The sequence below is a fragment of the Electrona antarctica genome, assembly GCF_951216825.1.
Source record: "Electrona antarctica genome assembly, chromosome: 12".
In the NCBI taxonomy this organism is placed as follows: Eukaryota; Metazoa; Chordata; class Actinopteri; order Myctophiformes; family Myctophidae; genus Electrona; species Electrona antarctica.
The window spans coordinates 13,175,519-13,319,697 of record NC_136793.1 but is presented as its reverse complement, the minus strand read 5'-3'; the positions used below and the strand labels follow the sequence as shown (position 1 = coordinate 13,319,697).

Sequence of the window (144,179 nt, the reverse complement as noted above, 5' to 3'; positions counted from 1 at the left end):
TGCCCTTAGTGCGTGCGTGTGTGCGCGCACGTGTGTGTGTACGCACTATGCACGTGTCAAAGGTCACTGTTTGAAGAGTGTGCCGGAGCGCAACACAACAACTAACAAGATCCACACACAGAACATCCTGCCTGTCTGGAGAGGGACCATATTTCAGGCTGCTTGTTGTGCATTAGTGCAAGGTTGCAAAACTCAAGGATGAGGTCATCGAGATCACAGTTCTTTAAGACCTCTGGGAGTATGCCATCCAGCGCAGCACTTTTACCCTCTCTTACTGTGGCTTTCGCCCTGGCAAGCAGTGCGCTTGCCAGGGCTTGTGAAGGGACCGTCGTCGACGTCCAAGATTCTGGAGGAATGCTGGTATATTTTCCTCAGCTCCATCCGCTGTTGTGCCCAGCAGCCTTTGGAAGTAGTTAAACCAGGTCATCACCCTTTCCTCTGGGCTGTGTCCTTCAACCTGTCACGACCCGATCCCTCCTTAGTCCTCTTCCGCCCAGTCATCTCGTTGATGACCCTCCAGGCCTCCCCATATTGTCTTTCTCCTCTTTCTCTCCATCGGTTCCTCCCCTTTGATGGTGTCATATGCACTGAAGAGAAACTGTTTGGCTTCGTTCAGTAGACCACGTCTCTCCATGGTTGGTTCACGCTCAAAGGCACGCTTCCTCCACCCTGCTGCGTGCCTCAACCCGGGATGTCTGGACCGCAGGGAGCTCTGTCCAGCACTGGCACACACAGACTGGTCGCCTCCTCATTCGCAACAACAAATCGCCTGTATTCACTGTTGGGCTCCGCTCCCTTGTCCAGCTGCCTGAAGCGCCTCCTAACCTCCTCTGAATACCTGGCTTGCAGGCCAGGGTCGGTTTGCGAAGGCCTTCTAGTCGTGCCTGATGTTGGGGCTTGGCTTGGGGACTATATGGTGTTCGCTGCCAGTATAGCTTCTGTTCCATGAGAAGCGCAGTGAGGTGTGCGCCATTGCAGTTGGTATCGTGTTATGGGAAGGGTATACGTTCTCTGGGCCGAGCCTTGCATTGAAGTCACCCAGGCTGGCGACCGGTTATTTTTAATCGGGCTCTAAACAAACATTAAAAGTCCATAGACTTGGCTGCATGGCGTAACTTCAGAAAGCCTCGCATTGGATGGGCTAGCGCCCCTCAAATTCACACTAGTGTGAAGTGAGGGGCGCCAACTGAATTTACTGTATATTGGCCACATGACGTCATCTTTTAGTGCCCTAAACCAAACATTAAGAACATATCTAAACATTGTACACTGTCTGTGAGGATGTACAAACAGTCCTGTGTCAAACCTTCCATGTTTCAACTCTGTATTGAAAATCCTGAAATCTTTGCCCATCTCTCTGCTAATACAGGAGATGTTGTTGTCAATGAGGAAACAGATAAGTCTCTTGAAGTGGCTTGAACCTTTGATTCTAGCTTAGAAGAAGCCTTTATGACAAAGTTATTAAATACCAGCCACTCCTCCAGACCATCACAGAGATATAGGTTATAGGTGCAATTGTGTTTATCTTTGGCAGCCTAGGACATGTACATACAGTAGGTTGGTTGTAAGAGGCTTCCAACAACTTGGGGTGCCAAAAAAGCAGCTAAACAGCTTGCAAATATGACGAAGACCATATTTACCGATACCTACGCTGTCTACCTCTGAAGGGTGTGTGGGTATTTGTCCAAGATTTTCTGACTGCATTTTGTACAGCACCTTGTAAATTACAGTAAATATTTGTGTCATTGTATTGTATCTCTTACAGTATGTGGACATAAATAAATGATTAAGTGTGTGTGTGTGTGTGTGTGTGTGTGTACGCACTATGCACAGTGTCAAAGGTCACTGTTTGAACAGTGTGCCAGAGCGCAACACAACAACTAACAAGATCCAACTAACACACACAGAACATCCTGGAGCGCATTGTTGTAGCAAATAATATAAATACTTCATGTTGCATCTGGAACCTATTGTACACAATATATAAATACTTCATGCACTCATGTCAAAGGTACTCTTGTGAACACGCCTCCCCAGTGTATACTGTATGTACAGTCAGTACAATAGGCTACTGTAGGCAACACAATTACAATTTAGGCATTTAGCAGACGCTCTTAATCCAGAGCAATTTACATTAAGCAAGAACCAAAGCATGGCAATACATCACATACATAAAAAGTAGTTATCATGAACATGCCTAAGCTAAGAACGTACCCGTGGTGGGATATCTATATAATGAAACTACTATACTATACTATACTATAAAGTGCTATGACTACATAAAATGCAATTCTAGTGCTGTCTACGTAACATGCTATAAGTCTGTATAAAATGCTATCTAAGTCTACATAAAGTGCTTATCTAAGGGGCTAGGGCAAGTGCTACGGGCCATGATGGAGTCTGAAAAGGTGGGTTTTCAGACTACGGCGGAAGATTGGGAGTGAGGCTGCAGTTCTGATTGTAATGGGAAGTGCATTCCATAGTTTTGGAGCCAGAAGGGAGAAGAGTTTGGGACGTGTGGAGCGTTGTCCCGGCGTTTTTAGTGAAGGTACTTCCAGCTTCCCTGAGGGCCAGAAGCGAGGTCGCGTGCACGCATCCACCTGGGTGACGGCAGGGCGAGCGCTGGTGCTTTGGCATAGGGGGTCAGATCAACATATGGAATGAATTCTGTACATATATCGAGCGTGTCTTGAGTGTACAGGGTTTGATGAGGTCAGAAAAACACAAGGAATGTCGGAACAGGTCAGCTCCATATATAGAGATCTATAAGGTGGCAGCGGGGGCAGTGTCTTCAGTGTACAGGGTTTGATGAGGTCTGGCCATATATGGAGCCTGTCTTGAGTGTACAGGGTTTGATGAGGTCAGATCAACATATGGAATGTCAGAACAGATCGGCTCCATATATGGATATCTAATGGAAATGCAGTAAATGTAGGCCTATATAGTAGTAAATGGTCGCAATTGAACTTATGTAATCGTTGGGTCTTACAACATTCAACCACTTATCCTACCCCCTTAGATAGCACTTTTTAGACTTAGATAGCATTTGAAACAGACTTATAGCATGTCATGTAGACAGCACAATAATTGCATTGTATGTAGTCATAGCACTTCATAGTACATATGTATAGCATAGTATAGTATATATGTATAGTTTATATGTATAGTGTATAGTTTATATGTATAGTGTCATTATACAGATATGTTCTAGTTACGTTCTTAGCTTACGCATGTTTCATGATAAATGCATTTTATATATGTGATGTATTCCCATGCTTTTGTTCTTGCCTAATGTAAGTCGTTCTGGATTAAGAGCGTCTGCTAAATGCCTAAATTGTAACCTCCTCCAACATTCAATGACCCCGGCCTGCGTCCAAGTGGCATGCTACAGCCCCACTGTCTCTTGCGAGACTGAGAGACAGTTAATAGGGAAGATGGCTGATGAGATGTTGGTGACACTAAGACGCTCCTGGCGCTGTGGGCATCCAGGCCTGGCTCCTCCTTCCTCTGACCAGAAGTGCAGAATCCTTCTGCGTGTTGCGTAGTTGTTAACAGCACACATCTCAGCCTCGGCACCGTATACAAGGCTGATTTTAAATCATCCTTGCAGGTTTTACTGCAGCCTGTAGCTTTTGAGAGGAAGAGGTTTGGGCAGCCAACCCTCACCACCCTAGCCCCAGATTGCAGTCTCTACGGCAGGGGTGCCCACACTTTTTGACTTGAGAGCTACTTTCAAAATGACCAGCTCGGCAAGATCTACCCACCAAATCAATTATTATACCATTGCTGAAAATAGTTTAAATATGTACCTGAGGGGGCTTCGGAATAGTATAGTTCGTGTTACATTCTGTACAGTATAAGACAAATGCACTTAGAATGGGAAATAGAGGGGGAGAAATGTTTTTTTTTTTTTTTTTTTTTATCGTTTTTTTCCTTCAATATATTTAAATGAAATACTCTTTAGGGGCATGTCATGTGATCTACCTGCACAGCCTTTGTGATCTACTGGTACATCGCGATCTACCTTTTGGGCACCCCTGCTCTACGGCCTCTCGACTCTCTCCAGATGTCACCACAAAATGTCCGTCAGTAAAAAAAAAGGTAGTCGTCAAACATTGTTCATCATTCTGTAGCTTTGAGTCAACAACATTAACCTATTCTGGACGGGAACCCCTTTTGGTGTTTTAAACATTATGTTATAATTTAGCTATTGAAAAATAGCAGATCTACAAGCTCATAGCGCGCCACCGAGTGGCGCGCTATGAACTTGTAGGTCTGCTATTTTTGAAAAATCGTTAAAATGTGCCTCAAATTTTTCAGAAAATTGTCATGATTTAGAAAACTTTTTTTTTTAAATTCGACGGCCTAAATGGTTTAACATTGGTGAGCCATCATCAGCTCGTCTCACCTGCATGCACAGTGCACACTCAACCCTGCTTTACTGTTCAATGGACAATTTTGAACCCATTGGTCACAACAATACCATGTGTATATCATAATCATATAATAGGATACACAATATAGCATATTGTCTGTCTGCCTAGTAGTAGTATCTCTCTCACACACACACACACACACACACACACACACACACACACACACACACACACACACACACACACACACACACACACACACACACACACACACACACACACACACACACACACACACACACACACACACTAACCAGCCTATATTGAGAGCCTGGGGGAAATGGAAGGTCTCTACACATTTTTCCATTCACAATATTATGCTGTCCTTGGAGCGCAAACATTATTCCACTGAAAGCATTACACTTTATATGGAAATGCCAGGAGTGATGATTATGTTATTCCAATCAAAATAACGCTTTAATATTTTATAAGTTGTGGGCGGAGGAGGGCTAAAAAAAACCAACCCAAAAAACAACAACAACAACTGCACAGTGGCACTCATCGCCAGTGTTGCAAAGTCTGCTTTGACCAGTTTTTGTTTTTTTGTTTTTCTGTAAAGTTGCTTGTAAATATTGGTTGCATGTTGCTTTTGTGTGCTTGTTTCTGTATTTGTTTATTTTGGAAGCCACTGGTTCTCAAACTTTGTCATGTCAACGACTCGTAACAAATCACCACAATTTGGCTTTTGGTGACTAGTTTTTTAATTTTGGCATGGTGTTAGGTATGGGTATAAGGTTTTCAAAAAGCTGTGCAAACACGTTGGGCGCGCCCCCTAGTGGGCTGTTTGCACAGACTCAAATATTAGATACTTATAGCTATGGTTGTAAACCAAAATAATTGATAAAATAGATTTTTCAATGGATTCTGTTACTATTGGGTGTGCCAGATGGCGTCCACGGTGGCTAAAATGAGCTAAAATGCCTATAAACTGGGATTTAATATGTAAAAAATCACAACAATTATTTTTCAATGGATTCTGTTACCATTGGGTGTGCTAAATAACATACTAATTTTTTATGGAAAACAAACAACTTGAAAGGCATCATTTTCAAGATGGCGTCCACGATGCCTGTTTCATTCCAGTTGCAAACCGACCACTATGGGGCGAGCCAAATTAGTTTCCGATGTTTTTTGAAAACCTTATGACCATACCTAACATCATGCCAAAATTCAAAGAGCAGTTACCAAGTGCATAATTGTTAAAATGTTTTACATTAATCACAGTTTATACAGTTTATAGGCATTTTAGCTCCCGGCAGCGTCACATCAAAAATCATAACAATTATGCACTTGGTAACTGCTTTTTGAATTTTGGCATGCTGTTAGGTATGGTCATAAGGTTTTCAAAAAACATTGCAAATTAATTTTGCTCGCCCCCTAGTGATCGGTTTGCAATGAAACCATAGGCCTTTTAAGCTCCCGGCAGCTCCATCGTGGACACCATTTTGAAAACAATGCCTTTCTAGTTTCTACATTTCATGTTTTTCGTCAGAATTTAGTATGTTGTTTAGCACACCCACTAGTAACATAATCCATTGAAAAATCTCTTCTATCAATTATTTGGGGTTTCAACCATATACTGACATATTTAATAGTGGTTTCATTGCAAACCGACCACTAGGGGGCGAGACAAATTAGTTTGCGAGGGTTTTTGAAAACCGTATGCCCATACGCCATGCCAAAATTCAAAAAGTAGTTACCAAGTAGATACTTGTTATGATTTTTTACATATTAAATCCCAGTTTATAGGCATTTTAGCTCATTTTAGCCACCGTGGACGCCATCTTTAAAACGATGCCTTTCTGGTTGTTCGTTTTTCCTAAGAGTTTAGTATGTTATTTAGCACACCCAATAGTAACAGAATCCAATCTCTTTTATCAATTATTTTGCCTATAAGTGTCTAATATTTGAGTCTGTGTAAACAGACGACTAGGGGGCGCTCCCAATATGTTTGCACAGCTTTTTGAAATCATTATACCCATACCTAACACCACGCCAAAATTCAAAAACTAGTCACCAAAAGCCGAATCTTTCCAAGTGCGACCCCAGCTATCTGAAAATATTTTGTGCAAGACTGCTGGCTCGGCCAAACTCAACTTCATTGTCAATCGCTAATTTGCCAGTGTGTAATGACCTGCTATTAAAGGGGATAACACAAAAATGTACGTGTGTGCGCGCGTGTGTGTGTGTCCGTATGTCCGTCCGTGTGTCTGTCCATCCGTGTACAGCTAATCTCCGGCACCGTTGGCCTGTTTGCATTATAATTTTTGGCTTCGGATAAGCAAGCAATGTTAATTGCTTGCTGTAGCCCTGCATGCCGTGCCTGTTTGCATATCATCGCTGTCGGGCAGAAACCTCTTATCTCCTTTTTTTTGTAAATAAACACCCTATTCTTGATCATGAGTAGAAGATCTACAAGCTCGAAACGTGACACGAAACGACACATTCCAAGCTTGTACATCTGCTACCTTTGCCTTTTTTTATTTGAATCGTGAAAAGTAACAGCTTGACATATGAGGTTTCCACCTGACAGACAATATAGAAACCATAAGAAACCTTGTACTGTATCTGCATTGCAAACTTTCTATTTATTTTTTTGCTTTTAGGTTAAGTGTTGTGATTTGTACAGTTGGGTGCCACCGATATTGTCCCTTATCATTTGACCCATTTAGGCCTGACCTCAAAACTTTTAAAATTCCTTCTAAATCCTCCAGTTTTCTGAAATAAATATTTTCACGATTTTTCAAAAATAGCAGACCTACAAGCTCGTAGCGCGCCACTCGGTGGCGCGCTATGAGCTTGTAGATCTGCTATTTTTCAATAGCTAAATTATAACAATGTTTAAAACACCAAAAGGGGTTCCCGCCCAAAATGGGTTAACTGTCCTTTTGCGCAGATCACGCAAACCTCAGCAAAAAGAAAAGGACAATATCGATGGCCTCCAACTGTATACATATTGACCTGAAAAGTATTAACACGAGCTTGTGAAATAATAAATGCATTGGAACAGTTTTTTTATTTCCAGTTTTGGACATACCAGGTTAGTCCGCCTATAACGCAGCTTCTTTCTGTTTGCGTTCAGAAGTCACGTGATTGTTGTGAACACATAAGCGGAACGCTGCCTTTCTCTCTCGCTCACAGAGAGATGACGAGGCATTCGTTCGGCTGTCGCCGGCCGTTGACTCGGCCTCACGTTCCACTGTTGATCTCTTGGCCTAATTACAAGCAATTCACGACCTTCGTTTGTTTGGCCTTCATCGACCCGATGCTTAGCTCTTCAGTATTTATTTTCTCCTCTTCCATTTTGGACGTGGTAATTGAGAGTGGATTTCTACGGTTTGCTGAAAATGTCACCATGTGTTTAAAGTAAAAATTACAGGAATAGCGTGTCGAATGCTCATTGAGTTTATTATTATTATTTTTTTGTCACATAGCTCAGACAGAATACTTTCAGGCAGAGAAAAATGTGACAGTGCTGTCATTTTGCAGAATTGTGGCTGTTGCGTGGAAACCGTGTTTGTCCATAAGTATTGCTTTTCAGGAAATGGATGTAATGTAGTTATTCTAGAGTCACACGCTCTTGTAAATACTTTTCATTGGTTCAACATTTATATAACTACATTCACTTTCAATATGTTTCAAAACTAGAGTGAAAATAGTAGTTGTGAGCTTAGATGTGCGATTTTTGCTACTTTTGTATTATTATACAAAATAATAATATAAAAGGCCTATGGAGATACAAGGTTTCTGCCGACAGGGTCCACCCACACACAGCCCTGGATATTTAATGGATTGAAATGAGCAGAATATTTGTGCAACAGTGAAGAGGTGGGCGGGGCCAGTGCAATTTCTTGTGCTAATGGTTCCTAATGGGAGTGCAACCGGACGTTCATCTCTCCCATAATGCACTGAACGATTGGTCCAGGAGCACAGCATATTCATCTTCATAAACGCCACAATGAGCTGACGACGACACACATTATAGCTCTCCTCGTTCCACAGAGAAGCGCAAACCTTTTCTGATAACGACCCCAGCAATTAATACCAATACAGTCATAAACGCGAAGGGCAACAACGCTGCCGACATGTTTGTTCAAAGGTGCGGCAAGTGTGATGTTTGCGTTTGTAAAAAATAAGTGTTAAATAGCTCTATATTCATTTGTCTTTATCCAGGTTTCTCCCAAATGTAGTTATGCCAGTTGCATACCTCCCCCCCCCCCCTACATTGCAGATAGAAATAGGATAATTCAAGCTTTCCGTACAGCTGAAATGTTGTTGAGTTTGACGTTATCTATTATACAATTGAAAAGGTGTACCCAAAAAGCTGTACGCAACCCAGGAAAAAAAGTCGCCAGCTACTACGTCACTGACACACTGCAACACACACTGCAACAACCCACTAAACACACTAACACGTCACAGACTTACCCTCCGCGTCGATCCACGGCTATCTCCTCATGTCGCGCAGCACGCCCACACTCAACACCACCCGCGTAAAAATTGTCATTGCACTGCCACTAAAGCCGCCTCCCGTCCAGACTCACAAACAATATCAATATCAATAATAAACACAAACACGCCACAAGCACCGACACCCCCGCCTAATTTGTTGCCACGTCTATGAAAACAAGCACAGAAAAAATGCCATTCAACACGCTACTTACACATACTACCACTCGCTTACAATATGCGGACCTGGCAACACTATATTCCCTCTCCCATTTGCTCAAAGCCCACCACGTGACCCACGCGTTTTTCTGTTACGTATCTTACATCCGGATGCACCACCGGACGTTACACACTACACACACACACACATTAGGAGAACAACAAGACGAACGCTTGCCAGCCACACACACACAGCCACACACACACAAACACACACACACACACACACACGCTTGCCAGCCACACACACACACACACACACACACACACACACGCTTGCCAGCCCCACACACACACACACACACACACAGTCACACACACACTGTACAGCCTGCCGGAAAACACAAGTAGAAGAAGAAGAACAACAACAACACACCGATTCTAACTTGGATGGAGAGCGCCGCGATTACATCGTTAAAATAATGCAAACACGCAAATTGCGCGAACGACTGCGTCGACACCTGGCGTGGAACAAACGGGACGAACCGAGGCGCATATATGGATAACAACAACAACACTACACGCGCGCGCACGCGCTGCAACACAAAACGGCTGCATACAACGCGTGTCACTGTGGACTTCTGTATCTGTGGACTTCTGTATCGCAACGCGGGGCAACGCAACTCTGGGATGAGCGGGCCGAAGGCCCGCGAAATTCTAGTTTAATACAATTAGATAGGACTGTTCTGTTAGGATGAATGGGCTGTCTATGGGAAGTTGCACCTAGGTAGCACCTTGCTGGCAAAATGGCAGCCGTGTGCATATCATCAATAAGGGCCTTTCTCAGCCCCACCTTTCTCCCATTGTTTATATGGTGTTTTAGTTTCCAAGATGGCCGCAGCACCAGGAGGGGGTGGCCTTACTGGGCTGCGTTCACAAGACACCTGTCTTGTGTCCGTCTTGTGTCTGACTTGTGTCTGACCAATTTTTCTTTGACCAAACATTTTGTTTGATGGGGTTGACCGGAAGCAACTTACAGTGGATTCAAACCCACAACCTCCGTGGTGGTGGTGGTGGTGGACAGCTACTTTACCAGTGGTGGAAAAAGTACTCACATTTTGTACTCAAGTCAAAGTATCAATACTGCAATATAGAAATACTCTGTTACAAGTAAAAGTCCGGAATTCAAAAATTTACTTGAGTAAAAGTACAAAAGCATTGGTATCAAAATGTAGGCTACTTAATGTACCAAAAGTAGAAAGTACTAGCATATTGCGGAATGTCTCATTTCAAGTTTTCAAATGTATACAAATATTTTGAAAATAGCTGAACTGTAAGCTCACAATGTGAGCTTGTCGATCAGATATTTCCAATACTCATATATGGCTGAAGTGGGTACGTTTTTTTAATAAATCAAAACTACAAAGTAACTAAAGCTGTCAAATAAATGTAGTGGAGTAAAAGTACAATATTTGGATCTGAGATGCAGTGGAGTAGAAGTAAAGTAAACATACCTCAAAACTGTACTTGAGTACAGTACTTAAGTAAATGTACTTAGTACTTAGTAACTGCACTTTACTACTGCGCCACCCGAGCGCCTCAAATAGCTCTATATTCTGATTGTAATCATTGCTATGGAGCAGGTGTGTCCATACTTTCATCCTGTAACCATGGACCATAAAGTCTCATGCAAATGCATCACATTACATGCAGGACAATTTTTATTTAACTACAGTGCAACGCCATGTAGACTCTTCTGTTGTCAGACTCATCAGTGCAGAGAACAAAACCAATCTAATCTCCTTTGTTCACATGCACCGCATTGCTGTATTTTATTTTGTACATATATTTTCCTATAAACGGTCTTTTGCTCAAATGGCAATGCAGCCAAATGTAACCAAGTGTGAAAAGGTCTCAATAAAAATATTAATACCAAATAGACTTTCTTTCAAAACCTTCAGAATCAAACTACCCCGCAAGGGACAAGTTATGAATCCTTATTACAAAGAAATGGCCATGAGACAAAACACATGAGAAACTTCATTGCAGTTTTTGGATGCACACACTGAAGCAATATAATGTGCTTTAAGTTTTCACGATTTTCCAGAAACATCAGATTAAGCTCATAGCATGGTACAAAGTGACGCGCTATGAGCTTGTATACCGAATAGCCAAATATGCATGGTTCAAAGTGGTTAAAATGATTGTGACGCTATATTAACTCATTTTGGGCGAGAACCCCTTTTGGTGTTAGCATTATATGCTTTAGCTATTGAAAAATAGCAGATCTACAAGCTCATAGCGCGCCACCGAGTGGTGCGCTACGAGCTTGTAGGTCTGCTATTTTTGAAAAATCAAAGAACCACTGACATAGATACATAGCTTTTTCAGAAAACTGTCAGGATGTAGAAGACATTTTTAGAATCTGATCTCAGGTCAAAATGGGTTAACTCATTTTGCTGGGGGACCCTCTGGTACTATCCCCCCAAGGACCCCACTTTGAGAACCAATACTGTGAAGTTGCAGGTTGTATGGAAACATTCTGGGTTTTACCCCCCTTTGTATTTAAAAAAAAAAGAGCCCGTATGCATTGTACTCTCCCCCCCCCCGCCCTGCATGAGTGCTGGAACAGAAGACATGGGGAGCTTAGATGCCTCAGATGTCCCCCAGGTATTAGGAATTAGGTCACGTTATACAGAGAAGTGGGGGGAATTTTATCTTCTTTTTTTTCCTTCTTCAGTACAATACAGTAATTCATGCATGTTCTCAGGGTCTCGGTCTCTCTCTCTAGACTTGGGGGGTGGGGGGGGGGTGGGGGGCTCTATCAGAAGAGGATTTCTTCACTTTGGCTTTAAGCAAAACCCAAGTCCTTGGGATTTATATTTCTGGCTTTGATATTAGTTAATGAGAACAGATTTAACGGGGGGTGGGGTGGGGGGGGGGGGGGGGGGGGAGAATAAGCTTCCCACCTCCTAAGCTAAGAGCCGTGATTTTTAACCACTATATACTTTGTTGACCAGCTGGGGCCCCCAGAGGTCTGTACTATCTGGTACCCCTTCTTTTTCCCCCTCCCTAGTCTACACCAAATATATTTGCTGGGAATATCCATTTTGTGAGATTGTATGTTCGATATTGCAAAGAAACCTGGAGTGCATTGTCCAACATGCATTGTTGGAATGTGCGGTTCGTTTGTGCTAGTGTGAATGTTCATACAAACTCTGGTGCTGACCAAACAAACAAACTCTGGTTCGCCCCCCCGAAAAATAAATGTGGGTCTCGGTTCGCTTCCAAATGCACCAGAGTTTGGTTCCCTACAATACTTGAGTGCATGTACTGTACTTAGTTAGCCTACTTTACACCACTGGTGGCCAATGATGGTGAATTGTAAAACATCAGACTATGATCCAAAGAAAGCAGCCAGACCAGATCAGTAACCTGCAAAGCCTCTATGCACATCACTAACATCAGCCATATTGGAAAGAAATTGGGCCGCTTCCTTATCTTCCTTCACAGCCGTTACCAATGATGGATAACACCATTTAATATAATATCATTTAATATTTACAAACGAAAACGGGTGTCTAATGTCTATATGCCTACTGTACCTGTGAATTGAAGTCAGGAGCAACGTACAGTCTAATTGTTACAGACAGACATGCCTATACCAGTGAACAAAATAGATGTTCAACAGTCAACAAGTCTTGCGGTGAACGTTTTCCACTGCCATGGTTTCCTTGATGTTTTCTTATCAACAGCGGTTTCAAAGCCTTTTTGTTTTCTAAACTTTACCTGGAGTTTATAGAATAGGCTACAAAGTGATTGATCATTTCCCTCTTTGCTGCTTGTTATTTCTGATATTAGATTCATGGGGCATGACGCAATGTTGAATAAATCCCACAGGATAAAGTAAACAGTATGCAGTTCAGCAGTTACCTGCACATCAAAGGCATAGCGATTCCCACATTGGAATGAAGCGCTTAAGTAAAACTAATGAATGTGTTGAAGCCAGTCTGCTGAGTGGCAACGGTCACTTAAAGGTATATTCAGTGATTTGACTTAATCTAAATATCACTTATTTTTTCTTTTTTTCTGGATAATCCTCCCTACTATAGAGTGTGCTGACCATATAAGGAGTTCCTCCCTGTCCCCAGTGAGCCCCTGGGGTCAAAAAACGTTTCAGTTTTGGTGGCGGGTGGCAAAGCCTTCATCCAATCAGGATGAGAGAGGCCTTCCTCCAATCATGATCGAGTGGGGGCGGGCCTTGGTGCACATGCTGTTGGCCTGTTGCACTTCCCCCCACTGTAGAGCGTGCATGTGCACATTTTGTTACCGGGGCGGACTGGGTGGTTTTCCAAATCACTCCAATCACTGAATGCTCCTTTAAAAGAAAAGAAGAGAGGAACAGCTACAGTAGTTGGAAAAACACAATTGTTCTTCATGTAGAACCAGAACTAGAGTAGGTCTATACTATTTAATACAAAAAAACAGGGGTCATGACCTTGATGTCCTAAGTAGTTACGGCAGTGGGAATTAGGTCGGACTGGCGGTTGTCCAGAATTTAAAAAAATCACACCCGTGTGAAGTGAGGGGCGCTCTTATCATCATGCATCATCTCATACTGGCCAATCAGAATCCTGTTGACTGTTGCCACAGATTTATACTGTTGCCGTCATATTTGGGGGACATTTGACCTAATTTCTCCTTTCATTGTCAATGGCAAATATTGAGACGTGTGGGGTCAAAAGCTGTATAGGTGGTCTAGCGCCCCTCAAAAATCACACCCGTGTGAAGCGAGGGGCGCTCTTATCAACATCACCTCATTCCAGCCAATCACAATTTGCGTCCTCACTTTTGTCTTCAATGTTTGTGTTTACACAATGCTGTCTGTCTGTCTGTCTGTCTGTCTGTCTGTCTGTCTGGTAAAGTAGCCTACTATGAGATGCTGCCAGATTGCAGATTATTGATGTTGATGTGCACACACAGGACACAGGGCAGCTCCAGGCAAACCCAGCCTATACTGCTACAGAGATTATAGGAGCAAATCCCTCGATCTCAACCTTTGCATTGGAAACTCTTTTTACATGCAACTTGTTTCCAGGAGTCTTTTCAGCGTGCAAAGGCAGAGAGTGTTTGGCTGTGAGGTATTGGGCCTCACAAACACATACTGTAAAAGTCTCATTACATCAATCATTCATAACACAACCTCAGGCCGAGAGGAAGGATTCACAAATCATTCACAAGTATCCACGACATCCCACTTGACTTCGGAGATGGATTCAGCATTCATGGGCATTCTCCATGCAAACACAAGGCCTTATTTTGCCTTGAATTATGCAGTCTGTGTGTGTGTGTGTGTGTGTGTGTGTGTGTGTGTGTGTGTGTGTGTGTGTGTGTGTGTGTGTGTGTGCGCGTGCGTGCGTGCATGCGTGCGTGCGTGCGTATCAACATTGTACTAAAGCTCTAAAACTACTCTATATTCAAAAGTATAAGTAAAAGTAATACAAAAACTTCTCGTCAACTTTTTTCTACACTATATGTATATGTATGTATGTATACTAGAATTTCGCGGGCCTTCGGCCCGCTCATCCCAGAGTTGCGTTGCCCCGCGTTGCGATACAGAAGTCCACAGATACAGAAGTGCACAGTGACACGCGTTGTATGCAGCTGTTTTGTGTTGCAGCGCGCGTGTAGTGTTGTTGTTGTTATCCATATATGCGCCTCGTTTCGTCCCGTTTGTTCCACGCCAGGTGTCGACGCAGTCGTTGGCGCAAATTTCTGATTATTTTAACTGTGTATGTAATCGCGGCTAGTAGCACACATTGTTTTTTAGGAGCACGATGAGAAGTGATCAAATAATGTGTTTGAGGGCCCTCCTATATACAGCTTTAGTCCCCACACGTCTCAATATTTGCCATTGACAAAGAACAGAGAAATTAGGTCGAAATGCCACTAAATATGACGTAAATGAAAATGTATTATATATATATTTGTTTTTAATTGAATGTAAATACTTTACTTTTAAAAAAACCTGGCAACCCGCACCCCGCGGTCATTTTCCGCTAACCGGAGCGGTGCTCCCTAGCCTGCTGGAGGGGTTCACATCATCCCATGCAGCCTCGAGAGGAAAAAGAAGGAAAATAAATGCAGCCTTGAGCCTACCTAGCAATGTGGTGTTGTGGAGCTTGATCACCTCCTCCTCCTCCTTTTCTCCCCAAATTGCCAATCCCAATAAATGCAGAAGTTGCCTAGTGTGAATACTTCCACAGCCTAATTACTAAAGGATAAACTATCAGTCTTCTCCGAAATCGGTCAATGTTTGTCAACTCAGCACGTGTTGACAACGCATAGTAAACAGAAGCCGTGTGTGTGTCACACCAAAAGTGGTGACCTATAGAATCCTGTACATAGAAGCATCACGCAATCGTCTCCCTCCCTGTGTGGGTCACGTGGTGGGCTTTGAGCCAATGGGAGAGGGAATGTAGTGTTGCCAGGTCCGCGTATTGTAAGCGAGTGGTAGTGTGTGTAAGTAGCGTGTTGAATGGCATTTTTTCTGTGCTTGTTTTCATAGACGTGGCAACAAATTAGGCGGGGGTGTCGGTGCTTGTGGCGTGTTTGTGTTTATTATTGATATTGATATTGTTTGCGAGTGTGGACGGGAGCCGGCTTTAGTGGCAGTGCGATGACAATTTTTACGCGGTTGGTGTTGAGTGTGGCCGTGCGGCGCGACATGAGGAGATAGGGAACGAACGACGCGGAGGGTAAGTGTGTGACGTGTTAGTGTGTTGTTGCAGTGTGTGTTGCAGCGTGTTGCAGCGTGTCAGTGACGTAGTAGCTGGTGACTTTCTTTTCTTTCTTTCTTTTGGGGACACCTTTTCAAATGTATAATAGATGTATATAAACACATGTAAAAACATACAAATGCTCGCTGAATTAACAAAAAAGGAAACCAGTAAACATTCAGTAAACATAGCCTATCGTAGTAAACATTTGAAAACCTTGTTCCTTCCCAGAGCCAAAAACAATGACGTGAGATATGGCCATGTGTGTTTTGGAGCCCTAAGGGCAGTGGTTTTCAACCAGCGGTCCCTGAGGGGGTTCCAGGTGGTCCCCATGCAGCTAAATAATGGAAAGTTGTAACCACATGGACCCTTATAGATCTTGAACTCTTGAGTGTAAAAAAAAATCACACCTGTGTGAACTGAGTGGTGTAAGGTCTTATATAGACTTATCAGCTGTGGTCTGACGTAATGTCTGACGTAATGAAATCACACCCGTGTGAACTGGGTGACCATAGCAACCATGCTCATTTTTTGGTACGAACAGACACGTAAACTAACAAAGCTGAAATCACACCCGGGTGAACTGGGTGACCATAGCAACCATGCTCATTTTTTGGTACGAACAGACACGTAAACTAACAAAGCTGAAATCACACCCGGGTGAACTGGGTGACCATAGCAACCATGCTCATTTTTTGAGTGGTGTAAACCACTCCTACAACTGGCTTTTGTGTGCAGAAAAAAATGAGCATGGTTGCTATGTTCAAAATAATTTCTGACGTAATTAAATCACACCCGGGTGAACTGGATGACCGTAGCAACCATGGTCATTTTCTCTGCACAAAAAAAGCCAGTTGTGAAATCACATCCAGGTGTGATTTCATTACGTCAGATCAGAGCTGATCAGGCTATATAATACCTTACCTTATATAATACCTCACATCGGACAAAAACTCCAGCTGAATCAACTTCATGGTCACAAATCATCACATCAGAAGACGAGTCTACCTAGCCAAAGATCTTTAACGTCAGACATTACGTCAGACCACAGCTGATCATGCTATATAAAACCTTACACCACTCCGTTCACACGGGTGTGATTTTTTTGGTACGGACAGACACGTAAACTACCAAAGCCAGTTGTAGGAGTGGTTTACACCACTCAAAAAACAAAAATGAAACGGGTCCATGTTATGCTCTCAAGAGTTCAATTATTGTAAATCATCATCTGCTTTTAATATTTAATATCATATTGTCTATGTCCCTCAAAGTTATTTATAATGGTTTGAGCCTCAATCACCACTCTGATATAACCAGGCCTTGTCATTTCTTTCTGGACTTTGAAAGAAGTTTTGGCTGCAGTACCACAATGTCCTGAGGTGGTGGGGGTGCTGATATGCAGATTATTTAATATTTGAGTCATTATAATACTGATGCTAGATAAAGCCAGGCTTGTTTCCATTCCATGCCAGCTTGGAAAATCAACAATGGTGGACATTGTAAACAAAGTGGAAATGCAAATTTGGAACTGAAGACTGAAGAAGAGGAGGAATTATACAAAGTAGGGTGACATTGATGACATCACGATGAGGCCAAAATCAGTTGAGCTGTTCCTGAGAGCAATTTCCATTAAAACACCCATATGATATGAAAGCCTGATTGTTCAACATTGGTTATTTGTGGGGATAGAAAACACATATGGGAGCCCCAAAAACACAAAATAAATTGAAAAAGTTGAATTTTATGTTATAGGTCCTTTAATTTACAAAAAGTCTACACAATTATAGAATGTAAAATCATCTATCAATCATATGGTACCACATCCATACAGCATGGAATTTTGGACATTAAATCTTATTCAACGATACAATATTATAACACTGTACGTCTTGGGTCTGTGAGGCTAAATCTCATCGAATGGTGGTCTGTGGCTCAAATGCTGAATAAATTATGGACCTCGATATGAAAAGGGTTGAAAGGGTATAGTAAAGTCAGAACAAAGGGATCATCGTCTTGGCCTGGGGCTATTGTTCACACTCTCATTACAGCAAAGCTTAAAATAAATGAAACATGAAAACATATAGGAGGCTTGGTGGAATGCTTGATTCTTACTGGTCACTGGACATTTTCTCCGTCGGCTCAGACTTTTTGGTGTAAGTAGAAACATAATGCTGATCTTCTAGTATAGAGTCAATTCTAAGGTATGGTATCACCAGTTGGTTTGGAAATCTAACTGTAAAATACAAATCTGAGATCCTTAGATTAGCCAAAATGGCAGGGAAGATCATGGGTATGTCTACACCTCCGATCACCCCCCAGGTCATCTTTGAGCAGGCCACCATTGGACAGGTTAAGAAAATTGTGTCTGACCCCTCCCATGTACTATACCCTGAGTATCGGCTAATGCCATCAGGTAGGAGGTACGAGGTCCATGCGTGCAAATATAATAGGTACAAGCATTCCTTTGTCCCTCTGTCAATCACACTCCTTAACAGAGTCCTTGCAGAGGGCAGACAGGGTAGGGGTCGAAGGTTATGAGGTGATGGTCCACCTCTTTTGCACTAGGTATGTTGGTGTGTGGTTTTTTAATGTTGTACGGGTCACTGTGTGCCTTTGTTGTGTATTGTTTTGTATTGTATTGTATCTGTATCTGTATGCTGCAGGGCGGGTCCTTGGAGTCCAAGACAAATTTCTCCCTCGGGAGACAAAATAAAGAAACCTTGACCTTGACTGAATTCAGTACTTTTTCCTGCATGCAATAATGTCAGCTGCTGAACTCCATAACAGCCCATGTACTGTGGAGCACTTGGCTCTTGCATGTAAAATGGATCCTGTTGATGGTTAGGGACAGCTGTATTCAGATTTAGCCTCGCATAGCCATCATCTGCCTTTGCAATGCATATTGCATAGGCAGATTATGCGGCCAGATTAAGTCTGGCCGCTCTCAATTGTGGGAGGACTTCACGTCCAAAGTGGTGACGACTGTGACGAGCCATCAAGATTGGTCTGGAACCAGGCTATAATCAACCAGGGCCCAGGATGGAACCAGGCTATAATCAACCAGGGCCCAGGATGGAACCAGGCTATAATCAACCAGGGCCCAGGATGGAACCAGGCTATAATCAACCAGGGCCCAGGATTGGTCTGGAACCAGGCTATAATCAACCAGGGCCCAGGATGCGGGACATGACAGAAAAACATCGAACACTGAGAGGGATGGGACTAATATCCACGCAGTGATATTAGTATCGCTGCCTACGCAAGACTAAGGCTATATTCAGACTTGCCAAGTCAAAGTCATACTATTCGTCACACACCTTACCACAGTGGAATTTGTTCTCCGCATTTGACCCATCTCTTGGAGCGGTGAGCCGCAGCCAAGGAGCGGTGAGCTGCAGCCGTGCCGCCCTCGGGAATCATTTGATTAGTTGATTTGACCCCCCAATACAACCCTTTATGGAGGGACTAAAAGTTATAATTACATATTAAAATATGTAATTACAGTATATTAAATATATTTGTTCCAGAATTAAGTATCACACAGAACGAAGTTAATAACTTAAGTCATGGCTAATAAGGATGCTTGCCAATACCGACATGCATCGGGGGTGTGTGTGTGTGTGTGTGTGTGTGTGCGTGCGTGCGTGCGTGCGTGCGTGCGTGCGTGCGTGCGTGCGTGCGTGTGCATATCTGTACGTGTGCGTGTGCGTGTGTGTGTGTGCACGTGTACACGTGTGCTAAGCTTGACAGATCTATCTAGCAGCGTGGGCCTTGAGCTACGACGCAGCCTCCAAGCGGCTGAACTCCCAGCATGCATCAGTATTATTATGCAGCTCGGGGTGCTTCCATCTCACTGATAAGGAGCCACAGCTCATAATCCATAACACGGATCAACAAGGCCAACGCTCTCTGCTACTCACCGCTCAGGAGGCTGCTTTTGGCAATTGCCGTCTTTTAACCGGTGAGTGACTTACTTTTGAAACAAATTCTCTCTATCATTATATAAAGATAGATGTATCGTAGCCTAGGTATATATCGTCTCTGTCGAGTGGAAACCTCTATACCGGAAATGTTCAAAACGTACTTTTCAGAATAAAAAAAATGTCAAAAAGTAGCAGATCTACAAGCTGAAAACGGGTCGCTTCGTGACAAGTTTCGCAAAAACGCAGAGTTGACAGCAACGATATATTTTATACTTCAATCCCTGACACACTTAACTTTGCTTTTTGACATGAGGTTTCTGCCCGAGAGCAACGATATATATGCAGATGTGTGCTGGATTGAAAAGCAGGATTCCAGGCGCGGGATGGCGTGCCGTTATCTATTCAGAGCCTTATAGTATATATATACACACACACACACGTTTGAGGAGTGTATTGGACAGCTTGAAACTTATCATAATCATATTCACACCGCGTGATATGGTAACACACTGTACAAATATGTCAATGGCATGTTTAAGGTGCATTAAAATTCAAACGTACGCACAATCCCAGATACTAAATGTAATTGGTCTCTGACATGCAGGAACGTCGCAAAAAACGATATAAAAATAGAGCGCGATAAGCGCAACCCAGAATATCAAAGTGCCTTTGGGGGAGAGCGGGGGGGCATGGGCAGCTGCGGCTGTACACACGCACGCACGTATGCGCACATGCACGCACACACACACACACACACACACGCACACATACACACACCACCACCACCACCACCACCGCCGCCTTGCCTACCATGGGCTCAGCACAAACGCTCAAAGGAAAGTCAATATTTCGGTTTTGAAATGAACAAGGTGTTCTTTAGGTGAGATGCATATATCTATCCAGCCTCCTGACAGAGAATCAATAACACTTATCAACAGCATAAGATGTTGCTTGTTCCCCACATTTTGTTTACCCAAGCTATAGAAAGTCCGCCCTCGCCTGAATTGCTGCCCTCCCCACCTCCCCCGCGAAACCCGAGCACAACCAAACAGAATCTGGATCTCTTCTCCATGCACTGGTTCCCAACATTTTAGTCTAGTTTATTTGTTGATGAAATTGTCAATATATTTAGTCTTTTAGACACCATAGCTTAGTTTTCATTTAGTTTTCACCTCTTTCCCTGCCGCCACTAGATGGCGCTAAATGGCTCATACGGCCACGGTTTTGATGAAGCGAGACCGACAAAATTGACGCACTTCCGGGAATACGGAAGCATTTCAGCGGTGCACCCTACATGGTCAGTGATCACAACAGCTGAAACGGTCCAGCGCGGTCGCCAATTATTTTATTGAGCTAAAAAAAAAAAAAAAACAGTATAAAAGTCCATGTCGTCCTTGGCATACTGTGACCATAAATGATGGTCGTCCAATGTAGTCCTTGGCAGGGAAGAAGGTAGTCTAAGAACATTTTCCGTCATAGTTTTAGACAACCAAATCAACACGCCTGGCGCAGTGCCCTGCCAGCCTCATCGTTCTCTTTCTCTCTGACCTGGTCTGTGACCCGTGTTGATTTTGACGGCACATTTTGATTTTAGTTTTAGTCATAGTCTCTTGAATAGTTTTCATTTAGTTTTAGTCACATTTTAGTCACCTGGAATGTTTTAGTGTTGTTTTTGTCGACTAAATATCATAAGATTTTAGTCGACTAAATCTAAAGCTGATTTAGTCGGCTAAAATGTATTCTTGATGCCGTCGTAATGGCTGATTTTACACTTGCTGAAAATAGCCGATCTACAAGCTGCACAACGTGTCGCAGCGCAACGTGTATTTAGTCTTAGTCATCATTTAGTTTTCATCAGTGAAAAAAGATAGATGACGAACATTTTTTTATCATAGTATTAGTCTACGAAATCTACACTGACCCGTGGGAGGTCCCCATAGAGGCCCACGTATCATGTGACACGTATAGTGCCATTTGTAGCATTCCTGTGTAGACTGACTCCATCCAGCCAGGGCCTTTTTCCTGCTGTGCAGTCTCTCTCTAGGTCTTCCTCAGACGAGCCCTCCGTCGTCGCTTCCAGTCATCCCGGTTCAGCCGGCGGTTCTCCATACATCTGGCCAGTTCGTTGGTACTTTGCGCTCCTGCGTCTTTCTTGAGTGCATCCACATATGTTGATGTGGGACGTCCTCTTGATCGATGCCCATGTTGGTTCCCACAGCACCAATTTGCTGACTGGCAGTTCTTGATGTCTTTGGCAGTATCCTGCTAGCAGGGATGTCAAACTCGAATACACAGTGGGCCAAAATAAAGAAATTGGTACAAGTCGAGGGCCGGACTGTGTTTCAACACACGGGCACCGCGGTCATTAGGATGTCCCAGGCAAACAGCAAAAAAGTAAATAGATTTAAAACTGAAAATGCATTATTAAGCTCAGTTTCCTGTTCTATGATCCTCACCAAGCACTGCTTTCATAGTATGTGATATGTGCCAATGCACTCGCAGTGCATTGTCGGACGTGTAGTATTATGGTGGTCCGTGCAATATACCAGAGGGCCAGTTCTAATACTAATTAAATATCATCCCGCGGGCCAAAGATAATTCATTCACGGGCCTGATTTGGCCCCCGGGCCTTGAGTTTGACATACTGTATATGTGCTATAGTCTCATTCTCCTGGCTGTTATTTTCTTGCTCACCCTTGTTATTCCCTCATATAGGCTGGTAACATGTACACTCTTGCTGATGTTAAGTACTGCACGCAACATTCTAGTGTAGCATCCGTCTAGAGATTTCTGCAGGGTTGGCTTCAGGGTCCAGCATTCACTGCCATATAGAAGAACAGACTCTGCCGCTGCATAGCAGTTAGCATCCATTTCTCAGCTCCATACAGCAGCACTGACTCCACTAGTGGCTACGAACGAGCAGCCGCCTCTTGAGGTCATCACCTACAGTTGGAGGCCATCGATATTGTCCTTTTCTTTTTGCTGAGGTTTGCGTGATCTGCGCAAAAGGACAGTTAACCCATTTTGGGCGGGAACCCCTTTTGGTGTTTTAAACATTATGTTATAATTTAGCTATTGAAAAATAACAGATCTACAAGCTCATAGCGCGCCACTACGAGCTTGTAGGTCTGCTATTTTTGAAAAATCGTGAAAATATTTATTTCAGAAAACTGGAGGATTTAGAAGGATTTTTTAAAATTTTGAGGTCAGGCCTAAATGGGTCAAATGATAAGGGACAATATCGGTGGCACCCAACTGTATGTCAGATTTCCACACTCTCCTCGTCCCGTGCATGCAGGGCATTCCGGGCCCCCCGGACATTCAGATCCTGAAGCAGTACTCCAGCAGTACTCCAGGCCCTGGACATTCAGATCCTGAAGCAGTACTCCAGCAGTACTCCAGGCCCTGTGATATTTGAAATCCTCAGCTTACAAGTCGAGTGCGAGTGTGGAGGAAGTGGCTAGAGCGCAACGGTCAAACACACAGCATCACACAATGGATGACACGCTTTGCTTGCCTTTGGCCAGACTCAACGCCCTCTAGGCTGAATATATCGATGGCTTCAGCCGTAGCCAATATCGCACAATGCTGCAGTAGAGGCCATTATATATATTGACATATTGCATTGTATTTGGGTAACTATAGGGCAATTTATACTTGGTTGTGCACTGGTGTCACGCTCCAAAAATAGCTGATCTACACGCTCACCCACAGGGGCGGACTGGGCATCTGGGACTTTTAGCCGATGGCTGAGTCGGATGCTAAGCAAGAAAAAAAAAAAAATTAAATTAAATTAGATGATATAAAATTAAATCAAATCAAATAAATTGCTGTGTGATTTTAATTGACCAGCCCAGGCACGGGCACGGGTGGGGCCGCATTTCAAACCTTCAAATCAAAAACAATGTCAGTCTAATGTCCCCCTGCAGTATCAAGACCAACCCCCCCCCCCCCCCCCCCCTCGCAGCCACCCCCGCCAGCCAATTATCTTGGTCCGCTCCGCTCCACACATCACCACCTGAGGCGGACACTGCCAAAGCTAGTGGATTCTCCCAGGTCTCTAGTAGAGCTGCAGTTAACATACTGCATGTACACAACAGATACAAACAAAACAAAGGAAAACGCATACGGTTCTGAAATAAAGAGAGAAAAAAAACTTACAAATATTGAGGGAAGCAAAATGTGAAACACTGACAGATATGTTTCTTTGCCTGCCTGTCTAACCTGTGACTGGCTATAGGCCTGTAGCATATCAGCACAGATCCAAGCTGTCACCACAGCTCTTCCAACAGGCCTTAAAGATCTTGACTCCCCATTTAAAACTTTTTAAATTACACCTGGTGTGAGATTCATAGGGGGGGGGCTTGCAACCTCTCCTTCTTATTATAGGCTATTAGCCTACTTTTTTTTGTTGTTGTAATTTTAAAAATTACATACATATTTTAGCCTTTCCATAAGCCTGCTGCGGCCAGTGCTACGGGCTAAATTGGTGTCTGAAGAGTTGAGTTTACAGACTATGGCGGAAGATTGGGAGTGACTCTGCAGATCTTGCAATGGGGAGTTCATTCCATAGCTTGGGAGCCAGAAGGGAAAAGAGTCTGGGACAAAGGTATACGAAAGATGGGAAACATATCAACATCGGCAAATTGGAACTGGATAGAGAGTGAGATGGTAGAATTCATGCTTATTTCCAATTCAATTCATGCTACGCATTAACGTGCATGTATGTGCGTGTGCGCGCGAGAGAGATAGAGAGAGATGCATAACATTCATTATTGGGCCTGTGAGCACCAGCTTTGGGTGCTAACTTATAAGCAGCTTCTTTCTTGATTGCTTTCTTGATTGGTTGCTTATTGATAATTCATAACATAAATGAACGTAATTTATATTGGATTATTCCATTATTGCAGAAGCCTGTGTACTATGTGCTGGTGTAGAGTTATCCGAGTTTGAGTGTCAAATTTGCATACAAAATGTTATGTTGTTGTGTATTCTTTATTTTATATTTTTTTCAAAAGATAAGAACAAGTTTAAACAAAATAAATCACCACTTTTCATCAATTCAAAACAATTATAATTTTTTTTATGCATAAAATGAAAAAAGTTACGAAAATAAAAATAGCCGATCTACAAGCTTGCAGATCTGCTGTTTTCACTAGTTTGGGTCCCGCAGGCAGACATCTAATTTCTTTTGGGTCTTGAGCTAAAAGGTTTGGGAACATGCCTTACAGTATGTGGTTGCAACACGTCGCTAGCTATTCTCTGTGCACGCGGCGCGATGCACAGCACAGCCAAGCCAGGTATATAAATCATGACGTGAGGCATCCATGCACACGGCACATGCGAGCCATTTTTAGCACCATGCACTGTCGCACGACGGGGGTCGAATTTACCGGCCAATTATGCCGTCCAAAAAGGCTCAGTAGCCTGTGTGTCCCGCGCTGGCGCTGTGGTGCATCGGATCACCGAGCATTTCAGCCGCATAGCACATCAGCAGTGGTGGAAAAAGCACTACATCATTGGTATCAAAATGTACTTTAAATACCAAGTGGAAAGTATGCAGAATGTCACATTTAACAAGTTTTCAAACATAAATATCTGTTGAAAATAGCAATCACAAGCTCAAAGAGCTTGTTAGCTTGTAGATCGGCTATTTTCAAATGGCCCAAATGTAGGGCTGGGTTGTTTTAATGCATGTTTTGTTTTGTAATCAAAATCTACAAAGAATATTCAAATAGTAAGTGTAAGTATAATATTTGCCTCTGTGATGTAGTGGAGTAGAAGTAAAAATACTGATAATATGAAATTCTCCAGCAAGGTTATATTAAATACGGCAAAATTGTACTCAAGTACAGTACTTGAGTAAATGTACTTAGTTACTTCACACCACTGCAAATCTGTCCGCGTGGATGGACCTGCAAGCCGCCAGACCGTGGCTCTTGTATGTCCAGGAAAAATGATAGCTGTTGGAGGCTCTGTGTGATGTGATGACAACAGCTTGACAAATTGTACCCAGGTCACCCTGGGGTGGGGTGGGATGGGATGGGGTGGCCCGGGGGAGGGGGTGCAGTCTGGAGCTATTTGCAGAAGGAGACAGAGAGATTGCGTGTCCTTCAAATTGATGTCATTATTCCAAATGTTTGCCTAATAGACGATTATTCAATAAATATTAAATTAATATAGTGAAACTATATCGTTGCGGAGTGAAACATTGTGAGTCTGCGGATGAGCCGATTTCACTATACATCTATTCTGTATGCCACCGTTGTACAACGAAGTAGATAACACAGGGTTAAAGGAGCATTCAGTGATTTGGGTGATTTGGAGAAAAAAAACGGTCCACCCGGTAACAAGATGTGCACATGCACACGCTCTACAGTGGGGGAAGTACAACAGACCAACAGCACGTGCACCAATGCCCGCCCCACTCGATCATGATTGGAGGAACAGGGAGGAACTCCTTATATGGTCAGCACACTTTATAGTAGGGGGGATTATCCAAAAAAGATATTTGAAATTTTGAATTAAGTGAAATCACTGAATATACCTTTAAGGCTAATCAATTTAGTCATCAATAATAAAAAGGCAATTATACATGTTGATCTGTTTCATTATGATTTTCGGTTATTTTCCCAGCCTTACTCATTTGTGTGTTTTTCCACAAAATGTACTTATATGTACACCGCACAGTGTCTCATCTTGTGCTGGAACCGTCCTGCTTTTAAACACATTCGCCAGACACAGACATGTTCCTTTTCAATGGCTTAAAAGGCAGGTGGCTTGCGCACATCCAGTTCCTGGCTGGTGCCGGACCAAGGCAAGTACAGTGAAAAGAAGAGAGTCCGCACACAGGATTGCTCCAATGGTGTTCGACCGCAGGCGGCCTTCATCAGGTGATAATGGTTAGTACAGTTGGAGGCCATCGATATTGTCCTTTTCTTTTTGCTGAGGTTTGCGTGATCTGCGCAAAACCCCTTTTGGTGTTTTAAACATTATGTTATAATTTAGCTATTGAAAAATAGCAGATCTACAAGCTCATAGCACGCCACCGAGTGGCGTGCTACGAGCTTGTAGGTCTGCTATTTTTGAAAAATCGTGAAAATATTTATTTCAGAAAACTAGAGGATTTAGAAGGATTTTTTTAAATTTTGAGGTCAGGCCTAAATGGGTCAAATGATAAGGGACAATATCGGTGGCACCCAACTGTATGTGACAACCTCCCTTTTATCTAGGTCGTCACGTCACGTGACTGATGTTGACTGGGTAGGTAATTTACAAACACCATTAAGTGACATGACACATGATGATACATATGACTATAAGTATGAATAACCACCACAATTTACAATAGTACTATTCAATGGCTGACATTTTCCCAGGAAACAATTACGCCACATCAGCACCCTTTGCCCATCATACACCCTAAGACATTGACGCTGCTATTAATTCTAGTATCGGGCTGAGGTATGTTTTGGCTAAATCCCCTTCAGATTAGTGTACAGAATGTAAACAGGATTATGAATTGTGACAACAATCTAAATAATGAGTGTAACAACAACCATGTCTGGGAACTTCAGTTACAGGGAATAAAAAAACATGCAATGCTTGTTCCTCTTGCATTCATTCATTTGCATTCAGATCCCCCTGAGGCTCTCGTGAACAATCTGTTCTCTTCTACATGCAGATCCTTTATGAATATCACACCTGGCAAATGTTGCTGCTTTATTCACTTCTCATTTCTGCAAAAAATAATAATAAATATAGCTGCAAGCAGCTATAAAATGGGGTCAAGCCCAAAAAAAAAACATGGTGTAGGTAGACTGGAGATGGCGTCAGTTTTTTTGGTTACGCTGAATGGCTGAAGGGGTTGTTTATCAACCCTGTAGTCTCGTAACCAGCTAGAGTCAGACTCCATTCGCATGTATGGAAATGCAATTTATGTGGCGTGGCCAAAAAAGATGGATGGATGGATGGATGGATGGATGGATGGACGATAGCACAGAACTGCCACAACTGCTAAAATGGTGGAATTTTCACAAACAAAATATAATAATAATAATATTATGTTATTGTTTCGAGTTTCCCATCTTCTATTTATTTATTTCACATCCAGCGGGGAACTACAGTCTCAGCTACACCCAGCTGAGTGCTGCCCACAGAGCAGCGCATGCAGCGGGGGGAGCAGTTAGGGGTTAAGTGTCTTGCTCAGGGACACTTTGACACATTGCTGAGAGCTGAAATCTACCTGGCTGGGACGTGACATTCTACGACTACGTGACATAATAAATCATATAACCACGGGTTACCATGCCCCACTTCTGTTGGCAACGCGGAAGTGCCTCTCGCCTACAAAAACTGCAGACTATGGACCCCAGGAAGATTAGCTGTCGCCCCGGCGTCAGCTAATGGGGATCCATTCAATAAACAATAAACATCCAAACAGAAAAGTCCTATCTGATTGCATTAAACAACGTTAAACTATAGTTTTTGGGCCGATAAAGTATAGTTTTAGACCGCGGCGGAGGCTCGCCGTCACAAGCGAACGTGAGCCACGTAAGGCACCTGCACGGCGAGTTGCCGTGCCAAACGTTGAGCCGACTCAGCTTCGTTCGAGTTGCGACCCATTAGGCACAGAATGGTAAATCATGTTTTGGGGAGAGCGTTTGCCTCAACTGCCGCTCAAAGTGGCTGCTGGCCAATCACAGCGTATCCTTACACAAGTGCACTGGCCAATAACAGCGCATCCTTGCACAAATACGCTTTCGAATTTCGCGGCTGGACGGTGTCCTAGGCGCGCTCACTAACCATTCAGCTTTGTTCCCGTTTGTGGAGAATCACAAATCACAGGACATCCAATATTGAAATTGCGTTGACACACGTCACACACACACACTTCAGTCTAGTACTGTAGAAACCCACAAAAGCCTGAAACTGCTCATATTGCGCGCACGCACGCACGCACACGCACACGCACGCACGCACACGCACACGCGCGCACACACACACACACACACACACACACACACACACACACACACACACACACACACACACACACACACACACACACACACACACACACACACACACACACACACACACACACACACACACACACAGTATTGTACAAACACATAAATGCACCAAGTTAAGCATTAAAAGAACTCACTCCAAGTCTCAAACAAAAAAGCCACAATAGTCAGCAGCACTGCAGTGGCAGCTCATTAAAAGTGTATAGGCTGACACTTTGCACTTTCATCACATTTTCAATCAGACGCGCAGCGAAAAGTGTAATCAGCATTACTGCGTAAACACCGGATATATCGGATCATTGGCAGCACTAAATGTGCGGCTTACTGGCTTCACAGATTATAACTGTGTTTCTCAAACTTTATCATGTCAAGGACCCCCAAATGAATAGGTATATGGCAGCGGATTCCCATCTGAAAATATTTTGTGCCAGACACCCCCATACAAGATTTGTGTATTTTCTTTTCTCCAAAATGTTCAATAATGTTCAAGATATTTTGGAAAATAGCCAATCTACATTGATTTAAAGTTATTAAACAATGTTGAGTTGATGCTATCTTAACTGATTTTGCTGGGGACCCCCTGGAACCCCCTCAAGGACCTCTGAGGGTCCTCATACCCCACTTTGAGAACTGCCATTATAAGTGGCACAATTGGTGAATATTATGCCTTACAATATGCAGTGGTAGACCAATAAGTACCCAATCCCAGTACTTGAGTTAAATATAGATAGCCATCTGTCAAATATTTGGGAATGTTGCTTTGACAAATTTTGTGCTGGACTTAAAGTATTAGGTCTCCCTGTCAGAGCCCTTTGTCCATTCATAAGCCCTAAGATATTGATGCTGTTATTTCTAGTAGATTGGGGTAGCCCTGCCACAATTATGTCATAAACGTCTAATCACAATTATTTGGGATAATCCCACCGGTCACATTTGTGACAACCTTTTTTTAGTTTGGTTAAGTGTAAAAGCCATCTAGAGAATGACACATGTAATATAATATATAATAGGTTTTGCCACCAAGTCAGTCATGAACCAATATACAGCCATCCTGTCACAACAACTCATACGCTTCAACAACAGCGACAAGAGACACACTGTATAGAGATCCATATCATTATCTTCAATTCCAAGTGAACATGTTTTCCTTGTTACAACCTTCAACGGCAGATACAACTCAACATACACACAGTAGATTCACTTCAGCCTTCAATTCCAAGGCCAGAAACGGTCACGGAACATCAGCCACCCAGTTATTGGGTCCCAAAATAGCAGTAATAGTACAATACAGTACAGTACAACAGATTGAATCACATTAGTGTACACACATCTTACAACAAGCAGCAGCAGCAGCAAAGAATGAAATACAATATAAAACAAGGTTACTACATTGAGCCGTCTTCTACTTAAATGGTAAATGGTGCATTTGTATAGCGCCTTTATCCAAGGCGCTTTACATTTACACGTTTGTGCATTACATTCACCCATTCACACACACACCGATGGCGGCTGAAACCATGCAAGGGTGAACCAGCACATCAGGAGCAATTAGGGGTTCAGAGTCTTGCTCAAGGACACTTCGACACTAACTCTGGGGGACCCCGGGTTCAAACTGGCAACCTTGCGGTTCCCATCCTGACACTCTACCCCTGACCCACCGCCGCCCCTACTTGACGTCATCAGTTGTGTAAGTGATGGCCAGGGTCAAACTTTGGAACCCATGGAGAGAAAGAGCCCTCCTGCTGCATCTCCAGTCATCTCCATCCTCTACACCAGGGGTTCTCAACCCGTGGGTCGCGACCCCTCGGGGGGTCGCCAAATTATTTTGGGGGGTCCCCAAATACATTTTTTAATTTTATTTTTATTTTTTGCAACTGAATGGCTGGAACATGGAAATGAAGAGTTTACATATAGTACACATAATTATATCTGGTATATTTATGGTGTATTGTCTCTATTATTACGTTTATTGTAGCAGTCAATTTATATTGGGGGTCAGGAGGGTCGGGACGGGGGTCCCGAGGCGTTGCCAAAGCATTTTCAGGGGTCCCCGGTAGTACACAGTACACAGCTTAGAATTATAGAGTCACTGAACATGTTTAATTTCCAGCCAGTCAATAGGGAACATGCAAACTCCACACAGAAAGGCCCTTTCGCCAAGCCCACCTCGGGTATGGGCACTGATAACGCGGAGGAGGGAACACGCCCCCAGCACCCACAGCGGGAATCAAACCCAGGACCTTCTAGCTGTGAGGCGACAGCACTACCGACTGTGCTACCGTGCCCCGCAGGTGGATGCCCTTCTAACCCTCAAGTGTCTTACTGGTATTGAATCAATGACAGACATACATTGAACAACAGATCAATTTAGGGCCGTCAAAAAGTACTCAACTTAATCTGTGATGTGTATTTTCAAATGCTTTTAAACCTAATGATATGGCTCAACTCAACAAACTGCATTGGGATTAAACGTGTTACTCGTCAACTTAAATGTGTAATCCTGACAGACCCTATATCAGGGTGCAGTGCAGTATTGTTGGCTGAAGACTAGTGTACGGAATGTAAACACGACTGTGAATTGTGACAACAATCTAAATAATGAGTGTAGTGTAACCACCATGCCTGCCTGCCTGCCTGCGTGCAAACTTGACTTCCAGGGAACGAAACAATGTTTTTCCTCTCCTGCGTTTATTCATTTGCATTCAGATCCCCCTGAGGCTCTCGTGAACAATCTGTTCTCTACATGCAGCACCTTTATGACTATCACACCTGGCAAAGGTTGCTGCCTTGTTGTTCACTTCTCATTTCTGCAAGTACAGTAGCACAGTAGCCTATGCAGGTGATATAGGTAGGCTATTGTAAAGCTATTATAAGACCAGAACTGCAGATACGATATGCCCATTTGGGCATATGCTGTAGGGCGTGTCAAATTGGGGTTCTAGCTGGGGTACTATGCTTTAAGTAGCACTAGCATGTGACATGTCAAACTAGGGGTTATTCATGATTCTGAATCAATTGCAAGCATTAGTTTTGCACGAAAAACACTCCTTGGGCTAAAAACGGCCATATAGCCGTCTTCACAAATGTGATGAGGACATGAGGTCATCACATTTGCCAAGTGGCTATGGCCGAAACAATAGTACCCCAACGTTCAACCCCTTGAGTTGACCATGATCCATCATTTAAATAATAATAGCGTACATTTTGAATATGTTATTTGGATGACCCTAAGGATCATAAAAAACCTTGAACGATTACTATTGCAATTTATTTTGGGCCACCCCCTTTTTTAGCTTGGATTGACTGGCCTCTTTGGGGTTCCCTGGCACACAACCTTTTCATACAGGTTGTGGGACTTCCCCATGGTTCGACCTCCCGTTAGTTCGAACATGCATTAAGGTTGGCGAACATGCATTAAGGTTGGCGAACATGCATTAAGGTTGGCGAACATGCATTAAGGTTGGCGAAAATGCATTAAGGTTGGTGAAAATGCATTAAGGTTGGGGAACATGCATTAAGGTTGGCGAACATGCATTAAGGTTGGCGAACATGCATTAAGGTTGGCAAACATGCATTAAGGGTTGGCGAACATGCATTAAGGTTGGTGAACATGCATTAAGGTTGGGGAACATGCATTAAGGTTGGCGAACATGCATTAAGGTTGGCGAACATGCATTAAGGTTGGCAAACATGCATTAAGGGTTGGCGAACATGCATTAAGGTTGGTGAACATGCATTAAGGTTGGCGAACATGCATCAAGGTTGGCGAACATGCATCAAGGTTGGCGAACATGCATCAAGGTTGGCGAACATGCATGAAGGTTGGCGAACATGCATCAAGGTTGGCGAACATGCATCAAGGTTGGCGAACATGCATCAAGGTTGGCGAACATGCATTAAGGTTGGCGAACATGCATTAATGTTGGGGAACATGCATTAAGGTTGGCGAACATGCATTAAGGTTGGTGAACATGCATTAAGGTTGGCGAACATGCATTAAGGTTGGCGAACATGCATTAAGGTTGGCGAACATGCATTAAGGTTGGCGAACATGCATTAAGGTTGGCGAACATGCATCAAGGTTGGCGAACATGCATTAAGGTTGGCGAACATGCATCAAGGTTGGCGAACATGCATTAAGGTTGGCGAACATGCATTAAGGTTGGCGAACATGCATCAAGGTTGGCGAACATGCATTAAGGTTGGCGAACATGCATCAAGGTTGGCGAACATGCATTAAGGTTGGCGAACATGCATTAAGGTTGGCGAACATGGCGACTGGGGTGACTGTGGCTCAAGAGGTAGAGCAGGTCGTCCAATGATCCATGGGTCGGCGGTTCGAATCCCGGCTCCTCCTGTCTACATGTCGAAGTGTCCTTGGGCAAGACACTGAACCCCAAATTGCTCCCGATGTGCTGGTTGGTACCTTGCATGGCTTCCGCCGCAATCAGTGTATGAATGTGTGTGTGAATGGGTGAATGTAATGCACAATCTATGTAAAGCGCCTTGGATAAAGGCACTATATAAATGCACCATTTACCATTTACCATTTAACATGCATTAAGGTTGGCGAACATGCATTAAGGTTGGCGAACATGCATTAAGGTTGGCGAACATGCATTAAGGTTGGCGAGCATGCATTAAGTTTGGCGAACATGCATTAAGGTTGGCGAACATGCATTAAGGTTGGCGAACATGCATTAAGTTTGGCGAACATGCATTAAGGTTGGCGAACATGCATTAAGTTTGGCGAACATGCATTAAGGTTGGCGAACATGCATTAAGGTTGGCGAACATGCATTAAGGTTGGCGAACATGCATTAAGGTTGGCGAACATGCATTAAGTTTGGCGAACATGCATTTAGGTTGGCGAACATGCACAGCTCCCGTGCTTGCGGTTATGTTTAGATAAGGTTTGAAGGTTTGAAGGCCTTGAGATGGGGGTCTGCGGCCAGTAGAAGCAACGCTGTGTAGGCTATACTGGATTCTCCCGCCCCTTCAGTCCAGATGAAAAAGATGATGAAGAGGAAAGATGAAAAAGCTGAATACCATTCACAACACCCAAGTGTGTTGGAGCGGTTTTAATATTAGGCTATACAATGCATGAGGGTATCACTGCTATAATGTATGTACACACAATGCACTGTACACAGCCACTGAACAGTAACACTGGAGGGATTCATCATCTTGGCAGCGTTCCAAATGTTAGTGCGTGTGATCCCACATCAAGCACGACGCACCTGCTAATTTGTTGTGTTGTTCCACATATGGCTCATTCATTGAAGGACGTTTACATGTGTTTGCTGCTGCTATTATGTCATCGTATGCCGCCGCATGCAGAGATTCAGAGAATGTTGTCTGTGTGAGTTAAAGTGGACTAGTGGAGCTATTCGACTATATAAACACATTTTCTGCTGAAAAGAGCTGACCCAAAGCAGTGTTCATTTTGACGGCAAATTTTGTTGTGGGCTTGTCTATTTGTGGGCTTGTCTATTTTCAGCATGCAACTAATTGAAAATGACTTATACTGGATCTCTCATCCATTAGTCGGACTGTTACATGTCGGACTGTTATAGTACGTCGGACCAACCGAACGTATGCGCCCCTTAGTAGACTAAACAGTTCCTGTTGATTTTGACGACAAAAACATATTTTGGGCGGACCTTGATGGTGTCGTAATGGCTGATTTTACACATGGTTGCATGCTGAAAATAGCCAATCTACAAGTGCTATTTTCAGATCACAACACCCGAGTGCAACCAAACATAAAACTACATGACTTTTAGTTCTACTGGATCTCTTCTCCACTAGTGCCTTCCTAACACTGTAGTCTAGTTTGTAGGCCCATTTGTTGACAAGATTGTCAGTATATTTAGTCTTGTCATCATAGCTTAGTTTACTTTTTATTGAGTAGAGGATTCGTCTGTGAAAAACGGTAGTCGACGAACATTTTTCATCATAGTTTTAGTCGACTAAATTAACACTGATCCAAAGTCATACAATTACTTATTGGGTGATTAGTTTACACTGAATCTCGAAAATGGAAATGTGTGATTTTACGTGGCTGTGTAATGGAAATACATGCAATATATGGAATACATTATATTGCTAGGTTATAGGTAAGTAGTATACAGTAGGTTATATATCGTCACCTTTGCCAAAATAATGGCCTAAGTCGTTTGAGGAAAATTATGTTTTTGCCTAAGTCAGCTTTTCATGACACTGGCCTCTTAAAATCACGTATATCCCCCAAACAGCTGTGTGCAGGTAGTAAGTAACTTACAATTGCCTAAGTCATAACACAAATTTGCCTAAAGCTATTTATTAATTTATTTTTTTGTTAAAAGACTCATAGCATTTATTATGTTTTTATAGATATGATTTATTATTTATTTATTTATTCTGTTTTCTGAAAAAAACAAGAACCTGTCTTTTCATAAGCTAATTATACAAATAGTAGCCCCAGCTTTACAAAGGAACATATGGGCCCTATATTTTGCGTGTTTTAAGTACCAGAGTCTTATGACTTAACTTAAGACATGGAGGGGTGACCAATGCAATTTGACCACTCAAAATAGCCAAACAGCATTGGCCACACACTTAAATTAAGCCATAAGAACTGGTAAGACAGGCAAAATAGGGCCCATAGTCCCTTTGCAAGAGCATGTATTTTCAGGATTGATCATCCCAAAATAGTCTAACAGCCACTATGTATCATCCTCAGCCTCTGAACTGCGTTCAGACGGCATTCATCCTGAACGAGTCCAACGCTATTTTTGGGGTGGGTCAATTCCTCAGTCTTAGGAATTTATGTCAAAGTCTATACAGAGATGAATTAACCACTTTTCAGACGGAGGCTACAGACATGGCTGACATTGACCGGCCACTCAACCCAGACAAGCACTCACAAAACATCTTCTCTTCTCTACTGTCAAAAAAGTAAAAGAGAGAAAGGCTTCTGAAGTGAGTAAAACCTGCCTCTGCTGGCCAGGTAAGGAATGTCATTCTCAAACACTGGCATGACTTTCGTTTCACCACACACACACACACACACACCCACACACACACACACACACCCTTGCAGCCTGATATTGTGAGTAGACTTGTAGATTGAATGTTTTCAAAGTGATTGGACTCACTGTGATGCTAAATTATCACATTTTGCGGTGGTGGTCCTGGACAGGAGTTTCTGGACGTAAACACAAACATTAACACATGTTGGGGACCCCCTGACCTCAACCCCAGCAGCACATAAGGATTATTTGATTTTTGTATTCTAAATAGTACTCAATATATTCCATAGAATTAAGAAAGGAAATAATCGCTCCGCCCTCTCTCTAGGTCGTCCTCAGACGAGCCTTCCATCTTCGCTTCCAGTCATCCCGGTTCTCCATACATCTGGCCGCAGTGTGGTCTCGCACAATCCATATCTTCACAATATTCATAATAATTAGGCTATGTCAATAATATTGTTCAACTACATTTCTGATGTTTATTCAACTGCTAGTGGGTGAGAACATGTCTGGTCTAAAGCAGTCACCTCAGTACCCTGCAGGGGTAAAATCACTCAGTCTGTAACTCCACCCTACTATTCAACTCTGTTTGATGCAAAAGGTGTATCTTGTCATTTGTAAATGCAATGATTCAGTAGTCTTAGCTGGCCGCGTCCTGCGGTCAGTGGTATGGGGTCCTGAGCTCCATGCTCAGGGCCCACGGCGAAGCTCTGCTGTTTTGTCTTTAACTTTGAATAAATGGTCAATTAATTTCTCTCCGCCTGCCTGTTTTCATCCGATACTCTGATGCCTGGTTTTTCCACTACTCTGCCTGGTAGTTTCTGAGAACATTATTTCATCTCTGGTTTCGTTAGTATAGCTTAGAATGGTGTCTATATGCCATTTCTAATATACAATACCAGTTTGTTGGTACTTTGCGCTCTTGAGTTCATCCACGTATGGTAGTGTGAGACGTCCTCGTGATCGATGATCACTGCACACAGCATTCTGGTGTAGCACCTGTCAAGGGACTTCTGCAGGGTTGGCTTCAGGGTCCAGCATTCCCTGCTGTATATAGGAGAACAGACTCCATCGTTGTGTAGAAGAAGCCAAGTTTGATTTGACGGGGGAGATTGGAGTTCCATACACTGGTCATGCCATTCACGGCCCTCCATGCAAGTGCCTTTCTCACTTTCAGGTCTTGCTCGGTTGAGTCCAGGTACTTGAGCCCAGGTACTTGAAGTCCTTGACTTCCTTCAGCACATTTTTCAACATTTGTCGACATTTATTCGACATTTTTCCAAAAAATATTTTCAACAAGCTTGTTGAAAAATGTTGAAAAATATTTGAAAAATATTTGAAAACATGTCGAAAAATATTTTTTGGAAAAATGTTGAAAAAATGTCTATGAGCTTGTAGATCTGCTATTTTTCAACAGCTAAAGTATAACAATGCTAGAAACACTAAAAGGGGTTCCCGCCCTGAATGAGATAAAATAGACAAAACAACCAACCATCTTTGTCCCGTGGCTGACCATCGACTCTGACCATTCAACATTTTTCTCAACATTTTTCTTGGCATTTAGCCTAAGGCCAACATTGGCACACTCCAACTCGACTCTGTTCAGGAGTTCCTGAGCTTGTTCCACATTGTCGGAGAGCAGGCTGATGTCATCCGCATAGTCCAGGTCTGTCAGGACTACTTTGGGATGTCGTCTCGATCTCCTTGGTGTTAGAGTGAAGCCAAGATCCTGCTCTCGTCCACTGATGGCTTTCCTGAGTGCATGGACTAGGATGGAGAGGAAGGGGGCTAGGGTGTCCGGATATCAAACTCCTCACTGTTGCCATCTGGGGTCACTGCCTTGCCCCCCCCAAACACACACACACAGTTGGAAAGTAGGCTACGTAAGTACATTTTGACAATACTTGTATACTCAATTAACTATTGAATACTTAACTTTTACTTGTAAAAGAATATTCCGCACACAATAAATAAATAATGAGACGCACACGCGCACACACACACACACACACACACACACACACACACACACACACACACACACACACACACACACACACACACACACACACACACACACACACACACACACACACACACACACACACACACACACACACACACACACACACAGCTCCTGTATGGCAAAGATAATCTGAGGTAAACAAACTCAGCCAGTCTGCATTCAAGTATGTACTTCAAGAGACCAAAAACCTTAACTGACAACAATGATAAAACCCCATTGTATTCTACGCTGTGTGTGTGTGTGTGTGTGTGTACATGCGCATTGTTGCATCTGAGATACGTTTATGAAGCCTATTTTATTATTACAGTCTCTTGCTCTCTCTCTCTCTCTCTCTCTCTCTGAGGACACTCGGAGCGGTGTGGATTGAACCACGGCTCCAGAAAACGAGACTTAATCCCAGATAGAGATCTTAATGACATTGTTCTCCACCATGATACAGAGTCTCTGATGAATCTGTGTTTATCAGCCACGCTAATGAACTTTGTTCTGAGCCACACTAACAACTTATTGGCTGCTGTCATTAAAAAAAAAACCCCACCAGAACAGCGTTACTCTGAATATAACATGGCCGTCGGGCAGAAACCTCTTATATCCATCTTATCGCCCTGCATGATCATAGTGTTGTATAGAGCGTCGCAGTCCCGCCTCCTACCTACCAGGGAGCAGGAAATGAATCCCAATGCATTTTTCCCATAGACATTTCAACAAGTATTTATTTAAAGACGGTTACACCGCGGACAAAGCCAACTCGAGTCGTGACAACTCATAACACAAACAATATTTTGGACCAAACAAATAATTACAAAGAAGAAAAACAACAAAAAAAGTGTTGTAACCTGCCGTTTTTTTCTTCTTTCTAATTATTTGTTCGGCCCAAAAAATTGTGTTTGTTGTCATGATTTGTCACGACTCGAGTTGGCTTTGTCCGCGGCGTAAACGTCTTTAAATAAATACTTTCTGAAATGTCTATGAGGAAAATGAACGGAGAATCATTTCCTGGTCCAGGGTAGGAGGCGGGACTGCGACGCTCTATAGGCGAGACCAGCTAAAGCGAGTCCAAATCAAAACCAAGTCCAAGGCCGAGTGTGGGAGGGGGTCAAGACCGAGAGACCAGATTTTATTTGTATTTTTTCCTCATTTGATAGGTACAGAAAACACTGCGAGAGCAGGCAGGCGCATCAGCTGTGCTCCGTTACTTAACAAGATAGCTGTTTATAAGTGCCAGACAGCATTCTAATGTTAATGTGAATGGGCTCCTCATAATACAATGAATTCATTGCATTGTAGTGACTCGAGTGGACTCAGTGGGGGAGGAGTCCCGAGTCCCTTGGTCCGAGATCGTGTCAAGACCGTGTCAAATTATGGGCGAGACCGTGACAAGACCGAGTAAATGTAAATGTGGACTCGACACCGAGACCAGACTCGAGTACGACAACACTCAATATACTACAGCGTCACACAAAAGCACCAATAGCGGCAGATCCACAAGCGACGCATTTCGAGCTTGCGTAGATCTGCTACTACTGCTACTTTTGAATTTGAATCATGAAAAGTGACAGTTTTCTCCTACTTTCCGTTCCCTGACCCCCCCCCCCCCCCCCCCCCCCGATGGAAGTAGAGACTCTCGTCTTTCTTTTGAGATATTTGGTGTTTACATTGTCATAGAACACATTTTTCTCTGGGTCTTGAAAGATTAGTAAAAACAGCAAAAAAAATAAATAAATAAATCCGCTGGCTGTTCTAGAGAAACTCTGGCAGTGAATGAGTTTGGGTTAATAAGCGGGGGGCGGGGGGGGCGACAAAGCTATTTTCTGACAGTGCTACAGATAATACAGTATAGATAGAAAGGATATACAGCGATAGAGAAGCCAGGGACAGATATAGTTCAAGCCGTGCATTGTTATTTCTAGTTGTGATTATTCTTTCCAATTCAGAAATTCGGCATGCGTTTACAATGAGAGTATTCATTTAAATTCTGCTGGTATTGTAGGGCGGTTATTATAGATTATAATCATGGCCACCCGTGGTTACCAGAGCATGTCCAACCAAAGGCCACGCATATGAATGATGCTGAGGCAGCTCTGGCCCATGGTTGGATGAATTCTTAAAGGGTGAGAGTTGAAAATGAGTGGCATTCACTCATTTTCAACATTGAACCATAATATGTCATAACAAATAATATATTTTGGGGCAAGGAGATTTGGTGTAGACGGAAACAAAAGCAGTCCGAGTACAGTTGTAGCTCAAGTCCGTTTCACAAAGACTACAGTAAGGCTCTAACTGTACACTAATGTACTAATGTCAGACTCGAGGCTCCAAAATGGACGCTCTTTACGGGTACACTCTGAGAGTGTACAAACTGGATTATAGGGACCCCGAGATGAAAAACGAAATAAAATGCCTAATGCATGTCATAGCTTTTAATATGCTTGAAATTAAAAGGTTTTAAAATCACTCCAGCATGTTGCTACTGTATTGCAAAACGCTGGTTTCCATCATGCTGCTCTCTTTTGATTGGATTATATTCATAGAATAAAGGACCTTGCCGACTGCTGCGTTTTGTTTTATTTTATTTTTATTATTTTTTTCATATAAAAATGGCGAAAAAAACGCAAGGAAATAAACTAGGGACGAGGCAGGGGACTAGGGACTAGGGATGAGGCAGCCAATCAGAAAGATAGGTGACTAGTGACTACGGCAGCCAATTAAATGCTAAGTTGCCACATCAGATCTTGTGCCACATCCAGATTGGCATCCGATTTTCAATGAAAATCTAAACACAGTCTAAACACAAACAGTCTAAACACAAACAAGTCACATCCAATTTTGATCAGGGCACTGCGTTCAGACTGAGACAGATCTCTTGAAATCAGATTTGATTGAAACCACCTCTGAATGTGGCTCAAGTCGGATTTTAAAATTCACACCCGTGTGAAGTGAGTGGTGCAACTCCGTGTGGGGGTCCCCGGAAGTTTCAGGCCCACAGGAATGTGGGCCTGGCGAGCCACCTCGCATCCGAAACGGTCCAGAAATGACAGAGTTACCGTGTGGGGGTCCCCAGGACGTCCTCGGGGGGTCCCCAGAACATCCAGACTCTCAGAAACGTGCCCAGGGAGCCGGCCCGGTTCCGGCGAGCCGCCCCTCATCCGAAATAGTTGAGAAATGACAGAGTTACCGTGTGGGGGACCCCAGGAGGTCCCTGTACTATACTGTACTGTACTGTACTGTAACACCCGAAATCATCATATATACAGTTAATATTTGTGTATGTTAGGCTGCGCAACAGTGACACTTGGTGGTGAAAACCAACCAAATGCTATATCGGAGTCCCAGATAGTATAAAAAAGATGAAAAAGAAAGAAAAAGGTACCAAAGGGGGGGGGGGGGGGGGGGGGGGGTTCCGTGACCTAATGCATCAAACCAGGGGGCCTTGAAATGTCAAAAGGTTGCAGAGAATCACTGATTTAAATTCTTGGTCGGACTTCCGTTTCCCATTGTGCACCTGGTTCCTGACATTTTGGAACTGTGAGTGTACAGTCCAAGCTCATCCATTTCCATTTGACCTCTGACCTCCGCTGTGCACACATCTCTTTTGGCTCCAAGACGAAGAGAGGGTGCTCGCCGCTGTCGGGCAGAAACCTCGTATCTAAATAATAGTTCAACTTTTGACGTTGCTTTCAGAAATTCATGCCCTGCTTTGTTGTATACAGTACAACAGTGTCACACACAAAAAGCAGTTCAAATCTTTAGTTACTAGTTACTTCATAGATTTGGATTATTAGACACAACATACATCAACCACTTCAGCCCTAAATACATTTCGGCCATTTCAAAATAGCCATTTGAATTCCAGACTTTCACTTGTAACAGAGTATTATTATATATATGATATAATATTATATAATATATTATATGTTATTATACTAAATTGCAGGATTGATAATTCTTAGTATACTTTTTCCACCACGGTCATTGGGTACACATGCATATGGTTCTTTCAGGGCCGCGGGAAGATGTTTACACTAGGAGGTGCTGAACGTTCAGTAGGGGGTGCGAGCGCTAGAGCGTGCCGCAAAATGCGCGTGCACGTGCCTCGTGCACACGCATTTTCGTGCAATTTCACGCAGAAAAGTGGCTTTTACTTTCCCTCTCCACACGCATGAGCAAACTGACACAGGCTGCATGCAAATAACCAGGATAAGGTGCTGATACTGTGATACAGCATATTTATTAAGCCTAGTAACAGAAATCTGTTTTGATTAAAATTATTATTATTTCCCCCCTCCTGTCCGAGGGGGGGCTGTGCCTGGGGGGAGGGGGTGCTCCAGCCCCCCCAGCACCCCTACTTCCCTCAGCCATGGGTTCTTTGTCACATTTCCTGAACAGACACCGTTTTGGACATACAAGATTTCCACCGGACAGCAGCTGAATGCAGAGTGAGGGGATCGGTGCTGACGTTAACCTCTCGGCTCTCAGTAATCGTGTATGAATCGATTTCTGTCTGCACTTCTGTGTTTCACCTTCACTTTGCCTGGAACTCCTGTGCTGTTCAGGGAATAAGCATCGTGATATTTAAATTAGGCTACCACCAAAGACGCCACTACTATAGGATAGTATAATAAAACGGTACAGTAAGTGCATTTATACAGCGCCCATATGATATCCAAAGAGCTTTACAAATGACATCCACACACAGGCGGTAGAGGAAAACCGTGCAAGGCACCAACCTGCTCATCGGGCGCAATTAGGGGTTCAGTGTCTTGCTCAAGGACACTTTGATGGTAACAGAGGGGGAGCCCGCCTGGAACCTTCCGATTCCCAATCGGCCGCTCTACCTCCCGAGTCCTGAGTACACAGTCCACAGTTCACACCACTGCCACACCAGAATCAATTATAAAGGCAATACTTATCTTTCTGTCAGTTTACTCAAATGCATTTTACAATTACACTTGTTACGCCGTTTTGTGTGTGTCAAAAGGCTATTCGAATGGTCCTATGGATGGTACATTATCCAATTCCACAATAAATCATGGACCTCTCAGGAGGGTCTGCCTTTTGATCTGATGTCTGGTCGTCAGCGCAGCCGCAGTGCGACAGCAGAATAACCAGTCACTTAGTTCCCATGTGGACAGAACGACACAGAGGGATAAAATAACATGCCTGCCCGTTATTAGTGGGGCAGCAGAGAAATGTATGATAAATTATGATGAATCATAAAATAAATAAATTGATACAACCAGTTAAAGGGACACTTCACCCCTTTGGCAACCAGAGCTTATTTTAATTATGTTTAGGACACAAGACACTTTCCTGGGTTTTTTTGTGTGTGTAATATGTTTTTTTATATACAATTTTAGTCATGTTCATGACCAAAAACCTGTCATGACAATGTGGTTTCACTTCCTTCCTGGACTACAGTCACACCTCCACGCAGCCTCCCCCCTCTCCACAAGGAGGGGGAGTGCACTACATTATGGGCATTGTAATAATTCAGCAATCCAGTCAAACTCTAGTCAAACACTCAGACTTGAAGACTTCATTATTTTTCTGGCCATATAGGGTGCACATTTCAAATTGTAGTACCGTTATCTACTACAAATACTATTAACATTGAGTTACTGCAGTTTCTTCCAGCGGTGAAATGTCCCTTTAAAGCCCAGTACACACCAATGCAAGAGATCTAGATTCAGACACCTCTGCAATCTAATTGTATCGTGAAGAATCGTGCAGCACTAGTTGGCTGTCTTTTTACACAGGTTTAATGTTTGTCTTTAGTTCAATTTCCCATCGACATTGAAGGGAAAATGTACGTCATAATGTGCCTCATTAATTGTCTCCACCAGGCCGAAGGCATGGGGAGAGAGTATGTTTTGCACTCCGTCCGTGTGTGTGTCCGTCCTTCCTTCCTTCCTTCCTTCCTTCCTTCCGTCCTTCCGTCCGTCCGTTATCAGCTAATCTCCGGTACCGTTGGCCCGATCCATGCCAAACTGTGCACACACACTCCATGGATGCCAACAATGAACCTCTGCCCCAAATATTCCTCAACGGCCTGTTATAGCGCCACCATGAGGCCGATTTAGGCAAAACACATTTCTGTAGATTACCCGTACACATTTTATCCATACATCACACAATTCGGTATACACTATCTACATAGTCATGTGATCAACACGGATTTGCACCATTTCCCATCTTCCATCCCGATTGGCTAATATTGGCTTCCAAAGCTCACATTTATGGTCCGTTTCGAACAAAATGCCACAAATCACAAAAACAGTGTGCAATTTCCGTGAAATTATACACGCACATTTCCACTAGGCCGAGGACGACATGCCACTCATTTTCCAAATCAGCCTCATGGTGGCGCTATAACAGGCCAATTCCTGTTTTTAGCTATAACTGCATCAATCTGTATACAACTTATGTATGCGCACTCCCTAGAGGCCATGGAAAAACATTTTCCCTGCATCCCTCCACATCTGCCGGTTATAGCGCCACCATGAGGCCGATTTCTGCTAAACACATTGCTTATGGTAGTCGCACAGATTTCATCCAAATATCACGCAAATCGGTACACACGATCTCTGTAGTCATGTGATCAAGACGAGTCTGTTGGATTTCTCAGATTGTACACTGATTGGCTAACATTGTCTTCCAAAGTTTTCAGGAGTTTTCAAAATGCTGCACATGTCCTGCTCATCCAGAATTCTATCCTCAGAGATGCTATGAGTGATCTGGCTCTGCATTTCCTCAACAAAATGAAGAAAATTGTTACAAAAAAACATGTTTATATTACTCCTAAATATTTTGCCAAACATCACACATCACAGTCCTATCCTCCTGGTGGAGACCTGTGCCCAGAAGGGCACTTTTTCTAGTTCATATTGTCTCTTTATTGTCTGGTAGTTTATTGTAGGTTGATGGAATATTATGAAAAATCACACAGCTCCGACTTGATCACATGACTATAGAGATAATGTGTACCGATGTGTGTGATGTTAAAAATTTAGGAGTAATAGTAAAAACGGTAGTAAAGTAAAATAGTAGTAGCGTAAAGGAAAACCGGCCTCCTGGTGGCGCTATAACAGGGCAATGTGAAAAGGGTGTTTTGCTCAAGGACACAAGGGATTGAACCCGGAACCTTCCGTTTTACATTCTCACAGCTCTACTGCCTGAGCCACTGCCGCCCCCAAGTTGACAATTAGAGCTAATGGAATTTGGTAACCCATTCCACATGAACAAGCAATTATAACAGTTTAGTCACTTTCTTGAAATGGTGGTGCAACTCAAATGTTGACAACAAGTACACAGCATATGGCAAATAGTCTTTCACACAGACTTAATGCTTCTGAAACAAAAAAACATAAAAGAAAAAGGAATCCACTAAAGTTCAAAACTCAATTTAAAACATCCAACGAGACGTTCTCGGAGAGCTTGTTAAATCTCGTTTTTATTGTGCAGTTTGTATGGGCTAAGGTATTCACTGCAAACAAGATTTTTTTTCCTTTTGTTTTTGCTCCACACCAATTATGGGAGTTCTGAAATAACTCACTCAGGTTCTGTGCTGACATTAACTGAACCCAAGACGTACAGCACCACACCATCTCCTAATTACACAGAGAGGAGTTCATACATATTTCTGTCTTGTGGGGTTAATTAAGCAAGGTTTTTTTTGTTCTTATGCGCGGGGGGAACTTTCGCATAAGAACTAAAGGTGAGAGGGATTTGTCATCATAGCATCATAGTCACAGTAATGAGGCTGCTGAGATCAGCTAGGAATAATGTTGCGGAACCCTGACTCACAAACAACCTCCAGGAGTTGTAATTACCGCTAGTGATGACACTGGGCCTCACACAGCGTGGGTATGCAGTGTTTCCGCATACATACAGTCTGAATTATCAATACTCTGCACGAGTGATTAGTTTTGCGCACGCTACGCTGAAACCCACATCTGTCCAAACTGTCCTAGACATAAAACAGTGTGGGGTAACGTTACTTTAAAACGTATACTTACAGGACGTTAAAAAAGTATTCCGTTACGGATTATCTTCTGGGAAAAGTAACTTGTTATATTCCTTTTCCGTTACAGATGATTAAAAACCCTTTTTGCGATTGTAGTGATACGCAGGTAGCGGGGATTGAACCCCACTCTCCCACTCGCGAGACCGACGCACAACCTGCCGTGCCAATATAGGGCTGAGCCCAATTGGCAGGGCTGTTGTTGTGCAGGGCCGGGTCTTGGCTTGGTGCTACACAAGGAATAATTGTATGCTAAATTAATTTACAGCTCATTACGATTAAGTTTGATTAACATAAAATAAAGAGTGCAAGAGAGTACTCTCTTCACCAACAAATCCAAAAGTAATGTGAATATTTCTACAACCGTACTAAAGGACAATTAACCTCTCTGTCTCAATCTTTGCCATGTTGCACAAGTGCAACACATTCATGTAATACAAAACCAAACCAGTAATACCCGCGTGACACTGTCACACCCAAAGTGGTGACCTATTCAGTAGAATGATGCAATCAACACAGACTGCTGGCAGTTGGCAAGGCATCCGTCACTGATTGTTGTGCAACATCCGTGCAATTCTCTGTTGACAGAGACGAGTACTCCGATTGCAAAACTGATGAAGACCTTCTAGGTCGAAACGTTAGTCGTTTTTTGTATACTAGCACATGAAATAAAATGCTCAAAATGTCCGTGCTGCTCCAGTGTCCTCTCCTCCTTCCGCAAAACTATCCCGTTAGGTTACGCCTTAACTTGAAAAAGTAATTCTATTACAGTAACGGCAGTACTTGTAACACCCAACACAGGTCCTGGGGCACTCGTATGTGTAACAAATCCATGCGTATAGCTGTAGAAGGCAAAATCTATATTAATAGTGACGAACCTCAAATAAAATCTGTGCCGAACATAAAACCACAGTGTTTTGCCAATTATTTTGGGGCCCACTGGATCTCCACTGGATTATGGTGTATTTACACGGCAGTTGCTCTTCCCGTCAGCGTTGGTTTTGACAACAAAACATTGTTTAGCTTTAGTCATAATTTAGTCATCTGAAAGAAATGCTTTAGTGGTATGCACGTGACATCATCATACCCGGAAGTTATGCGGGAACGTCTACCGAGTGGCAAAAAACGACTTCCTTAACAGCTCATACATCCAAACAGATTGCGTTAAACTGACTTTGCCAATCGATTTGCCACTCACTTTATGCATTCTAGTTGACTAAATATCCTAAGATTTTGGTTGACTAAATCTACAGTCGATTTAATTGACAAAGATGTATTTTGGTGGGCCGTGCAATGCCCGATCTATATTTGGCTTAATGAAATTGTCAGTATAGTCGTAGCTTTAGTCAACATAGCTTAGTTTTCATTTCGTCTGCGCCAGTGAGAAAAGGTTGTCAACGAAAAAATGTCGGTCCTAATAGCTTTAGTCGTCAAAATGAACAGTAGCTTCCAGTCCTGTTTACACAATGTACACAGCAATGCACTGCCGGTTGGACTCGGGAGAGAGGGGGGGGGGGGGGGGGGGGGGGGGGGGAATGAAAAGGATTCTATGAATTTAAACAGAGACCATTTCTCAACCACCTCTGGAACCATGTCCTCTCCTCCTGACACATGGACTCCCACGGTGGCACCGTGGTTCGGCTGCGAGGGGGGCTCCCTCAGACCATCCATCACCACCTGACCAAAATATGGTGATTTATACCTGTGGTTCTCAAACAGTGGTCCGGGGACCGTCCATCCATCCTTGAGGGGGTTCCAGGTGGTGCTAAACATCTGCATATTACTTAATTGAACTCTACACAATTAGATAATGTGGAAGAATTCTTTTAATTAACATTTGCCTGTTATCTCCTCGTATACAGCATGGAATTGTGGACAAAATCATATCCAATGACAACTATGAAAATACCACTGATTTATACGCTCTCCAGGAACAACCCTGATATATTTTTGTGTTAATAAATGCACTACTTCTTCTAGCGTTGATGTTTCGAAGTGAAATGTAAATGGTCTGTATAATAATTGGATCCATTAATTGGAACATGTAAAAAATAAAAAAAATGACAGTTAATACCCAATACACTACAAGCTCACAACTAGGGATTGGCAATTAATCGTCATCATTCATCAGTATATATCCGGCGATGTTGGCCTTAAAATGCAATATGAACCGATATCAAAATAACATATTGCATGGTTTTAGCAGATATTTGTGTTAAAAAGATGAGAAAAAAAAGCCTGAAAAACCTTTTGTGATCATGAAGGCTGCAGATTCTATCAGTGTTTTCTGGGGAAGCTTTCAAAAGGCTAAAAAAAAATTGGAACATACAAATAAATTGGAAAATAAAACATACTTCATTCAAGCTGTTTATGTTGGGATATGGGCATCCTATAGTTTGGGACTAAGAACCGTTGCTTTTTTCAAATAGTGTTTATCAGCCTTTTTCAGAATGGAGTGGACATATACATTTTTAAAATAAAAATAAAAATAATAAAAAATATTTTTTGTTTTAATACAGAATGAGATCATAAGGTACAAGGTTCAAGGTTGTATTTTGTCTGCATACAAATAACATAATGTATACACATTCACAGAAGGAAAGGAAAAACACCATCCTGAAACACACCAACATAAAAAAACGGAGATATCCGTTTGATCCGTTTATATGGGCAGAAATTAATTATATTGGATATTGATATCGGCCAGCAATTTCATATCGCCCATCCCTACTCACAACGCATCCCGATGTGATCTTGTAGAATAGATTGTAGAAAATAAGTAGTTGGATGCCAATTAAAACATTGAATACATGGCCTTTTAATTATCTGTGTGGTATTGCTACTTTTACTTTTAATAATAATAATCTTTATTGTCCCGAAGGATATTCGTCTTCACAGTCTGTTCAACACCCACATAAAAAACCACAGAGCACATAACACCAAGACAATACAAAAACATGAGGTCCCCAGACTCCCCACTGTGTACAGATCGGCGGGGCAGTTTGTGTCATTTGATATCGAAAGTGCTAGCTGTGTGATGGCCTTTATATATTGTTATATCAGAAAGTGTGGGTGTAGGAAGTCGGATGATCTTGGAAGCAATACGGGTAATACTGAAAAGTTTGTTCCTAATCCTTTTTACTAATCATCATACTTCTTCCACCCTTGGAGGTTGGTTAGTAAAAGAGACAGATGGTGCGAACACGTAACTGCAGGAATGAGATATAAAGATACGAATGGAGGGCCCTCTTACCTAACGCAAACACGTGTAAGCACAACGATTCGTCATGCAGCGGTGCCGTGATAATCATTCATCCAGTTGTGGAATTGTTTTCCTTCTCTGTGTATTTCTTTGTTTCTTTGTTTAGTCTAAGTTGTGTTGAAGGATCATGAGGCGCTGGGTGGCCTGGAACATCTGTTCTGTACCCGAGAGCCATGAGTAATCATATGAGAGAGAGAGAGAGAGAGAGAGAGAGAGAGAGAGAGAGAGAGAGAGAGAGATGAGCGACTTTTCATACAGTATAGGCCTACACTCATGTGTACTGTACACACAAACATCCACGTGCACACATCCACCTATCATGCCTCCCTATATGGTCACACCTCGTGACATCACGCCTCCATATATGGTTAGGCCTCGTGACATCAAACGTTGTGAAACGTCACGCCACCATATACAGCATCTCCATATATGAAGATCATGACACTGACCTCATCTAACCCTGGATAACCATACATGGAGAAGACTGGATCATGACCTAGATCTGCAATTATGGAGCCGGCCAGCAACTCTACATCTGACCTCAAGCCTCAAATCCTTTTCTGACATTCCATATGTTGATCCTTCCCCACCTGTCCTTCCTGTTCTGACATTCCATATGTTGATCTGACCTCATCAAACCCTGCACACTCAAGACATATATGGCCAGTACAGAATTCATTCCATATGTTGATCTGACCCCCCCATGCCAAAGCGCCAGCGCTCGCCCCGGTAGTCTGCTGTCACTCAGGCGGATGCGTGCACACTAGCCTGGCTAATAAGCCAGACTAATATCACACAACACTGTCGCGGTATATCAGTCTGGGCTGGCTCCACTTGGATTTCATTTCCCGGGGGGCGGGTTCAAACATTTTCTCTTTGACGCAATTGGTCAGAGCTACTGTCAGTCAAAAGTCTCAAGCATTGAACGTCACTGTACCAAAGCCCGCCCATATTGCATACCGTGTCCCGATTGGTCCGACCTGTTCTCGATTGTAGGAAAGAGGCGTGCTACTGAGCCTCGCCAGACCGAAATCCGCTGGTAGGCAACTTTTTTTTGCCAACGGCTGATTCGGTCTGGTTTATTAACCAGGCTACGTGCACACAACCTTTATTATGGCAATTATGGAGGGCCCTGACGGCATGACCAGTGTATGGAACTCCAATCTACCCTCCCTATCAAATCAAACTCAGCTCCTTCTATGCAACGGTATAGTCTGTTATTGTATATGGCAGTGAATGCTGGACCCTGAAGCCAACCCTGCAGAAGTCTCTAGACGGGTGCTACACCAGAATGTTGCATGCAGTACATATCAGCAAGAATGTACATGTTACCAACAAGACCCTGTATGAGGGAATACCAAGGGTAAGCCAGAAAGTAGCAGCCAGGAGAATGAGACTAGCAGGACACTACCAAAGACATCAAGATCTGCCAACCAGCAAATTTGTGCTGTGGGAACCAACACATGGGCATCGATCAAGAGGATGTCCCACATTAACATACAGTATGTGGATGTACTCAAGAAAGACGCAGGAGTCCAATGAACTGGCCAGATGTATGGAGAACCGGGATGACTGGAAGCGAAGATGGAGGGCTCGTCTGAGGACGACCTAGAGAGAGCAGGACAAAATTCTGAACATTATGAAAATAACGAAGTACTGATAGGTTGCATTCATGTCAGCAAATGTGTGTGTGTGTGTGTGTGTGTGTGTGTGTGTGTGTGTGTGTGTGTGTGTGTGTGTGTGTGTGTGTGTGTGTGTGTGTAGTTCAATGCATGCATGATACAGTACCGACATTTATATTTGTGCAACGCCTGTCTTGCATGTCTGTCAGTATACAAAAGAGTAGGTTTCTATGTGCGGCTGTGCGTGTGTGAGTGCGTGTGTGCACGCGTGTGCGTGTGTGTGTGCATGCGCCACACGCACCTGTACGTGTTGGTGCATGCCGTGTGTGCGTACGTGCGTATGCATGCATGTGTTTGTGTGTAAGTCATTCCCGACAGTTTCATAGTTGATGGGGTTGTTTTAGCACTGTCAGCATTATGCTGATGCATTTTCTTTTCTATTTTCGTCTTTTTTTTTGTATTCTGTCCAACCCCGTTCTCATAACCACGCATATCGGACTCGCAGGCACTTGAAATGCATCGTTCCGCAGCACTCTGATCATCAACATGTTCCACTTTACACCGACATCAATGTACCGAACACTCCCAAGGGAATGGCCGTCACAAAAAAGGGTGGAGGAAAAAAAAGGTGACAAAATAAACTTTCCCCTCAAAAGAAAAAGAAGAAATTGCCAAACTTATACTTGGGAGTAAAATGTATGTTTATAAATACATACAGTATGTTATAGCGTTCGCCGTTGGCCTCCTTATCAACCAACACAGACGCCGGTCGGGTGGAAAACTCATATGTCCAAAAACTATCACTCACTCCCCCCCCCCCCCCCCCCCATGAAATAGTGAAAATAGTAGATCTACAAGCTCACATTGCCAGCTCACGGCTGCACTATGTAACTTTCCTCTTCTAACTTTCTTCTTTTGTTTTTTCACCATTGAGCTAATTCATGCCAGATCCTGTGTCTAGGTGAGACATGGCCTTTGAAAAGATTGAAATGTCTCAATAGAAGAGCAGGGAGACAAAATACAACAACCCAAATTGTATAAATCATATTGGATTAACATACAGATTGTTGTAGGCCTATTAACTCTATAATTGCGGCTAGCTGTTAGCATAAACCCCAGTTCCCAGTGCCACCATACACGTTCACTTTAAAAGACGGAGTCCACCAAGGACAGCGATCCTGCATGGAGTCCGATTTATGGAGGTTTGAAAATCCTCCTTTCAACTGCTTTGCACTGTGATTAGTTTTCCAATCCCATAGTTGGAACGGTGGGGTGTTGCCATAGGAACCGGACCAATGTTAAAAGCTTCCGTAGGCCTCAACCATTATATAGACGGAGTATACGTATATATACGGACCTGGGATATGAAGGTGGCGGGGTACGTATACAGTATATATATACTGACAAGGGAAAGAATTAACATACTCTGAATAGGAGTCTTCAAGGGACAAGACGGCATGGACACACACCGGTAGCCAAAGTGCCAATACTTTATTATAGGATGCCGAGTAAGAAGAGAAAACATACTCTACTGTACAAGAATAAGTATAAGTTACTTCAAAATAAGTTATGCCGCTTTAAGTGACGAAACGACACATAGAGTAACAAGTAGAAACATGGAGATGTAAGGTTTGTGCCAGGCAGGAACTATATGCTGCTGGCCCTGGGTTAGATAACCTTGTGAAATGATGAATGCGCAAGTTATAATCTCTCCCTCTCCATTTGGGAGTGCTCACTGCTCAGAGGTGCGCGTGCGTATCCTTTGACCACAGGAGACTTAAAACAACACGCCGGCTGAGCACATCAATGGGACAATTCTCTTTGGCGAGTGCAAAGCGGGGCCGACAAAGTGAGCCAAAACTGTGGAGGAAGTCCGTCATCGTGAAACTTGAAATTGCTTTTTGTCTGGCCGCTTTTGACCGCTTGACCTTCATTTGTGCCTCGATCAGCTGCATGCCAGACAATGTAACCAAGTACATTTACTCGAGTACGGTACATAGGTCATATTCTGAGGCAATTTTTTAGGTAATTAGGCCTGCTGGTTACTTTGTAGATTCAGATTATCATTACAAAACATACACTAAAGCCCTACACTTCGGCTATCGGAAAATAACACCAGATCTACAAGCATGATAAACAATCGATAGATATATATATATAGCCTACACATACTGTATATAAAAGCCAAGTACACCAATCCTCATCTGCGTAAGTGACGAATACAGAATGAATGCAGAATAAGTGTTATATTGATAACATGGTGTGTGTGCCTGTTATCTCTACAGTATTGTACCACATCAATAGAATGTTATATTGATAACAACGTGTGCCTGTTATCTCTACAGTATTGTACCACATCAATAGCCCACAGCATGGAGTTGTGGACAAAATCTCATTCAAAGACAACAAAATATTCTAATCTTGGATCTGAGTCATCAAATCGTGGCTCAAATGGCTGAATAAATAATGGGCTAGGATATGAAAAGTATAGCTGCACCAGAGTGATGATCATCTCCACAGCCTCCCTGCACCAGAGTGATGATCATCTCCACAGCCTCCCTGCACCAGAGTGATGATCATCTCCACAGCCTCCCTCACACGGAACGGATGGAGGAAAGCAGGGAGAGGTCACCCGGACGCAGTGGTGGAAAAACGTACCCGCATTTTGTTCTCAAGTAACCATAGTAAAAGTAAAAGTATCAAATAAGTGAAAGTCCGGAATTCAAAATTGTACTTAAGTACAGTACTTTACACCACTGACATGACAGACCACATGCACCTCTGGGTGATCTCTGACAAACTCCTGGCTGGATGGCCTCCAGGGAACTAATGGAACTATAGGCAAAGGCCATTTGGTTTATGGCACATTTAAGGACGAGGCAATTCAATGTGCTTTACATGGAACATCAAGCAAAGGAAACACAATTATAAAATGACATTATAGGGATGCAAAATAACAAAATTTGTTAAAAAACACATACAGTTATAGTGCAGAAGAGAAAGAAAAAAACAATCAAACGTATCAAAGGTAGGTCCAATATGACTATGTCATTTTGGGCTTGTTTCTATTACATTTTCTGAAAAGTAACGGTTTTGGACATACAAGGTTTTCACCCGGCAGAGATGATAGCCACATGAAGGGCGGGAAATCGTCCGTTTCAAGTGTTCCAGTTGACTGACCAGTTGATGCTTTACATGGAACATTTAAGCAATATTACACGAGAGGGTGTGGGCCAACTTGAGCCTATTTAAAGATATTATTTGACACCGGGACTTACAATATGATTGGCAAAAATGTCATATATTATTTGGGAAGGTAAAATAAATGTGTAGTGTGCTACATACGTGTTAAAGGGTAAGACCACTTTTTTAGAGGTTTGGGTTGTTTTCTTACCTTATTATGGGCAAACTATTCCATCCCATGAGTTGGGAACGCCATAGAGTTGGAATAAAACTGAGTTTTCCTGATGTCATAAACTGTCAGAATCAGCTTTTGTTGCGTTGGTTCATGTGCTAAAAGAGGGACTTTGAGAGCTGTTTCCCCGTTACAATGGAAGTCAATGAGCGACTATTTTTATTTTTTAAATTGCTAATAAACAACACAACGGAGCGAAATAACTCATGGAATGGAATAGTTTGCCCATAATAAGGTAAGAAAACAACCCAAACCTCTAAAAAAGTGGTCTTACCCTTTGCACCTCTTTTTAAACCGCTTATGACATATTCAATATGTCTTTGGCAGCTTATCAGCACACATTCCTGTATTAGCGAACTTGTATAAGGTTCAAATGAATGTGCCAAATTGGAGTTTAAATTTAGCTGGCCTTAGTGTCTTGAGCAAGACTTCTGAAATATCACAATTTGACGTGTAAATTTGTCTTACACTAATTCAAATCATTCAAAGTGCATAGTAGCTTGCTGTATAGCAGAAATGAAAATTTTAATATATATTTTAAAGACTATTTAAAAACACATTTTCGGAAATAACGAACAGATGACAGCTCCTTTTCTCGGCATTATGTAGATTGTGGAATATAGTTGTGTGGCTATGCGAGACTTAACAGTCTCTTAGCTTCAAAGCCGTTGTTCCCTCTCCTCAGACACCAACAGTAGTGGACAGTGACTGACCAAAGTGTACAGTATTTACTTGAGTTATGTACTTAGTTATGTACTTAGTTTTTATTTAATGTAATTGTAGTCCCAAATAAGTCTACTAAAATGAATGTAGACAGTAAGTTTAGAACAGTTTTTTCTCTGTGTGTGCTAGTATGTGCATGTGTGTGTGTGCGCGCGCGTGCGTGCGCGTGTCTTTATGTGCACATTCATGCATCTCATATCTGTGTTTTGTTATCGGTGGACTGACCACATGAATACAAGAAAGAAAGAATGAAATAGAAATATAACCTCACCAAATCCAATTACAAGCGGACCATCCTCCCTCCAATTTCCAAGCCTCTTTACAGTAGCTGCAGGCCAGCTATTAAAGCACTCCCTACATCCCACTGAGCTGACAGACAGCTACAATGCACTGCCGCGCTAACAACCATGATCATACATCCAGCCGTGTTGATCGCTGCTGCATGTGGCTGAAGGCAGGGAGGTGCAACCCAGGGTGCAACAACAACTACTCTGAGCTTTACTGAAAAGGTCCCATCTATGACATTAAATGTCACGTTTACCCAATTTAGTAATTATTATGCCAATTAACTCCTCCCTTCCGCTGCCACAGTCACAGTCTGTTGCATCCTACACATGCTCACCTGCCAGTGAGGAGCCCCCAACGGGAGGATGTATAGATCCTCTGTCCTATACTCCTCCCGCCCAACACTCCCTGCCGTGACTGCAGGGAGTGATTTCAGGTGACTAAAACAGGGCTTCTCAAAGTGGGTGCCGTGACACAATTCCAGGGGTGCCCCCGGAATACCTTGATATTATTTTGAATTTATCACTGTCAATTCAGTTTGATCACTTAGTCTTAGACCCTCTATAGGCCTACTTAGAAAAACGGACGTGATTTAAACTGTCCTTGGTGCGTTCTTTTTCAGCATGCCCTGCAGTACACCAGGTGTCTTCCCCAATACGATCAGATCTACAAGCTCACAATCTGCAAGTTGTGAGCTTGTAGATCTGATATTTTTGGTGAATGTGAGTTTTGAGTGGTTAAACGGACATGTTTATGTACCATCAAGATGACAAAAGGTGACAAAAGGTGATATATAAAGTAACAATGCAATTGATGAAAAAGTTATTTACAGGGGTGATCGGAGACAAAAATGTTTGAGAACGACTGTACTACAACACAGAACGTGCACCCCCAGCCATACATCCAGTGATGAATATTCACTCCCTGCCCAGCTTCCCTGCCCAGCTTCCCTGCCCCGAACAACACGGGCCAACTGTGTTCGTGCAGTCAACAAAGCAGAATGCTCCACGGTGGATTGGAACCCCCAGACTCTGTAGTGGTGAGCAGGTACTTTAACATTGCGCCAGAGACGGTGTGCCACCCAAGGTCCTAAATTTCACTTTTTCTTATTGTTTGTCTTTTTGTTTGTGTTTTAGGACAGTGGTTCTCAACCAGTGGTCCGGCGGGAACCACCAGTGGCCCTTTTTTGGGGGGCCTTTTTTCTGCCTTTATTGATAGATGAACATTAGACTGACAAGGGAATGGGGAGAGATATGGGAAGAGTGACACGCTGTCAAGCTGGATTACCAGCCTAGGTGCCCAGACGCCTACACCATGTGGCCCAGGCCCAACCAGTGGTCTTTGAGGACTGGTTCCAAGTGGTCCCCAGCTAAATGATGAAGAGTTGGCAACCAAATGGACCCTTATTAGATATTTAGCTCTTGCTGGAAATAGACCCTTGACGGGTCTATTTGGTTTAATGTTACGGTACACAATTAGAGAATGTAGAATAATTGCTATATTGATCAATGTTTGCCTGTTCTCTCTCCTATAGTACCACATCAATACTGCATGGAATTGTGGACAAAATCGTATCCAACGACAAGTCTTGGGACTAATCTCAAATGGTGGTCCGTGCATGGCTCAAATGCCAAATAAAGAATGGACCTTGATGCGTGCCTTAAACCTTACCTCTAAACTTTCCACTACTGAAAACATCAGAAAAAAACAAAACATCCGACTCCTCAGGTGGCTGAGGTGGCTATCCCATGCATAAACAAGTCTGCGATAAATTATGCACTGTGCATGAATAATTAAACAAAAATGAATTTAAGGTGAGGGCAGAGTGAAGCTCTCTCAAAATAATAATAATAATAATAAGGAAGGGAACAAGAGAGATGAAATATTCACAGTCGGGGCGACTGTGGCTCAGGAGATAGAGCAGGTCGTCCAATGATCCATGGGTCGGCGGTTCGAATCCCGGCTCCTCCTGTCTATGTGTCGAAGTGTCCTTGGGCAAGACACTGAACCCCAAATTGCTCCCGATGTGCTGGTTGGTACCTTGCATGGCTTCCGCCGCAATCGGTGTATGAATGGGTGAATGTAATGCACAATCTATGTAAAGCGCCTTGGATAAAGGCGCTATATAAATGCACCATTTACAGTCTCTGCCAGGTCGGCGGTGACGGCGAGACAAACCTGAGTTAACCCATTAAGACGCATTTTTGCTAAAAAGCATCATTTTATCATTTGGCCATTCAAAAAAAATCACACAAGCTCAGAATCGTGCCGCGATATATGCTTGTAGATCTGATTAAAACAAAACAATGTGTCCTAATCTTTGTGCCATTTGTTACTCAAATCTTTGCTTGTGGGATAGCTGAGATTGGGGTCCACGGTCAAATACATATGATATGATATAGATATGATATAGATTTATTATTATTTTTTCTGTTAGGATTTAGAAGACAACACGTGTCAGTTCTTAACGGGTTAAACGTTGTCACTCCCACTGATGATTCAAAATGCTAAGTTATCTCTCCAGTGCTGGAAGATTGATGTATTACGTCAGTAAAAGTCCCATTACATGCACCCTGGAATGTTGTCATTTTAGAAGCCAAGGACATGTTGGCCTTCAGCGTTCATTTTGAGGGCACACAAAGGACAAATGGTAGGGCAGGAACGCCATCAAAATAATGCTTTTAATACATAACATATCAGCAGATAAATCACGCACGCATGCACGCACGCACGCACGCACGCACGCACGCACGCACGCACGCACGCTCTTCACTTATCAATATCTGTAGAAACTACTGAGTTTAAAGTTCATAGACGTTCAGCTCTGGACCAATCAGAGAATAATAATAATAATGGATTTTATTTATAACGCACTTTACATTCCATGGAATCTCAAAGTGCTACAGCAAGAAGAAAACACACCATTAAAAACATCTAATAAAACAGGAACATTTAAAACATAAGGAACATTTAAAACATAAGGGTAAGGCTATAAAAATGCTTTGGTAAAAAGGAAAGTTTTTAGTCCTCTCTTAAAAGTGTCAACCGACTGTGGGGCTTGCAGGTGGGCGGGGAGAGCGTTCCACAGTTCGGGGGCGACCGAGCAGAAGGCCCGGTCACCCATGGTGCGTAGGTTTGTTTTTAAGGGTTTGAGGAGGTTGGTGTTTGAGGAGCGGAGGGAGCGGGTAGAGGATTGAACTGTGACAAGTTCCTTGAGGTAGGGGGGGCATTGCCGTGGATGCACTGGTGGGTTAGAGAAGATGGGGATATTGTTGAGGGGTGTTGTTAACAACAACAGACACTGATGTCTAAAAAACAGTTGGCTACTGAGTGGGCGGGGCGTCAAGGAATGTCTTTCTTCAGGACAGACGGTCCCACTGAGGAGCCACGGTGACCTCCTTTAAATGTCTTTCTTTAGGACAGACGGTCACACTGAGGAGCCACGGTGACCTCCATTAAATGCTCTGAGTACCACAATCAGGCCCCAGCTTACCACAGACACACAGGCTTTAGGCCGGGGCTGCAGCCCGGGGCACCATAGCTTAGGGGGTGGGGGGGGGGGGGGGGTGAGCTCACAAAACACCTGCCACAAAAAATAAAATAAAACGACAATGGCATGGAAATTGTCTGGGCGCTGATGGAATAGAGCTAAATTGTAGGATGAATGCGTCGGCTCGGCAGCCCTAACTCTGCTGATGAAGTTATATCTTACAGCAGCACGCCATTTAGATTATCATTCATTACCGAAAACACTTGAGCCCTACTTTATATACTATGCCAAAAGTAAAAGTACAAATATTGGCATCAAAACACCTGTATGCTCAAAGAGTTCCAAAAGTAAAGGTACTGTAACATACTTGCCGCATGACGACGCGTTGTGAGCTTTGTAGATAGGCTATTTTCTTATAGCTGACATATAGAATATTGTTTCTTCATAGGAATAATATAAAGCTGCAAAGTAACTGCTGTAGTAGCTTAAATACAGTCATATGGCAAATAATAGCAGTGGAGTTAAAAGTGAAAAATATTGAAAAACGGATATAATAAAGTAAATAATATCACCACAAAACTGCACATAAGTGAGTACATCATGCACTGGGCTATTTTGCACCACTGAGTGCATGTCCCTGTGTCTCTCTGTACATCAGAAAAGTAAGGGGGGGGGGGGGGGGGGGCTTTATCTCGCCTCCACAAACACCTCATTTCCACCGGCATAATGTCACACCACATACTGTACAGCTCGTTGTTATCATCATAAAACAATAACATACAGCTCGTTATAATCTTGACCTTGGCTGCAACAACACCGTAGTCTCAATAAAACGTAATGCTCTTCCTCTAGTGTGCCAGTACCAGATAAAAGACCAACTAGACAAAAGGCTTGTGGCTACATATTAAAGCACAGAACAGAAAGACTATATATATATACAAATGTCCCATTACACAAAAGGAGAACATTCTCACAAGCTGGCAAATGAAATCAATTCACCTCAAGCTGCAGCTGAATTTCAAGTTAGGAAATTAATTAGGAAGATAAATCACATTATCTCGCAAACCTAAAATGAAACGAAAATATTGCCTTGAATTAAATTGGCCGGAATATTAATACTTTTCATTATTTTTCCAAGTATTTGTCTAACCTTATGCAAGGCACGCAATTGATTGCATCATTAAAACAAAAGAGCCTTTGTCAATTATGTTTTGTTATGCTTCAAATATGCTTCATCAAAAGAGAAACAATCTGTGACTCCCAGACAATTGAAAGTTTTTTTGAACATTAATTATTTAGGATGTCATGTGCGAAACGTAGCCAGAGTTGGCTGTTTGTCATCTGTAGCACCCAGAATATTTTGCTACTCTTACCTGTATGATCACGAATAAATCCTTAAAGAACCACTTCACCACTTTTCAACCCATCTTCATATACAGTTGGGTGCCACCGATATTGTCCCTTATCATTTGACCCATTTAGGCCTGACCTCAAAATTTAAAAAAATCCTTCTAAATCCTCCAGTTTTCTGAAATAAATATTTTCACGATTTTTCAAAAATAGCAGACCTACAAGCTCATAGCGTGCCACTCGGTGGCGCGCTATGAGCTTGTAGATCTGCTATTTTTCAATAGCTAAATTATAACATAGTTTAAAACACCAAAAGGGGTTCCCGCCCAAAATGGGTTAACTGTCCTTTTGCGCAGATCACGCAAACCTCAGCAAAAAGAAAAGGACAATATCGATGGCCTCCAACTGTACTAGGTCCTCACTAATGTTCATGATAAAATAGCACTATTCTTTTCTACTCTGTCCGTGTCTCATAGGAGGGCTGTTGTTGGCAGTTCAGAAACCCGTCCACCAGAATCCAAGCCAATAGAAACTGCAGGCTTTCTAGTCCTGAAAAGTTGCAATGTGAAAATGGAAGCCATCGTTCTCACGATAATACAAATCTAAACATTTTTGTAAAATAATATTGTGATTAAAACGATGATGTCACTGGACCAGTGACATCATCGTTTTAAACATTATTATTAAAACACGTCCACCACGGTGGACGTCTTTCGGAACTTCCCACAGCCCTCCTATGAGACACGGACCGAGTAGAAAATAATTGTACCATTTTATCATGATTATTAGTGAGGACCTATTATAAAGATAGGTTGAAAAGTGGTGAAGTGGTCCTTTAATGACACCTAAACCTTGCACTCAATCATTGTGTCATTACAGTATCCTGCAGTAGGCAGAAACATTAATACATAAAACAGTGTTGTTCAATAGAACACTGGTACTGTATAGTTACAGTCAGTGTCAACAGTATAATTAGTACAATAACCCACACCCTATGGGTGTTATTGAGGAAGTACCCAAGCTTTTCTTGGCATAGAGGGTCGGATCAAACTAGCGCTGGAAACGGACGCAGGCTCCCCATTGGTTCACCAACCTATAGGGAGCTCCCCCTCCCCTCCCCCTGCTCCCTCTCCTCCCCTCACCGGTAGAACATCGACGTCATCAAATTTGGAGCGACACCCCTCTGTTACCGGCACAAGGGGACAGCACAAGTCATGGGTTTTTCTACTAACAGCTAAACAACAAGACGATCAGGGTTATACAAGTATTCACATATTTTCACTGCACACATGACATGAGATTCAGTCACAGAGTTCATCACAAAGGGATGAAATTGGTGGACATTTCCACATCATTGTAGCACCTAGGATGCAAGGACAATGGTATAGAAGTGGTCAGCATTCTAACTTTCCAGAAAGAGAAAGACTGTATAGGTCCTATTAGCTTGGAATCCCCATTGATATGCACGGCACAGGAGTCATACACGCCTCAGCTTTAATCATCTGTCAGTCTGCTGATTGCTTTCAATCATCCACGCTCTCCTACTCTCTCCAATCACAGCTCTGCTGGGTGTTACGAAAGCTGCCTCGCTCTTCTACACTCCAATCACAGCTCACCCTCTCTCACATGCTGTGCCCATATTATACATATATATATATATATATATATATATATATATATATATATATATATATATATATATATATAGTGCAGCCTTAACTCCTGCTTAATTAAACATCTACTGATGCATGAACTTGGACACATCATCAGTGTTGTAAACCTGGGATCATTGGGTGTTTCTGGGTCTTACAACAGACACCTTCCTCCAGGCGACCTGACCAGGGCTGATCAGACCCCAGCCTGTGTCCAAGTGGCATGCTACAGCACCCTCTGTCTCCTGTGAGACAGTCAAAGGGGAAGATGGCTGCTGAGATGTTGGTGCACATCTCAGCTTCGGTACAACTCGAGCTACGAGCAGCCTCTCGAGTTGCACCGAGGCTGATTTTAAAACCTCCTTGCAGGTTTCACTGCAGTCTGCAGCTTGTGGGTTCCTCCTCACAGAAGACGTGGTTTGTGCTGCCAAGCCAACCCTCTCCACCCACGGTTGCCGTCTCTCCGGCCGTCCTCTCTCTCCAGATTTAGATCTTATATAATATAAATAACTATCTACAAGCTGGCATTGTGAGCTTGTAGATCTACTATTTTCACTATCTCACACACACACACACACACACACACACACACACACACACACACACACACACACACACACACACACACACACACACACACACACACACACACACACACACACACACACACACACACACACACACACACACACACACACCTCACCTCACCCTTTCAACAGGGCGGATCCTTGAAATTTGGCTTCTTCGTTCATTAGATCTCTGCTTCTCTCACTGCTTGTTACACTTCTGCTGCTATAATAATGTTAATATCCAGTCAGGGTGGAGTGTAGTCAATTCATTAGGAAGAGTCAGGCAGAGTAACAGCATACAACAACAGCATGGCCTCCTTCCTGGTCAGACTCGACAGCCCGTCGGCGCACAAGACCCTAGCCCTGGTCCAGTTCTCTCCAACGTATGCATTTGGCATGCAGCAAACTACTGCTTAGATGTTTAGTATCCTGACAGCCTTCACCCCTTCACCCTTTTTGACCTGTTGGGTGAGAAAAGTCATACTACTTTGACCTTTTAATGTCTGCTGACTCAAGTCAATCCGTCAATGTACTGATTAGGCTCGCTTTTGTATACCGGACGGGGTGTGTGTTTAGCGTTCCTGATTTTATGCAGCATATGCTGCTTGCCAAAATTGAGGAACATCCCAAGAACAGAGCCATTAATGGAAAGTTTAACAGTGTTCCATTTGCAGCACTCTGGGAACCTATCGGCAATAAAAAGGAATAACAGCACTCTATCTTGAGAGATTACATGTGTAGCGATGCATGGTTAAATCGACTTTGAAATGTATTCCTGAATCTGACTGAACCCGTTTATTTGATGATACGGTTTAAAAAGTGTGCGGTGATCTTTTAGACAGATTGTCAAATTATTTGCCATTCTAAAACTGTTCTCCTCTGCAATCACATGTTTAAATTTGCCATAGCTTTATTTTCTTAATTTTACCATTATTGTTGGTAATATTGTTGTTGTTGTTATTTAACAATAGTTTAATATTATAATTGTATTCCACATTTGTACGTGTTGTCTTATCATACTGTGTATCTTGTTACCAATTGCCCCTGATGTTTTGAATTTAGAATTAGAAATTCCAGAGACTTGTGAGTGAGACAGAAGCAGGCCAGTGCAGAGAATAGAATGACACTAATTAGTGGGGAGGAGATTAAAGCATGGATGACTACTCCCACACCACAAAGGACTCCTTTCTCTCTCACTTGAATCAAACAAGCTGTGTGAAGGGCACCAGGGGTGCACCGGTCAAACTAATCAATTTAATGAATTATAAATAATAATAATTTGTCATTTTATAAAATAATCATCATGAGTAATGATCCATTCATCTGTTTGTGCCTGTAGATATGGCATTTGCACTACTAGACCTGTGCACGTCGGGCACTGGCCTACTTGGGAACTATGCAAATTGGGAACAATGGAAATTGGAAATGCATACCATGCCCTTTGTATGCAATACCTGTTATATCTGTCATATATTGCACCCATTTTAACCGTCTGTCTGTGTCCCTTTTGTGGCCATATATGGAGATGTCTGCCTGTATCCCTTTTATTCCTATATATGGAGATCCCTGATGTTATCAGTATTATGCAGCCAAAATTATTACACGTCTTCCCCCTTCTCCGCTCCCTCTATTGGTTCCCGACTTCCCGGTTGCTGCCTGCACAGAGTACAAAACACATGGCCTACAAAGCAACCAAAGGTACGGCACCCCCATATCTTCAAGGTCTGATCCAACCCTACAGTACATAGCACTATAGTGTATACTCAATTACTCATATAGTTTTATTGTACAGATATTCTACCGTTAGTCGGATGTTAGGTCCTTAGCTCGCTTATGATCCTTGATGACTATTTGTATGCGTTTGATTTATTACCATATGTGTTCTTGCTTACTGTAAAGAGTGTCTGCTAAATGCCTAAATTGTAAATTAGGCAAAGCCTGACCAGAGCCTGTCCTGGCAGTTCTGGACAGCCGTGTATCCGATCCGGCCGGGCACTGCACCACACCTGTGGACATGGTTGTATGAAACACGTGTGTCAAATTTGAAGTCGGTGGGGAACCGTTCCCGAGTACGTACACACGTACAGAGAGTCGGTGCATTCATTGTATATTTGATATTAGGGATGGGAATTATCGATGAAGTCATTAATTGATACGTTTTGATAACCTTATCGATCGATTAACCGGTTAGTTGATAAGCGGCGTTTTTATTTATCTGAGAATCATAATTTCCCTCAATTTCTAACACAAACATCTACACAAAATAGAGTGCACTTGTCTTGTCTGTCACATCACATGCAAAAGCAGAGACGTTTCTGTGGCAAGGTGAGGACCTTTTCTTTTACGGCCCACATGTGTGTTGCTCGGGTTATTGGCTTGTGCTCACTGCTCAAATTCTTTTTTTCTTTTCCTCTCCCCCTCCCTGCTGATTTGTCAGCAGCAGGTGTATCCATCTTGTTCGGAAGCCCACCGCCGGCACCGAAGAGAATAAAATGTGTTCGTCGAAGAGAAATACTTCAGAATGATAATTACAGGTTGTCACCTTGTGCCCAACTCACTGAGGTGACGCAGTAATTGGTTGGCGAGGGTTCAAGCAAAGCCTAACAACCAACCGCTCAATGGAAGACAGGGACGTTTTTTTCTTCTTTTTTTTCTTTCAGGCTAAGAACTATTTTAGACGTTGAGGTAAATTGATGAGTTGAAGTTGAACTCTGACCGAGGTGATATAAAAAAAAGTCAAGCTGATAGTTCTTGCCAGCACTGGATAGTAAAGAAGTCCTTGAATATACAGTATTTAAGTAAACCTATTGAGTATCTGCAGGCCTACTTTACCACAAACACTGTTCAGGGGTCTGCCATGTCGGGTAGAAACCTCATTCGACTTTTCAGGATTCAAATTCAAAAATATCAAATGCTTTTGATGCCTTTGTGTGATGTTGTAGTATGATCAAGTAGGGCATTCATTTACGGAAAGAAACAAACAAACAATAAGTTAGAATATGGAGATAAGAGGTTTAGCCCTCCATAGGTGTGTAAGTGTAACCCCCAAGGGCTTAGCCAGACAACTATTCAACAATCTCCGAATGCTAGAGTCTTGAACTACACCTGTTGACAAAAATATATTTTAAAATAACTTTACATTTTATTTTTGTATTTCCATTTCTGCCAAGAATCAAGCTATATGCTTGCTGCTTATATTTCAATTTATACTGTATTGGAATAAATGTGTGCGACTGTAAAGACTAAATAGAAGCTTTATATTTTACTCGGAAGCATTTGAAAATTGCGAGAGGCAACAGTCTGGCAACGCGAGACTAATAATAATAATACATACGATTTATATAGCGCTTTTCTGGGTACCCAAAGTCGCTTTACAGACATTTTAATACAGACATTTTTATTAGACGAATTGTGTCAAACTAGTTAAAAAGGTTTAAAAGGTTAAAAACTAGAAATGAAAATCAAAAAAGGACAAACAAGAAGGGTGTGTGTGTGTGTGTGTGTGTGTGGGGGGGGGTTATGTAGGGAAAGCCAGTTTGAAAAGGTGGGTTTTGAGTGTGCTTTTGAACATTTCGAAGGTGGGGGCAGATCTGATGTGAGTTGGGAGTGAGTTCCAAAGAGAAGGGGCGGCCACTGCGAAGGCCCTGTCTCCCCAAGTGCGTTTGTTGGACTTGTGGGGTTCCAGTTGGTTGGCAGTGCTTGACCTGAGGGAGCGAGAGGGGACATGACGGTGGATGAGTTCAGAGAGGTAGAGGGGGGCCTGGTTGTTGAGGGTTTTGTAGGTGATGGTGAGTATTTTGAAATCAATTCTGACTACCGACCGTCACTGCAATCCGCACCATATCTGGCACAAATGCTGTTCAGGGATCTGCCATGTGTAACAGCCCTTGGCTGTTCTGGTTATGTTTGATTAGTGGTGATAAATATATAGAGGCTTGCTTAGCTGTACAGGGTATAGAGCGTCGCAGGCCCGCCCCCTACCATGGACCAGGAAATGATTCTCCGTTCATTTTCCTCAGACATTTCAGAAAGTATTTATTTAAAGACGAAGAAAATATTGTTTGTGTTGTCATGAGTTGTCACGACTCCAGTTGGCTTTGTCCGCGGCGTAACCGTCTTTAAATAAATACTTTATGAAATGTCTATGGGAAAAATGCATTGGGATTCATTTCCTGGTCCATGGTAGGGGGCGGGACTGCGACGCTCTATAGGAGGAGCGCCTATTATTGCCTGGTACTGTTTGTTGAGCCTGATCAGCCCCTATTGGTACTGTGGCAGCTCAGGCGTGGCTACCAGCTGGGCCTATAAAGCTCAGTCTCTGCCTGGACTCTGGAGAGGAAACACTGCTTAGCGTCTGCCTTTCCTCCAGCCGCCTACAGTTGGGTGCCACCGATATTGTCCCTTATCATTTGACCCATTTAGGCCTGACCTCAATTAAAAAAAAATCCTTCTAAATCCTCCACGATTTTTCAAAAATAGCAGACCTACAAAGCTCGTAGCGCGCCACTCGGTGGCACGCTATGAGCTTGTAGATCTGCTATTTTTCAATAGCTAAATTATAACATAATGTTTAAAACACCAAAAGGGGTTCCCGCCCAAAATGGGTTAACTGTCCTTTTGCGCAGATCACGCAAACCTCAGCAAAAAGAAAAGGACAATATCGATGGCCTCCAACTGTACGTCTGTTGTTTTTCATCATGTCCGCTTAGTTATGTTAGTTTATGTGTTGTTTTGCCTTCCAGGGGCATTCCACTCATTTTCAACATTTTACTATGTCATTAATATACCTTAGAGCTGTTGTGTGGAAATAATAAAAAGTCCCCCCGATTCTGTGTTTCCTAGAACTAGAGATCTGAAAAAAATCATTAACATGGTGAAACGCATCTTGATGACATCATCAAGATGTGTTTCACCACTTACAGTTCTAGGAAACACAGAATCGGGGGGACTTTTTTATTATTTCCACACAACAGCTCTAAGGTATATTAATGACATAGTAAAATGTTGAAAATGGGTGGTTTTCCCCTTTAAGTTCACTCCCTTCGGGAAGGAGTGTTAGTTCTGTGTGTTATGTTTTCAGTTGTAGTTTTGCCCCTGTCTGTTCGTTAGGGCTGGAGTGAGGTTCGTCTTGCCATCCTCACCTCCCTTTTGTTTGTTCCCTTCATTCGTCACCATTCTGTCATGTAAGTGTTTCATTCAGTAATTCAGGGCTCACAGAGCCATTCTGTTCAGTCATTCGTTATGCACTTGAGCCACTTTGTATTTATTGTAATTTATTTGCCTCTGAGTATTAAAACAGATAATCTTTTATGAGCGGTGTTGTTCTTTCATGTTACGGGCAGTAAACCCCTAGACTTCAGAACAGTCCATAACACACTCTTTTTGATTTGATATTTTAAATTAATTTTGTTTTGGGAAAATGTAAATGAGTTTGAATTGTGTTTGTATACACAGCATACAACACAAGTTGCGGCTCAGCAAAGAAATTAAACAAACAACAAACAGCGAGAGAGAGAGAGAGAGAGCGAGAGAGAGAGAGAGAGAGAGAGAGAGAGAGAGAGAGAAGCCATGAGGAATAGACCTACAGACCAATACAGCCACAGCCACAGCCAACAGCTTGAATCAAATTTAGTATACACATGCAGCGCTATACAAGCAGCAGCAAAGACAAAAAAGAAAAAAGAAAGAGAAAACGTTCCGTTTCTGGTTCTTACCTTGAGCCATATTCTTGACTTCATCAGTTGTTGATGGCCAGGGTCAAACTTTGGAGAGATAGATCTCCCCTCTGCCCCCCAGCGGTGTCTCCAGTCCTCTCCATCGGATCCTCCATCCATCCATCCATCTACTCACCAGTCCTTTCCTCCCCTGCTGATCAGAGCTCCCGGTGTCAAACACAGCGCCAGACTCATTCTCCCAACCCAGATGCCTCAGGATGTCAAACTCCTCACTGTTGCCGTCTGGGGCAAGGGACACCATAAGCAAGAAAGAAAGAAAGAAAGAAAGAAAGAAAGAAAGAATTTTAATAAAATATAACTTCTACAATTCTGTCTCCCTGCTCTTCTATTGAGATATCGTATCAAAGGACATGTCTCACTTACTTTAGACACAGGATCTGACATGAATCAAGAATTAAGATAATTTTTTTCCTCTGAACAAGGAGGCCATTAGATAAAGAAAAGAAGGTACTCACACACTGTGTGCTCCGATGCTCGTGCTAACTGTAGGCTACCTACAGCTAACTGTAGGCTACCTACAGTTAGCTGTAGGTAGCCTACAGTTAGCTGTAGGTAGCCAACTCACCTGGAGAATGAACTCAGTTGGAAAGATATATGCCTATATTTAACTGTCAGAGATGTGGCTCGATCTGCTCTTTTTCACTCCCCAAACAACACTGACAACATTACATTATAGCGTAGTTTACTTCACTGACTACTACTCTTACCTCCAAACATGAATCTTGGAACTTGTCTGTTTGCAGCAGTTGTGGGGGGAGGGGTGAGGGGGGGGAGTGCACTTTTTAAAGAGCCCGCCTCTCAAGCCTGCTTAGGGAGTGTGTGCATCCATGCACAGGTGACTGTGCAGTGTCTACTTTGTAGGGAGTATCTGACAATAACATAATAATAATAATAATAATAAATACGTGCTGCGTGCATGCGTGCATGCGTGCATGCGTGCATGCATTTGCATTTATACCACGAGTATAAATTACTTAAATTACTATTTTTCCATTGGGAAATTATATATCAATAGGGCACGACTTCAATCTACAGTAGGTGGCATATAGTGAACTTTATTATGTCATAATATTCATATTTTATTAGAATAGGTTTAGGGGGAGGTGTTAGAGTTATGCCTGATTTGTGTAGCACTGTCATACTGTAGTAGCGTGTTTCCCCGAAAATGTATGTGTGTGTGTGTGTGTGTGTGTGTGTATGTGTATGTGTGTGCACGTGCGTGCATACTTAATTCATCAAATATCGGGAATTCCTTTCCATGATCTCAAGCCTTCCATGGAATGAGTTATTGATAGAGAAAAAAATCACACCCGTGTGAACTGAGTGGTGTAAGGTCTTATATAGCCTGTCTGACGTAATGAAATCATGTCTGACGTAATGAAATCACACCCGGGTGAACAGGGTGAACATAGCAACCATGCTCATTTTTTCTGCACAAACAAAGCCAGTTGTAGGAGTGGTTTACACCACTCAAAAAATAGCTATTTTATTTTATGCTTAAAGTGACCACATGGGCTGGGGTCCATTAGGTCAGTTTATTAGTCAAATTAATTATCACTCCTTGAGGTAGCCTACAAAATGATATATGTACGACCCTGAACTTACTCACTCACTCAATCACTCAACCCAATTCCAAATCAATTAGCTCCTAAGCTATTACTTTTCTCTGCTGATGTGGAAGGTGTTGGAATTTATTTTGAAAGTAAATCATTTAATATTGAATTTATAGGTTAGAACACCCCCCCCCCCTCTCTCTTTCCTGTCGGTGTAGGACCATCCTCTGGGACCTATTGATTTCGAGGCAGACACAATTCATCATTGGTATTCCTGCCCCTGCTGTTGATGACACCTTCCCCCCACTCCTGAGGTGATTTGCATTTAAAATCTCATTTTTATGAAGGTCAGGCCCATTTATTTCAGAGAATAGACACTCATTTATGTATGTATCGCCCGCTTGTCGGGCAGAAACCACGTACCTCCATATTGCAACATTTTTATTCGTGTTTTATTTAAAAAATTTCGTCAAATAATGTCATAGTTGGTCACACGACAGTGTATGATATTTTAGACTTTGTTTTAAGTAAAAGTGACACTTACAAAGTGTGTCTTTGGGTTTTAGAAATATTGAACCAATGAAAAGTACTAACAAGAGCTTGTGAATAAATAACAACAATATTGGATCGGGTTTATTTATTTAATTTATTTACCATTTCCTGACAAGTCACGGTTTTGGACATACAAGGTTTCCGCCCGACAGCTGACGATTTATGCTTAATGGGATATGAATCACCCTCCTACCTGAGAAAATGAGCGGACGGGACAGTCGGTGACATTTTCAAAGATCCGCTTTAGCCCCGTAATGACATAATGTGCCTTTGATAAATAGCCCCGGCGTTTAATGGACTCAAAATAAGGTCAGCAACAACTTGGGCATCATTACCTTCCCCTCGCTCTTTTAATTGTCACATATGGCTTGGCTGTCTGATTAATGATGGAGTGTCACACTTTGTTTGGCCAGCACTGTAGCACGCTAACACACCCAGCCTGCGCATAGCGAGCCATTGACCTTATTGACGTGATTTAGGCCTATGTATGATAGCAGATCATGGCAGATCGAATGTATTGATGTTCATATGCAAGTGGTGGAAGGTAACTAAGTACATTTACTTTAAGTAATGTACTCAAGTACAATGTTGAGGTACTTTTACTTTGCTTTAATGTACAATTTACAATTTCTTAATCCAGAGTGACAAGGAAATGCATATAAATAGTGATCTATAGGTTCATAGGTAAACAGCCGGATGGGAACCGTGAGGTTCCTAGTTTGATCCGGGCTCCCCCAGAGTCAACCCAGAGTCAAAGTGTCCTTGAGCAAAACCCTGAACCCCAAATTGCTCCAGATGTGCAGGTTGTATGCCTCACTGCCTGCATGGTTTCCTCCGCCATCGGTGTATGTTTGTGTGAATGGACCATATGCAGACCGCGGCCATCTTACCATTATAAGTTAATGACAAGGTGCTAACAAGGTGCAACTTGGCAGCCCATTCATCCAAACAGAAAAGTCATATCTGATTGCATTACACAACGTCAAACTCACCAACATTGCAGCTGTACGAAAAGCTTGAATTATCCTCTTTCTATCCTCAAAGTGTTTGTTTCATAAAAAAAATGTTATGAGCTACTTTTTGTCCTTGCAGGTGATTCTTCTTTCTAAATGTTGCAGTTTGGAAGTGCTCGTTAGATATCGCTCAACTGCCCTGCGTACCACCTGTTTTGAATGTGCACGTAATGCAGGAGGCAGTAGGACATTGCTTTACGGAAAACGAGTGCTTCCAAACTCTGATGGCAAGATGGTCTGCAAATGGTCAATGGTCAATGTAATGCACAACTGAAATGAAATGAAATGAAATGATTACTATATTTACCCAGGGTATCTGGGCTAAGCTCAAGAACTTGTTTCCAGCCAGGCCCTGCTCATAGAACATTTCATCGTAGTGGTTCAATGCCTTGTTCAAGGGCACTTCAGCGGTGGTAATTTTAACGTGTCGGACCGCTGATTCGAACTGGCGACCTTCCGGTATCAAGACCGCTCCGCAATCCGTTCGGCCACCGCTGCCACAAACTTAAGCACTATACAGTAAATGCACCATGTAGGCTATTTACCATCCTATGTTTCTAAATGCAACATTATGAACTGTAAATTACATTCAAGATATAGCCTACTGTGTAGGATACCAGGTAAACAATTAACCTGGCATCTGTCTAAATATCATGCTATCTAACTTGCATTCTTAACATTTGTGATTGAAAAGAAAGAAAGTACAAATCCTAAGAAGGAACATAATATGAGAACGAGTGACCAAGATATGTCTGCGTAGCATACATCGGTCAGTCGCTTGCATGAATCCAGAGAGAAGGTAGCGAGAAGCGGTACGGAAGAAGTGCTAATGATAAAAGTGGGACCCACGGTTGTCCAGAACCACCACAAAAGGCCTCTGCCCAGGCTCTGGACAGGGCATGCTCCATATACAGAACTCCCTTTAGAATAAAGGGACACATAGACCCCTTTTCCACCGGTTGGTTCCCAATGGGAATCGGTTCAGTTCTTTTGGTTTTAGTCCATGATCGAGCCATATGCAGAGATCCAAAATTGGAACGTTAATTAGGAATTGAGTGGGCAAAACTACACCTACATTAAATAGTTTATAGAATCAATATAAGTAAATAAATATATGATAACCCTGCCACAGTAGTAGCTTTTTCTTTCTTTTTTTTGCACATTTTCCTATATAGGCTAATGCCTATATAATGCCTCATTTGCATATTACAATTTTGTAATACAATAAATCATTGTCTTGTGATAACAATCTAATATGGTTTTGCACTCTCAAATCATAATTAATGTTCCAATTTTGGAGCTCTGGCACATGGACTAAGAACCAAATGGAACTGAACCAATTCCCATTGGGAACCAACCGGTGGAAAAAGGGTCAGAGAGACAGATACAGAAATCTCCATATATGGGCATAAAAGGGACACAGACAGATGGGTGGAACGGGTATTGCATAGCCGGGTGGGACATGGATCTCCAACTTCCATCGTTACAGACTTGGTGCTCTACAGCCGGGCACCGGTCTAGTGTTCTTATACATTTACACTGCACTGTCATCTGGGAACCCACCACAAATCATGTACGTGGCGACCCCCCTGGGAGTAGGCTACCGTCCGACCCACAAGTTTGATAACCACTGCATTAGAGCACTGCCACCCCATTTGACTTGTATCGCGTTGATTCAGAGCCTTCGGCGGGTTTTATTGAATGTGTCTTGTTGTGACCCAGTTTCCAGTTCTCCGTCTTGGAGAGAGAGAGAGAGAGAGAGAGAGAGAGAGAGAGAGAGAGAGAAAACACAATCCTGAAAATCCAAAATGTCGAATGAAAAGTGGAATATATGTATTCTGTTTGTAATTCAGTCCCAGAGAGAGAGAGAGAGAGAGAGAGAGAGAGAGAGAGAGAGAATAAACCTGCAGAGAACCCTCCGGGCGTTTGTGTACAAACGTAAACGACAGACAGTGTTACTCTATGCTTTGTCTTTCAATTTCAACCTCCTATTTGCACTGACCTCTTCACCTTTAAGTTTTACACCGACAAAGAGTAATAAGCAAAGCAAAGTCATGAAGAAGTTTATTAAGTCCACCATTTAATTCAAATTCATTATTTTCCAAGACTCATCTTTCAGCGCAAGTTCTCACGAGTTCCAGATGCGATTAGGTGACTCCTCTCGCTTTTCATTAAAAGGCTTGTCTCATTTAATTGCATCGGCCGATGCGGGCAATATAAAAGTGCATTAATAGAAATAAATGGAAAGATTTGAAGAGCGGATATATTATAGGCATGAATGGGAAATGACAATGGCTCCGTCACTTTTGTGGGGGAAAGGGGCCGGGCTGCGGAAGCGGGAGAAGAACGGTCTATTCATTGGCGAGTCCATTCTGGTAACGCTAATGACTTTGTCTGGAAGGTTCGCCTGATGAAATTGAATTATACAGTTTAATCCTTTCAGATTCGTCATGTCTGTATGAATATGAAAGTAAAAGAGAAAAAAAAGAAAACGTTCTCCTTTGACCACAAATGGAGTTGGACCAGTGATCAATGGATTCTGAACTGTCAGTTAGTTTAATCTTTTATAAGAATTTCAGACTCCTGCCGACATGTCAGCATTTTATATAATGTCATCTCTGTCAGGTGGAAAATCTCATATGTCCAAAACTGTGACTTTTCAGGATTCAAATTTAAAAAAGAAAGCAGATTTGTGCCTTTTGATGCTTTTGTGGGACACTGTATATAGTGTAGTATGATCAATAGGCTATAGGGGTATTCATTTACAAAAGGTTGTAATATGGAGATAATAATAACGTCTGAATTGTTTGTTTTGATTAGCCGGTGAAATAACGTAGTTATTTCAACGGCTAGAAGCTGTTTCAACCAATCAGATTGCTTCTGTTGTATAATAAGTATTTTGGAACACCTCTATCGATCAATTTCATAAATAACTTGCCACATGACCCTTATATCAAATGCTCTCGTACGCGTCAATAAAGCATACAAATACAGTGGTATTCTGGTTCTTGTATTTGTCAACAATCTCCTTTAAGGCATAAAGACATAGATCAGTGCTATGCTTTATTTTAAACCCAAACTGATTATCAGTTGTGAGGATACACAGCTCCAGTCTAGTTAGTAGGATTCTTTCCACTACTTTAGACAAGACACTGGCAAGAGCAATAGGTCTATAATTGTCCATGCTATTTAGCTTCCCAGCCTTGTCTTTCAGGACAGGTGCCAACATTACAGACATAATGGATTCTAGGGAGGACCCCATGAACCACGAGACCTGTGAAGCACATAGCATGCAGTGGGCAGAGCCTATAGTTGGCATACTTTAGGTGTTCTGCTGTAATACATATATACGATGTACTGTATTACACCTAATGTTGTCAATGTCAATTAAGTGATAATGTTGTGCAATGGAGTATAAACTAGAAAAAGTGCCCTTCTGGGCACAGGTCTCCACCAGGAGGATAGGAGTGTGTGTGATGTTTGGCAAAATGTTTAGGAGTAATATAAACATGTTTTTTTGTTTGTTTGTTTTTTGCAACAATTTTCTTCATTTTGTTGAGGAAATGCAGAGCCAGATCACTCATAGAATCTCGGAAGATAGAATTGTGGATGAGCAGGACGTGCACGATGTGCAGCTATAAAGTATGACAAAATGTCTACTCAAGTACTGTAAACGTACCTCAAAATTGTGTTCAAGTGCAATACTAGAAGTAAATGTGCTTACTTTCCACCACTGTACACCAGGCTGCATGGTGCTAATAAAGACAGCCATGCTATTGTACTCAGCTTGACAATGACACTGCTAAAAGACAGCTAGCGTAATCCTCAGGCCAATGAAATTAAATGGGATTGCAGGGTATTACGGATGATGAGATGCATTATGGGCAGATTACAGTTAAAGTCTATACCCTCCGTAATCTGTGTCCTGAATGAGCTTCTCTGTCTGTCTGTCTGTCTGTCTGTCTGTCTGTCTGTCTGTCTGTCTGTCTGTCTGTCCGATTAGGGATGTTGTTTCCAGTATTGCAGTGGTTCTCAACCAGTGGTCCAAGGGACCAGCAGTGGTCCTTGAGGGGGTGGTCCCATGCAGCTAAATGATGTAGAGTTGGTAACCAGTGGTAGGACAGTACCACTACTGCAGTAGTGGTACTGTCCTACCACTACTGCAGTAGTGGTACTGTCCTACCACTACTGCAGTAGTGGTAGGACAGTACCACTACTGCAGTAGTAGGCTACTCAACTCCAGTATACTCAAGTCAATGTAGACTGCTGCTCAAATGTTACCCAACTACTTCCTTGCCCGGAATGCCCGCTGTCCTCCCGTACGTGGTCCGTACGTGGTCTATTTTCAAACGGCCACATGTATATAGGGCTGAAATGTTTTGTAATAATAATAAAAATCGACAAAGTAACGTTTTCAAATAATTGTAGGAGTAAAAGTAGGCTATAGTATTTGGATCCGAGATGTAGTGGAGTAGAAGTAAAAGTATTGGAAATTATACTCACTTAACTAAATGTGCATATAGTTACTTTCCACCACTGCAACTTTTGAAACTTATCTAGTACCTCCATAAGATGCTCAACTAAAGTATAGCACTCGAGCACATGCACTGTCGCACTGTCGCCCACCGCACATATTAGGTATTATGATTTAGTCCATCACCAGCAAGTGCACAACAAAAAAAAAAGCCAAAACAAAACGCTTGTCTAATCTAATGGATGGTGATGTGATTGTGATATGATTGCAGGCGGTACAGCCACGGCAGAGTCCGTGTGGTGGAAGACACCATTAGCGTTTGGCTGCTCTTCACCGGGGTGGCGGGTTCAAGGAGATGGGAGCCGGCCGCCAACAACAGGCACTGATGGGTAATCAAACACGACACACGTAGGAGGGCACCGCGCCGCCAGAGCGGAGCGCTGACCCCCCCCACCTGATGCCCACCAACGCATCACTCAGCCATTATCACCACGCTGCTGTGATGCCCTCTGGAAATGCACAGGCATCTGCATTTCACGCACGCACGCAAAACAAGTATTGAGAGGGCAGTGCAGTGTTGATTTTTGACAGCAGATTTTGAATAAATTCCATTTTGTTTTAGTCATATTTTAGTAATCTGAAATGTTTTACTTTTAGTAAAGTTAGCCAACATACACTCTCACACACAGTGTGAGCTTGTACATCGGCTATTTTTGGAGCGTGACACCCGCACACGCAGTGTGTCACGCTCCAAAACGTAAAATCCATGTATTTTAGTTCTACTGGGTCCTTTCTCCACTAGTCCCTCCCTGACAATTTTGTCCAGTTTTTATTTGTTTACAAATTGTCAGTATATTTAGTCTTAGTTTTAGTCATATCTTTAGTTTTTGTTTAGTTATCGTCAGTGAAAAAATGTAGGCGTAGCCAACAAAAGTTCATCATAGTTTTAGTTGCTAAAATGAACACTGGGGCAGTATAGTGGACAGTAATGAAGTACATCTACTTGAGTATCTGGATACTAAGGGATACGGATAGGGCCTACTCACCCATTTCAACCATATCTTCGTATAATTAGTCCTTATACTAACATACGTTCATTATTATGATATGGCGATTGGCAACCTTCTGTTAACTCACTTTGTGTCTCACTGGTGGGCTGCAGACTACTACATTCTGCATGTAATCTGTACTACTAAATGAATGGTTGGTTTCATTTTACACTCTCAAGAGTTAAATCATTGTTAAACATCTGCATAATTTACAAGAAGTCTACACAGAATGTAGAAGAATTGTTATTTTTTTTATCAACGTTTGCCTGTTATCTCTCCTACCGCATCAATACAACAACTGTGAGCTTAATTAAAGAAGTTCTAAACTTGAAAATGGAATGATTGATTCAACAAAGACTTCACTGATAATCGCAAAACTCAGGGCTAAAGCATTACTTTAGTAAAGTTTTTTTAATAGCAGACTTCTCAGACTTACTTTTGCGAGACCCTATCGTACAACAAAGTATAAAACCTGGCATACATTTATGAACAACCATACAAAAAGATGAAAAATGGAAATCTAAGGCTTCTGCTCGACGATATTCTGTTGAGCTTCCGTTGAAGAGACGAGCTATACAATACCGATGGAGCCTCGGATATGGAATATAAAAATAGACAAAATTGATCAAGAAAGAAAAAAAGCGAAACATCGCTGTCTCCTGTTAAGATTAATGCAGTGATACGAGGAGAGTGAAAATCACTCATTGAAATAACCTTGCTTAAAATAGTGGCGAGCTTCATCAATCTTCTTGTCATTCCCAAGGATAAATGGGAGAAGTAATTAGAGCTAATACGGATTTCATTTTCCCGTCCATTCTCCCAACGTATTATTATTCACTATCTGCCCATAGTGGAGGGGAAAAATGATGGCAGAGAAATAGGCCTCTGTCGTCTGAATGATGAAATGAGTTCTTCTCAAATTCACTTTTTTGAGCTTTTTGACCCCCAAAAGCCTTAAACCAGTGGTTCTCAAAGTTTTGTTTTTTTCCTTTTCTTTTTTTCCATTTTAAGGGCCCCCCAAAATGTATGTGTATTTAGTCACGGACCCCCGATCTAAAACATATTGTGTACACTACAGGACTACAGGAGTATGTACTGTATGTCCTAAAGATTGATAGGGGCTCCTCATGTTGGGCAAATCTATGTGTGATAGGAAATTATATATATAATATATAGGCCTATATTCTTCTTTTTTTTTTTTACATCAACTGCACTTGAACCCCTAGCACCCCTTTAATGAGGTGAATATTGGCCAGAAAATAGCTGATCCACAAGCTCACAACACCTCACTCTATTTTCGAGGAAGTTTGGTTCATATAGGGCGGCTGTGGCTAAGGAGGTAGAGCAGGTCGTCCAATGATCCCTGGGTCGGCGGTTCGAATCCCGGCTCCTCCTGTCCACATGTCGATGTGTCCTTGGGCAAGACACTGAACCCTACATTGCCTCCAATGAGTTGGTCGGTGTGAGCTTGCCACCATTGGTGTGTGGATGTGAGAAGTGAGGACGCTGGCGTTGACTGTTCGCCGCTTCACCTCCCAATGTATGAATGAATGAACCATTGTAAAGCGCTTTGAGCACTTGGAAAGGCGCTATAAAAATGCAATTCATTATTATAGGGGTAAAAAAAAGAGCAGACCAAGTACAGGTTTTGATGGTTTAACTGTCCGAAAATACACTTTATATTAGCATGAATCCAAAACAGTCTCTCTCTCTCTCTCTCTCTCTCTCTCTCTCTCTCTCTCTCTCTCTCTCTCTCTCTCTCTCTCTCTCTCTCTCTCTCTGCGTCTGTCTCTCTCTCTCTCTGCGTCTGTCTCTCTCACTCTCTCTCATCAAAGCTGCCTGAAGATGATATACACTCAACACACTGCTTATCGTCAGTCAGGCAGAAATTTGTGTTTTTTCATTTCCCCATTTAATTAAATAATTTAAAGCAACAATGCCATTTTATTGGAGAAGTTCACATAAAACTTCTGTAAGAATTCAATGGACTGAAAAAAGAAAGGAAAAACAGTCGCTGCTGATGCAATCAGCAGGTAATACAGATTCATTTTCCACTCAAAGTGGTTATTTATTTATTTTTATTTCAAACAATTTTTCCCCCTTTGTTACATTGAATTTGACAGCATTCACACAGACCGTTTTACCTGAATTGAAAAGGGCCACAGAGGTTCTCAAAGTATAGGGTCCAGGGACCGACCAGGGGCCCTTGAGAGGCGATTTGTGCTCCTTTTGTGTGACATTGTATGACATGACGAATAGAGAATTCATGTAAAAGAGATACAAGGTTTCTACCCGACAAAAACTATTTTGTGCCAGCGCGGTAAAAGTTTTCAAGTGATGCAATATGGATACAATGTGAAGAAAGTTCTCCCCTTTGACTTTTCTAGGGAGAAATATAAATCTAACAATACGTCCCTTTGTCATACTTTTACTTGTACGGGGGGGGGGGGGGCTCCTTACGCTTTTCTGACCAGTCATTGGTCCGACATGCGGAAAACGACCGGATTAAGGTTGTCGAACATGCGTTAAGGTTGGCGACCGGATTAAGGTCGGCGAACATGCGTTAAGGTTGGCATGCGCTGCTCCGTGCTTGCGGTTATGGTCCATTACATCTCGGATCCAAATAGTACTCTACTACATGTATTTTACTCTACTACATTTATTTGAAAACACAGCCATCTACCGGGATATGTTGGAGCTCTTTGTGCTTCCGTGTGTTGACAAGTTTTATGGAGATGCTGATTTCCCTTTCCAGCAGGAGCAGGACTTGGCACAATGGCACACAGTACAGTACCCACAAAAACTACTAGCACTTGTGTACTGAGAATTGTGTGTGTATGATACGATACGATACAATACAACTTTATTGTCAGCTTGCACTGAAATGTGTGTGTGTGTGTGTGTGTGTGTGTGTGTGTGTGTGTGTGTGTGTGTGTGTGTGTGTGTGTGTGTGTGTGTGTGTGTGTGTGTGTGTACAGTATATATAGTTGCATTCCTAAGCCAATCATTTGATGGCCAGCAGTGGTTCCCTATGGAGACTGTCTCCTCAAATTACTGGCTCAGGAATGCGACAGAAAACAAACAAAACAACATCCATTAATACAAGTCTCCATGGGGTGAGTAATCGATAGGAACAGAAAGTCATTTTGGGGGTGAACTATATCCCTTTAACTTTGCATCATGGCTTTGCCTCTGCTCTCTGTGTTCTTGGTTGAACTGGGTGTGTCAGAATGCTGATGAATTATACGTGCGCTGCCATACCCTCAGCTGGGTGTAAACTCTGTGCTATCTTATCTCCTCACCAGCTATTTGAACCTTGTAGGTTGAGTATGCATTCAAATAAATCATTCCTTATCAATATGTATTCCTGTGCGACTCGTGATAGCGGCTCAAAGGCTATTCGATCAAACAGCCAGACACCCACCGACCGTTGCCTTTATTATATAAATATAAGTAATACAGAGAGAAATTTAAATGGGATTAGAACTCGGAAGCATCCACACACACATAGATGTGTGTTGAATATTTAGATCAGTGAGCCATTGACACGCATGCTATACACCACCACAGGGAGTGCAGTGCCCGGTGTCAAGTCTGTCGGATCGCCGGTTGTCCAGAACCAGCAAAAAAGCCTCTTGCCACAGGGCCCAAACCCAGATCACCCCTATATCTCCATATATGGAGCTGGCCTGTTCTGACATCACAGGGCCCAAAACCAGATCACCTCTAGATCTCCATATATGGAGCTGTCCTGTTCTGACATCTCAATGAGCGCGACCTCGCCCTTTATTAGACAAAATTCACACCTGATCATCCCCCAACAGGCACAGTTCTAATAACAATAATAATAATAATAATAGCCATGGTATTTGTTTCTTTTAAAAAGTTTTATGATAACAATTCTGATAGCAATAAAAAAAAATAGTCTGCAGCTGCATTGCTCAAAATCACAAACAGCTAAAATATGGAGATAGGAGGTGAAGCGAAGATATGTAACTTCATCACTGGTGCATAATGCGCCGGCGTGTCCTCATAATGACCAAATCAGAAGAACACCAGAGAATGCTAAAGCTTGCATCATTTTCAATGCCACAGGCGTTGCAATGAATTTGCATTTAAATAAATTATGATTAAGAATCAAGCTGAGTAATTGCCTCGGTGCCACCGATGAGTCCAGTAGGAGAATATTTAGCAGCTGTCTGCTAAGTACAATAAAAAATAAACAAAAAAACATCACACCCGTGTCTCATTCCGGCCAAATAGAATTTGCGTCCTCACCTTTGTCTTCAATGTTTGTGTCACTCAAAGCTGGCCATTCATTGTCCATGGCATTAATGTTTGTGTTGGGACAATGATGTAAAACTGGCCATTCATTATTAATGGCATTTATATGTTTGTGTTAGGACAATGTTTGTGTTTACAAATGAAATTAAATGAAATGATTACTATATTTACCCAGGGTATCTGGGCTAAGCTCAAGAACTTGTTTCCAGCCAGGCCCTGCTCATAGAACATTTCATCGTAGTGGTTCAATGCCTTGTTCAAGGGCACTTCAGCGGTGGTAATTTGAACGTGTCGGACCACTGATTCGAACTGGCGACCTTCCGGTATCAAGACCGCTCAACAATCCGTTCGGCCACACCCTGAAAGCTGGACATAGGAGGGGCTATAGCGCCCCTCAAAAATCACACCTGTGTGAACTGAGTGGTGCAGGCTGCTCTACAACACTGTTGGCTGGCTGCAGTTATAGTGCTCAGTGTGAATGGCGCTTGTAGGCTGCGCAACAGTGCCACTTTAGGTCACCCAGCGGTATTGCAGCTGTTCGTACCCCAAACAGAGAGACAGACAGACAGACACAGACACAGACACAGACACACACACACACACACACACACACACACACACACACACACACACACACACACACACACACACACAAAGACATGTACCTCCTATAGATAAATCCATGGAGCAGTGCCCTATAGGCCAGGTGTAGCTAATCAGTGATGCGTAACACTGGCCAAAAGGCTGGTGTCTTAAGTGGTCAGATGGGTGGGCCATGGACATCTTTCCAAATGGGCCCATATCGAGAACCTGAGGGAGCACATTCTCAACTTGCATCATACCCACTGGGCACCGGCCTTGTTTACATGTGGCCTGGGATCAAACCCATGACCCTGTGGTCCAAAGGCGAGAGCTTCACTGAGTAATCTACCCGGACACTGCAGTCTAGTACATGATTTACCTTCATATACTGTTACATAAGCATACAGTACTACAGCGTGCTTTGGTTACATGAAGAGAGAGAGTAGAGAAACCCTATGAATCCTCATAGCCCATTTTAGGTGCTGGCTGGTCCAGGATTTTCCACTTTAATACTTCTCACTGGCAGATGAAAAGTTTGAAGTTGAGCACGTGATGAATGTCTTCCTGACACCGCAATGTGTATTTTTACTCATTCTGTTGCGCTAGCAGTGCCAGAGCGCTGATGGCGTCTGTGTGAGGCGGCCCCGGGTGCATCCATCACGCAGAGTTAACTCGCTCACACTGCATTCAGCCTCTCCCCCTCGGCACCCCGGCTGTTACGAGGGCTTAAATCAACCCCCGTCCCATGCAGACCATTGCGGTAGTATCTCCCCCTGCACACAAGCGCGCGCACACACAAACACACACGCTTGTATTGCTATACTGGTCAGAATTCAACATTTTAGCCAATCTACAAATCACATCGTTGCGCTGTGAGGTAGATTGGCTATTTCCGGTGTGCAACACCGGGACTTAATGGGCAATGTGTCTCTTTTTATAGTCTTTGGTACGATCCAACCTCACAATCTCAGGGCGGACACTATAGTCTCGCGTATCAATCTCTGAATGCTTTATAGAGTTCTGGAATACAGCTCCCCAAATATAGTAAGGAAGCTGCCATTTCCATTTCCGAAAATATATTTAAAAATTTCTTCACATTTTATTTTTTTATTTCATTTCATGCTAAGCAACAAGCTATGCTTAGATGATTTCTATTTATATTAGGATACATTTGCGTGACTGTGAAGACGAAACAGAACTACTACATTTTAAACTTAATCAGCACGCTGATATATGTATCTGAAAAACATTGCAGGTTAGAAATAAGCCACACGCCTGTCTCTCTGTGACATGTAAACAAACAAATAACTCAACGCACGTGACGGGCACGCGCATGTAGCAGAGCTACGTCCCATTCCCTGAAGGGATGCAAGATCATGCGACGTTCTGATTGGTTCAAAAACACACAGCTTTCCGTTTCAGAGTGAAACTTCAAAATAACATGCTTCAAAAAGCCATTGCACCCCTGTCTTTACACATCACACATCACCATAAAACAACCAGTTCTCCTGTGAGGACCAGGACCTCACAATTATGTATTTTTCTCAAATTCTGTTATACTTTTGGGGACATTTGTGACCAAATTTGACTGAGGGACTGCCATTGGATTATTTTTCGTTTTTTCACGTCATATGAAAGCAGAGAATCATAGCTTCAAATTGACATATTGGTTGTTCAGTTTGACCCAACAGTTTTGGAGATATGGCTTATAGAGTAATGTCTTGCAGAAAACAGCGAGTTGAGAAAACAGGCTTGAAAGGTTCACTTCTGTGGACTCTATCATTACACCTAGCTACATGTTTAAGCATTTATTTCATATTTACATGTCGATTTCAGCTCCGACACTTATTTCAGACATGCTCTAGTATGTGAAGAGTCTGCCTGTGCTATTAACTCATTTTGGAAAAAAAATAAATAAAAAAGTTTTTCTCCTCTGGTGAAAAGCTGGAATTTGCGCGATGGCAGTCTCTCAGTCAAATCTGGTCACATTTGTATAAAAGGACACAAGTAAACTTGCGCGGGCACACACACACACACACACACACAGATAATGGCGGTTATAAATGTAATGAATGGCTTCGCAAAACCTCTGACAACCTCGTGTCAGCGCGAGGCGGACTCCAAACGGTTCCCCGTGGGTGTAAAGCGTAAAACAAAGTAAAGAAAAGAGCGAGTGACAGAGAGACAGAGAGGAAGGGAAGGGGCAGGATGAAAAGCGTGTTGTGAGCCATAAAGCTTCAGGTCCTCACACCGGGAGGGAACTTGATCCTGAGTCCATCCGAAAGTGTCTGCCTCAGCACTTTGTTCCAAGATGGACGTTTCTGTGTGCGAGCCGGAGGGAGGGGGGGCTAAATCAAAAGAAGAAGCAGTGGTTGGAATGGAAAGTACCTACGTATACCTTCACTCAAGTACTGTACAAGTCGTTACTCGTGCAATCTTTTCAAAGCTCATGTCTCACCTAGACACAGGATCTGACACAAATTTGTACCTGATGGTCAATATTCAATTCATCCCCCGAACAAGCAGGGGATACATGGTAAAACAAAAATTGCAGCATGCACTTGCACAGGAATACAGATTCAAATCCGGGTGGAAGAGGAAAGTTAGCCTAGCTTGAGGTAAAGTCATGTTCTTATATGAATACTACATTGTTGGGAAACTAACGGACAAAATTTGAAGGCATATGCAGCAATCATGCCCTTGATGATAATTCAATAGCATCCATCAATCTGCAGGCTGGAAGACCTGCTGTAACTTAATCCGTTGAAAAGAGGAGAACAGATGTTTTCTTCTGCTGAGGATATGGAAGTGACCATTTATAGAACAATAATGTGATATTATGATCATCATTCATTATCATTATCACTGGGATGCAGGGGTTAACAGAGGTGGACTGCTTCTCCTGCAGCCTAACATCTCATCATGTCTTACCAGATGCCTTAATTGTCCCGCGTGGTTACAAATATCTCACGTGACTGACGTGAGCAGTGAGCCAACCAAGTAGCCTACTGAAATTGACTATTCTGCCAAAAACTGCCGGTAAAAAGGGCATAACGACTTTCAAACTAGGAAGGTATGGCCTGGTCAGTCTGCATAAAATCTGGTCATCCCAATCTAGTAAGAAGTTCAAAGTAAAAATATTTAGGACGACCGTCAAGCCGATTCTACTCTATGGCTCCGAGACATGGGCACTTTCAACAAAATTAGATAAACGGCTGGATGGCACTTACACCCGCCTTCTAATGAGAGCTCAAAATCTCTCTTGGAAGAGCCACCCATCAAATTATCTAATATACGGCAACCTTCCCCGTGTTTCTGCACTAGTCCGATCCAAAAGAACACAGTTTGCCGGCCATTGCTACAGAGCGATCATGATCAACCTGCATCAAAGGAGAACAGAGGCAGAAAACTGTCGTTCCCTAATGTCATCGCTAGGTACACATGCATCAGTAAGCAGGAACTGGGAACGGCAATGGACCGGGAAGTCTGGTGTGGCATTGTGAAATCCATGATCTCGATCGCGGTCGAAAAATGATGATGATGAAAAGGGCATGATTGCTGCATATGCCTTCAAATTTTGTCCGTTAGTTTCCCAACAATGTAGTATTCATATCAGAACATGACTTTACCTCAAGCTAGGCTAACTTTCCTCTTCCACCCGGATTTGAGTCTGTATTCCTGTGCAAGTGCATGCTGCAATTTTTGTTTTACCATGTATCCCCTGCTTGCTCGGGGGATGAATTGAATATTGACCATCAGGTACAAATGTGTGTCAGATCCTGTGTCTAGGTGAGACATGAGCTTTGAAAAGATTGCACGAGTAGGGAGACCAAATACAACCAGCCGCGCTGCGAGCTTGTAGATACAGTTGGGTGCCACCGATATTGTCCCTTATCATTTGACCCATTTAGGCCTGACCTCAAAATTAAAAAAAAATCCTCCAGTTTTCAGAAATAAATATTTTCACGATTTTTCAAAAATAGCAGACCTACAAGCTCGTAGCGCGCTATGAGCTTGTAGATCTGCTATTTTTCAATAGCTAAATTATAACAATGTTTAAAACACCAAAAGGGGTTCCCGCCCAAAATGGGTTAACTGTCCTTTTGCGCAGATCACGCAAACGTCAGCAAAAAGAAAAGGACAATATCGATGGCCTCCAACTGTATGTTTGGTATAAAAAAAAAAAATTCTGGCGGTCCCTGGCACAAAACATTTTCAGAACAAAAAACAAAGTTACATATAGTGCCACTTTAAGTAAAACATCCGAGTCATTTTCCCACCACTGTCCAGAAGTGCGTGTTCAGCATTTCGGCGAAGGAGGAAGATGCAGGAGGAAGTGCCTTCTATCACACAGTGATACAACCCCCAGATCACAATCAAAGGCAATTTTGTCAGTGTCACCCGGTGATTTATGACGGAATTAACAAGACGACAAGAGCAACACGAGAGTTATATACAGTGTGTGCATGTGTGTGTGTGTGTGTGTGTGTGTGTGTGTGTGTGCGTGCGTGCGTGCGTGCGTGCGTGCGTGCGTGCGTGCACGCACAGTATACGCATGTACGTACTGTATGTGCGAAAGAAAGAAAGAAAGAAAGAAAGAAAGAAAGAAAGAAAGAGAAACAGAAACAGAGAGAAAGAAACAGAGAAAGAAACAGAGAGAGGTAGAGAGAGAGGGAGCGAGAGAGAGATAGAGAGTTGCAGAGAGAGAGAGAGTTACAGAGAGACAGTTACAGAGATGGACGGGGCGAGAGAGACGGAGAGATATTTCCACAGTTAAACATGTGATTTAAGACGAGCCAGATCCCGTGCATCCCGGACAGGAACCTCGCCGGGCACGTCGTCACCTGCTTCCATTCTGTCATGACACTGTAATTTGATCTCCCAAGGTCTCCCAAGACCCAGGGACATTCTGCACTTCCTTTAATATGACAGATGTCCAATAATTTCACATTTAATCTCTTGCCCCGGGGATGCAAAATATGTGAGGCAGCAAATTGATGTGGCGCAGCGAGTCAGTCAGTGCGATGGTGGATCGCGGGTGTGATTCCCAAATTGGCTCCCCGCTCGTCCACACTTCGCCCGTCCTCATTAGAATGTCAGTGTGTCGCTGAGGCAGGGGGGCCATCTGATTATTTTTGGGGGGAAATTTAGGGGAGTCTTCATAGACACGGTGCACTTTTGCGTCCACATATGCACGCACGTATAGTGGTGGGAAAAGTACTCACATGTGTTACTTTTAAGTAAAAGTATCAATACTCCAATATAGAAATAGGCCTACTCCCTTACAAGTAAAAGTCCGTAATTCAAAATTGGCATCAAAATGCCAATAGTGGCGTACCAAATGACGTACCAAAAGTACTCATTATGCAGAAAGTCTGTTTCAAGTTTTCAAATGTATGAAAAATCTTTTGAAAATAGCAGATCTACAAGCTCACAATGTGATGTCCACATTTACATTGACATGTTGGAATGGCAATTTCATCAATGCCATGACAACCCCAGTTTGACTAAGAATAGAGGGTTTAAAAGGATCCTTGGCTAATAAGCCTTCTATAGACTATAATACATTATAATTGCCCTATATAACAAATAAACCTGTGTGAACTGAGTGGTGTAAGGTCTTATATAGACTGATCAGCTGTGGTCTGACGTAATGTCTGACGTAATGAAATCACACCCGTGTGAACTGGGTGACCATAGCAACCAAGCTAATTTTTTGGTACGAACAGACAGACAGACAAACTAACAAAGCCAGTTGTAGGAGTGGTTTACACCACTCAAAAATCACACCCGTGTGAACTAAGTGGTGTAAGGTCTTATATAGACTGATCAGCTATGGTCTGACGTAATGTCTGACGTAATGAAATCACACCCGTGTGAACTGGGTGACCATAGCAACCATGCTCATTTTTTGGTACGAACAGACAGACAGACAAACTAACAAAGCCAGTTGTAGGAGTGGTTTACACCACTCAAAAATAAATAACTGAAAACACCTTAAATATTTAATTGATTTTAGAAATGAATATCAATAGGGACAACTCCCGTTGTAAGTTGATGATTGTATTATTTTGTCCATGTGTGGTCCAGCCCTATGGAACGTATGGAGTAGCCTACATGTGCTAATGACAATATTGTATTGTTTTGATGCTCATATGAACCTAACCCTAGTAATTTGCACATGGATTCCATACATCCCATAGGGCTGGACCACACATGGACATATGACATCATCAACTTGCGACAGGATTGGTCCCTATTGAGTGAAAGATGAACTATTTCTAAAATAAATACAATATTTAAGGTGTTTTTATTTTTTTTATTTGAGTTATATAGGGAAATTATAATGGATTACGGTCCTTACGGCATAGAAGGCGTATTAGCCATTGAACATTTTAAGTTGTCAGGGGTCATGATAGAATACTCTCTCAAAAGTATTGCATATAATTGCATTTCCAGATTATCCCAGTGAGTCTTTGGTCTTTGTCTTTAATTACTTCCAAGCTGGTGCCCACATTTTGGGCATGTCATTGGGTTAAAAGTTGAAAGAAAAAAAAAAGTGGAATCTTTCAAATGTAAACACTTTGAAAATAGCAGACCAGCAACACATTGCGGCACACAGCTTGTGGAATTAGCATTCGTGCCATATGCTGCTCTTTGTGTCTGTGCTTTTAATTTGAGTACGTCAACAGTGAAACACAGTGACATGGCTTAACAACATAACACACAGTTCCATAAAGCAACCTGTTAGTTTTACGAACGAGCCTGATTGCACTATAGAGGAAGAACAAACTGTGGTATAAATCGTAGTTTAGCGAGGTGGCATTTTGAAGTGGCGTCCGGGATGGACTCGCTGAACTCCAGGACGGGACAGGCGCCGTAAAGATGCGTCGTTAACCAGACAAACAGCACTTCCATTACTCTGTCCAAGTGCTACTCAAAATATGTATTGTAATGTATTTTTGCCACAGAACCCTGTGTGAAAAAGATTGTGTGCCAGGGACCCCGAAAATAGCAGCTTTGACCTTCTTCAAGTGTAAAACAGGGTTAAAGTGGTTGAACTGTTTTGATGCTATAATAGACCAGGGGTTCCCCAACCTTTCTATTACCATGGACCGGCTGACAGTTCATAAATTGTTGGCGGAACGGCATGGTTCAGTTTAGGGGGGATGCGCAGCGGAAGACAGTTGACTGGCTGCTATATTATTATAAGCCTATCACTACATAATATTTGACCTAAATGGAGTTATATCAACAACGATATGATGATTAAAAAAATGACTGTGGACAGGTGAACTTTCAGTGACTCATTACTTTACCCTGCTTACATTCTGATAGTTGTACTTGAACGTTGACACAAAATAATAATCCTGTTTAGTGTTTCATAATCGCGAGCGGGAAAGAAATACAGCTTGTACTAGCGACGCTGCTGATCGACGCACGCTGAGAGGCTAGGATAAAGATACCAAGGATATGACAGTGGATGGTTTTGTTTATACGTCCAGAGAAACCCGTCCAGGACAGGCTTCAGACGCGCCTCCTCAGGAGACTTGGCTCAGATCTGAACCCACACTCGTATGAAGTGAGAGGCGCTCTTATCATACATCATCATAAATCACGTTCCGCGCTCAGCCAATCACATCATCACATTCCGTGCTACAAACACATTCCGTGCATACACACAAAGCTGTCCATAGGATGGGGCTATAGCGCCCCTCAAATATCCACTTTTCTCTGCTTTCTGGTGGTTTTAGGGCGAAAACAAGGCCCATAATAACGGATTACAAGACTCTACAAGACTCTATTGCGTCTTGTGGAAACATCCAAGACTCAATTCAAATCAGTGGAGCCATGTGATCATTGGCATATAGGTCTACGACTGCCTTCCAAAGTTTGGGGGCTAGGTAACCCGGCCTGGCGAAGACCTGCACTCTAGTCTAGAGAAGGTTGAATAAAAATAAAAAGCTGCTTACTGTCATTCCATGTTTGTGGAGTCAATATAAGCATCTTTATACAGTAGTTAAGCTGATATAAGCAGTGCATTCGGAGGCCACAGCATAGGCACAGTGGCTCCATGGACTCGGTCCTGATTTATTGGGGACAAGCAGGACCCACAACAGAGAGAACGTATTTTTAATGGATTCTCAGTGAAGGAGACAAACACCGGGAACCAACAGTCACTCCGTTTCATCTCTACTGTACATTTATTTTTCGCAGGTATTCTCCCTTTTCACTGCCTCATTTATTTTTGTTTGTTCTTTCTGAGAGGGGGGAGGGGGCAGTGGGGGTGGTTATAAATGTCACAATACAGTCCCATCAGATTTATAGCGTCATCCGCCACCGGCCATCTTGATGCCACTGTCAGTCCACACAGGGAGGGGAGGAGAGAGAGAGAGAGAGAGAGAGAGAGAGAGAGAGAGACTGCGTCACTACAGGAAGGAGTAAAAATCGATAGGACTTCATTAGAGGTGGATGTGAATATATGGGATGAATGAAAGCATCCTGTTTGCATTAAGAAGCTTACAGTTCCACTGTAATGTCTCCCAGACAGCTGGGAGCAGGGAATTGATAATGAAAACCGAAACATGCAATATAAAAAGTTCTCAAATAGTCATATTACAGAAATTTTAATTTAGCGTGAATTAGGTGTTACCAATGAGTATAATTTAGTGTTTAGTGTAGAACACAACAATAACTCTGAGAGTCTACAAATGGAACCAAATGGACACTTACGGCATCCATCTAGTTCCATTTGTTACACACCCGTAAGGGGCCATTTGGAACTTCCTCAAGGAGCTATGAGGGTCCCTGGACCCCACTTTGAGACCCACTGGTGTAGCAGAGTGTTTCTAGTGAGCCAAAATGCACAATATCAGCACCCTGACGCTGTTTACAAACATTGAGACTGTACGTGCAGGTTTCTTGTAATCAATTCCCAACCGATCCCCAAACCTGTTGTTTTGGGGAGCGCCGGTTTCAGTTCTTTCGACATCCTCTTGCGCGTTAGCTGGTGAGGCCCTAGTGAGACATATCTATTTCTTCGCACAACAGCACTGTGCGCCGAAAATAGACGGTGTACAAGCTGACAAAAATCAAAGGCGACCGGTTTGAGCTCGGAGGTGTGTTACTCTCGGCCGTTCTCTGCGCATGACACCCGTGCGTGCTGCACCTCCGCTGCAGCTGCCTCGTTCATATGGGTGCACTCCCTCAGTTCTATATGACAGTGACTGGAGGTGGGGTTTGGAGGACAACGGCTTTGAGAATCTCTATTATTGTTTACCCACAAGTTGCCATAACAGAAACCAAGGATTATATATTTCAGTGAGAGAGCACAGTAAACATCCTAAGCATTCTTCCTCCACACTAGGGGAGGAATACAACATCTGATGGGATGCATGCCCCGCTGGCCTAAAATACAACAAAGAGATGCATTTTATGGTAAACATTTGCTGACAAGAATCGATGACACGTCTGGCGCTATCAGACAATGCATCCATAAGATCGGACAATGCATCTGTAGCATCTTGGCTTCAAATCAAAGTTTTCCATTGCAGGGTTGGAGGGAGTACGGGTGTTTTGGGTGTCCATGTCGAAGCTTATATGCCAGGGTATTTCCACTGCCTCTCTGTCACTCAGACAAATGATAAGAAAAGATCTGCACGCGTACCGCTGGCGGACTTAAAATATACGCCATCGCTCATCCCCAGGGCAACAGAAACATCAGCAGTGCGGGCTCAAGGAGACAGATTCCTCCAGTTAAAAATGAGTTTCCACCGCGCCAAGAGCTAAGGAACAATATACCTTTCAAACGCACAGAGTGGGAATCAGTTACAGCAACACAGCAGCACACTTTGATGGAAAGACACATAAATTGTGTGGATGTATACTGGAGTTGGGGACAGGGGAAATAAATGTATATTGGAGTTAGGGACAGGAGAAAGTAATGTGCATTGGAGTTATGGACAAGAGAGAAAATGTGTATTGGAGTTGGGGACAAGAGAAAAAAAATGTGTTGGCGTTAGGGAAGAGAAAAATATGTTGGAGTCGAGGATGAGAGAAAAAAGAAAAAAGAAATAGCATATTTAACCGCTTAAGCTCTATATGCCGAATAGCAAAAACAGCCAATCTACAAGCTCGCAACTGAGCATGATGCGCAATAGGGATGTCATGTCAGGTTGAAAGTGATTGAGTAAATGGTGCCTTTATATAGCGCTATTATCCAAATCGCTGTACATAGATTGTGCATTCCATTCACTCATTCATACACCGATGACGGAGGAAACCAATCTGCACACATCCAAGGCACCAACCTGCACATTGGGAGCAATTAGTGTTTCAGAGTCTTGCTGAAGGCCACTTCGACACTAACCCTGCGGGAGCCCAGGATCGAACTGGGAACCTTGCAGTTCCCTTCCGGCTGCTCTACCAGCCACTACCCCAGAGCCACTGCCGCCCCGTGATAGACTCTGAACCCCTAATTTCTCTCGATGTGCAGGTGAGGTTGGTGCCCTGCATGGTTTCCTCTGCCATCGTTCGGTGAGTTTGTGTTTGTGCGTGCGTGCGTGCGTGCGTGGGCGTGCGTGCGTGCGTGCGTGCGTGCGTGCGTGCGTGCGTGCGAGCGTGCGTGCGTGCGTGCGTGCGAATGGGTGAATTGTAATACACAATCTATGTAAATGCACCATGTATTGGCCCAAAAACCTTCGATGAGTCCTTTAGGAGGGCCTTTCCTGGTCTTTCCCTGGTGGGTCTGATCGAGGGTATAGCTACTGGGACGTAAGTCGGGACTTGATCACCCCGGCTGGGTCACTTGAGTGAGGGGTATGATGTTCGCGAGATTTGTATTTGTATTTTCGTTCTTTTAATAGCGCAAGGTTTAACTGAAATTGCCATTGTGTGTTTGTTTACATGGCTGCCTGCCGCTGCCATGTTGGATACGGCACACAATCAAGCAGCACAGCAGGTGCTCTGGGGCATTGATTAGACAGTGGTCTGTTATTGAGCTCGCCGATCATAATTCAGAAATAACACGCCACTGAATGCATCGTCTTCGGCAGGTTGCGCCATTGGGAAAAAAGTAGTAAAAGCCATCTTCGGCAGTAAGTCAGTTAACTCTTAATCCGTCAACATTTATTGAAAAATTAGGATCTAATTCACGCCAGCATTTTTTCCATTTGAGCTCTTATTTTGAAAAGCCACATTTCCGGTCCACTAGCAGTAGACATAACCTAGGAAGCTGAACGGAGCTGGACAGGCCTTGTTTACAATGTGAATCCAAACCGGAGCTCTGGAGAGCTCCACATCGCCGGCTCTGTGCCGTCAAAGAAACGCTGTTTTGACCAAAAATTCCATCTGGGACAAGGAATAGGAGATACAGGCGATTGAAAGAAACAGATAGAATGGATTATTATAGCGACGACGATCTAAGATGACTCCACAAACATGGAATGACAACGCTACAGTAAGCAGGATCTAAGATCCAGTGCTGTGCTAACAACATAGCTATAGCTAACCGGCTAACGTAAGTAGCATTATGGCTCGATCGATCGAATGCACTATAAAAGCGCAATTGCCATTAATCAACGGCAATGGCGTTAAGCGTTAGTATCAACATTAGGCTTCAATTGGCATTAATCAACGGCAATGGCGCTAGGAGTTAAAGAGCTTGAGAACATACAAGGTTTTCCCCGGCAGCGACGGCATCCAGTAATGAACCGGTGTTTGTTTTTATTTGTTGGTTGTGTGTTGCACTGTAAGTGTATTTTGTGTGGTATAGTTGTGTCTGTCCTCCCACATGTAGATGACAGATGGCCTGCTATCCTAACCTCATCCTCCCACACAGGGCTTCAGTAAATAACACCTCTGTTTACATTGTCTTCTTCCCGATGCCTTATTCATGAATCAAAATGATGGCTATAGTTATAGTGCTGTGCGAGGTGGGCCGGCCGCGTGTGTGACGCTAACTAGTCCTACTAGCTACTCCGTTACGCCCACAAACGCGCAGCGTTTCTGACCCCTCGCTGAAGTAACTCTTCTATCTCAATGACTCTGGAATTGTGTACTAAATCGCTGCTGTTTATTTTCATTAATCTCCTGGCGTGGTTTGACATCAATTAAATTCAGCTGTCCCTAAGGGGACTTTGCAACGTTCAGCACAGCGTCTCGCTCGGCGGTGCCTCTCATGGCTCTAGTTCGCTTTGGGCGGCGCACCTCTGTAATCTTTTAGCGGAGCTTCACCCGTTTACGTCTTGGATTTGAGAGTGTTATTTCCGCAGGGATAGCGTCATGCAGGCGTGAAGTGGACCCCCGTGAAGTCAAACGTTTTCCGTTTGGTCCCCAGAAGTCACTATGGTACTATTTGGGAGTGAGAGCACTGTATGGCCCCTTTTCCACCGGGGTTGAACCAATTCCGTTCTTTTTTTCCCTGCCTAGTTTTTACACTGAAAATGTATTGCGTCAGAACCCTAAAAGGTGGTTCGGAAGTGGAACAATAGGCTACTTGATTTGTTCTTGCCCTGCACTGGCAGCCAAAGTGGGCGTGTCACTATTCTACAGGTTGGAAGCTGCAATCAGTGGTGGAAAAAGTACTCAAAATGTTTTACTTAAGTAAAAGTTTCAATAATGCAATGTAGATGTACTCTGTTACAAGTCCCGTTTTCAAAATGTGCTCAAGTAAAAGTACAAAAGTATCTGCAGCAAAATGCACTTAAGTACTAAAAGTAAAAGTACTCGTATTGCAAAATGTCCCATTTCACAAGTTTAAAATGTGTACAAAATCTTTTGAAAATAGCCGATCGACAAGCTCACAATGTGTTGCATCGCGACGCATTGTGAGCATTGTCATGACTGAATTTCCCCTGTTAAATGGACACTTTGACAAAATGCAAGCCGGTTCGCAGGCGGTTCTGTGAAAGCACCAAGCACCAATGATCTAAAACGGAACCAGTTCTACAACCAAAGTTATTTCCGTGGAAAAGGGGCCTATAAGCCAAACAGAAATTACATTTTTATTTATATTTTCCAACGTTCAATTCCAATTAAATCCTTATTTGCGTGCCCGGGCCGGCCTAGTGATCCGGGCACTAGGCTGGTAATCGCGGGTTCGAGTCTCGATCCCGGCGACCTTTACTGCGTGTCATCCCCTGTATCTCTCTCGCTGTTTCCTGGAAACTTACTGTATATCTAGATATACAGTAAGTTGACAGGAAACGGCGAGAGATGAAGCCCCAAAAATATCAAAAAAAGAAAAGAAATAAAGAAAATCCTTATTCACAATTTATTTGAGTGACTATTAATCGTCAAGATAACAAATCATGATGGTGCCCAGCTGTGTCCAACCAGAGTGAGTTGGAGGGGCGACGTCCTCAGAAGATGCAACTACGGTGACCTGCTCTACCTCCTGTGATTCAGGAGAGAGCACGACGTCCAATGAGCTGTGGGTCGGCGGTTTGAATCCTGGCTTCTCCTGTCCACATGTCAAAGTGTTCTTGGGCAAGACACTGAACCCCACATTGCCTCCAATGAGTCGGCCGGTGCTAGCTTGTCACCATTGGTGTGTGAAGTGAGGACGCTGTTGTGGACTGTTCCGTCACTTCACCTCCCAATGTATGAATGCGCCATGACAATGCAATCCATTGTGTGTATCACACAAAGAGTTGGCGGCCTCCCTGTAGCAACTCTGAGGACCCACCCCAGGGGTCCCGGACCCCCTGTTGAAGAACCGTGCAATACAGGTTTTTTTTGTATTTGTGTATATGTGTGTATAGCCTTTAATTACTTCAGGGTTTTTCCACAGTTGTTTCTCCTTCCAAGTGCACGGTATTATGCAGCCTTCACTCCTTTCATCTTTCCAGCAGGAATACACCAGCAGCACGCTGACAGATCACACCTTTCCCTCTCCCCCCCAACGTAAATAAGCCGCAGGCTGCTGTTACACACATGCTAATGCAAGGAGTTAGCTGGGTAAATAATGCATTGGCACATAAGGAGCAAGAAAAAATATGTGGTGTTTACAAGAGTAATCACCTCGTAGCTACAGCTACACTCTGCAACCCGAGCTGCTTATCACCACCGAATGTGTGTGTGTGTGTGTGTGTGTGTGTGTGTGTGTGTGTGTGTGTGTGTGTGTGTGTGTGTGTGTGTGTGTGTGTGTGTGTGTGTGTGTGTGTGTGTGTTGTGTGTGCGTGTGTGCGTGTGTGTGTGTGCGTGTGTGTGAGTGACATGTGAGGGCCCCGTTGTGGCCCTTAAATAGTTATTGATATTATTTGGAATAGGCTATATATATTTTTTTGTTAATGTCAAAATTTCAATGCAGGAGAAGGTAAAACATCCACACACTGGTTCAAAGCTCCAATAACGTATAGGTCTTCTCTTCATCAGGCAAATAAGATATGCAAATCTTGTATATCGCAGGTCCCTGGCTGGCACAAGACATTTTCTGACGTTCGTGTCCCAAATACATTTCAATTTGGGGGTCCCTGACATGTACAGTGTTAGAGAACCACTGCTCTCAAACAACCATAGACAATACAATTTGACTGAGATCCCCTATCAGTACCTCATTTTATCGGTCTTGCCATTTTCATGGACCCTAGCGGCTTGTTCCTCTTGCTAAAATCTGGCAACATGGTCCCTGAGCATGTTGTCCGGGGACATAAGCAACAAAGCCATTGTTTACCTCCCAGTGACTGCTGATTAGAAGGCGTGCGTGCGTGCGTGCGTGCGTGCGTTCGTGCGTGCGTGCGTGCGTGCGTGCGTGCGTGCGGGTCCCCAACGTGGGCGGGCCAAACGGAGATTGATATCGGTGTTAGCAGTGGCCATTTGAGAAGCTGATCTATGTCAGCCGCTCTCTGGGGGATGGAGCCATCTCTGCTGCACTCTCTGCTGCCCAGGGCCGCCCGGCAAGAACACTTAATTGAGAGGCGACGCTTCTTTGGTCGCTGTCGGGGGAGGATGGGGGGTGGAAACCTCGTATCTTCGCACCAAGCCTTGGCAGCACGTCACCCACACCCGTGAACAACTGCTTCCTGTTAAATTCTGCATCTCTACAAACTCCTCCTTCTCACCTATACAAAATGTCGAAACGCCCTGGCTCCACAGTACCTCTCAGGCCTCCTCCATAAACTACTCTGTCATGGAACCTGCAGTCCACAGACTTGGACCTCCTCAATGTCCCAAAAACAAAAAAGCAAACCATGGGGGACAGAGCCTGCAGTATGGCAGCCCCCATCCTGGTTAGGGTTATAACAAGAGCTTGCTTCTAAAATAACAACTACAGTGCATCCATAGAGAATCAGGTTCCTCCTCCTCCACCCAACGCATTTTCTGAAAGGTAATCATTTTGGACATACAAGGTTTCCACCCAACAGCGGCGATTTATAAAGTGCGTCGCGGCTCGCCACCCACACTCTTTCCAGTAAATCTGCTGAAAGGGAAAATGTCACAACCCCAAGGACACTACACCCAGACATTGTCCTCCCTGCCACCGCCAGGCGGGCGATAGTGGCGTCAGGGGTCGACCTACAATGCATCTCCACTCCCTGTCACCCTCCCCATGTAGGCTATACTACAGCCACTGCCGGGGCTAATGTGACAACCTCCACGTAAGAGATGGAGGAGAGAGAGAGAGAGAGAGAGAGAGAGAGAGAGAGAGAGAGAGAGAGAGAGAGAAATAAAGAGTGACAAATAGTGATATTATCATAAGATAATGAGAACGATAACAAGCTTTGATATGCATTCCTCTATATAATATGCAGATGCATAATAATTATGTAACTTTCAGCAGACACCTTAATAGGCATACTGCACTACATCAAGACTGACGTCTGCTGTTTTTCCCTTATTTGCCGATGGGATTCTCAGATTGCTAATAAACACATCCGACATCATGTGAATGATTTCTTCCAGCAGCCATACGGGGGCTCTCTATACTGTTCTGTTTTCGCTCTATACATGTTAAACATATTTGTGGAAAATAACTTGTCGGTCTGCAAAGGTTTTCCCAGAATATATACGGATGCTGGGGTTGAAGTGGTTAATTATTCATGGCTGGTTCACTTCCTGCATGCATTCTTCTGCTGCATAGTCTCGTGTTGTAGCCAGACAACTATTCCACAATCTCTGAATGCTATATAGAGTCTGGAACTACACTACAGAGTCTAGAGTCTGGAACTACACTACAGAGTCTGAAATCTTGTAATCCGTTTGTCATTTCCGTTCACAAAAAATATATTTAACAATATGCACAGCAATGTCTGTCTGTCTGTCTGTCTGTCTGTCTGTCTGTCTGTGTAGGACCTTTGACTATGACACAGTATAAGACACAGTCACACGCACTAAGTAACTACAACACACTGTCACACAGTAATAGCATAGTTCCACTGCTCAGTTCCCACGGGTGCAATTGTTTTATTTCCAGGCGGTGGATTCACTTCCAATTTATGTTTTAGGCTACTCATGATCAGAACGTCCGTGTCCCAGACTGTATGACGGAAGCATTTGTAAATTATGAGAGGCAACAGTCTCCACCGCTGACGACAACATAAGGCACTGCTCTGAAGGAAGTCAATGACTTCAAGTACCTGGCCTCATGGGTCAACTCAACGGAGCAAGATCTTAAAGTGAGGAAGTCACTTGCATGGAGGGCCTTGAACAGCATGGCCAGTGTATGGAACTCCAACCTCCCCCGTCAAACCAAACTCAGCTTCTTCTATGCAAGCCAACCCTGCAGAAGTCTCTAGATGGGTGCTACACCAGAATGTTACCAACAAGAATCTGTATGATGGGATTCCATGGCGGGTGAGCCAGAAAATAGCAGCCAGAAGAATGAGACTAGCAGGACACTGCGAAAGACACCAGGAGCTGCCATCCAGCAAGGTAGTGCTTGAACAGACACACGGGCACCAGTCACGAGGACTTCCCACATTAGCATATGTGGATGTATACTCAGGAATGACGCAGGAGCGCAAAGCACCAACGAGCTGGCCAGATGTATGGAGAACCGGGATGACTGGAAGCGACGATGGAAAGCTCGTCTGAGGATGACCTAGAGAGAAAAGGCGAGACTATCTGCTGCAGGCTCTGAGCTTAGCCTGTTGCTCACCTTAAAACTTGGGTTGCTTTTTTGAAACTCATCATAATTTAATTGGCTGGCATCTCCCTTAGAGATAGGGTGAGAAGTTCAGTCACGCGAGGGAGACTCGGAGTAGAGCCGCTGCTTCTTCGCCTGGAAACGAGCCAGCTTAGGTGGTTCGGGCATCTGGTTAGGATGCCTCTCGAGCGTCAACCTAGGGAGGTCCTCGATGCACGTCCCACTGGGAGGAGACCTTGGGGCAGACCAAGGCGCAGATGGAGGGATTACACACGACTCACTGGCCTTGGAACGCCTCGGGATCCCCCAGGAGGAAGTTACTAATGTTGCTCTGGAGAGGAATGTCTGGAGCTCTCTGCTGGAGCTGTTGCCCCCGCGACCCGACTACGGATAAGCGGTTGAAGATGGATGGATGGATGGATCATAATTTAATGTATCAGAGGAGGGCTGTGGACAGTTCAGAAACCTGCCTGCCAGTGACATCATAGGTAGGCAGTCATTCAAACAATATTTCACAAACTGTAGTATGTGTCCACTCCACACATGCATGATTATGATTATTTTTAAAAAAAAGCTTCTATTTCAGCATGCTAAATTCCAGGAAAAGAAAGGCTGTAGTTTCTATTTGCTTGGAATGGACGGAATGGTGTCATCTTATAATGAGCATTACTGAGGACCAAAGATGAGGTTCAAAACGGGTGAAGTGCTCCTTTAAGCCCTACAACAGTATCTGTAGCATGACGGTGTCGCGCAGCTAAAACCACCGATCTACAAGCTCACAATGCGGACACGCTGTGAGCTTGTAGACCGGCTGTCATAGCTGCGCGGCACCATCCTGCGACAAAGTTTAAACCAAGCTTTAAACAGCCTATACACAAATCTCACAGGGCAGTATCGATCGTGGCTTATGACTAAATCTATATGAGATACTTTGAGGAATTAAACAGAGAGAGAGAGAGAGAGAGAGAGAGAGAGAGAGAGTGTGTGTGTGGGGGGGGGGGGGATTAAATGACTCGGCGTATAGTACTTGCTGTTTGGATACAGCCTGACTGCATTCCCCCTATGATTAAAACTGTGATGGAAACTGTACAACCAAGTAGGCAACTCTTATTATCTTAACACAGTTTTATACTGTAAGCTCGAAAATGTTTGAGGACAACTGGCTTTAAATGGTACATACAGTACAGTACACTGTACTGATGTCTGCATGGATACAGCTGCTTCCAGTTTGCATGGGTGCATTCCTCAGTGTTTTAGAGACATTCGCGTGGCCACGGTTACTGTAGACCAGTACTGTAGACCACAATTTTCAGGTCGAGACCCAAAAGAGAGATCAGACGTTTGCCCTGCAGTGACCCAAACTAGTGAAAATAGCACACAGATCGGCCATTTTCATACCAATACTTCTGTACTTTTACTCCTGAGTATCTGACTGATGCTAATGAAGTGAAAGTTGCACACATCTTTGCAATTAATAAATTACAAATGGATGGGGTGGGGGGAGCTACAGTTGTATCATTGTATGTAAAATAACAGAAAAACAAATTATTTAAACTCCTTTCTTTATAAAATATAATGTTGCTAAAAAGCATCGCTGGGTCTTACAGGGCACAAAGCGTGCTAACGATTCCCACAAACTGATTACCCTTGACGCTACGACGATAGCATTGGACGACGAACCTTTTCCTATAGGCCGACAGCAAATGTTCTCTTATAGCGAGAAGCACACCGCACACCGTTGGGATTCGAACCACGGAGAAAAACGATTCCCGCACGGACTGTGTTAAGAGCCACAGGACAGGCTTGCGGCCGTTGCTGCTTTTAAGTGGCCTATAGCTGGCTGATGGAGATCAAACTCCCGCTGAAGTGCAAATGAGGAGAGAGATGCGATACGATACTGTGATAATGCTGGATATATTCATATCATGAATGATGAATATATCATCACTGGCAGGGTGAAACCTTGTATGTCCAAAATAGTTACTTTTCAGGAAATGGGGAAAAAAATAACCTATGCGTTCCAATTAGATCCAATAGTTATTATCTAGACACAAGCCTCTTGGTACTTTCCATTGATTCAATATTCATAAAACCCACACTTTTAGCCAGTAGCTATTTTCACTACTTTTGCGTGAAACTCTTCATTTACAGGGGGAGAAAAAACCTGAATAATTTGAAATATGGAGATACAATACCATTACCGTCTGACAGAAACAATAATACGAGAGTGAAAAATCATGCCGCGTCGAGGAGCCGAGGTTGAGTTGCGGCAGACTTTTGAAGAATTCTGACGCATTATTTTCTTTTCCCTTGGAAAAAAAAAACCGATGTGTTATTTTTTCTTCCTGTTTTTATTCTTCCCACTTGCAGACGCCACTCGCTAATTAAATTCAATCTGAAAGTGAACCTGGCGCGGGAGGTGTCACAAAAAAAAGAAGGAAAAAACAACACTCTTGAGCGGGGCCGTTAAAGCTGACGACGGCTGTGCCAGACAGCACAGTTAATGATGTGGGTGTAACAAACACAATGGAGGCCTTTAGAGACAGTGGAAGAAAGACGATAATGGCAGTTTGATCTCTAACAAACAATGTAGCAACGTGTATGAATGTTTATAGTGCATATAATGAGTGTTATACACATTGGTGATGTACAGTGGTGGACAGTATCTAAATACTTTGTTTTAATATCTGTACTTCACTCCACTACATTTCAAATATAAATATTGCACTTTTGACTTCACAACATTCCTAATAAGGGAAAAAGAGATATGTATTATGAATTAACCCCTGTTTCTATAGCCACATTTCAAATATCGTGTCAATATCAATTCAAATATTGTGACAGACGTGCCACTAATGACAGTAACGTACACCCTCTTGTGTAATACTGCTTAAATATAGTTAATCACCGATTATTTGGGCCACAAAAATCATGACATGAAATGTTATACTGTATGTCCCGACCTATGAAACAGAATTGAGTTGTACTCTGACCACTTTATTCCGTCTACACCAAATCTTTGCCAAAAAAAGCCAATCTACAAGCTCATTGCAATGCAATGTGTTCTGCGCTTGTAGATCGGCTCTTTTGGCGAATGCTCCCCCTAGAATAGGCATGCTGCTGGGATTCAAGTGGTTTCAGTTCTATCCACAAAGGGTCTCACTTTCTTGGTCCGATCACCATCATCCCTCAGCTGACATAGTACATACGTAGTACTCCTTGTTCTCTGGAGACACTAATTCTTCTGGTCTGCCACATGTCCCAGTGCAAGTAGAACTGACGGATTTACAAAGACAAATCAATGATAACTCTGTCAAAATGATGCATTGATAGGACAGAATATAGGCTCTATGCACAGAAGCCATATTGGAATGGAACTGGGCCTCTAACTTACTTTCACAGGTCAACAGACAATTGATTGGGCTGCAAATATACAGTACGCACAGTAAAAGCAATGTTGTGCATGCATGTGGACAAAATGCTGAAATTAGGCTTCATTGATATTTTCTTCCTTTGTTTGTTTTGCTCACAGCACAGATGATTGTGCTTACATTTGGCAACACTGCCAGTCGGTCCCAAAGTCATAATTATTTTCAAATAGTATTCCCCTTATTCTTTTAATTTTTTTCCCTTTTAAAACTCTTTTCTCCCCAATTTGACGATTCCTCCACCACGCACATTTATGTGTGTTGTCACTGTTGTTGTATCCTACAGTGAGGAGCCCCCCTGGCATGGACTCTACGTCCTCCCTATACAGTGTCCTGACATGCCTAAGCCTGTAGATCTGCCATTTTCACTATTTATCGTATTTTTATTTGACAATAACAACATAATAATAACATAATAAAACAGGAAACGTTTTGGATATACAAGGTTTCACCCAACAGCGATAAAAAAACCACCACATGTAACAGCATCTGGAAGCAAGGTAATAACGTAAAATGTAATAGACTCAGAAACACTGTGTTTGTTTGTGTGTGTGCGTGCGTGTGTGCGTGCGTGCGTGATGCGGGCCCCAACTGTCCTCTCAAGGTTAGTAGATCCAGTCAAACCTAACTTATGGGGACATTCTTTCTCGTCCCCTTGCAGAATGTGGATATTTTCATGGCTAAGACAATTAGTAAAAGGTTCAGGCTGGGGTCGAGGGTTAGGATTAGGCTGGTTGGTTTAGGGTTAAAGGCATTATTAATAGAAAACCATGGTTAAACAGATTATTTTAATGTTAACTTATATCCCTCTGGAACGTAACCCCTCCAAAGACCCCCTCAGGGGGACCCCAATTTGAGAACCACTCGTATACGTGACAACGGACGGCCGTGAGTTTTCCTTTGCAAAACCCAACCTTTTTTTTAAATTATTTGCCATGAGCCTGGATTTACAGTAAGAAGCTCCTATGATTAATTAACAGCAACGGCACATTCAGAACGACTTCATAGACGAGTGGCCGGGTCTGCACGAAGCACTTAACATATCTTTTGTTTCATAATTCAAGAGGCTTTTGTATCCCCGAGAGAGCTGCTGTTATGAAAGAACTGTGGAGCGCGTGCCAGCACTGCTGCTGCCGCTGCCGCCACCAGAGGACAGACAGAAAGAAGGCTGAACGCCCAGGGCATGGAGATAGTGTGGAATCATGTAGAAACCTCTTATCTTCATGGGGTTTTTTCATACCAACAATGCCCTTATTTGATCATCATACCACACAAAGGCATCACAAATAGCAGGTCTACACGCTCATAAAACACATTGACCTGATATTTATGTCTATTTAAAGTAATAATACTATAATAAAAATAAGATTTTTTTATTTTTATTTTGTACATATCAGGTTTCCACCCGAAAGCAACAATGTGCTCCCGTTGCCAGGTGGGAAGTAAAGTACATTTAAATGTACTGTACTTTATTTAAGTTCAAATTTTAGATACTTTTACTTTACTTGAGTGGTTCCATTGTTCAATACTTAAATGCTACTACCCAACTGAATCTCAGAGGCAATTATTTTACGTTTTACTCTGTTTATTATTTATTTATTTATTATTTGACAGCTTCAGTTAGGCTACAACTTTAGCAGATTTAGATTTGTCTACTCAAACACACATAGCCTATATGCACAAGCTCAAGGGTTGCATCGTGGCATGTTGTGGGCTTGTAGATCTGCTATTAAATTAAATAAATAAATAAAGTAGTACTTTTACTTTGATAGAGGAAGTATAGTAGTTTCTATTTAACTTGGAATCCCCATCGAAGATATCACTGGTAGGCTGGCCATAGCCCACCAATGAGACACAGGGAGTATAGGCAGACATTGCACCATCTTTTAATAAGCCTTAGTGAGCACCAATTAAGATAAGGTTGAAAATGGGTGAAGTGCTCTGTTAAGTCAAGATGCTTTAGTACCTCTATCCACCACTCCACTGTGTGAAAGCCCAGGGCTGTAGATAGCAGCCCATGCATGCTTCCAACTAGCAGTGTGAAATAATGTGCTATGGTTGCCCAGAAAGCAGTGAATTCTACTTAACCATTGTGTCAAATGTCCTCTGCGTCACTCTGGGCCCTCTGTTGAGTCCGTGAGGAGTTGTTGACCTTTTCATTTTTGCAAAACGCTGTGAGCGCTGGGCGTTTTATTTTTAACCGGAGACAGTGTTCTCCTCCCAAAGACGCTATGTGGGTCAAAAAACAATTTGTGTTCTTTGTGTCACATCTACCCACAGTTGTGTATGATATCATCTCGGATCCGGATGGAAACCTCATATGTCCAATATGTTCCTTTTTTATCCTACTTTCCCGTTAGTTCAAATAACCTTGGTGTGTCAGTCCGTCTGTTCCGCATCTTTCTCCTCAGTGGGTTGAGCTGTTGTTTGGGCAATTGATCTGCACACATGACCATTATCGTATAAAAGACAGTGAGAAAGCCCGTTTTTGCCTATACTCTTAACTAGCATATTTGCAAAGTCAGCAGACATTCTGAGTTCCTGGCCGCGCGTGCATGGCTACGGCCCTCTGTTGTCACGGTTACGGTCCCCTGCAGGCTATATGTTCTGTTGTCACGGTCCCAGTGGGTGGACCGTGCTACAGGCTGGCTACGGGGCTACACAGCACAGAGGAGAACGGCAGCAGTACAGACAACATAATTACAATGAGAAATTACTTTGATTTTAGAGCCACGTCCACATGTAAAGTAGCTACAGATGTCCATGTGGTGTGTCTGTGAACAGCTCATCTTGGGCACTATATTGGACCGATCGGCATGACATTCCTATCCTCAAAATACAAGTGACCATAGTGTAACAAAAAAGCATTATATAGCTCTTTTATCCAAAGCCCTTAACATCGATTATGCACTACCTTCACCCATTCAGGGCCGGTCCTCTCATCAGGCACGTCAGTCCAATGCCTGGGGCATCAGGAGGGGAGGGGGGCAGCAGAGCCCAGTCACACGTCACAAAATACTTTCGCTTTCAAGCGCTGCGCGCTCCAAAACAGCTGAGCTGACGCTGTTGCTGGGGCTGTTCTGCTCTGCTGCCTGCCCCCCCAACCAGAGGCGATTCTTCCTAAACGCAGACTACGCAGACTGCCGCCCCCGAATTCACAAAAGGCCCCCGCTCGCCCTGCGCAAAGTCGGCAAAGAGCGTGCTACGTTATTTGCGTACCGACGTTACGCAAGGAACGGTGAGCACAGGGCGGGCGGAGCCGTGAGGGCCTTTTTACGTTATTTGCGCAGTGAGTGTAACGCTGCTCAGAATGGTGAAATCTTCCGCCAACAGCGTACCTTAGTGATCAGAATCAAGCACAGGCCTTACGTAGTAGACATTTCCAGCACGCGGAAACGCCCCCCTTTCAAAGTGTTATTTTTCTTCGGTGTCGTTTCGGACGGACGGGAGAGTAGCATATAAAAGAGTAAAGACAACAACAACACAGAACTCATCTTCAATCATGAAGCGTCTGTATCCTTCAGGAAATGATACAAAGTTAAAGAAAAAGCGTAAGGATGAACTGCGGAAGGAGCAATCAGGTAAATAAACATGCCAACTTGCAGACTGACTTGCAGTGTCCTGTGCTGTGAATGTCGCGGTTTGTTGTTGTTGTGTTTACAGGCTGAGCCACGCTGGTGGCTAGGCTAGTACTGCTGCTGCTTGCTGCAGTTTGTAATCAATAATCATCTCTTTTATCATGACATGGTTGGGAGTGAGTGGTGACTCGCTGTAGTCTCACTCTGTGACTAGCTGTGCAGTCTGATTTGTGCTCTTATTAAACGCATCAAATTCGTAGTTTTGTTGTTGTTGCTCAGTATTGAAATATAAATAATTTAAATTGCAAAGGAATGATTAAGAATTTGAATAAGTGTGTGTGTGTGTGTGCAGGGTCCACTGAGCAGAGGACCACTGGGGTCCACTGAGCAGAGGACCACTGCAGGGTCCACTGAGCAGAGGACCACTGGGGTCCACTGAGCAGAGGACCACTGCAGGGTCCACTGAGCAGAGGACCACTGCAGGGTCCACTGAGCAGAGGACCACTGGGGTCCACTGAGCAGAGGACCACAGGGGTCCACTGAGCAGAGGACCACTGGGGTCCACTGAGCAGAGGACCACTGCAGGGTCCACTGAGCAGAGGACCACTGGGGTCCACTGAGCAGAGGACCACAGGGGTCCACTGAGCAGAGGACCACTGGGGTCCACTGAGCAGAGGACCACTGCAGGGTCCACTGAGCAGAGGACCACTGCAGGGTCCACTGAGCAGAGGACCACTGGGGTCCACTGAGCAGAGGACCACTGGGGTCCACTGAGCAGAGGACCACAGGGGTCCACTGAGCAGAGGACCACTGGGGTCCACTGAGCAGAGGACCACTGCAGGGTCCACTGAGCAGAGGACCACTGGGGTCCACTGAGCAGAGGACCACATGGGTCCACTGAGCAGAGGACCACTGGGGTCCACTGGGTCCAGCTGTTTATACCAGTTTCTCTGTCATACCATCCCTCCCCACTGGGGGTGCTGTTTATACCAATCAGTCTGTCATACCATCCCTCCCCACTGGGGGCGCTGTTTATACCATCCCTCTACACTGGGGGTGCTGTTTATACCATCCCTCCCCACTGGGGACGCTGTTTATACCAGTCTCTCTGTCATAGCATCCCTCTCCACTGGGGGCACTGTTTATACCAGTCAGTCTGTCATACCATCCCTCCCCACTGGGGGCGCTGTTTATACCAGTCAGTCTGTCATACCATCCCTCCCCACTGGGGGCGCTGTTTATACCATCCCTCTACACTGGGGGTGCTGTTTATACCATCCCTCCCCACTGGGGACGCTGTTTATACCAGTCTCTCTGTCATAGCATCCCTCTCCACTGGGGGCACTGTTTATACCAGTCAGTCTGTCATACCATCCCTCCCCACTGGGGGCGCTGTTTATACCAGTCAGTCTGTCATACCATCCCTCCCCACTGGGGGCGCTGTTTATACCATCCCTCTACACTGGGGGTGCTGTTTATACCATCCCTCCCCACTGGGGACGCTGTTTATACCAGTCAGTCTGTCATACCATCCCTCCCCACTGGGGGCGCTGTTTATACCATCCCTCTACACTGGGGGTGCTGTTTATACCATCCCTCCCCACTGGGGACGCTGTTTTTTACCAGTCTCTCTGTCATAGCATCCCTCTCCACTGGGGGCACTGTTTATACCAGTTAGTCTGTCATACAATCCCTCCCCACTGGGGGCACTGTTTATACCAGTCTGTCATACCATCCCTCCCCCCTTGGGGCGCGCGGCTTGCCGAGCGGCGTGGGCGCGCGGCTTGTCAAGCGGCGTGGGCGCGCGGCTTGCCGAGCGGCGTGGGCGCGCGGCTTGCCGAGCGGCGTGGGCGCGCGGCTTGCCGAGCGGCGTGGGCGCGCGGCTTGCCGAGCGGCGTGGGCGCGCGGCTTGCCGAGCGGCGTGGGCGCGCGGCTTGCCGAGCGGCGCGGCCGCGAGGCCGAATTTTTTTTTGCGGCGGGGGGGGGGGGGCATCAGGAAATATCCTGCCTGAGGCAGTATTTTCGACAGGGCCGGCCCTGCACCCATTCACACACCGATGGCGGCGTAGGAAGCCATGCTCGGCACCAACCTGCACATCGGGAGCAATTAGGGGTTCAGAGTTTTGTTCAAGGACACTTGAACCTCACGGTTTCCATCCGGCTGCTCAACCGGCCACTCAACCCCTGAGCCACTGCCGCCCCATTGAACACCAATTCTGATTCTACTGAGCTTTAGTCATGAATTACTGATGAATTGAGTACAATGGACCACTATGGAAACAAGCCCCCTGGGGCTTTTTGTGCTATCCTTTTACTTTTTAGCATACCTTTGACCGTTACGAATCATGTCAATAAAATAATTCAGTCAATCAAAAACACTTTGCACGCACGCCTTTGCACCGATCGGCGTGACGCTCTTTGTTTCCCCTGCACCACTGGACATAACAACCTCTGCAGTGCACATGCCCCCAGTGTGAACTTTAATATGTTATAGAATATTACCACGGCATACCAGGGGTTACATTTATGTCCGGTCGGTGGGGTCCCATGATGGTCCGTCATGATTCACCTGGCTGATGGCGTTTATGGAATCGCCATTAAGGCCAGGAAAGGCTACAAGCGGGGATAAATCTCATGCGGTCAGATATGGGCGTCCTGTGATTGCTTTGAGGTGTAGTAGACCAAATTACTTGTCAGAGTTATGTCTGATTTGGCGCGCTCCACCGAGCCGCTTCAGCATCTGCCCTGGGATCGTTAACTCTGAGCGCTGTCAGGCAGAAACCTTGTATCTCCACCCCCCCCCCCCCCCCACACACACACACACACACACACACACACACACACACACACACACACACACACACACACACACCCCACCCTCACCTTAATTTGTCATACAAGTCTGTTTCAGTGATTGAATACTTTATAACACGATTATAAACAGCACAGGTTAGCACTAGGGATGCACGATTAATCGGCAGCATAATCGGAATGCCATATCGGTATCGTAATGGTCTCAAAATAATACAAAATTGTTTGTAATCGGTTTTCACCAGCAAAAAACAATGTAAAAAAAAAAATTAATTTGTGTACTCATCTCATTCAGTAGTCTGTGAAAACAGACACTTGGAAAAGTATTATGCTATTTATTTATTGATTGATTGAATACTTTATTAACAGGCTTTGGGCCAAGAGGCCCCTAAAGGGCCTAGGCTTGTTTCCATTATGGTCCTCTGTATAATATCGGAATGGTCAGAATCGGTATCGGCATGACCCTGCAAATAATCGAAGATCGGATATCTGTCATAATTTCATAATCGTGCACCCATAGTTAGTACCGTCAGAGTTTATGCTAAAACTAGTTGCAATGGGCAACACACTGTGAGTTAGCAAATCTGCTATTCTGACTATATTTGCATTTTTTTAGAAGTGCAATTCAAAGCAGTTATAGGTGAGTCTTACTAATATTGAATTCAATAGAGTATAAGAGCGTGTGGACTAAATAATAATTACATTGGATCCATTGGAACACTGCAGGTATACTTTCTTCTCTCCGCTTATTGAGAAGAACTAACAGTTTTGGACATACAAGGGTTCCACATACCGACGGTGACGTAATCCTGGGATCATTAAATCCTCTATTGGTCACGGTGAAAAGACCTTTATTGCTCCTCTGGCCCCTAACCCTGCCTAACGTTAGAGACACTTCTCACCTAATGATTATATCCTCACTGTCGGGAGGAAACCATGTACTGTATCCACTTTTTTGGGGGGCAAAAATATTGCTTATTATTTTGTCGCAAACTCTTGTTAATTACTTTTCTTTGGTTCAATATGTTGCTGCTGTCGGCCAGAGATCTCTCATCTCCATATTTTAAACTTTGCCTGTGCTTTTTCGTTATTAAATACCCTAATTGATCAGCGTCACAAGAAATAATATATGAAAGATATTAATGTTCTAGAAAGAACTGAGGTATCATATCCAACCGATGAAAGACTTATAAATGCGGATGTTTTAAAGGGACACTACACACGTTTGCCAGTAGTGTCGCAGACCATCAGTTACGAAGCTGTCCTATCAGAATTACCGCTACAAAGCTGTCCATTCAGAATTGTGTCTAGAAAACCCCTTTCTTCAAACCAAAAATGCAGACATCATTCTGTAATAGTCAATTCAAGTCTCACAAAAGATCCAACAGATTTTAAAATGCATGGTTCTTTCCAGGATGTGGTCTGATGGCTCAGTTATGAGGGGGAGCGGGGAGCAGATAAAGGCTCTTCTCCCATGGGTGTACTTCCATCGGCCACTCCTCCCACTGTGAGCCCACTTTATATGTTCGCCGTTATCCCACTTCTATTTCAGAGAAGTTGACATTGATCGCTCATTAAGTTCCTTCCCCAGTCCCCACTGGGATATGAATTATGCATGTTAGGTTTGTGAATTTTAAACGTTTAGTCATGGAAATCCATGCTCTGCTGTACACCCAGCTGACCAGTGCGAACCCACCCTGTCACGCTGAACGCTGACCAGCACAGCCAACCAGCTGACCTGTACGACCACCCACCTGACCAGTGCAACCACAGCCTGACCAGTACAACCACGAGGCCCCTATAGAACAGTGTTTGTGCCATGATGGTTTGGTGTGGATCGGCGCAACGGTGCGCCTCGCAGGACCCAATGTTAGGTTTGTGACGTCCGCAGTCGACCCACCCTCTAGGCCAGAGGTTCCCAACCACCGGTACGCGGACCGGTGCCGGTACGCGGACCGCTGCCGGTCCGCGGGACATGTGCCACTGGTACGCGAGGAGCGAATCCCCAAGTTTTTCCGTCGTATAAAAAAAAATCCATTTGAAAACGAGAGGACAAACACCAAACCTGAGTACTATAGTGACAGTGGATTTGCCGAGCACGAGTCTGCGCGACCCTTAATCACCCATTAGAATGCAAATGCGTGCCTTTCAGGCAGTCTTTGTATCCTCCTCGTCACTTCTGATTGGGGGGGGGGGGGGGGGGGGGGGGGGGGGTGAGACGACACATCTTAACAAGGACTTTCCAAACAGCAGTGAAAAGTTTACTCTGTCCGTTCGAATGCAAATGTCAAGGATTCGTCAGCGGACGAGTCAGCGACTGATTTATAAACGGCTTCGAGTCCGTGTTACTTCAGTGTTGCGTAGCATAACAGTGACATCACTGTCCGATCCTTGGTAACTATCTTTACCGTTCATGTGTGGTCACAACAACAACAACAGCTGCAGCCTTATCACGGTCGCTCGCGCTAATGAAACAAAACACTACACGTGGTGACGGTACAGGATTATTATTTCATGTCAAAACATTCAAGTATCCTAAACAAACTGCCTCCCCCTGGCCAGCCGGGGCGCCTGATGGAGGGGAAAGGAACTGGTTGGAATAACGTGTTCCTTCCACGTGCTACGTCCAACCAGGGAAACTCACGTGTAAAGGAGCAACTTGGACACTCAGGCAGGAAGGAAGCATGAGTTCAAGTCCGTTGCTCTCCCCATGTCCCCCATATATGGGGACTAGGTTGGCGGAGGGTGTGTAGAGAGCCCAGGATCACATTAGATAATTGGCACAGGGGTGAAAAAATGGGTTACAAAATCGAGGGATAAAAATTTAGAAAAAACAAAAAACATTCAAGTATCAGAAGATGATGTTACCCAGGTAAAGTAATGTGTGCGTCACTCTGAATGTTTAACTAAAGTTTTCCACATTATGTCCATAGGTCCGTGAAAATATAAAGGTTGGGAACCCCTGCTCTAGGCGACCCCCTAGGCAATTGTAATATTGGAAGATCTTAGTTTGTTTTAGTTAGTTTGGAAAACCACAGTACCGTTAGTTCATCTACAGCCCTAGGCTTTCACACAGTGAGTGGTGGAAGAGGTACTAAAGAATCTTGACTTAAAAGACCACTTCACCCATTTACAACCTATCCTGCCACACTAATAGCCAGCGCAACACCCCGTCCTTTGTCCGCCTTCTCCTACCAAACCACACCGTTTGACCACATCTCACCATGCACAACACCAACAGCATGCCTGTCCAGACAACACGCACTACTTTGCATCCACGCAACTGTCATATTTACTGTACAAATATTACTTTTGTCAGACACACTGTTATTGCTGTACTGTACAGTATTGTACAGTATTGTACAGTACCGTATAGTACAGTATGGCACAGTTCAGTATGATACAGTACGGTCCAGTATGCTACAATACGGTACAGTACAGTACAGTACAGTACAGTACAGTACAGTACAGTACAGTACAGTACTAAGGTTGGGCGATATGCCAATGTTTTTCAATCGCCCATCGTCTGTCCAAAAATCGCCGATGGACGATATATTCGTGTCATAAAAGTAAAGTGAGAACAGCTCACTGCAGGTCGCAAAAAAGCCAGATCTACAAGCTCTCAGGGCACCGCGTCCTGCCTGTTTTTGCAGCGCCGTTCGATACGCGTTGAGAGCTTGTAGATCCGTCTGTTTTTGCAGCGCAGCTGCGCAGCCAGGGTAACAAAATAAGAAATAAGTTACAGGTGGAGATGACGTGAAGTTGGAACGGACAAGCAGCTGCAAGCCAAGTTAACATCACAACCACTGGCTGGTGACAGTGTTATTAGCCGCAGCAACATGTAGCCTGCCCTAGTAACTTCTCCCCAGATAAGTCTTGCCTCCCCGCACCGTCGGAGGCTCGGAGCGCCGGCCCCCATGCTGCTGCGGCTGATCCACAGGCTCTCAAGGCATCGCGTCCTGCCTGTTTTTGCAGCCCCGTTCGCTACGCGTTGAGAGCTTGTAGATCTGTCTATTTTTGCAGTGCTGGTGTCGGGGTTCGTTCACGTTGTCAATAAAAAACAACTTAGATTACAGGCGGAGATGACGTTCAATCAGTGGGTTGAATCAGTAGCTACACGCTAAGCTAAGCGCTAAGCTAACGATCCCCGAGCCTACACTAACAATAGCAGCCTGTTTTTTATTTTTTCCCCCCCGACTTCACGGGTGGCGCATTGGGATTGTGATGAGACACGAGACAGCAGTGTGCATTCTGTTGTGACTGTATATTATTAAACTGCATGGGTCTGGACTCCGGAGCGTAAACAACATGTAGGCTACAGTACAGTAGCCTCCCTCGGCTCGGTCCCAGCCTTTACTCTGGCTGCCAGAGTGATGCTGCGGAGTGCGGGGAGCCGGGGACTCTGGGACCATACCATTATAACGGGAGGAGGAGATTTCCACCCGGCCGCGGTTACTACTTTGCTGGCGCAAATTGATTCACATGTTGCTCACACTTTACAGGTTAATGTTAACCTGCAAGGTTAATAATAACCTTGCAGGTTATTATTAACCTTGCAGCAGCCAGTGTGAAAGGGCCATTACTGTTGGCCACTGAGCAACTCTATCCGATGATCACATACAGGTTGTGTGCCTTGCTCAAAGGCCTCAATGGCTCAACAGTATTTGTTATTTGAGTAGTGTTCCATTCGCCCTCCCTGATCAGATTATCGCCAGTTCTGGCTTGAGGAATTTGAACCTGCAACCTTCCAGTTCCAGGTGCCTCTCTTTTAGGCTTCTTCCTCCCCTGGCTTTTCACCAGTATGCCACTATCGGCCAGTCGTAATGGAACATCAGATGGTCAGGGGCAGTACTGTAATGGAACATCAGATGGTCAGGGGCAGTACTGTATTTACACTAGGCCAGTCGTAATGGAACATCAGATGGTCAGGGGCAGTACTGTATTTACTGTAATGGAACATCAGATGGTCAGGGGCAGTACTGTATTTACTGTAATGGAACATCAGATGGTCAGGGGCAGTACTGTATTTACACTTGTTTGCTGTTCAGTGACAGATTGGCCATCTGGCAACTGGGCTTAATGCCCAGAGAAAAAGAGAGAAGGAAAAAAGAATAATGATAAAAAAAAGCAACATTCTCGACAAAATACCACCGCTGATGCCTCTGCAGGTGTAGCCTACGTTAAGGAAACAAAAGTAATGGTATTTTAACACAGAGGACAAACATTTCTTGGTGTCTGGACTCGACACAACAGGATATGAAGGTCTGCATGACTTGCATGGAATGCATTGCAAGGGAAGAGGAGTGTGGGGAAATCTGACATGGGAGAAGACCTACAGTGGAATCAGTCAGTACTGCTGTATGGGGCAGAGACGCATATTATGGATCCCACCGCAGCTCTAGGCAAACCCTGCTGTGACTGCAGGCCAGTAGTCGCTGATTGACAGTTCTCGTTTTTGCAGCTATATGCCTAACCCTAACCTAACCCTAACCTAACCATAACCTCAGTAAAACTATGCCTATAAACCCAACCCATTTTAGTTGTAAAAACCTTACTCTTTTAGTCCTTTAGTCTTAGTCTTAGTGTTAATTTTAACAGTACATTCTGATTTCGTCTGTTCCTTTGAACACACCATTTAGGCCTACTTAGTCTTAAATCAACTAAAAATCACCCGCAACTGATGGAGAGCAAACTGACAGTGTGGGAGCGAACACAGGGCACAGGAGGAGACAGAAGCGCACCACCTATATAGACAGCAGAACTAACAAATCTGCAGAGCTCAAGACCCTGATGCTGGACACGAGGGTGTGGGCAGGATTTTTGCCATGGCCATACAAAATGAGAGGACAAAAATACATCCAGAAACACAAAGAGCTAGCCCTGAATGACCAGGACACATTTGTGTCCGTGTAAGGACCCCTGCAGGTGTCGGCTTGTCCGCACTCTGACATCGCGTCGCGGCTAGCGTCAATGGCAGCGAGCTAGCGTTAGCAAGGGCACTGACGCCATGGACATTACAGAGCCAGACAGGAGGCAAAGAAGAGGTAGAGGCCAAATAATCTGACCTGGATATTATGCTTAAGACACTATGAACTCGAGGCAGAAAGTGACCAAAACTATTCCTTCCTCGGAAAGTGGATTAGCGGCTCCGCCAGAGGTCAATGAAGCAAGAGGGGACAGTGAAGCAGACAGGAGCAGGTGCAGCAATCGTGGCGTCCGATGCTCGACAATAAACATTTCACAGGTGCCCAAATTGTTTTATTCCAGTGTCACCCACATCAATCAAGTTGAGGAAATCAGTCAAGGAGGCATTTTGCCACAAAAGATGGATCGCAACTTAAATGGGTCAGCTAGATCAGAGTCATTCTTTATTCTGCGCATGGCCTTTTCTAAGAGAAGACAGAGGCAAATCGACTGAGATAAATTGACGGATGTAGCGATTGGAGGGACATACATCAGAGGCTAAATGAGCTTGAGAAGAAACACGGTGGTAATGTGATGCACTGTGGCAACGCATTGAAGAAACACGGTGGTAATGTGATGCACTGTGGCAACGCATTGAAGAAACACGGTGGTAATGTGATGCACTGTGGCAACGCATTGCTCTCTCCATGCTTTGGTAGAGCTGCCGTAGTATTATCTCTGCCAGACTGGAAGGCCGGGAGGCAGAGATTATGTTTTCACCCCTTGTGTGTGTGTGTGTGTGTGTGTGTGTGTGTGTGTGTGTGTGTGTGTGTGTGTGTGTGTGTGTGTGTGTGTGTGTGTGTGTGTGTGTGTGTGTGTGTGTGTGTATATGCCTGTGAGAGAGAGAGATAGAGAGAGAGAGAGAGAGAGAGAGAGAGAGAGACGATCAGCAAACGTTTTATGCAGGACCATTATTGTATCCCACTCCATCACTCTCTCAAGGATAAGAGCTGCTATATCAGTAATCATTAACTAGACATAATGCTGGCCACCTGTTAGACCAAATTGTTGGTTGTGCGTTGCGAGACAGTACCGTGCATTATGTAATCAGTGTTGTAGAGCAAATGATCTGGAGTAATGTGGGTTTCATTTAAATGATTTCAGCTCAGATTACTTGCAGTTTGTAAAACGCCTATGGCTGATTCTGATGTTTTCAGGCTATTGTGTTGGATTAACACTGCTCTTAAATTGTGTATTTCTAAATGGTAAATGGTGCATTTATATAGCGCCTTTATCCAAGGCGCTTTACATAGATTGTGCATTACATTCACCCATTCACACACACATTAATACACTGATGGCGGCGGAAACCATGCAAGGTACCAACCAGCACACCAGGAGCAATTAGGGGTTCAGTGTCTTGCTCAAGGACACTTCGACACTAACTCTGGGGGAGCCCGGGTTCGAACTGGCGACCTTGCAGTTACCATCTGGAAACTCTACCCCTGAGCCACCGCCGCCCTATTTCTAGATCGGATTTATTACAAGGCTGGGCAATTTGACTTGAGTATAATAATAATACCATAGAGTGTGCAAAGTCAACCTGCTGTTGACTTTGCACAATCAGCTTGAACACCACCGGTCACCAGGCTGGCCTGCCACACTGGAACACTTTCCTTTGACACACATCTAACTTCATCTAACGTTATTTTTTCCCCATGTTGGATTACCTCCTTCATGCGGATTGTTCCCCCTATGAGAACTACCTTTCCTTTGTGGATCTAGCATGGATTGTTACCTGTGAAGGTGTTGCCTTATGTGGACTATATACCTTCTTGTATATGTGTAACCTGCTGTTACTTACTTTGTTTGCACCTTATGTCTAACCTGTACATACCGGCTGCTATGTGGGCCCATACCTTATGTATGTGGACCTATAGCTATACCGATGTGTGGCCACTCTTTGCACCAATTATGTTTACCCTCAGTTGTTTTGTTTTTTTGTACTTTTTTGTCTTCTTGCTTCCTCTCTATGCCTTAATTTCTTCCTGAAAACAACAAAATGATGGAGCTTGTAAAAAGACTAATTTCACCTACTGATTTAGACCCATGTACGCCTGTGATAGGACCGGCTGCGGCGGCAGGATTGGCGTAGATTTGTTAGCAAATCAGTTTTATTGCCGTTCCAGGATGTTTAAAACAGGTGGGTTGTGCACATCCAGTCCCTCGCTGGTGCTGGTCTGCTGGACAATAGGTATATTTACAATGTCAAGAAGAGAAGGTACCGCACACAGCTCTGCTCCACAGTGTTTAGTTTATTTTAAAACACTGGCATTTCACATTCACAACATGTCAGCCATTATTGCTTATCGACAGGAACCAAATGGAACTCTCGCAGGTCTGTAACTGTAAGGGTTGCATACAGAGTTCCTTTTACTCTCAGAGTTAAATGAACAATGAGGAAAGTACAGTGTAGATTGGGGTCCCGTCCCAGAGATAAAAATCCTATAATGGGGGTTAGGGTGGTTAGAGTAAGGCTAATAATGCATATCAAACTGAGGGTCTCTTTGAAATGAAACAAATAAAACAGTTTGATAATGGCAGAGCTATAGACTTAATTGGAATGTGTTTTGAAATGGAGTGATCCAGCACGACCATGCTAAACTTGTCGGTTCTTAACCACAATTAAACCCTATTGACCGGAGTCCCTCAGGGCTCTATACTCGTGTATTTTCTATTTTCGTGGGGAAAGCTTTTGCTGAAAACAGCTGACCGACAACGCGCCCCCCGTTGTGACTTTGCCTGGCCATATACGGATTGTGGGGTTGAAGTGGTTAACTTTGAAGTCCTCTAACCACTGTAATCAGCAGCACAGCGGGGGCAGGGCATGCAGCGGAGGCTGGATAAGGCGTGTGTCGGAGCACAGTGTGGAAGGTGAGTTAAGGTGAACAGTCTGCTGATGAGGGGGAGCGCGGGAAGATGGATGGGGCCATTCAACACAGATACATGGGGCGAGAGAATGAGAGAGAAGCATGATGATGATGCCGGGGAGGGAGGGAGGGAGGGAGGGAGGGAGAGAGAGAGAGAGAGAGAGAGAGGGGGTGGGTTGGGGGATGAATGAATGACGCTGCTGTGGGTTAAAGAAAAGTGTAGAGTTGGCTGAAGTTCTGACCTCCCCGAGAGGAGAGGGGGAGGAGAGGAGAGCAGGGGTGAGGAGAGGGGGAGGAGAGGAGAGCAGGGGTGAGGAGAGGGCAACGTGGAGTATGAGGAGAGACCAGAGGGAAAGAGGAGGTGAGAGGGGGAGGAGAGGAGAGCAGGGGTGAGGAGAGGGCAACGTGGAGTATTAGGAGAGACCAGAGGGAAAGAGGAGAGGAGAGGGGGAGGAGAGGAGAGCAGGGGTGAGGAGAGGGGGAGGAGAGGAGAGCAGGGGTGAGGAGAGGGCAACGTGGAGTATGAGGAGAGACCAGAGGGAAAGAGGAGAGGAGAGGGGGAGGAGAGGAGAGCAGGGGTGAGGAGAGGGGGAGGAGAGGAGAGCAGGGGTGAGGAGAGGGGGAGGAGAGGAGAGCAGGGGTGAGGAGAGGGCAACGTGGAGTATGAGGAGAGACCAGAGGGAAAAGAGGAGGTGAGGAGAGGAGAAAAGAGGCCATGGGGGGGGGGTGAGAGAGAGAATGGTTCAGAGGAGGGGGGGGGATCAGTCTGTGTTTCAAACGTTTCGCAGCTTTTTGGGCAAAAACCCTGTATATAAAAATAAATGTTACTGTTAAAGGGGGGGGGGGGGGGGGGGGGCGTGTTCCTATATGGATTCGGTATAGTAAAGTTGTTTTTTCGCTGACCGGCGCGTTTTTTTTCCGGAAAAGGGCGGATAAAACGCCGGACACGAAATTCGCTCCGATATCCGGGTCTGAAAACGCAGCAGTCTTCAGACTCCTTTATTATTTATAGTCACAAGCTCTTATTACTGCTTTTCATTGCTTCAATATTCATTAAACCCACAAAAGCACTTTCACCTTCAAACTCTTAACACCCCACACACACACACACGCACGCACGCACGCACGCACGCACGCACGCACGCACGCACACACGCACACGCACACACACACACAGCAAAATACGGAGATACAAGGTTTCTGCCTGACATGGGCGATTTTCAGCCGGATCAGCGCCTGGTTATAAACGGAATAGCTTCAGTCAGCATGAAGCCCTCTTTCTACTGGACTCACCTCTGACACACACAGACCTACAGAATAAAGTGCTGGACAAAAAACAGCGAGGAGTGAAGAGAGACGGACAGAGAAGTAGAAAAGTGGAAGAGAGAAAGAAAGAGATATAAACTGCTGTCGTAGCAAGTGAGATTTGTAGACTGCAAATGTGTATTTCTTCTGCTTACGTTCCACCTTGTAGTGCAGCGGTGGCCGAACGGATTGCGGAGCGGTCTTGATACCGGAAGGTCGCCAGTTCGAATCAGCGGTCCGACACGTTAAAATTACCACCACTGAAGTGCCCTTGAGCAAGGCATTGAACCACTACCATGAAATGTTCTATGAGCAGGGCCTGGCTGGAAACAAGTTCTTGAGCTTAGCCCAGATACCCTGGGTAAATATAATAACTTTGCTTTGGTTCGCAAACTTTTCACTTGTAGCTCGAGGCCCAAACGAGAAGTTAAATGTCTCCCCGAGACCCAAACTAGTGAAAATAGCAAATCTACAATCTCACAACACGTCACATTGTACTTAATTTGGCCCACCCATCTGACCACTTAATAGTCGAAAGGCCTAATGGTCCAGGCGCAAGCCACATTATACGTAGGCTCTGGCCTGACAGCGCGTCGCATGTTCGAGTCCCGTTTATGACGACCTTTGCTGCATGTCTCTCCCCTTCTCTCTCCTTCTTTCATGTCTGTCTTCACTTGTAACTATCAATAAAGGCACAAAAGCCAAAAAGAAAAAAAGAATCACACCCGTGTGAAGTGAGTGGTGCAACTCCTTGTGGGGGTGGGGGCGGGGGGGACCCACAGGAACGCACCCAGGGTGCCGGACCGATTCCGGTGATCCGCCCCGCGTCCGAAACGGTTGAGAAATGACAGAGTTACTGTGTGGGGGTCCCTCTACTGTACCCTACTGTACTGTACTGTACTGTACTGTACTGTACTGTACTGTCACTGTCACTGTACTGTACTGTACTGTACTGTACTGTACTGTCACTGTACTGTACTGGTACACCCGAAATCACCATTTATACAGTTAATATGTGCGTGTGTGTTTGTGTATGTGTTAGGTTGCGCACAGGTGGTGAAAAACAACCATGCTGTTTCCGGGCTCAGACGCACCCACCCAGCCAGCCACCCAGCCACCCACCCACCCACACATAGCTCCGTAAGGGAGTGGTTGCACCACTCAAAAATGTCAAAAGGCTTAAGTGGTCAGATGCAGTGGGCCTTGAACATTTTTAACATTTGAAAATGGGCCCCGATTCAGAAAAGTTTTAAAACCACTGCATGGTCTAGAAACTTAGAAACTAACACATTGATCCAGTGGTTTTTATTGTCAGCCGTTCATTGTTGAAGATGATTCTCTACTATAGCTTTAATGTTGAGAAGCAGCACTCACACCCGTCATTACTGACTGGAATAACCACTAGGAAAACTACAAAAGGCTCAAAGAAGAACTCCTTCAAAGGATCCAAACAAACTTTGTCAAGAGACTTAGAGACTTTTCTTTTTCCAAGTACCAAGTTAGCCTGTTACTGCTTTTTTCAGGTACTGCCAATCCGCCAACGACCATTCCCTGCTTCAAGAAGTTGCTCCCCAATGATACATGGTCTCTATGCCCTTCTGTATAGCCTACTGAACAACCTTGGCCAAATCAAACCTACACTGCCTTTCATTCTCTGGGCACGGAATAATATTTGTGTTTTATTTTATTCTACTTCATACAACAGTGTTGGACAAAAGTAGTGAAAATAGCACATCCTTTGACGCGCTGTGAGCTTGTAGATAGGCAATTATCACTATTTTAAAATGTGTATTAATTAATTTATTTTTCATTTTTCATCCTATATTACAATTGAAAACATGTGCCCAAAAGCACGCACAGGAACAAAAGGCACCAGCTACTACGTCACTGACACGCTGCAACACGCTGCAACACACACTGCAACAACACACTAACACGACACAGCCTTACCCTCCGCGTCGTTGGTTCCCTATCTCCTCATGTCGCGCCGCACGGCCACAATCGACACCAGCCGCGTAAAAATTGTCATCGCACTGCCACTAAAGCCGGCTCCCGTCCACACTCGCAAACAATATCAATATCAATAATAAACACAAACACGCCACAAGCACCGACACCCCCGCCTAATTTGTTGCCACGTCTATGAAAACAAGCACAAAAAAAATGCCATTCAACACGCTACTTACACACACTACCACTCGCTTACAATACGCGGACCTGGCAACACTACATTCCCTCTCCCATTGGCTCACAGCCCACCACGTGACCCACACAGGGAGGGAGACGATTGCGTGATGCTTCTATGTACAGGATTCTATAGGTCACCACTTTTGGTGTGACACACACACGGCTTCTGTTTACTAGAAGAAGAAGAACTACACAGCGCACACTCTGATTCTAACTTGGACACTTACCATAATGCTAACACGACCGCGTCGACACCTGGCGTGGTACAAGCGGGACAAACCCAGGCGCATATATGGATACCAACAACAACACTACACGCACACGCGCGCGCTGCAACAACAAACAGCTACGCACAGTGTGTGTGTGCGTGCGTGCGTGCGTGCGCGGGGGGGGGGGGATTTGGATCGCCTCGCGATGCCGCGACAATGGCACTACACTACACAGGGCTCGCCAGTGCCACTACGTACTCGCATTTGCGACTTACAATATCACCGTGCGATTTGTAACATTCACTTTGTAGCACCGCTGCGACTACACAATCCAAACTACTTTAGAGCTACACGTTGCGCCGTTTACATCCACAACAATGTGTCACTCTCTCGGTTCTGCACCGCTGCTGGACAAGTATAGCACGGTCGAAGGCAGCGCACCTACTCCCCCCCCCCCCCACACACACACACACACACACACACACCAGAGAGGGAGGAGAGAGAAGAGAGCGACAGAGAGACAGAGCACACACGTCTTCACGTAGGAACACAGATAGACAAAGACAGCGCTTTCCTGTCCTTACCTTTTCTCTCACATTGTTTTCTTAGCTTTGTGACTGACCAATGACAAGCAGATTGTATTGTCTGCAAAGCAACTATGTGTCTGTCACAAATAAAAGTTCTGTCCTGCAAGCCCATGTCATGTCAACACAGACAAGGCAGCTGTGCGCGCGGTGACTCCTGCAAATTACACTGACCCAATATTATTTTGTACAACCTAGCAAAGCATAACATATGATGGTTTGGAGAATAGGCTGGTCTCTCTTCTTACAAGACATACGCCATTGCATACAGGTTCTCAACCTTTTTAATTTCAAGGACCCCCATAACTCTGACAGTAAAACCAAATGGACCCATAAGAGTCCCATTTGATTCCATTTGTACAGTATCAGAGTTAAAAGTTATAAAACAGTCCATTTGGTTCCATTTGTACACTCTCAGAGTTACACACCTGTAGGGTCCACTTGGTTCCATTTGTACACTCTCAGAGTTACAGACCTATAATGGGTCCATTTGGAACCCCCTCAAGGAACCATGAGGGTCCCTGGATCACACCTTTGAGAGCCACTGCTTTCAAAAAATACATAACTAATATAGAGCATATTTGATCAATTTAATGTTAGGCTACAGATTATTTTGACATCTGAATTTAACAGAACCGCCCACGCACGACACATGCACATGCACGACGTGCACGCGCATGTCCACATCCACATGCACGCGCGCATGTGTCCTCTTTTTGCTCATTCAGAATATGGTATGCCTACACACTTAAAATAATGCAAACACGCAAATTGCGCAAACGACTGCATCGACACCTGGCGTGGAACAAACGGGACCAACCGAGGCGCATATATGGATAAGAACAACAACACTACACGCGCGCGCGCGCACGCGCTGCAACACAAAACAGCTGCATAAAACGCGTGTCACTGTGGACTTCTGTATCTGTGGACTTCTGTATCGCAACGCGGGGCAACGCAACTCTGGGATGAGCGGGCCGAAGGCCCGCGAAATTCTAGTATAATACAAAAGGAACACGTTTGGACATACAAGGTTTCCACCGGGCAGTGACGATAATTATGGAACTTTTAGAAATGTTTCTGCATTTCACCATTCATTAAATAAAGAATATTGTTTTATTCTTTGCTGTCAGAGTGTGACGGGCATTGTGAGCTTGCAGATCTGCTAATTTCAAAAGGCCGAAATATATACAGTAAAGGGCTGAAGTGGGCCCAGGCGGTGGCGTAACCGTCTGGGCACCCGACTGGTAATCCAGTCGCAGTGTGCCGCGGGTTCGACTCCCGAGCCCGACACGGCCTTTACTGCATATCTTCCCCCATCTCTCTCCCGTTTCCTGTCAGCCTACTGTCTGTCCCTTCAAAAACCAATAAAAGGCGTAAGCCGCAAAAAAAATATCTTTAAAAAAAAAAGGGCTGAAGTGGTTACTGTACGTTTTGTAATGATAATCAAAATCTACAAAGAATAACTAGTAAAAAAAGTTTTCAAATAAATGTAGTGGAGTAAAAGTACAATATTTGCCACTAGAGATGTAGTGGAGTAGAAGTAAAAGTACTGGAAAATGGAAATACTCAAGTAAAGTACAAATTAGAGCTGGGACTCGATTAAAAAAATTAATCTAATTAATCAGAGGCTTTGTAGTTAATTAATCTCGATTAATCGCATTTTAATCGCATATCAATATTCAACCCGAGAACAGTGAGAAACCTTTTTTTTTAAATGTTTTTTGGTATTCCAGTGAATAGTGACTACGGGATTCCACTCATTTTCAACATTTTACTGTCATTAATATACCTTAGAGTTGTTGTGGATATAATAAAGTCCCCCCCATTCTGTGTTGCCTAGAACTGGAGGTCTGAAAAAAATCAGTAACATTATGAAGTACATCTCAGTGACATCACAAAAATGTACTTCATAATGTTACTGTTTTTTTCAGACCTCCAGTTCTATAGAGTGTCGCAGTCCCGCCTCCTACCCTGGCCCAGGAAATGAAACCCAATGCATTTCCCTCATAGACATTTTTTAAAGTATTTATTTAAAGACGGTTACGCCGCGGACAAAGCCAACTCGAGTCGTGACAACTCATGACAACACAAACAATATTTTGGACCAAACAAATAATTACAAAGAAGAAAAACAACAAAAAAAGTGTTGTAACCTGCCGTTTTTTTCTTCTTTCTAATTATTTGTTTGGTCCAAAATATTGTTTGTGTTGTCATGAGTTGTCACGACTCGAGTTGGCTTTGTCCGCGGCGTAACCGTCTTTAAATAAATACTTTAAAAAATGTCTATGAGGAAAATGCATTGGGTTTCATTTCCTGGGCCAGGGTAGGAGGCGGGACTGCGACGCTCTATAGGCAACACATAATGGGGGGACTTTATTATTTCCAGTGCACACAACTCCATAGAAAAATGTTGAAAATGAGTGGTATTCCCCTTTAAGCAATACAACTTTTTTATCCCAACAGATAAACAAGAGCAGCAAGTGCCTATATAGTGTCTTCAGTGTGTATATGAATACTCAAATGTGCTTTACATGGCGGGGCATGAGAACAACTTTATTATGGGGGTAACATTTCACATGAGGTTGGGGCTGACCCACGCTTGCTACTTCAGTATGTTTCGCACCGAGGACAGCTTGACAGCTTCGTGCTGTGGTGAAATCACCGCGTCTCCGGTGGTCTGTGAGACATGTTAAACTGAAGCAGCTAGCAAGCCTAGCATAGAAGCTAACGTTGCTCATAAATGGATCCTTTCCTTCTGACATTGCACACAGCCATGCCGCTATCCACGCGTCCATCCGATAGCTTTTACATCTAAATGTCCATCCATGGAGCAAAAGCGATATAAGTGGCTTCTTCATTCGATTCATTTGGGTTTGGGCTTTCTGACGGAGCTGTAGCCTAGTGAACAACTGCTGCTGCTGCTCGCGTGCCGCAGCCTATTCAGTACTACTAGAAACGCACCCAGTGAGAAACGTTCCACGGTGGAAAAAAAAGGTGCGATTAAATGCGTTAATTTTTTTAACGCGTTAATTTTTCTGTAGTTAATTAATCTCAATTAACGCGTTAAAGTCCCGGCCCTAGTACAAATACCTCAGAATTGTACTTAATTAAGCACAGTACTTGAGTATATGTGTATATATATATTATTATATTCAGATCCATGCACCACTGTATGTATGAAATGAAATGAAATGAAATGAAATTATTACTATATTTACCCAGGGTATCTGGGCTAAGCTCAAGAACTTGTTTCCAGCCAGGCCCTGCTCATAGAACATTTCATCGTAGTGGTTCAATGCCTTGTTCAAGGGCACTTCAGCGGTGGTAATTTTAACGTGTCGGACCGCTGATTCGAACTGGCGACCTTCCGGTATCAAGACCGCTCCGCAATCCGTTCGGCCGTTCGGCCACCGCTGTTCTCCCCCAAAAGGAGAAAATTAATAAATACATTTACTCAAGTACCGTATCATTACTCTCTATTGACCCAGCCCCTATAGAACACTGTAATGGACTCATGGCATTCATTTCAACACGCCACTGTGGGTCTAATCACTGAATGAAACATTCGGCTGCACACGAACAAACCGGACAAATAGATAATAGCCAATAACTAACAGCATTGCCCAGCTAGTGATTGAATTGGCATGTTGCTAATTGCGGGGCACTCAAGCATGTCAGCGCGCTCAAAGCGGCGAGGCCAGACGGTATATATCCCAGAGTGCATCGGGGGATGAAGAGCGTTATAGCGCAAGCACAGCTGGCTGATGAGGTTATGGAAATCTCTGTCATTTCTCGTGTGTGTGTGTGTGTGTGTGTGTGTGTGTGTGTTCTCCCCCAAAAGGAGAAAATTAATAAATACATTTACTCATGTACCGTACTTGAGTACAATTTGAGGTGCTTTTACTTTACTTGACGTCTCGGAGACAGGTATTGTACGTTTTACTCCACAAGTAACAGCGATACAAGTCATTTAGTTACACTTTACTTTGCAGATTTAGATTATTATTACAAAACACATAATCAAGGACCAATTAGGATCTATGTTATACTAAGAGTCTATATGACCATGAGTCACAATGCGATAGGTTGTGAGCTATTTTCAAAAACAATTGTGAAATGGGATCTAAGTATACCTGTATTTGACATCTATTTACAATATAATCGATCCCTATAGAGCGTCGCAGTCCCGCCTCCTACCCTGGACCAGGAAATGAAACCCAATGCATTATTCTCATAGACATTTCTTAATGTCTTAATGAAGAAAAAAACGGCAGGTTACAACACTTTTTTTGTTGTTTTTCTTCTTTGTAATTATTTGTTTGGTCCAAAATATTGTTTGTGTTGTCATGAGTTGTCACGACTCGAGTTGGCTTTGTCCGCGGCGTAACCGTCTTTAAATAAATACTTTAAGAAATGTCTATGAGAATAATGCATTGGGTTTCATTTCCTGGTCCAGGGTAGGAGGCGGGACTGCGACGCTCTATTTCGGGCACGGAAAGCAAAAAATATAAAATTAGAAATGTGTTAAAATAACCGATCAAACAAGTTCAGAAATGTGGTGCAAAGATCTGCTATCTTCATTTTTTTGGCATGACATTGTTGTGGGCCCAAGTATCAAATAACACTAAATTGATTAACTGGTTTGATGATACATAAAAAAAATTATAAATCTGTTCATCAAAAAAGGAATTGATAAAAACATTATCATTCATCAAATATTCGGTATTTGCAGCCCTACAATAGGCTATAGAATTTCTTCAACTTAGGAAATTAGTTCTAAATATGGAAGTAATACGAGTGAGTGACAGGCTCAGATGAATTATTAACGATAAATAGATTAATGGATGTGCATAACATAAGTATTGTGAATGAATGGATATAGAAATATGGATTGTATGAATAATATATGTGAAATCTGCACTCGCTAATTGTGACAATTATTGCAAGTGTGCTGATTAACTTGCTCATTAATGTACCTGCATCGAAGCACACAGAAATGTTTCAGATCTTGGTAATACCCTTGCATGATGGATCGCTTAAAGCCCGTTTCACCCATGGTTTCACGATGAACCTCATAGCATAAATTCATACAAAATGGAAATAGATGAATAGAAAGAGATTGTACTGTAGGATGATTGTCAAAACACAGAACGTTTTCTCCGGGAAAATGTTGCTGCAGTCTTCACTGGCGCTTTTGGTGTTTGCTTGTTTGCTTTTTCTTTCATGATAACTGCCTGTATATCAGATTATGGCGATATGCTTTCCGTCAATGTTGAGCGGAAACCTCAAGTACTATATGTCCAAAACCAAAAGACTTTTCAAAAATGTTAAACAAATAGCAGATGTACAAGCTCGGAGCACGGCATTATTATCGGCTATAGAATAGTCAACGCAAACATCTAAAATTACAAAGATGAGTCTTTCCCGGTTTTTATGGGTTAACAAAACAGCCGATCTACAAGCTACTATGTGTTGTGAATACGTAGATCGGCTACTTTTACTACTTTTGTGTGACGCTCTAGTTACTAGAGTCTAGTTAGTATAGAGTCTAGTTACTATGACAAAGTAGGGTCTTCGTGTATGAGAAAATCCAAAACAAAACATGAAAAGACCAAATATGGAGATAAGAGGTTCCTGCCCGACAGCGGTGAATATCTGATGATATGCTGATATGCATTTGCAGGCAGCACAGGGCTCTCTGTGCCAGGGTATGATTGAAGATGAGGAGATGAGAGGAGCAGAAATAGGTATACACTTCTAGCAGCTCCTCAGAAGTTCTCAATACCTTGTTTGTCAGAGAAAGTTTTAAATATTAACAAAAAAAGGTATGCTACATTAAGGTGCGGTCAATATGAGGTTGGTTTCTGCCAATGCTTCTCAACGGGAATGGAGTGGTTTAACTTGCCATTTGCGGTTCCAAAACAAAAACGCTCCGTTCCCATTGAGAAGCATTAGCAGAATTCGCTCTTATTGTGACGATATCGGTCGTTCTCAAACATTTTCGTGTGTTTCGGGTGTTAAGAGAAATGTGTCTTGTTCAAAAATGGTGAAAATTATTCACAATTTATTTGTACAAGCTTATTTGTATAAAGCTCACAACCCCCTAGCGTGCACACCGCTCCGCCGCCGTTCATTCTACACTCGTCACAGGCTCACAGCAATCACTGCCTATCTGTTATAGGATGGAGAGTCTCTTCGGGCTATGGGATTCGAAACCATGGCTACGCTGTCTGGGATTTGGAGTCTTAAAAAAAGGTTACACCACAGACTTCAAAGGGACGGTTTAGAGCCGACGAGCCAACTTTGATATGCGTGCTCATATCATAAAATGTCAAAATAACCTTCCTACATGCATGCGCGTGTTGAACAGGCTGAGAGTTATTGTCCCACTTGGTTAAACTGCAGCGATACTGAAGTTCTCCAACTCCAAGTAAGGCTTTGATCTGAAATTGTGGTCGATATAGAGACACATAGTGGTAATCCACATGGCAGAGAAAACCTTTAGCTCCCCGAAATACTGTTGACGAAGGCTGTAGTGTTAACTTTATTTAGGCTCTTGTAGCCTCCAACACTGTCTTAGTCTCATGGCAGGTTGTCTGCTAGCTCTGGTCCATAGTTAGTATAGACCCAATATCTGAAGAACTTGTTTGAGCCAGAAAATCCCAGACCACAGAAAATCTACTGAATGTTAAAAGTTCAGGTTGTTGGGGTGCAATTGAACTCAGAAGACCTAAAGAAAATTACAAAAACTTGTTTTATGTCACAATCCCTTTAAATAGCAGATCTACAAGATTATGACACGTTGTGAGATTGTAGATTTGTTTTTCAAATAGCTGAAGTTTAAAATAGGATTAAAGTGGTTAAAACAGCTTGAATGCCGACAATTTACGGCCGTCTTTCAGGCTAGACTGCCTATGTTTAAAGTTACCTTTGAACAGCCATGAAAATCCATTTTGAAACGGTGTTATCACTTGTTGTAGTGTTGAAAAATATTCCAAAGTGCACTCAAAACTGTCCATTCATTGTCAATGGCATTTAATGTTTGTGTTAGGACAAAGTTTGGTTTAAAATTAGGTGGGACAAAAAAACGGTTCAACCCTGTTGGAAAAGTGGCCTGTTAAGGCACTCAAATAGGCAGGTTTCTGAACTGTCCACACAGCCCTCCTCTAAAACTCAGTTTGAGTACCTAGAAAAGCTCTCCATAAATCGTATGTATTAAAGTAAACAGAAACGGTGCCATCTTATAATCAGCATTAATGAGGACCAATTTTGTAAAGACACGGTTGGAAATTTGGCGAAGTGGTCCGTTAAAAGATGGGCGGCACATTCATTGTCCAAATTGGAGCGCTTATCTGCTTCGAATTACTTTTGACATCGACAGACATGTCTAATAGAAGAGTATGGAGACCACCTTCAAGCAGATGTACTAGTTATATTGCATCAGAATCACTTTTTTTGTCAGTTTCGCTATGCACTTACATAAAGAACATCAAACGACGTTCCCCCCAGCCCGCTTGCCGTGCAACATAAAACATCAAACCATCTAAAAGCATCATAAAAAGACAAATTCTGAATGCAATTCATTTCAGAGTTACTAGCACGGTATATAGAAAGTGCCATATGCTGCAATCCTTTAGAAAAGTTACCCGGCACAGTGTATAATAAAGTGTGGCTGTGCATTTCAAAAGTGCAGTTCCATCACGTCCAATCCAGTACGATTCATTTAGGGTTGAATTGGTTTGGGGGGAAGGGGGCAGTTTATTTACAATCCTCACTGCACTCAGGAAGAAGAAGCCATTCAGCATCCTGCTCCTTTTGACCACGATGCTCCTGTACCTGTTTCCGCAGGCGGCAAGGTAGAGAGAGCATGCACCCTGGAATTGAAGCTAATATGGAAGTCATAAAAATGCTGCAGTTCTGATGAAAGGCCTAGACTAGAGGTCAAGCTTTGGGTTCCCAAACTTATCAGGCCGCAACCACCCTAAAAAAATGTTATTTGAACTGGGGAAAAAAGTAGCTCAAAGTAGCTGAGCTACTTTTTCTATGTAGCTCTATAGCTTGAAAAGCTACATTTCTCCAGGGGCAGCAATGTAGCTTAATCAAGCTACTGCGTGAGCTACTTGTAGCTTTCCAAGGTACAAGTGATTTGTATTATGCAGGCTTATGAAACATTCCAATTCATTATTTAACTGAGGGGAAAGGTGGTCAAATATTTGAAGCTTCAACCCAAGTAGCACACACATATATATTAGGCCTGTCAGTCGATTAAAATATTTAATCGCGATTAATCGCATGATTGCCCATAGTTAATCGCGATTAATCGCAAATTCATCGCATATTTTTTATCCATTCTAAATATACCTTAAATCAGTGGTTTTCAAGATTTTTCATATCAAGGTCCATTATGTATTCTGCATTTGAGCCACAGACCACCATTTGATGACATTTAGCCTTCCAGACCCAAACTAAAGAACTGTATTGATGTTGGTAGGCCTACCATTAGGAGAGATAACAGGCCATGTTGATCAAAATAACATGTTTTCTAAGTTCTCTAATTGTGTAGACTTAAATTAACTTAAGTAATGCAGCTGTTTAACAATTATTCAACTCTTGAGTGTAAAATTGAACCAAATGGACACACTTGGTTTCATTTTACACTCTCAAGAGTTAAAGATTTATAAGGGTTAATTTGGTTACCAACTCTCCATCATTTAGCTGGGGACCACCTGGAACCCCCTCAGGGACCACTGGTGGTCCCCGGACCACTGGTTCAATCAGAACCACTGCTTTTCAAGTTTTAAATACTCTTATCAACATGGGAGAATGCTTGCTTTATTGCAAATGCCATGGAATAGGGAAACAAAATCATAAACTCAACTCAACACACAGTCTCACACACACACACACACACACCCAGGCGAGAGCTCTCTCTCCTGTAAGCACGCACGCACAGTCAGGCTGTCAACATTAGCTTTAGCATTAGCATGGTCTGTGTAGCATCAAGCTATCACAACTGACTGCTATGTTTGTCAACCAAAACTGCCAGAGTTTTGCTTTTGCCCAATGCCCAATTCAAAGAGCTTCTGATCTAACACATTGTGGAGCAAATTAATTAATAACGAGCCCAACGAACGCGACGACTCGAGTGCTCACAGCTCAACTGCCCAGCCCACACTGGTAGGCTACACTCTGCGCACCAGTCCTGCACAGGCTGACGGACGAGTCACTGGGAGAGAGGCGGGGCTCACTGACTGCCTGCATTCACATGAATGCGTCTCTCAACCAATCTGACAAACACCGTGCGTTAATCGCGCGTTAATTAAATTAACGCCGTTAAAAGGACTTTGAGTTAACGCACGATTAACGCGTTAACTTTGACAGCCTTAATATATATATATATATATATATATATATATATATATATATATATATATATATATATGCATGCTACTTGGGTTGAAGCTTCAAATATTTGACCACCTTTCCCCTCAGTTAAATAATGAATTGGAAGGTTTCATAAGCCTGCATAATAAAAATCACTATTTTAATACTTGAAAGGACTTGAAAGTAAGGTTAAATATTATATAACTGAAGGTTGTCTATACCCATTTCTTCACTCAAATTCCTCCACTGAAACGCTGTTGAAATACTGGCGAGTTGCTGCAGGCCTCTCAGACCATCAGGCCTCCGCAGGTACTGGCGAGTTGCTGCAGGCCTCTCAGACCATCAGGCCTCCGCAGGTACAGAGAATCACATGGCGGAATGCAAAGAACCAGGAGCCGGATTTATAGGGACGCATGGTTCTCAGTGTTTTTGCAGCAAATTTTGATTTAGTCTTTAGAATAAAAATCAATTTAGTTTTAGTCCCATTTTAATCATCTGAAAGTTTTAGACTATAGTTTTAGTTGAATAAATATACAATTTTAGTTGACTAAATCTACAGTTGATTTAGTTGACTAAAATGTATCTTGCCGGGCGTAATGACAGATTTTACACCTGGTTGTATGCTGCCTGACAATAGCCGATCTACAAGCTCACAACACGTCGCAGTGCAACATATTGTGAGCTTGTAAATCTGCTATTTTCAGAGCACCTGAGCACAACCAACATTAAATTACTTGTCATTTAGGATCTCTTCTCCACTCGTCAATCCCTAACATTTTAGTCTTGTTTTGTTGACAAAATTGCCAATAGATTTAGTCTTAGCTTTAGTCACCATGCATAGCTTAGTTTTTATTTAGTTTTCGTCTGTGAAAAAAGGTAATCGACAGATATTTTTGACGTAGTTTTAGTGGACAAAATCAACACTGTTCTCAAACATTTTCACGTCAAAGAACCCCAGATTGTGTATTTTCCATGGACCCTAATTTTCTATATTGTTTTCCCCCAAAGCAGCTCTACAAGCTCACAACGCATCACAATATGATGTGTTGTGAGCTTATCACAAAAAAAAAAAACATAACAGTATAATCTGAATCACTGAAATAAAATTGAGCCTCCTGAGAGAGAGAGAGAGAGAGAGAGAGAGAGAGAGAGAGAGAGAGAGAGAGAGAGAGAGAGAGAGAGATCTCCATTTCAGCACCACGGATAGCGCCACAGCTATAGGGCATAGGGCTTCCATGCTTGACAGTAATGTTATTAAATAGACATTCAATACGATTATGCGATTCGAGCTGTTTCTGAATATGTGCAGCAGCACACAAGCATCGTTAGAAAGAGAATACTCACACACTACTACAGACAAACAACACAGGACAATATATTACACTGAGTAGACATTGCCGGGGCGGAGGAGAGTGCAACAGCAGTGTATTGTAATAGAAAGTAATTGCCTGTGATAGCTTACAAGCACAAACTGTGCATTTTCCTTCCACAAGCAACTGAAGTGTGCCTAATTTACAATGTACTGGGCATTTAGCAGTCGCTCTATATACAGAGCGACTTACACACTGCAGGATCAGAGTAAATGCCATGAAAACCATATAGTCAACATTATCGGTCCTCGCTAATGCTCATTATAAGACGGCACCGTTTCCGTCTACTTTAATACATACGATTCATGGAGCGCTTTTCTAATAATAATAATAATAATGGATTTTATTTATAACACACTTTACATTCCATGGAATCTCAAAGTGCTACAGCAAAATAAAATAAAAGCAGAAGAAACAACACACCATTAAAAACATCTAATAAAACAGGAACATTTAAAACATAAGGAACATTTAAAACATAAGGGCAAGGCTATAAAAATGCTTTGGTAAAAAGGAAAGTTTTTAGTCCTCTCTTAAAAGTGTCAACCGACTGTGGGGCTTGCAGGTGGGCGGGGAGAGTGTTCCACAGTTCGGGGGCGACCGAGCAGAAGGCCCGGTCACCCATGGAGCGTAGGTTTGTCTTTATGGGTTTGAGGAGGTTGGTGTTTGAGGAGCGGAGGGAACGGGTAGAGGATTGAACTGTGACAAGTTCCTTGAGGTATGGGGGGGCATTGCCGTGGATGCACTGGTGGCTTTTCTAGGTACTCAAACTCATTGTTGTCGTGTAGATCAGCTATTTGCACTACTTTTGTGCAACACACAGAGATACATGTTTTTAGTTTTTCTGACAGCAACATTTAATCTCGCATTAAGTTAGTTCTTTTATGCATATTATTTTTTAAATATATATTTTAACCAGACAATATCAGTGTTTTGCCATTTTATTTGGGGGCTGTGGCACACAGGTTGGCTCAAACAACCATGAATATAGGCTACAGTACAATCTTTATCATGCACATCCACTCTGAGACCGCTGTATGCTAAAAGGTGTGCGGTTATGTGAAGACAATCCAGCCTTTCGGCATTGAGTCATCTGGCCAAGCAAGCAGCGATAATGAGAGATTATTAATCAATTGTATGTGATAAGGCACACAACTTAATTAAGTAGAAATATTGCAACCGAATCAGATGAGATGCAGCTGTGATTCACAGTGATGTGCTATTGTAGGCTCAGCCGGCCCGGGAGGCGAACCCGGGACCTCGTATCAACAAGGTGTGTATGTTACCAGTCAACTTAACGCGCGCGCACACGCACACACACACACACACACACACACACACACACACACACACACACACACACACACACACACACACACACACACACACACACACACACACACACACACACACACACACACACACACACACACACAATATAGGTGTGTATTCCCCATACTGGCTCCCCTTTGCAAAAGTAAAAATTCAATTACTATTTCTGTTTTTTTACGTTTTATTTTAAACCAATAACCTGAAACACCAAGTCAGGCTTTTAGTCATTTCAATTAAACTGTGGCTTAGTGAACTATAACTGCATTCTATTAACTTTATCTTAATTACTTCTTGTGTCCGCTGTAACCTTGGGCTGGAGGGGTGGATCGCACGCCCCATGGCAGTGATGTGTTAAGTGTTGGTTTTACAAAGGGAATTACTACTTGAATATGCTTTTATAAGGGCGGAAACGGTGGTTGCTTTGCGGAGACGAAGCATATAATATGTACTTGAAGTAAAACCTCATTTCTTTGACCGACGGCTTTGTGGAGAGAGTATTGACCGGGGGAGGGTGGCTTGTGTGCATTGTGCACACGTTTAAATTCATTGCCTTCCACGCTAGACTTAACGCCGGCTTTTACTTGTCGGCGCTCTCAGGGAAGAAACCTTGCATCTCCATGTTTCAAGTGTTTCCTTCTCTGACTTTGGCAGTATGGTGCATTGTGGAGTGGTGCATTGTGGAGTGGTGCATTGTGGAGTGGTGCATTGTGGAGCTTGTTGATCTGCAAATACTTTGGGGCTAAGTTGGTAAGTCTATGTTTTTTTTATTGGGCCTTTATACCTGTATTTGATACGACAGTAGGGGAGTGTGACACGCAGCAAAGGTTGTCGGGATCGGGATTCGAACCCTTGACACGCTGCCTGGCTGCATCGCAACCTACGCCAGCTGCCAAGACAAGTTCTTAAACATCAATGAAAAGTATTAACAAGAGCCTGGCGACTAAATAATTAACAGCATTCCATTGGATGGTTTTTCCTGAAAAGTAACCATTTTGGACTTGTGAGGTTTCCCTCCGACCGTGACGATGGTGGTGTGTCTCTCTCGGTCAAGTGCAGGGAAACAGGGTTTAAAAAAAAGAAGGAGAAAGTGTAGGCCAATCCGTTCCAGACGGGCTGAGCTGAGGAACAAACAGACTGCGGCTCAGCCCAGTGGTCGTATTGATCTGAAAGCAGCAGACATCTGCAGCCGAGCTCCGAGCCCCTCTGAGCCTCTCCTTCCACCCGTATCCTGTGTGACCTCCGCACCGTGTCAGGGCCGCTGGGTTTTAGAGTCCTGCTCACTGCTCACTGGCATTTTTTTTGTCACCGTCACAAATTGTGCTGCTGTAGCAGTTTCACCGTCACAGCAGGTCTGTGGCCTCTGTGTTAAGCTTTTTCCCCCCCTCAATATTCACCTTATTCTTGGCCCTCCTCCAGGGCGGCGCCATTGCTCTTTTCTGCTGCTTCATTCAATATCTGTTGATGCTAATAGGCTGCAGGTATGCAGGTGATCAGCAGTGTTGCCAGATTTAGCAAGAGAAGAGAAACAAACAACCAGGTCTGTGAGAACAAGACCAAAAGAAGCCACTATTAAAACGTGTTACTACTTTACATCTGCAATGTTTTACAAGTGCACATTACATCGACTTTACATCAGGAGATGCTTCTCTCTCTATGGGATAGCTTTTTGTTTGTTTTGTCCTTGTTTATGTATGCATGATTGTACTTGGTCTACTGTATTTGCTGTATGTTGTTGGACCTCCTCGAAAATGAGATGATACATCTCAAGGGGATATCCTGTTCAATAATAAAGGTTCATATATATCAGATCTACAAGCTCGGAACACGTCACATTGTGACACGATGCTGTTTGTTTCAGATTAATTCAAATAAGATTGCAACTCACTTTACGGCCTGTGAGTTTTTGGTCTTCAAAATAAGAGCTTGCTCTGAAAAGCTTCACTTAACCTACATTGACAGGTTGAAAGCAATGTGTAGCCATTAGGATGCTGGCCTGTTTGTTGTAGCCCACTACCCTGAACTCCATTAGACAGAGAGAGAGAGAGAGAAAGAGAGAGAGAGAGAGAGAGAGAGAGAGAGAGAGAGAGAAAGAGAGAGACAGGTGCATCATGTGTTATTCATAATCTCTCTCTCTCTCTCTCTGCATATCTCTCTCTCTCTCTCTGCATATCTCTCTCTCTCTCTCTCTCTCTCTCTCTCTCATAACAGGGGGGTTAAATTAATAAGCCATACGTTGCAACATGCCTCATTTCAGATGCCTTTTCCATTTCCTCTTATCCATCACTCTCCCATTCCTTTATCATCCAATTAGAAAGCACTATCTGTCCATATATGGCTGACGGGACGTTTCCACACACCTTGACAGCGAGCTGCCCTGTATAAATGCCTGCCCCCCGTAATCCCTGTAAAGAGAGAGAAGCCAATTAGTCAACATTGGATCACAGTTATGAAAAAAAACGTACTGGGGGATAGAGGGATGGAATTTTATCTAATTGTCTTTAATTAAAAGATTTAGACCAAGGGACCTGCGTGTGATATTGGTAATTGACTCCAAGGTGTTTCGCTTGAGGATTTAACGCATCAAAACCGTTTGGCTATTCAAAAATATCAGATATGTATACCAGCTCCGATACACAAGTTTCGTGCCACGCTATGAACTTGTAGTATTGTTTTTTTGCTTTTTATCGTGAAATCCGTGCAACTCTTTAGATCAATAATTATACTCAATACGGTATCCATTGTTATACCCAAATACATAATATAACAAAAATAACCCATTTAGGACTGAGGCCGATTCTAACGCCTTCTAAATCCTGACCTAAATCTTCTGAAAAACCTAAAATGTTTATTAAAAAATTACAAAAATATTATGCTGTACAACAACAAGAACACCAAAAGGGGTTCTCGCTTTGAAGTATAAATCAAGCCTCTTGAGTCTTACGATAGTCAACTAAAAGTAAAACATTTCAAACTAGAAAAAGTGCCCCTCGGGGCACAGGTCTCCACCAGGGCAGGTAAGGTTGTGGCCTCCTGGTGGCGCTATAATAGGCCAATGTGAAAAGGATGCCATTTGTTCTTATGCCTTTGAAGGCAATTGGATGATTTGAGGCATTTTGTTCCAAAAATGTGTTTTGCAAAAATCCACCTGTTTGTGGCGCTATAACAGGCCAATGTGAAAAGGGTGGGATATATTCCTCAGCCTAGTAGAAAAGTGTGTGAAAGACTTCACGTAAATTGCACGCTGCGGTCATGATTTGAGGCTTTTTGTTCAAAACGGGCCAGTTCTGCAAACTTTAAACGACAATGTTAGCCAATTAGGATGAGCAAATGACTATATAGAGATACTGTGTAACGATTTGCGGGATTTTTGGACAAAATCTGGAGGAGTAATAGCAAAAAAAAAGTTTTTTGTGTTTTTATAGCACCACCTGCAGGTGGTGCTATAACAGGCCGTTCAGGAAAATTTGGGGCAGAGGTTCATCGTTGGCATCCAGGGAGTGTGTGTGCAAAATTTGGCATGGATCCAACGGTGCCGGAGATTAGCTGGTAACAGACGGACGGACACACACACGGATGGACACACACACGGACGGACACACAAACGGACGGACAGAGTGCAAAACATACTCTCTCCCCTGCATGCCTTCGGCCTGGTGGAGACAATGACTAAAATGAGACTAAAACTAAATGTAATTTTATGCAAAAGACTACAGTATGACTAAAACTACATCTACATCTACTATCTGCACACTGCACACACATGCAGGTGTCTGTCTCATGCTCAAACAAAGCGTGTTTGCTCTGTATTCAACAGGGATTATTGGTATTGACGACATCAACACCTTAAAGCCAATTATGACACTCACTACACAACTCACACAAAACACACATAAGTCGGCAAGTGGCTCACAAATCGCACCAGATGGCATTGAAAGACATCCAAATCATTATTATATGCAGTGGTGGACAAAGTAAGTATTCAACACTACAAACAGTAGTGGATAAAGTCAGTATAAAACAGGGATGGACAAAGTAAGTATTCAAAACTACAAATCATGAAGTACATTTTCTTTATGTATCGTAGTCCTGACATCACTCCACGTCACAGAAGTCATGTTGTCTATTGAAAATATTACACGGCCATATATTATCATCGCATCATAATGATCATAATGTATAAAAAACTGTGTTTATACAAATGAGACTGTCAAGTATGTGACTTTGTGTTGTATTTTCATATGCTTAATTACCCTAGTACTTTTCCACCGTCAGTTGATGCCTCATATCCATAGGAGTCAAATCACCAGACTCAATTGTTACTTTTTGGAACACAGTTCTTATGACCAGATGCTGTTGAGACAATATGGGATTTTCAATGGAACAAAGTAACTGTGACCCAGAGGAATAGTGGCCAATAGTGGCAGTGATATATCAATGTATTGCTTTTTCAAATTTAGAAGAAAAACGCTAATAATAATAATTGAGCAAATAAGTGGATGTGTTTCATTTGTATCACATCACATGTTGCCCAATCTGGGAACCCATTGGCAATCTTTTGTTTTATTTATTTTTTAGCGTTTTTACTAATCTTTCAAGACCCACATAATATTTTTTTTCTATGACTATGTACAGTAGACACCAAACATCTCAAAAGAAAGATGAGTGTACTTCCGTGTGTCATTCCGTGTGTCATTCCGTTCTTGGCAGTCGAATATAGCTTGTTTTCATCAAAATAAAATAAATAACGCAGAGAAACATTTATTTTTATAAAATATATAATATTAAACTGGACCGGCTGGATTTGTTTTAGATCAAGTTATTTGTGGGTCTACTCTTCTTCGGATCACTCACAGGTGCGGAGGATCGAGCAATCTCTATCGTAACACTTGAAAACCAAATGACGAACGGCATACGTCAATGGCATGCTGTGCCTTGGATTGAAATGACAAATTTTATATTTGTCAGTGCCAGTGAATGAGTTAACCTTTCACGTTTAAGGTCAAGTTTAGTCGCAAAGTGCCACAATAGAGCTCTTCAGCCGTAAGCCCTTATTTTGAAGAGCCACCAGCCGATTTGGTGAACCAGAAGTAACAATCATTGCCGGGGCAGCCGCTAGGTAATTTTGCCACGAGGCCGCAGGGATTTTTTCTTGATTTTTTATTCCAAGATAAACGCTGCTAAAGATTATCGCTAAACATAGTCTGGACGGAGGGAAAATATTCAATGACGTCACAACGCGGAAGCAAAGCGTTGCCAGGCGACAGAGATGCCAAGAACCAGTAAATATAATACTAGCGATGCTGGATGTATTATAAACTATATATAACTCGTTCAATGTCATCCTAGGCGATCTGGGACTTTTAATAAATGGTAAACAAAAATGGTAAATGGTGCATTTATATAGCGCCTTTATCCAAGGCGCTTTACATAGATTACATTCACCCATTCACACACACATTCATACACCGATTGCGGCGGAAGCCATGCAAGGTACCAACCAGCACATCGGGAGCAATTTGGGGTTCAGTGTCTTGCCCAAGGACACTTCGACATGAAGACAGGAGGAGCTGGGATTCGAACCGCCGACCCATGGATCATTGGACGACCTGCTCTACCTCTTGAGCCACCTCTTGACCTGCTCTACCTCTTGAGCCACAGTTTTAATAAAAGTCTTCCAATGTCGGTTTTAGCATAGAATGAGTTAAAATGCCAAAGTAAAAGTATATTAGCTTTTCAACGTGCACAGACACAATAGAAGCGCGGCCCCAGGGGCCAATGCGTCGAATCCACAATCATACATTTTCATGGGGATTTTCAACATGCACTGATGTCAGGCACTATACAGAAATCGTGTCAAATGCATTATGAAGATTTGCGACATGCTAGTTGACACAACACTGGTTTGCAACATGTGTCCCGTGATAAGGAAGGGCGGAAGTGGCATGCTGCAAGTCGGGGTGCTGAGACCGAGACAACCAATCAGCTGCATCGGCGCCAGCGGTGTGACATAAACAGGGGTTTATGCACTGCCTTACATAACCCTTGCTCTAGGACAGGGTAGAATAAGAAGCGGAGACACAGCCCCATGTGTTTACCAGAGGACTACCAATGCTTACGCTGCGTTCAAATCAATACCCACAGACCGTGTTTGTTCAAAGCCGTGGCTCTACTCACAGCTCTACTTCAGCTGCCAAAGGGTATCAGAATACCATGGCTGTCGGGCAGAAACCTCTTATCTCCATGTTCTAACTTTTTGTGTTTTTTTATTTTTTCTCTCGTAAATAAACGCCCCGACTTGATCACACGGCAGCGTTACAAACAATTAAAGCATCAAATGAAGCAGATCTACAAGCTTTGAATGTTTTGAACTTGTGGATAGATCTTTTTTAATTCTTTTTTGAAAAGTAACTATTTTTGTCATATGAGGTTTCCACCTGACAGAGACGATATCAAACTTCAAAACCGGTGTATGATCAACAGTGATTATTGTCTCAGCTTGTGTTCCACTGCGAATAGTCGTGCTTTATGCCGTTTTCTTACCTTTAGTTTGTTTCTTCTTCATGACGCTATAGCCCTTGAAACAGTGATTCTCATCGTTGTGTCGTGGCCTTGTGGGGATCAACAAGTACGGTCCAAATGCACCCTTATGGATCGGTAACTTTGGTTCCATTTGCACACTCTTGGAGTCCAATGAACACTGAGGATTTTACGGCGCAGACTTGGCTTGCAGTATAGTTTCAGTGTGATGCCCTGCTATAGTCTAAAACTCTAAATGGTTGCGTGCAAGTCTTTGGGTGTTGCCCAATAACTCTGCTTGTATCCTATTCCACCTGTTCCCACCATAGATAGTGTCCCATGCATGACCATGAGCCTTTGCGTGGAATGTGAGGATAACTTCCTCTTCCTCTTTGCTGTAGCCAAAGATTGTTAGTTTAAGAAGATAGGATATCCTTATTGGAGCCACTAGAGGCGACATGGTACACAAATCCTAATGGTCTCCTAAAAAGGTGTCCAACTACTTCACACAGATACAGGATGTAAACCGGAGATGGCATGTCTTGCTATTACCATCTTGGCTGCTGTTGCTGCTGTGCCCAGTGTTGCCAGATTTTGCAAACAGAAACAAGCAGCCAGGTCTATGAAAACAAGCCCATAGCAACTATTCTGTGTTTTACCCCATTACATCGGCTTTTTGAAAATAGCAGATCTACAAGCTCACAGCGACATGTCGTGAGGTTTTAGATCTGTTAAATATATAGGCTATATTGAGAATACATTTAAATTTTTTGACTATTTTGGGTCCCCTTGAGATATTTTCAGATGGAGGTCCGTGGACAATTGCATAGCCTATCGAGAGCTTGTAGATTTTTTTGAGCACTCAAACTCGAGCTTGAACCTGTGTAACATGTCATCCACACACACGTAATCTGAATTTGTTTCAATGTACAAAATATGTAGATAGCATGTTACGAGTGATAAATGGTGCATTTATATAGCGCCTTTATCCAAGGTACTTTACATAGATTGTGCATTACATTCACTTATTTAACACCCACATTCATACACCGATGGCGGCGGAAACCATGCAAGGCACCAACCAGCACATCTGGAGCAATTTGGGGTTCAGTGTCTTGCTCAAGGATACTTCGACACTAACTCTGGGGGAGCCCAGGTTTGAACTGGCAACCTTGCGGTTACCATCCAGCCACTCTACCCCTGAGCCACCGCTCACGCACGCACACACGCTCGGCTGCAACGTTGTTTTCTCACTCGTCAGTAAGCAAAACAATCAGGGTTCTCTCGGCTCTCCACGTTTTTACACAATTCACACACCCTGTGCTATGCTGCGCTCATGCAAACACCTGCACACTCTGGACTTATACTGACTCCATACGTCCCAGAGGATCCGTATGTACGCATGCCTATGCATATTTATCTCATTCATTATCAGATCTTAGGGTTTTATGTTATTTCATTTTAAACCTTATTGGTCTCCCTCCCCATTAATTGCCATATGGCCCAGAGAGCCATGTCATGTCAAGTCATGGCTCTTCTTTGCCATGGGACCGCCCCACCCCCCTGTACACTGTAAAGTCTTAGGCTTCACTCACACATGCACAACAGATTGATCTATAGCTGATGCATGAGACTTGTTGACTGTTGCAAGCTCGCAATTCATTTCCAATGGGAGTCACATGGTTTGACACAACATTGTTGTTGTATGAGGGGGAGGGGGGGCAGTCGAAACACAGCCGAAAGCCGTACAACAAAAATGTTGTGTCAAACCATGTGACTTCCATTGGAAATGCATTGGGGCGGCCATGACACTTACCCTTTGTTTACATCTACCATGCAACATTGTTGTATTGTATGTATAGGTGTGAGTGAGGCCTTAGAGGTCTGGAACAGGTGAGGTCTATAAAAACACACCCCAAAAGAAGCGACCAGGCCTCATGAGCACACGTGCACGCACGAACGCTCACATGCACGGAAATATTTGGGATTCACTCATTTGAACTACATTATCGCAACTATACCAACATTTACAAGCGACTTCAGCAAGCCCAGAGTCGCTTACAACAAGCATACATGGCAACACGGGCAACGACAGAGGCGAGGGACCCGGCTGTAATTCCCTGTCTGTCGCTAAGTATGATTGAAGAGCCGCTCCCCGGCGCAGCGCGGTTCAAGGGGGCCTGTCTCTGAGATCGTATTTTTTTTGGGAAGATACCGTGTGAGGACTTATTTCCCTTTCATATTTCACCGTATAACCTCTCCGTGTTAGATTGAGAGCTCGACTTTCTCACAATACCCCCCCCACACACACACACACACAACCCTTCTACCGCGACCCTCTTTCAAAAGCAGTCCTTCCTCAGTGTTTCTTTCTACTGCGGTGGTTCCTCAAAGTGGGGTCCGGGGTCGGGAGTCCTTGAGGCGGTTTCAAGGGGTATTTACTTTTAGAACGAGGCCGATGCACACCTCAAAGGTTGGCGAGAGGTGCGTATAAGACAACCAAAATGGTGAAAAGGTTTCGAGCGCACGCATGCACGCACGCACACATGCGTATAAGACAACCAAAATGGTGAAAAGGTTTCGAGCGCACGCATGCACGCACGCACGCACACGCGCACACGCGCACACTCGCACACACACACACACACACACACACACACACACACACACACACACACACACACACAAACGAGTGCTCTGGCGAACGGTAAGGGCCATGCAGCCAGTGGCCATCTTGAAGGCTTTTACGCAGGCCTTTCTTTTTTCTTTCCTTTCCTTTCCTTCACTTTTTTTTTTTTTTTTTCCTTAGCATGTGGCGATCCATCTTTATAAAATATACACTTATTTTGACCTTGGCGCGGATACATAGATAAGTCCGACGAAAGGCTACCGAGAAGTCAGGGAGAATATACAATCATCCCTCCTCCGCTGGCCCCTGATTCATAAATATCCCACAAGTGGGAGAGAGGAGGACATCAATTATTTAGCCTGCCAGACGAGGCCCGGTCGGTGATGGAGGGAGAAGGCATGGAGCAGAGACACGGAGAACAGACAGAGAAAGATTCAAGTTTCTCACAAAAAAACACTTTGGAGGATTATGAGGGATAAATGAGCACTACTGGGAGTTAAGTACAGTGCAGCATTTTGACTGCAGTGGTTCTCAAACCTTTTCGTAGGAAGGACCCCCAAATTGTCAGAATTCACCTTTTTAAAACCAGTAAGACGGGTGACGGCAGACTGCTGGGCGAGCGCCAATGCTTTGGCATGGCCAGTACAGAATTCATTATTCTGTAGTATGGAATGAATTCTGTACTGGCCATATATGGAGCGTGTCTTGAGTGTACAGAGTTTGATGAGGTCAGATCAACATGGAATGACAGAACAGCTCAGCTCCATATGGAGATCTAAGGGTGGCAGCGGGGTAGTGTCTTGAGTGTACAGGGTTTGATGAGAGCCCAGGTATAGGGCCGGGCCTTAATTTTCGGGCCTGTTGAGAACTGGCGCGACCGACTGCACTAATAACTTTGGGGCAGGCCCGTCTAGAGTTTGAATGGACAGGTATCAGTAAAAAGAGAGACATCAAAGAGGAAGGATGGGTGGGGAAGGATGAACATATATGGACTGTCAGAACCGGTCAGCTCCATATATTGAGATCTACGGGTTTGAGGTTCGAGGTCAGATGTAGAGTTTCTGGCCGGCTCCTTGTTTTCTGTTCTTTTTTTTGGTGTGGGGTTAAAATCATTTTAACCTCTTTTTAACCACTTAAAAAGAGGTTAAAATGATTGTGGTGTGAGAACCATGCACTCAGAATTAGTAAAGCATCAATACCACATGTAAAAAGTCCAGTATTCAAAATGAGTATTCAAAATCCATTTGGTTCCATTTGTACACTCAGAGTTACAGACCCGTAAAGGGCTAATTTAATGCCCCTGGTGGGGTGGTCTGTGGACCCCGATGCTGAGAGCCAGCGTGGTAAGCTCCACTATGCCTCCTGGGTGGGGTGGTCTGTGGACCCCGATGCTGAGAGCCAGCGTGGTAAGCTCCACTATGCCTCCTGGGTGGGGTGGTCTGTGGACCCCGATGCTGAGAGCCAGCGTGGTAAGCT

At 43.5% G+C, this 144,179-nt stretch overlaps 1 protein-coding gene and 1 long non-coding RNA gene across 2 annotated transcripts in view; both read right to left on the bottom strand.

Annotated features, from left to right (window-relative positions):
* Positions 1 to 24,895: 24,895 nt before the first annotated feature.
* Positions 24,896 to 68,418, bottom strand: LOC306933376. Its single transcript, XR_013791216.1, has 3 exons — positions 68,304 to 68,418; positions 67,920 to 68,162; positions 24,896 to 25,823 (listed from the first exon to the last, which is right to left on the bottom strand). It is a non-coding gene; the product is annotated as an uncharacterized lncRNA (long non-coding RNA).
* A 74,312-nt stretch (positions 68,419 to 142,730) lies between these two features.
* Positions 142,731 to 144,179, bottom strand: part of LOC306933371 (uncharacterized protein) — a 117,122-nt gene continuing 115,673 nt past the window's right edge. Inside the window, exon 3 of the transcript XR_013791214.1 lies at positions 142,731 to 142,769. The gene's annotated coding sequence lies outside the window, so the exon portion shown is untranslated. The remainder of the gene's footprint in view (positions 142,770 to 144,179) is intronic.